The 144,179-nt window shown below is 40.1% G+C and overlaps 3 protein-coding genes across 11 annotated transcripts in view; 2 read left to right on the top strand and 1 right to left on the bottom strand.

Annotated features, from left to right (window-relative positions):
- The first annotated feature begins 3,246 nt into the window (after positions 1–3,246).
- Positions 3,247–44,221, top strand: lrig1 (leucine-rich repeats and immunoglobulin-like domains 1). Its single transcript, XM_026935398.3, has 18 exons — positions 3,247–4,470; positions 19,123–19,194; positions 20,696–20,770; positions 25,963–26,100; positions 26,885–27,028; positions 29,088–29,231; positions 29,715–29,858; positions 30,019–30,162; positions 32,218–32,298; positions 35,639–35,710; positions 36,109–36,180; positions 36,336–36,499; positions 37,327–37,650; positions 38,462–38,743; positions 39,975–40,409; positions 40,512–40,643; positions 40,997–41,236; positions 42,287–44,221. The coding sequence occupies exons 1-18, from the start codon at positions 4,277–4,279 to the stop codon at positions 42,463–42,465; spliced, it is 3,036 nt and encodes a 1,011-aa protein (XP_026791199.2). The 5' UTR covers positions 3,247–4,276; the 3' UTR covers positions 42,466–44,221.
- Positions 10,156–90,739, bottom strand: slc25a26 (solute carrier family 25 member 26). 3 transcript variants are annotated; one of them, XM_053226910.1, is made up of 11 exons: positions 90,532–90,739; positions 88,932–89,088; positions 88,674–88,783; positions 82,540–82,644; positions 82,294–82,341; positions 58,515–58,559; positions 54,036–54,105; positions 53,199–53,263; positions 50,935–51,008; positions 15,387–15,478; positions 10,156–12,563 (listed from the first exon to the last, which is right to left on the bottom strand). In XM_053226910.1, exons 1-11 carry the CDS (start codon positions 90,562–90,564, stop codon positions 12,499–12,501), a joined length of 864 nt encoding a protein of 287 aa, XP_053082885.1. In that variant the 5' UTR covers positions 90,565–90,739; the 3' UTR covers positions 10,156–12,498. The 3 variants fall into 3 exon arrangements, with proteins under 3 accessions (XP_053082885.1, XP_053082884.1, XP_026791542.1); XM_053226909.1 differs by lacking the exon at positions 10,156–12,563 and having other exon boundaries at positions 14,866–15,478; XM_026935741.3 differs by lacking the exons at positions 10,156–12,563; positions 15,387–15,478 and adding an exon at positions 43,858–47,197 and having other exon boundaries at positions 90,532–90,735.
- A 16,828-nt stretch (positions 90,740–107,567) lies between these two features.
- The window catches only part of magi1b (membrane associated guanylate kinase, WW and PDZ domain containing 1b), a 144,672-nt gene continuing 108,060 nt past the window's right edge, over positions 107,568–144,179 (top strand). For 4 of the 7 annotated variants that reach the window (XM_053227174.1, XM_053227177.1, XM_053227175.1 and 1 more), the window contains exon 1: positions 107,569–108,415. In XM_053227174.1, the coding sequence (XP_053083149.1) occupies positions 108,118–108,415 (298 nt within the window). In that variant the 5' untranslated portion in view covers positions 107,569–108,117. Of the gene's footprint in view, positions 108,416–144,179 lie in introns of all 7 variants that reach the window. The other 3 variants (XM_053227178.1, XM_053227179.1, XM_053227180.1) reach the window with 2 other exon arrangements.

Raw genomic sequence — 144,179 nt, forward strand, 5'->3', positions numbered from 1 at the left:
CGAGTACAAAGCACTTGTCAGAGATGTAAACTGTTTGGCATCAATTAAACCACGGCTACAATAAAGCCACAGTATTATTATCTTTTTAGTGCTTTAGTGTTTTGGATTAGTGGTTTTACCACATAATTAGATGTTACTGCGTCATAACAGTCAGAGCAAAGAAACGGTAGAGCTGCAGCACAGCTAGAGCTGAGTTTACTAACAGACAGCAGAGTAAACCTGCACATTCCACTTTTAAATAAAGACAGGAGGTTCATTTATTCACAGAGTGATGATTACACACCAGTTGCACTCTTTCCTGACGGACGTTTTAAGCTCCAGACTTTTGCTCAGATCTCAGATCTTAAACCCCTTAAACACCAAACGTGGTCAAATGTTTCAGTCAGCTTAAAGCATATTATTCAGTAATGTCTATGAGTTATGCGAGTGAGGAATGTCAGCCTGGACCCACTGACAGAACCATGGCATTCAAGGGGTTAATACTGAGCATGGTTTAAGACCAGCATTTTGAAACTCCAGTTGTCTCATAAAGCTGTTCAGATGTTCTGTGTGGAGAAAAAGTGTCATTTGGACAACAGCACACATTACAATTCTACAATTAAATGTTAAAAAAAAAAAAATACATAAAAATTATAATAAAAGTACAAACTAGTGTCTGTGGCATGTTTTAAGAATTGTACATTTTTACATTTTAGATAGATAGATAGATAGATAGATAGATAGGTGGATGGATAGATGGACAGATAGATAGATAGATAGATAGATAGATAGATAGATAGATAGATAGGTGGATGGATAGATAGATAGATAGATAGATAGATAGATAGATAGATAGATAGATAGAACATAAGCAGAGACAGACAGGCAGATAGACAGACACAGAGATAGACAGACAGACCGAGTGATAAAGATACAGACAGATACACAGTCAGGCAGCAATATACAGAGAGGCAGACAGGCAGAATGACAGGCTGGCAGACAGACAGACAGATAAACAAACAGAGAAACAGATGACACAGATAGACAGACAGACAGAGACATAGACAGACAGAGATATAAACATGCAGACTGAGAGATAAACAGAGCGACAGACAGACAGAGATATAAACAGACTGACAGACAGATAGAAAGACAGAGAGATAAACAGGCAGACAAACAGAGAGAAACAGTCAGACAAACGGAGAGAAATAGACAGACAGAGAGACAGACAGATAAATACAGGAATTAAAATATAGCCTAGACTGTATGATGTAGCATAAACCTGATTATTCAGTTTACAAACGCAGTTGATATTGCGAGTGGCCACGGAGAGTCAGACAGACAGGCAGACAGACAGACAGACAGACAGCAGTATGACTTCTCGGATCAGCTTTTTGCTGAAGTATTCAATGAAGCACCACCACTAGGGATTCAACCCAATAAACAAACTTCATATGAACTTCTTATTAGTCTCCATCACACCAGAGATCTCTACTGATTCAGGATTTCTAATCGGGGCAGAGCTTTACGTCTCCACCACACTGTAACTCTGGCTTCTTCACTGCATGTTTGTCCTTTACTCAGTCACCCAGTGACCCCCAGCACGTTATGTTATGGCGCACAAGCTTCTATTGATCCTAATCTTAAACTCCAACTTTGACCCGCATGGCACTCATGAGTTATTTGTAAAGCAAATTATTTACAGCTGGTGAACTGGCAGGTAAATCACGGGAGAAGCCATGTCAGCAGGCCTCTGGAAATAGAAAGCTGGCATACCTGAAGCACATGCCTTTTAGGTTAAAGAGGGGAAAACGCACGGCTGCAGATTCCACGAGTCTGCGTTTGTTTTCCAGCAGTCCACAACTGCTTTCTGTCAACTGCTCTTGTTTATTCACAGTTCAACCAGAAATGATTAAACCCAGGAGATCTTACATGTGATTTACACACAAGTCATACACTGGTAAATTATTATTTTTGTGCAATCTACAACTTCAGAACACAGCTGATGCACTGTGAGAAAGGTTCTTGGACACACACAACTGCAGGCTTAGACATAATCAGCAGCACATCATCTGGGATTTGAAATTGATTGAGACTGATTTGTTTATTGTCTGTGTCGTCTGCTTTAATTATTGTCATAAATATGCCGTCTTCATTTGAAAGAAATGCCCTTCAAACGTTTTATGGCTTACAGTGTGAACAAAAAAAAAAGTTGATTGACAAATGCGTCTCTTCTGGCCTGTTGATCAGGATTTAAGTGCATCTCATTTACACTTGGTTTCATTTTACAGAATGAGTGCAAGATTTATTTAAAAACAAATGTTTATATTTTAGCCAATCATTCACTGTTTATTGATCTTTTACTTTAGCTTAATTAATTAATTTATTTATTTGTTCAAATTTTAGCATTTTGATTTTTAATTTTAAAGATCTTAAAACTTGAAGTATACATTAAAAACAAACATCCGTCATTTAGCCTATCACTCAATATTTATTTATCTTATTAATTTAATTAAATATTTTTGGCTTGATTTATATATCTTTTTTTTTTCAAATTAGCTTTTAAATTTTTAATATTAGTTTAATTACTTTCTTTTATATTTTATTAAATATTTTATTTATATAATTTTTTAACAATATATTTATGTTCATTACATTTTGTTATTTTATTTTTTTAGTTGAGCTCAGTTTATTGGCTCATTTATTTTTTTTGTATTTCTTTCTTTATTTATTTATTTATTTGTTAAGGTTTTATTTAGCTTCTTTTTAACTTAATTTAGCTTATAGCATTTATTTTATTTATTTTAATTTTATTTGTTTGTATTTTATGTATTTTATTTTAGCTCAGATTAATTTATTTTATATATATTTTCTTATATATATTGTTGTTTGCTTATTTAAAGTTTATTTATATATTTATCTATTTTTTAGCTTGTGTTCTTTTGTTGCTAGAGTTTATTTTAGCTTAGCTCAGTTGCTTACCTGATTATTCTCCCTGATCTTTTTTTCAGTGTGTGTTAGTGTGTGTTAGTAAACTTTACTCCACTCTCCTGCCCTCTTTTTTTTCCCCTTTAAGTTGTGGTTGAGAGTGAAAGGGGGCGGAGCGATTTCACACCCGCGGTGGCGAAGGTGGGCGGGGCTAACACGCTGTGACTGACAGCTGTTTGCTCGCGAGCCGAGCTGTACGCGCAGCCAATGGGATCACGAGGGCAGCTGTTGTTACATTCGTTTGACCAATCAGGAGGGGTGATGGGCGGGTTTTTTACGAGTCCGAGGCTTCCAACGTGGGGCGAGAGTGCGTCCTGCGAAAAAGAAAAGGGGGAAAGTAAAGACAGATAGGGGAGGAAAAAAGAGATCTGCCCTTAAGATCAGAAGTGAAAGGAGAAGCGTTAAATAATCGGATCGCTTGGATTTTGTCTGTTTTGATAAGATCCTGCTGATAAGAAGCTTCACCGGTTTCTACAGTCGCAGAGCCTGGAAAGTTACAGCAGCTTTTCCACCCAGACGCGCTTGTTGTTGTTGTTGTTGTTGTTTATTTTAAACATATTTGCACCAAACACAGCAGAGAGAGAGAGAGGGAGAGAGAGAGAGAGAGAAGGGGAGAGAGAGAGAGAGTATTTCGGGAAAGGAAAACAAGTTGTTTAATCGTCCAGTGAAGACTGCAGCCTGAACATGTCTCCATGGAGTCCGAGCACAAGATTTCTTCCAGTTTTCTTCTGGACGCACGTTACAGCGACGTCAGCGACAAAATAACCCGGATTTCTGCCCGCTTCTGACATTCTGTGTTTGTGGGATCTTTTTTTTAAAACCTTTTCTTCTAACGATTTATTCGGATCGGATCCAAAATAGTCAATCCAACTGCTCGGGGCGCGCGCGCACACACACACACACACACACACACACACACACACACATCTCATTCTCAACCTTTTAAGGACAACAGCTTTGGACTTGCTCTCCGCTTTGGCTTTGGTGCCGCAAAACTTTCTTGAGTTGTTTGCAATCTTTTAACATTTTAACTTTTTGTTTCACTTTAGTTTTTGATTTTATTTAAAACACACTCTCACACACACACACACTAAACTTTGTGCGCGGACTTGAAGGTGTGAAACCAGGACCTGTGTAATATTTTTTATTTATTGCTTCCCATAAAATAACACAACACACAACACATTCATGATGCCTTTTCCGCATCCAGACGACGCAACGGAGGACAAATAATAAATAAAAAGCAACCTGACTCGGAATTGTGGAGAGATTAGATCACAACTGATCCGCCGATAGAAGTGGATACAAAATGGCGGCGGCTCTGGGACACATTTCATATTATGTTTTTTATTCCCTCGTAACCCTGGAACTGTTCATCACTCACGGCGCGAGCTCGGATTTGCCGTGTTCACAAAACTGCACGTGCACTTCAGACACGGCCGACTGCAGCCACCGGAAATTAACCGATATTCCGAAAGATTTACCGGATCGGACCGTCTATCTGTAAGTATCGCGTACTACTAATTGGCCAATCTGTAGCGATTTCCAATCTGAGCGATCAGACATGGGAAAGCCGGGCTCGGTTACCTGCACGCCTGTCAGTGGCCATTTGCTCTCGTTTGAAACGGTTTGAAACGTTTTGTCCGGTTGAACGCACACTCTTCTCCTCCCTTACGTGAAGCTTTCACCGGTTCTCAAGTGCGTTTTAAAAGCTAATACATGTTCCCAGTTATATCACGATGGATTTAACAAAGTGCTGACACATTTAAACAACAATTCTATACAAATAAAAGTGGAAAAAAAATGTAAACAACTGATACAGTAACAAACTTTAACATCCATCAGGTGTGGAAATGGTCAGTGCTAAAAGACTGGGAAAGTGTGACGTGATGTCATTTTATCACGATATTGATAGTGAGATATGACCAAAATATCACGATACTTATCCATATCACACAAAATATCACGATACTTACGATAGTGATATCACAAACATATCACGATTCTTACTTATGATACCTGTATCGCTGTATGATACCTGTGTGTGTGTGTGTGTGTGTGTGTGTGTATATATATATATATATATATATATATATACACACACACACACACGCTTTATTTAATTTATTTCTTATGTGCTTCATGTTGTTTTACCCAAAGATGTGCAGAATGATGACAATATAATGTACTATATAACGTTATATATATATGTATATGTATATGTATATATATATAAAGAGACAAAATAAGACTAGCTTGAGGTCTGATATAAAACATGTACTCACGCCCTTTCATTGTAGGCCTGATTAGCGTTATTAGACTTATGATATCTGTATGTATACAATGATAACAACCAAATCATATCTTATCACCCACCCTGTTTTTGCCATTGTGTCTGTTGAGAGAAAGCGGTACCTTTTTAGGTGATATGTAGACGGGTCACCTTCCATTTCGGAGCTGGCGTGAGTGCTCAGGCCTTCAGTTGGTGATCATCAGTGTAGAGAAGTCATCATCGTGTAATGAAAGTTTATTTACATTAACAAAACCTACAAATCTGTAGATAGATGTGTAAACCCAAAAGAATATATTTGAGGTAGAGCTCAGTGTATTGTTGGGGCTACACGATACTGACATTACAGAGGGCTGTAGTATAAACAAGGTGGCTGGACATTAATACAAGTTTAAATCATTTTAACTCATTGTCAACTTTCTATTATCCAGCACTCAAAGCTCATTTCATGTTCTTTATTAACATGACAATGTGTATGATACATTTTTTCTAGTATCTGTTATTGGATATTCAAATCTATAGCAACTGCTTTAACAGTTTACTGAATCAAAATGTTTTGTAGCTCCTGTTTTGTTAGCACAAACCCGAGGAACACTAGCATAACAGATCTTGAAAGTAAATCTATAAGTGTGGTGATATATATATTTTACCATATCGCTCACTCCTAGCTTATATGAGATGGATCCCATTTACTGTACACAGAGCAGCCACACCACTCCAGCTTTCCTTAAACCACACCTCTCTAAATGTTGTGAAAAACCTGTTTCCTTTGATCATTTTCTGAGATAAACTGCTCGCACACTTTGATTCAGTCTGAAATCATTCTAACTATGCAGTCTACTTACTTAGCATACATGCTGATCACAAATAACAGAGTGCCTAGATGTGTTTTCCCAGAAAGACTTATAAGTGCGGATCAGATGTCATCACTGAGCTAGTACAAAACCGGAAACAAGTGCGAGATGGTTGCAGGAAGAACAGAGCGACTGACTAACAAACACAATAGTTGGATTAAGTGCTCCAAACATGCTACCAAAAGCAATCAGTCAAACTTAGTGAGACAAATTATCATCATAATACCTAATAGCACATGTTAAGAGCAGTAATAATAGAGTAGTAATAGAGTAATAAGAATATCGAATACCCGTGAGGTATGTTTTTGGTTAGGAATCTTCACCAGACAGAATAAAGTACAGCTTCATTAAGTTTATATCATAGTATATACGACAGTGCTGATTGGTCACAAGGTGTTGATTAATTTTCTGTAACAGCAGCTCTGGCAGTAGTTCTGGCTGACTTGATGGTGGGCTCTGGCTCCACATAAACAGATTAATAAAACGTGCAGTTGTTGATATGGTGAAGTTTTCTGTAAGGAGATGGGTTTTTTTTTATATTTATGGAAGGAGTCTCCAGTGTCAGCACTTTGTAACACTCAGAGATAAAGCTCCACCATGGTAAAGTCTTCAGGACAGACAAGTTTACACTTAGAGATCTCTCAGCAACATGACAAGCATCAAGACAGAGATAAAAACAGAGGCTGATGAGGGAACGACTGTGTATAGCTGCTATAACAGGAACTAACTTGTTTCAAACGACGTCCCACAACATTAAATGTAACTATAAACAGATAAAAAGTAGGACCTGTGGTTCTGTAATAAATAATAGGCTAATTCATAAATACTGTAGAGGCTATAAAGGCTCATGATTATCCCTAGGATCGCTATGATCATTGTGAGCGAAATGGAACGCTCCAGATGAGAGCTTCGGTGTGTTGTGGATGAATCACAGATTTCAGACATACAGAAATCATTTTGATCCATGGTCCATGTGTGTCAAGCAGCTCTTATTTAAGGGAATTTAGGTGGTAGTCTCTTATCGAATGAACAACAACTCAACAGCTTTATCAAGGAAGCCGAGTTTCAGCAGGTAGTCAAGTGTTTTTTTTTTTTTTACTCTATTGTTTTACGTCCGTCTCCTCACCTTCACCTTTAGTGTTATTCTTTAAAATCACACGATCGCAAGCCAGAACAATTCAACTCACTCTTATCAGCTTTTATGTTTTTTTTCATTAGCCGCTGCTGTTGTGTTTTCAAAGGGAAGGGTTTTACTACTTTGTATTATCTGTGCAACACCTAGACACATTTGGTCCAAGATAGCCTTCTTTTTGACGGCAGATATCAATGAGAAAGCAGTGACGGTAGACATGTCAGAGAGGAATCTTAGATGGTTATCATAAAAAGTTTCACCTTGTATAACACTAAAGTTCTGCTCCATATCAAGGGATGGGACCTTGGTCGAGGTCAATATACTGTACTTTCATCCACTGGCAAGAAAAACCCATTTGAGTTGAGTGTTCTTGCTAATAGGTTATAAGAAATGTCAGATTGACCACACAACATATTGTTATAATGGATACAGTCAAGAAATATTCTCACTATCTAATAGCCATAAATATATTTGAGAAGTATTATAGTATAAAATATAATATTTCTTTAAAAAGCTTGTATCACTAAATCAGATCTCTCTTATCGAATCAAATCAATTTACAAAAACCACTTTTGAATCAAATCAAAAACATGAATCAGTGGAATCAAAAATGGAATCAACTGAATCACTCGAATCAAAAATCAATGAATTGCTGCTTTACTGTAAGCCCAAAGATTCACACGATTGTCTCAGCATCCTGATTGTGATGCTAAGCAACATTTATGGGCTGTTTGTGCTCACGACGTGATTTTTTTTCTCACTCATTTTTGATACATTGAACACAGCATTGTATGTGTCGTTCTAAAAAAAAATGCAGTCCCTTTTCCTGTGGCTTCTTTTGGTTAAAATGATACAGCTACAGGTAAACATAGTGATTTGTATAAATATTCATAAAAATTCAGCGATGATTATATGTAAACAGTAATAACTGGTTATACAGTGTAATTATCATAATATAATATCAGTACATCTTCTCTTTCTTCTATGTATTATAGAGATTTTACAGACAAAAGACAGGCGTAGGTGGTGTTAAAGAACCAGATACTGCAAGCATTTTAAACACATTGCTTGAATGACAAGACCTCTTTATATCAAGGACAGGAGTGTCAGATGGTATTTTTGCCAGCGTGTGTCAGGGATGACTGGATGTGAATCATGAAAACCTGACAGAGCTGTTTAGGTGCGTTGAGTGAAGGAAACTGTTTCATTGTCAGGCCGCATCCTTGGGCGAAGACGAATAAGACATTCTCAGGAACAGACTTGCAAAACAACACATGCTGGATTATATTGCTGAAGATTTCAGGGTTAGGGACCTCACTTAAGGTGGTTCTTAAGGTGGCAGCACTGGGATTTGAACATACAACCTTTCAGACTCTGGCCTAGAACTTTATCTCTGACACTAATCAGCATTGCCTACTATAGTTAGCATGAAGTTATGAAATAACTGAAGTTTGGGCGAAAGACCATGCCAGAAGCTCCACCATCTTCCTAGCTAACTTGCTCTAAATTCCCATCTTCTTCACCTCCCTGATTCCTGCCTACTGTTCAGCTCCCACGCGGATCTCTTCAGTGGGAGAGTCCTGGCTACCTCGTGCAAAGTGAATGCCACGCAGAACTTTTCCCAACATTTTACAGTTCCACAATCATTCTTCCTATGATTTAGCTGAGGGCATGGTCTGCACTCACAAATAAATAGTTATGGGGACAATTGCTTATGGATCGGTCCTTCTTCCATAACGACGAGGGATGTAAATGAGTACAAATACAGCATTCAGATTGAACAGATAATATGTTCCAAACGAATAGAGATACAAAAATGACTGCGATTATGAGCTTGAGTGATGGAGCTGAGGGTGAGGAACTATCAGAGCCAGAATTCACACACCATGCTGACATTTATACTTCTGTGTTTTTTTCCCCCAGTGTTTTCAGGGGTGTAGTGGTAGGGTTCCAGTTTAAGTTCAAGTTTAAGCCATGCCCAATTCAGATTTAAATCCAGACACAGATAAGAATATTTGGAGCATTAAACAGATACAGAGTAGCAATGCTTTACACCCCTACTAAGGTCCCTTTTATAGCCCGAACCTTATGGCATAGTCTGTGATCACATGTGTGTTTGATATGACATCAGATTTCCTCACTGGTTTGGGTTTCATATTACTAGCAGATATTGCATGAGCTAAAGTTCGTAAGTCTAGCTAAAGCTGTCAAAGATATAATATCTGTAGGTGAACGTAGATGTGCTCTTAAGTTTAATATGAACATAGATGTGCTCTTAAGTTTCATTATTTCTTTATCTTTTATCTTAGCTGTAGCATGTGTAGTGCTAATCTATCATGTAGCTCCCTTTTACAGACCGTTAGTACTGGTTGGTTTTTACATTCAAGGGGGTAACATCAAATTGCTTAGCTGATGTTTGCAGGAATCACACCAGACATGAAATTATCTCCTGTATCTTTTAAGAGAGATAACTGAGGAAGTCCTTCCAATCAAATCAGGTTGGACGGATTTAATCAGTAGCATTTTGTGGCTAAACATAGTTGCCTAGTAGAAAGGTTAATGGTCATGTGACTTGGAGACTTCGGGATGAAGAAGTTTCCGTCTCCTGAGTGACGACTACCCGACCTACAAGATCTTAAAGGCAAGGAATTTACGCCGGAGGAATTTGGTCAACACTTCCTAGGCAGTAGTAGGAATGTGATGGTCATGGAACTTGGGCATGAGGAAGTAAATGTCTCCGCCAGCATACCAGCTCTTGCAAGATTTGAGAATTCCCAAAAACAAGGGTTAAAACTGTCCATCTTGACCAGTACCTAGTCATTTCAGCCTGAGAAGTAATTCAGAGGTGTCCTTTGGGTATTTGTCCATGATGCATCAATCACAAAGAAAAAACGAACCTCTGACATGTTCCAGTTGTCAAAATAATTTTCGTGCTCTTCAGGGCTCTCCAGTGTATGCTGGGAAAGAATAGACCACGTTTAGCTTAAACAAGAGATCGGACTAGATCTTAATTGCAATTGAAGCCATTTAGGGAGATATGTTTATGTTGATTTTATGTGCTAGCATGAAGATATTATGACTTGGAGGTTGTTAGGAGACCTTAATGATGTCTGGTAGTGTTTAATGTACACTGTGACATTCCTGTGATCATCATGGTAGCTAGTGGCTAAGGTTGTGAGCTCACATCCCAGTAATTTCTATAAATTGGGATGTTAGAGAGTTTCCATCAAGTGCTGTAATGATGAATAATCTGAAAAGTGACAACAAAATGGTGTCCTCAATTAATCAGTAGCCAAACACAGTAATGCAGAGTCGTGTCATTACTGATTTCAGAAACCTGTTTGTATCAACTTTAAGCCGGTTTTAGACTGTACGAGATGATCCTGATGAAATGCATGTCGGATTTTACTCTTATGATATTCCTGTGATTTAAGAAAGTTATTTTGTTGATATCATCGATCGGTGCAATGCAGAAAGGGTAGCTTGAGGTAAAAAGGTCATTTTTTCCTCTCCATCATCATGTTTTGGTTACATTTTGGTTACACCATTACTGTTTTTTAGCTGTTCTGTGAGTTTCGTGTCATCTTATTTTGTCCACCTATTGGTGGCTTTTAGACGACCGTCGAATTTAATCAAAATTTGCTCACGCTGCCAGAGCTTTGCCATCTGGTTGCAGTGGCACTAAATCAGTCACTGGTGAGCATGTCACATTATACATTCTAAGAACACATATCTTCATTCTCATCCAAAGAATTCTTTGTGATTTTTGTCCAATAATTATACAGCGTAAAATTATTTTCTTCCGTATGCCAATTTTCCCACCTCAGCCAAGCAGAATGACTTTCCCCAATATCCTGGCTCTACCATTTAATGAATAAATCTAACATGCACATTACATAGCCAGATGGAAATCCCACCCCATAATCCTTTTTGTCATTAAAACCCCATCACGCCCCTACCTAGGTGTGTGTGTGTGTCTAAAACAAGTGGCCATTTTCCCAGTTTCCCACTGCCTGTGGATAAAAGGACAGTATGCTAATGGAGCTCGGTGTGACTCATAGACATCCTCAGGGTTGTAAGAATAGGGCTTCAGTCTTTGGCTCCCCCATTCAGCCCTCCCATGCTGCCTACAGGGTTGTGACCCCTGACCGAGAATAGCATGCTGGATGGTTTTTGCAAGCGAAGGGGATAGCGATTGCCGTGTCCTTCTGTGATTTGCATTTGTAGGGTGTCCTTTGCTTGTTAGAAGTGTTGGTAAGCAATCTAGTGGTGTGTGTATGGGGGTGTGCGTGTGTGTATGTGTGTGTGTGGTGAAGGAATGCTGGGGCCTCAATTCCTAATTAGGATTTGAAAGAGTGTGTCACTGTTCTGAGTGTTAGCAGGTCAATGTTGATAAGTTAGTCATCAGTCAATTAGCACCTTATGACGTTCGTTTTGTTTTGTTTTACTTTAAATACCCAAGAGTTGCTGACGTGTTTCTGTACACTGCTATAATTTAATTTGCATGCTTTATTGATGAAACCCAACGGTTCGTACATTTGACACAAACAGCTTGTGATCCAGGCATGTAGGGAGAAAATGTGCAGAGAAAGTTGAAACCCAAACCGGTTTGCTCCAGGTGTGCGCCGTAGCCTGGAGCTCTGTGTGTGTCTGTGTATGTCTGTGTGTGTGTGTGTGTCAGTGAGAGAGAGAGCGAGAGCGAGAGCATGTGAATGTGTGCGTGTTTGCGTTATCGGAGCTAGTTGAGGGCCTGGCTGTGTTTAGCTTGGCTTGCCTGGCACTGAGATTAACAGCCTCCTGCATTCAAAAGGCTCAGCACACGCAGCTCACATGTTTTCAAGGACACTTATTTGGAAGCTGGGTCGTGATCGGATGATTTATCACCTAGTCATTTTAGTACGCTTGTTGTTTAGTACACTTGTTGTTTCCAGCTACACAAATCAAATCAGAAGAACATGAATATGGATAGAGAAGGTGAAGGGCGCAGCGTCAAACATGGACGGATCGGATTAAAAATGACAAACAGTGATGAACGAATAAGCAAAAAATTGCATCAAACTGGAATCGAGTTTGTTTTAATATCTAAAATTAACACAATGCCTGAGATTATACTCAAATTACATTTTGCTTTCTGAACCAGTGACTGCTCTAGACTTCACAAAGTGATTCATTTTGGAATTGAACCAAATTTCTTTCTAAGGCGTACTGTATCTGAGCGCGGCATATCTGCCCCCTCCTTTGTTTTCAGAGAATGTCTACAAAGTGAGCTTGATGGATGAATCATCTGTGAATTCTGTACATCTGGTAAGAGTTTGGAGATCTGGAAAAGACATTAGGGGGAGAAAGTAGAAGGGGGGAGGGGTGAAAAAAAAAAGAGCGTCAGAGAGCATAGGGCCTTGAGGAACACCCCCAGCATGTGTAGTCCTGTAACTGAAAATCACAACCTGGCAAATCTTAGTGTGTAGGAGAACTGGCAACTTTCAGCGCTTATGACTTGCATAGGGGAATAATGGATTCATACTCTTGATATATTGTCCATATTGTTTGAAAATCATCGAACGTGATATCCTTGCAATTGGGGGGAAAAAAAATCCTCGGGTCTACAGAACAGCTCAATTGCTAAAATAATTCAGAGATATATTCCCAGATGTTTGTAAAGGTACCATCTTTCATCAATCAATCATACCATATAAATCATGTTACGATAGTTCCAGTGAAAAAGGATTAAAATAAGATGCTAGTACCATGGGGAAATAACATTTGATCTCATAAACCAAGCTCTAATCTTCTTTTTCTCCCGTATTAAACTTCCAGTACTTCCACCAGCTGCCATTTCGTTGTCCCGATGCTCAGAGTGTAGCTAGCTGAAACAAGTGTGTAGCTGGCTGAAAAATGCATGATCCTGATTGGGTAATCTTGTTTCTCACCATAGCAGCTAGTAGCCAATAAATCATGATTAAACAATCTTGACGTCTGTGGCGGTTATGAACCTTTTATAGCGCATTTAATGTGCAGAACAGTGTTATTTCACAGTAAACTGTGTTTAACGAAGCATCTACGAGTTAGTCGTAAAATATTTCACCTATGCCTGTAATTAACAGACGTGGAGGAGTACGAACCTCATACATTCCTATCAGAAGAATATTTGAGAAAAGTTAATTGATCAAAGGAGTTAGACTACACTGTTATACAGACACTAATGACTCAAAGATGAATCCATGATCCTTTGCAAACACACACTTGCATAACAGAGTTCTGTCCAATCCCCCTGCCCACCCCCCTCCTGACTGTGGAAGTATGCCTTTCTTACAGTTCTTGGCTCTATCTAAGCAGATCAGATCCTTGCATAACATAATCACGTGCCTTACGATTCTTGTGCTAAATTGGCACTGTAATAATTATGGGTTTTTTTCTATGCAAGTATAATAAACTTAGCGACGATGTCTAATGATCGCTCATTTTCCCCGCGCAGCTGTATTTATTATCTTCTGCAATAAATCTTGGATGCCGTCTTCCCATACACGCCATAAAACGATGACCAATTTTTGCGAAAGAAAAAAAACCCACAAAGCTCATGTAATCAAGCCTAATTTCTCTCGCTCTCTCTTTCTCTCTCTCTCTGTCTTTGTCTGTGTGTGTTGTGTCAGACTCTTGGCTGGTGTCTGCATGGCTCCGGATCATTCCGTGCCCGGGGCGAGAGCAGACCCTTTGCCCGTTGCAGCATGTGCGTTCGTCTCCTTTCGTTTATTCAGCATTTGTGCACATGGGCTGTGATGTGATTTTCCTCAGCTTCAGATACAACAACAAAGGGGAAAGAATGGAGTCCATGTTAATCAGCTAGTAATTAACTTCTCGTTAGAGCGCAGATTTTGGAAATTGTCCTAAAGGCTCTTGCAAGGTTTATACATTTGTGTTTGGCAGATGCTTTTATCCAATGTACCTCTCAGCAGTGTTTGGTCTGGGAGAGAAAGCCCCTGGATTCCCTATCAGCCCTGTTGCCGGGCTGTAAAACCTCTTTATGACAGGAAAGCGAGGGAGAGAAAGTGATGCAGAGAGACAGAGCAAAGCGAAGCATCTTGCTAGTGGCTCTCTGGTTTTGTCTTTCTCTGCCTGGGTTATTCTTTGACTAGTTTATAGCTGTCTGAAAGGGGACGCGTTAAATCGCTTCTCTGTCTACCAGCTGCGTCATAAAGACCCGTCACCGCCATCACTTCACACTTCGCAGGAGCGAAGTGCATGCTCGGCGTGTCGGCCATAAAGATCGCCTGATAAGGAGCAGTGTCTCTCCACCACATTATGAATCATGTTGCTGTTCCTGCAGCTTGACTTCATGGTTTTTAAAATTGATTGTAGACATTTTTTATTGATTATTGGAACAGACATGGCGGTGAACTTGCTGTATAACTGCTCAGCGGTTATATATTATTTATACTAGTGTATAATTTTTTTTTCTTATTTAGGGTCCAGTCACCTTGCTTGCTAAGCATTGTCCAAATAAGTTTGACCCCTTTTAAAAAATGACATTGTCCTCTTGCTCTCTCATTTCCTGGTATAGGAAGTCATTTGTTAAAGAAGGGAAGGAAGACATAAAGGAAATGGCGTCCAATGCAAAAGAAAGCGAGGCTGATTTATTAGCTGACTGCTCATTCTTCTGCTCATTGTGAAAATGAATGACGAATCAAAGCCCTAATATTACCTCTGTTGTGCATACCATATATGTATATGCTCAGAAAAATGAATTTGCTCTGTGTGCATGGGGGTGTGAATCTCTCCCTCTGTGACAGTCATTTCATGAGAAAAGCTCCTGATTTCAAGTAACAGGTAAAGAGTTTGTATGTTGTACATGCTTCACCCTGAGGCTGATGGGAGCCTGAACGCAATGTAGCATTTGATGCCAAGTTTGATTACTTCAATCAAAGCCTTCACTATCACATCCTTGAGATTTCTGTTTGAACATGTTTGATACCCACAGCATTCTGTGCCCTTTCCAATAAATTTTATGTAAAAACCTGGCTTATCGCATCTATAGAACAATGACTAATAAATTTTACTGCTGTGTTTTTATGCCTGTTGCACAGCTGCAAGGTGGTTTTTGGCAAGCTCAGATTTATACTTATCCTCTGACCTGGAATCAGCTGCTTACCCAAAATGCAGAGGCACCAACATCTAAGGTTTAGCCGTAGTATTTCTGACTTTTGACCCCTTTCTACGCCGACACGGGAGCCAAGAAGACAACTGAAAAAGATAAAGCAGCGGTCAAAACAAAAGGGAATAAAATTCACCTGGCACAATAGCCTATTGTTTGAAAGGGAAGGGACACGGGAGACATGAAAGACATTTGCCTCTGGAAGCGGTTATTTTTGCTTCATGCTGATTTTATCAAGATGAAGTTTGCCTTGTGAATTTGCAAGCCTCACATGCAGACCTCTGCAAATGCCTTCTTCATGATTTTACCATCGTGAAATAGAATGTACACCAGATTTGAATAATATTGCATGTATTTAATGTGTAAGAATAGCCAAAATATGTGTGCAAGTTTCATAATTCAAGACTAGGAGGTACTCTAGTCGGGAAAAAAAAAAAACTTAAAGAGTACTTCAGTTTGTCCATTTGGGGGAACTCAAAGATTTTTCTGTAGAACCTGAAGGAACAAGGATTTGTCTTTTTTTTTTTTAGAAAAGATTTAGCATGCTAAAACCTTTTACCCATCCAAGGAGTACTTGAGAAACCTTTCTTCATCATTCATTCATCTTGTTTGGTGATGTTGAACCTCTCGAGATTGAGCCTGTGAACTTGATAAAACTTGATTCCCACCAATCTGTTCCACTTGCACGCCACTGCACTAAACCTTTGCAGCTGCAATCACCACTGAATGGCTTCAGCCAGAGATAACATTCGTATTAATTGGTGTGATATCAGAAATAGCACTTGTTCGAGGTTTTTGACAGTCAGCTCCTTTGAAAACTTGGTTTCTACAAGTTGCATTGGATAAAACCATCTCCTCAAGGAACAGAGGTACACACGTAGCCCTCACGGCTCTGAGATCTGCAGGGAAGTGGCTGGGAAAAGGGGAGTGTTTTGCTCAGGCTATACACCAGCGATTGCGACAGCCGTTTGAGTTATGACCTCGGGGTTAAGCAGTAGGTGTGAAAGTTAACGTCATCAGATAAGATAAAGCGGGCGAAACAAAGCAGGGTGACCGGGGCGGATCAAATCAAAGTTATATAAACACTTGTTTCCTTCCCTCCTTGAGCCAATGGCCTTTCAAGTTGTAAACCACCAGTGAGTAGAGATACTGCGACGGAATGAGCCGGAACGCCTCGAGCGTGGCTCTGTTGAACTCTGGTAAACTCGAAAAGCCTCATGGTAATGAAGCAGAACTTTGGTGTGAAGGTGTTTTATCAGTAACTGGTTTACAGAATATTTATGAATAATGGAGAACAATAGCATATGGCATATCTCAGCATATTTAGCCACATATGTTCTGTCTCTATTAGCATTCATGAAGAAGAATTCTTAATTGATTCCACAGGATTTACACTGTCTAAGTAAGAAATAACACACTTAGTGGTGTGATGTTATAGGAAAATAATCAGCAGAGTTACTGATACCAACTTAAACCAGAGTAATTTGCCAACATTTACAATGTTTTATTTATTAAAGATGCCATCTTTTTTTATTCATTTATAGTTACGTTTAGTGTTTTGGAACATCCGCAAAACAACCTAGACGAGTTCTTATCACTTCCATTATAGCCACTATAAACAGTCATTTCCTCGCCAGCTTCTTTTTTTCTCTTTCTTGAAGTTAATAATACAAAGAAATGCAGCTCGTCACGTTGCAGAGAAAACACAAACAAACATAAACCTGTGATTTTTTTTTTTGCTTTGCAGATGGCAGTACAGTCAAGTGTCACTGTTCTAGCACTGACTGTCCTTTCTAGGATTTGTTTAAGATTTACAAAACTACATAGAAAAAAAAAGGAAAGTTATGAAAGAACTGCCGAAATCCTGCTTCGGGCTATCTGTCCCCGTGCCGAGATTTACTCTAAAGCCCAGTGTGATGGCTGTGTTTAAAAAGTAATAAACTGTCCACAAAAGACTGACACTGTTGGTTAACCAGACGGCCTTCTGTACTAAATCAGCTTCCTCAGTCTCTCTTATGGCTCTCTTTCTGAAATGGCGGATATCTGACACCCATAAGTCGCTCATTGCTCCTGAACAGAGGCTCTTTGAGCGCTACCTCGACGAAGGCTCCCTCTGCCCGGCCTTCATTATGGCTGCTTTTAGCAGCGCAGAGCTTGTCCTACATTTGCGCTGATCCCTGTTGCAGATTAGCCGTGCCTGACTTTTCCTTTTTTCTCCTCTTTCTTTCTGTCTTCAGTATTCTCCCCCCGCCGGCGAGATTTGAGGGAAACCCTGTAATTTTTCACTTTGCTTTAGCATGATTAGGTAATTGCTTTCTGTAACTGGGATGGCAGTTTAACACCGCAACACACAATGGCAGCAGGAGGGCCAAGTGTGTGATTATAACACACCGCCTTGTCAAAGTGCTGCCTCGGGGGCACATCGTACACTGATATTATCTCCACACACACACACACAAAGCAAAAGCCACTGCTTTCCTACCCTCTTAGCTGTAGTCCTTCCCCACTCAGACTTATGCTAATGCAGTCTTGCTAGGTGTATCTGTCCATTTATTTATTATTCTGAAGAAAATGTGTTTTGTTAATTTCCCACAGCTGTGTGTGCGAGGAAATGTGGGGATTCAGATAACGTCTTGATTCTCAGCCAGCGTTCCACCGTCTTCGCAATGTAGCCTTGCTAGACCCGCATGGCCCGACATTCTGACTCACTCATAAAACAAAAAATACAAAAAAAAAAAAAAAAATCATCTTCAAACTTGTCTTTCCTCAACAGTTCAGGATTTAAACAAGATTCAGAGACAAGCCTTGATAAAAATATTACCCGGGCTAAGAAGTGAAGGGTGCTAGCGTGACAAATTAGCAAGGTGTAAAGTGACAGGTGTTAGCTATGTTACCATAATGCTCTTTTAAATCTTTATCACTTCCTGTAGCAAATCTTAACATTGCACCTCTTAGCCATGTCAGAATTTACAGAAATACTTCAGTCTTCATATTTAGCTGAATGTTACTCTATAACAAACATATTCAGTAGTCCATTCAGAGCATATTTTGTGTCTATTTCTAATATTTCTAATTGCTACATCACTAGCTCTTGCTAAGCATCTAGTCCTACTGCACTTTTAGGCTACAGCAGAAATTAGCTTCGGCATAGAGGTTGCAGGGTTGATCGAACCTGATAAGCGCATCTCTACAGATTTTACTAAAAGACTTTGAACGGAAAAATGTTCGGCTCTTCTAGAGTCACGCTAAATTACCTGTTATTTGTATTTATCATGTTCTTAATCCTCATTACTGTTCGGGTCGCTGCTGGCTATCTTGCATAAACAGTTTGAACTCTTTATGTCTGGTTTTGTGCATCTGGCACCAAGTCTCTACATAATTCTGCAGTAGTTAAGGGGAGTCCTGGCGTCGCGCCGTAATCAATCTCAAAGTTTCAGCAGGAATAGCTGGAGGCTAGGGCCACTGCCAAACTCATCTGCTGATTTTTCCAAACCAGGCGTCAAGAATTAAACGCCTGTAAATGGTGGAGTTTTGCTGATGCCGTGAGCTGAGTGATTGTCAAGCGCCCGTGTGGTGTGTTTTGTTGCTGGCGCTGTGTTTGTTTATCTCACTGACTTTTAAATGCTTAAATTTGCTAGGGAGAGAAGTTCAACCATGGCAAGAGAATGTTAAACACTCACTGCTACGTAGGTACTCGGTATTGATCAGTATTGTTTTTTTCTCTCTGTTTCAGAAACCTGAGCCACAACATGCTGACGGCAGTCGATACGGACATCCTCTCCAATCTGCCCAACCTTAAAGAAGTGTGAGTTGAAATCTGCATCTTCGAGCTATCTCTAGACACAGTGTATGGAACATAAGATCTAGATTTGTCCGACTCCAGCGTGAAATTGACTGAAACCAGACCAGGAAACCTTTTTTATTTTCCATGAACACAAAATCTAAACATTAGAATCTATGAGTTCTCATAACTGATCTAAGATAACTAATCTAATTAAGTGTAAAAGCCCAATATCTACCCATTTCCGAGTGTATGTTAGGCCACAGAAAAGGACCTAAAATCCTATGTTCTCATTTTAGTTCTGTTACAAGTGTATAGAAATGTATTTTCTAAACCACAGGATGAATAAATGAAATAACAAACAAATAAATTATAACAAGGAAACGTTACTGTGAGCAAATAACTAAAAACATTTGAGAACATTCAGATTCCTAACAAAGTGTGATATTACGAAACAATTTTCACTTTTTATTAATTTTTAACTGTAAACGTTCCATCAACTCCATCCATACTGATTTATTTTATAAACATGAATTCAAATATTTATCATCACTATTATCAATCATATTTCGTCATTCAATTCAAGTGACTAGTTAAATTGGCTAATAACTACAGTAATATGTTTGATAATGATGGGTCATGAGTTTTAGATAATTAATATTATAATAAATATATTGTTCATATTTGAAGTAATTTATTTTTTCCCCATTTTCTCCACAACTTGGTCAGTTCATACCCACCAGCCAGTTCGCCCCTATAACTACCAAACGGGTAGGTTAAAGACTAGCATGTGCTTCCTCAGAGCCACTCGGAGGAAAGCGCTATCTGCCCTCTTCTGCATACATGAGCCCACAGATACCGACGATTGGCTAGTGTCGCTGTGACTGACAGAGAGAGTAGGCCATCCCTCATAATTTTTTCTCTCGACTGTAATTAAAAATTGTAATGCAATTTTATACAAAAAAAAAAAAAAAGCATTTCTCCGACTGATTTATCGTCTCGCACACCGCCAATGGTGTGTAGAAGCTCTGGAGAAATGCAGTAATGAGTTTAATCGCATGTGTCACTTACAGTGCAGTAGTTAATGATTTCATAGCCCAACTGTCAGTCAGCTTTATTGGACACTTAAGGCTTTTTGTCGGAGGCTATTGTTCTCAAAGCGAGGGAATTGGGAGTGAAGAGGAGGTTTGCTATAATAAGGACTTTCCATCATCACCCGACACCACTCACTAACCTGCCCTGTAAATATTTTATACGGAGAGGGGCTGCAGCTGGCCACCGGCCAGAGTGCTTCACTCTTTCTCGCTCTCTTCCTCACCCTCTTTTTTCAGTATGTTTCTCTTAGTCTTATTCATGCATACACTGTGAATTATTTTCCCTTTTGTCCTTTACTTTTTGCCTCCTGTTTATGACCAATTATACACCAAGCTGCACATTGATTTCTTCTCTCTGTATGCCTCTGATGAAATACCTTGGCCTTCGCTTCGACGTGTAATTAAAACGTCTTCTTGTGTTTGACCCTCAGGAGACTGGACCACAATGAGCTGACATCAATCCCCGAGTTTGGCAGCGCCTCGCCAGCCATCGTCACTCTCCATCTGTAAGCGAACACCTCCGAGCTGTGTTCTCGCACACTGAAGCTCAAGCTTCCAGCCACTCTTAAAGATCTGTCCTTTATAGAAAAGTTACACAGCGTACAGGATATTGATGAGGTGGAACTTGATAAACGCAGGAATAGCACACTGTGTGCTGTATCGATAAAATCTTGTTATATCTGTGGTATTTGTTTCAAGTTACGTGATTAAATTGTCCAGAAATTTTTTCTGCACATAGAGGAAAGTAGCATTGTCCACACAGTACAGCTGTTTCTTTAGACTGGTCATAAGGCGTTGATTAATGTTTGAATACATCAGCTGCGCATCACAGGTTTATATCAATGCACTCGTTCTAATAAGTTATCGTTTCCATAGTAACAACTTGCACAAGGACTTGTACGGTCGGACGATCTACATAAACAGATTTAGAAACGTATGTAATCGATGATATGGTGAAGTTTTCTGTAAGGAGACATTTATATAACATTTATGGAAGGAGTCTCCAGTGTCAGTGCTTTGTAACAATCAGAGGTAACATGACAAGCTGCATTTTATTTTAGTCTTATTAACTTCAGGAGAGAAAATAGAGAGGCTAGTGAGGGAACAGGACCTTACTAACTTACTAACATTAAATGTAATTATAAATGGATAAAAATTGAGACATGTCATTTATTAGTAAATTAAAAATTATAATTGTAATCTGAAAGTTGCTGTTGTATTAGAGGAATAAAATGATTCCTCTAAACAGGAAACAAGAAAATAATCAACTTCAGGGTGGTAACAGTAACTCCGCATCATTGCACCACTCTATTATTGATTATTTTTCTATAACAGCATGCCCTGATGTGTTTTATTACATACATAATCATGATGTTAGTTATATATAGTAGTTTTACTATCAAATTTGCTAGACATGATTTTATCCATTAGGCAAATCCAAAAACACCCGTGTATAGCACCACAGTTCATGTCCTCATGTATCTCTCGCTCCATACGGTGTGTGTGTGTGTGTGTGTGTGTGTGTGTGTGTGTATGCGCCAATCGTCCCTGTATCACATTCCCTCTTTCTGTAATATATCTCCACTGCCAGTGTGTCATCCATTTGAGCAGTCAAGTGATCCCTGTCCTGATTGCTCTCGGCTGCGCAGTCATGGTGTAACCTTATTGATTTACATTTATTCATCATTCTCTTTCAGAAAAAAAATAAAACCTATTCTTTAAAAAAGGTCCTAAACCTACTCACACTGATTTGCTGACAGTGTGGATGGGCTCGAGCGTCTGAAATGCAGTCGTTTGACATTGGGTTGTGTTACAGGTTGCGTGGGTTTGTGAGTTCGCAGCGCTCGGGTCCGGGATGCGAGTCCCAGAGCTGCTTTTTTCGGCCTGGGTCAAGGCCTGTTGCCGTGGAGTGCTGTTGCATGCTGGGTAAAAATCTATCTTTACTGACCAGCACAGCTGAAAAGCGGGAGAAGGGCGGCAGCTGGAGCTGTCACTCAAAAGGCTTACTGTAAAATGAATCAGAGGAGGGGGCGGGAAATGGTAGGGGTCAGTGTGATGTCATCAGACACACACGAAGAGGCGGATGGAAAGCGATCGGAAGTAAGACGGTGAGCGAGGGCTCTCCGGCAGTCGTGGGATGTGAATTCACAGCCTTCCGATCACCTTAGCTGTGCATTTTGTTCATTTTTTTTTTTTTTTTTTTTTACATTGCTGTCAGAGTTTTATGTTGAAGCATGCCACGCCCTCTCGCTCAAGTCCGGGCCGGGTTGGTGTTTTGTTTTTGTTTTTTGATCTCGATGCGGGTCAGCAGCTGTTTAACCTGCTGTTCAGTGCAGCCTCAGAGCTCCAGGAGCAACAGAAACGCCCCCATGCTCATCCCTCACCATCACGCCATCCCTCTCTCCCCCTCGCTTTCTGTTTATTCAGGTGCGGTGGTGGAAGGAATGCTCTCTTTTTCTGTCTCATTCGCTCTCTGTCACTCTTCTTTAGACCTCTGGTTTAAAATGGTCAGCTCTGGGGTTGTGTGTGTTTGTGTATGTGCGCCTTCGTGGGAAAGGCCTCAAACAGTCCCAGGATAAATATAGTAATAATAACTTATTATAATTAAGTTGAGCCTTAATAGCCATCAGTTCTTATTAACAAGTATTACCAGCATTTGAGCCAAGTAGTATCCAGGCAGCTGGATTAGACGTAGGGCTGTTGGACAGACACCGTGTTTAAGGTTAAGCTAATTTTGGAGAATATATCGAACATATCAAACATATTAAAGACTGACAGCCGTCTAGCTTCCCTTTTTTTTTTTAATCTTAAATCAACTCATTATTAATTTATAAGGCTCAGGAGTGTGTGTATGTGAGACTGGATGAGCAAGGTGGCGTCCCCTGAGTGCCAGTGTTTGCATCTTTAGGCAACTATGGCTGCTGCTGCTGTTGCTGCATTGACACAACACACTTTGTGACTTGATTTCTGATTTGCCTGTGTGTGTGGGGGTGTGTGTGTGTGTGTATGTATTTATATATTTTACTTGAGTTTACTGGTTTCACTGCGTTCTCTGGCTTAGATCTGGCCCTGAACCCAAAACCAACAACTCCAGATGTTGACCGCAAAGCTCTGACCTTTCATGCTTTTCAAATGCGAAGGCGTTGGAAAACAAAGCAACGATTCCCAGCCCGAATTGATTCTCAGGCTGCGAGAGAAACAAGAAGACGCAAATAGCAAAATGCAAATTCCCCAGGAGAGGCAGCTGTTATGGTAGCCATGCCACTGCACTGTCACTTTGACCGGCTGGGAAAGACCTACAATCAAAAGTCCATACTAAGACTAAACTTCCAAATGTGGAGTTATTCATGTTTTCCATTTTATGATGTTTTCCACATCTAAATTTGGCCCTAACCAATCACAGTTGTTTTCATTTTCTGTCCTTAAGACCTTTGACCAATCAGTACTGAGTGTTATTCTGACGAAATCTTATTAACTACAGTAATCAAAGTCACTGACTGAAATTTATCAATATTATTATTGATATGATGCCAGAATGACCTTGTGTATGAACATTGTATAAAAAATGATTTTAATCTTAAACACAGACTAGGTTCAGGGGCTCTGAGTATGAGCCCAGTTTGTGATGTCACAAAATAAAAATGATTGGCTTCAACCAATCATGCCGTGATACGCAAATGATTAGATGATGATATAGAAACTTTCAGCTACACAGCATGCATGCTAAGCCAGGCTAGCTAGCTTACATGGCTAATATTGGTAAAATTAGTAAGATAATATTATTAATATAATAATATTAGTAACATCAGTGTTGTTATATAATGACAAGTTTGTCTACTGTTATGTAAAAACATTGAGACGTGACTGGGCGGGTCATTCCATTTAGCTTCATCCAATCAACAATGTTCAGTACAGCACGCATCACTCCAGTAGTTCCTGGTCTGCAAAAAGGTACCAAAAAAGTTTGTCGAACGTTCCTGGGTTCCAGAAAAGATTACTATTGTGGAAACGCATTAATAGTTCCAGGATTCCTGAAAAGGTTCCTGTGGTGGAAACCTAACTAGTTCCTGAAACATGCTTTGTTATTTAACAAGTTCGTCTGTCTACTGTTATGTAAATTGCTGAGAATATGGAGCCTATTTGCATATCCATGAATATTCATGGCTTCTTGCGTCCCTAATGAGCATAACAGTGTAGAGATATAATTAACAGTTTCCTGGGCATAAAAACTAAACATTTTAAATTCCCCAAATCCAACAAATATAGAGATACATATCATTATTTTTCCCACAGTCCCATGTTGCCCATAGAATCTCTCGCTGTGCCAGTTTTTCTTTTAGCCTGTGCATTTTATTTTAGTTTCATGGGACATACACTATATTACCAAAAGTATTCGGTCACCTGCCTTGACTCACATATGAACTTAAGTGCCATCCCATTCCTAACCCATAGGGTTCAATATGATGTCGGTCCACCTTTTGCAGCTATTACAGCTTCAACTCTTCTGGGAAGGCTGTCCACAAGGTTGAGGAGTGTGTTTATAGGAATTTTTGACCATTCTTCCAAAAGCGCATTGGTGAGGTCACACACTGATGTTGGTCAGAAGGCCTGGCTCTCAGTCTCCGCTCTAATTCATCCCAAAGGTGTTCTATCGGGTTCAGGTCAGGACTCTGTGCAGGCCAGTCAAGTTCATCCACACCAGACTCTGTCATCCATGTCTTTATGGACCTTGCTTTGTGCACTGGTGCACAGTCATGTTGGAAGAGGAAGGGGCCCGCTCCAAACTGTTCCCACAAGGTTGGGAGCATGGAATTGTCCAAAATGTTTTGGTATCCTGAAGCATTCAAAGTTCCTTTCACTGGAACTAAGGGGCCAAGCCCAACTCCTGAAAAACAACCCCACACCATAATTCCTCCTCCACCAAATTTCACACTCGGCACAATGCAGTCCGAAATGTACCGTTCTCCTGGCAACCTCCAAACCCAGACTCGTCCATCAGATTGCCAGATGGAAAAGCGTGATTCATCACTCCAGAGAACGCATCTCCACTGCTCTAGAGTCCAGTGGCGGCGTGCTTTACACCACTGCATCCGACGCTTTGCATTGCACTTGGTGATGTGTGGCTTGGATGCAGCTGCTCGGCCATGGAAACCCATTCCATGAAGCTCTCTGCGTACTGTACTTGGGCTAATCTGAAGGTCACGTGAAGTTTGGAGCTCTGTAGCAATTGACTGTGAAGAAAGTCGATGACCTCTTTGCACTATGCGCTTCAGCATCCGCTGACCCCTCTCCGTCAGTTTACGTGGCCTACCACTTCGTGGCTGAGTTGCTGTTGTTCCTAAACTCTTCCATTTTGTTATGATAAAGCTGACAGTTGACTGTGGAATATTTAGGAGCGAGGAAATTTCACGACTGGATTTGTTGCACAGGTGGCATCCTATGACAGTTCCACGCTGGAATTCACTGAGCTCCTGAGAGCGACCCATTCTTTCACAAATGTTTGTAAAAACAGTCTGCATGCCTAAGTGCTTGATTTTATACACCTGTGGCCAGGCCAAGTGATTAGGACACCTGATTCTGATCATTTGGATGGGTGACCGAATACTTTTGGTAATATAGTGTATCTCTTACCAGTGTATTAATTATTACTAATAAAATGTGTCAAATATATTAATAGCGGCTCTTATCTCTGTCACAGGCACCATAATAAGATTAGCAGTGTGCAGGGCAGCCGTCTCCGAAACCTCACCCACCTGGAGACTCTGGATCTAAGTAATAATGACATCATCGATGTGAGAGAACACTGCTTCCCCCGTGGCCTCCGTGTCCGAGAGCTGTGAGTCAATTGTCCTGTCTTTCTCTTTCTTTCTGTTTCTTTCTTTTCCCCCCACTGCGTTTGTCACTGTCTTTATTTCTTCTTTTTTTTTTTAACTTATTTTCCCAACTTAGTTTTTCATTTTCCTGACACCACAAAACTGGAACATTCATCAGTCCATGACGTCTAACCTTCTGCTGCACTCTGTTAAAGTTTTCAATCACGCGGGTCGCAGTCGTCTAGTAATAGTTAAGTCAAAAGTGACTTGATTTGTGGTTTATGTCCTTAGACATTGATTTGTCAATATTTTCAGAATCTTTTCCCCAAATTTCCCTAAACCTTTTCAAAAATAATTATAAGATTAGTATCTTTAGAACTGTGCATCTTTATTGAGAAGTAACATTGTTGAAAATTGTTGAAATTATTGATAGGTGTAAAAAAGTTAAATGAAAGGCTGGGAATAAAATAGTAAATACACATTTTCAAAGTTTTGAAAATTGTGAATCTCTCCACTCCTTTCTACAAGTTATGAAAGGAAAATAATTAATATAATTCTTAAAATGGGACTTAAGAATTTTAAACTAACATTTGTCCAAGGGGTCATTTTGGTCTAATCATCTTGGCGCACAATAACTACATGGAATTTTTCAATGGCGCCCCGTCCAGGGTGTATTCCCACCCTGTATTCCCGGGATATGTCTCCGGATCCAACCTGATCCTGACCTAAAGCATTTACTGAAGATTAGACTGACTTATTAGACTGTAATGTGTGGAATTTAGATTTTTTTTTTTTCTTTTTTCTCAGGTCGCTCAGCGGTAATAAAATTGTACACCTGGAGTTTGGTGCGTTCAGGAACCTGAACGACACTCTGCAGGTCCTGAGGCTCAGCAGGAACCGGCTCACCCAGCTGCCTGTCAAAGGCCTCGAGCTTCCTAGACTAACGCAGCTGTGAGTACACACATGTATACACACACACAAATGCACATACACACGCACACACACCTTAGACGGAACATGACCTGAACTCACCTGCATACATCAATCAGCTGGGACTCTTTTTCACGCTACAGTTTTGATCCACACATCCTAGCTTATAAAAAAATTTACACTCTGTGACTTGTTTGTTAATATTTCTGAGTGATTAATTATGCAGGGTGGAGAGACACAGACCTGAAAATACGCAGATGAAATAAAAGGTTAATTACAGAGCATTAATTCAGGTGTTAATAATTATATTGATGTGTACGGAGGTGTGAATGTGTGTGTGTGTGTCTGCATGGCTGACAATCCTTGGCCGCCATGCAGACAATGGCTCATTTCATCCAGTCAGCACTGTTCAGTACAGAACTCTCCACCCCTAGTAGTTCCTGGTCTGGAAAATTGTACTCTAGAGGATCTAAAAACTTTCTTGAAACCCTGACGCAGGAACTAAAAACAACTCTGGTTCCTCCAGGTCTAACGTTCCTGAGTTTTCAAAAAAAAATAAAAAATAAAATAAAGCTATACTGGAAAGTTCCTTAAAATGTTCTGGGTTCTACAGTTTCTGTATTTCTGGAAAAGGTACTCCAGTGGAAACATGCCCAAAGTTCTACAGTGAAAGTTCAACCGTAGTTCTTGAGTTCTTGAAAAAATTCCAGGTTTTCTGATAAGGTTCTTGTGGTAGAGTTTCTGTAAAGTTTCTGAATTTCTTAAATGTTTCTACAGTGAAAATGAAACTTTAGTTTCTGAATTCATGAATATTTTCCAGGCTACTCAAAAGGGTTGCTCTGGTAGAAACATGCCTATTGTTCCTGGGTTCCTGAGAGCATTCATGAGCTTTTGGGAAAGTTCCCGTGAAAACTAAAAAGTTTTCTAAAAAAGTTCTTGAGTGTCTGGAAAAGTTTCTGAATTTCTGAAAAAGTTTCTACACTAAAGTTCTTAAATTTGTAAGCTTCTGAAAAAGGTTCCTGTGCTTACATTTCCTACCACCGGGATGTTTGTGTCTTGCTTTGCTCTTAGGCACTACACCCTCTTTAGCCCTCGCACCTGGGTGTTGTATCTGATTCCTCAAAGACACAGTCTGTGTGTCTGTGTGTGTGTTTGAGGGATTGGTTGGTCCTAATGGAACAGCGACATGAGAAGGAGATTCACTCAGAGGATGAACATCTGCTAAAAGAATGTTAATTGGCTCCATATTACTGTCTGTTGTCCTTGGGTCATGTGCTTAATATTCACATAGCTAATCTATATTTATACCACAGCACTGAATTATGACTGGTCAAAAGGTGATGATTAATTTTCTAGAACAACAGCTCTGACAATAGTGCAGCTGCAAGCCAAATTGACGGTTTATAGAATTGAATTAAATAGAAGGAGCTCATTCTAATACGTTATTGTTTCTATAGTTACAACTTACACAGGGACTTGTAAGTCGTGGTGGACAGATTGATTAAAAATGTGTATACTTCTTCTGTGAGGAGATTTATTTAACATTTATGGAAGGAGTCTCCAATGTCTGTGCTTTGTAAGTCGGAGATAAAGCTATAACTAAGATTTTAGACATGAGAAAGTCTTCAGGACAGGTCTTTGCACTTTGTGGTTTCTCTGTAACATGACAAGCTGTGTTTTTTTTTTTGTCTTAGTAACATCGAGAGAGAGCTAGAGAGAGAGAGACTATTAAACTGTTATTCAGCTATTTTGTGATAAGTGAAACTGTATCTTGGAACGAACTCTATTTCATCCCTTGCTCAAGTGATGAAAAGGAATAACAAAAAAAAGCACAACTAGAGCTCTTTTATATTTGTTAAAATCCACTCTTGTTAGATGAGAGTTCATCGAGTCTACCAGTGCTCTATTTATACAAGTTATAATATCCACCCCTTTAAAATTAATCACACAACTAAATGTGTAAATAAAATGTGTAAAATTTAAAAGCATGCTTATTTAGACAGTCACTATTCATTTAGATATAATTATAGGCTTCACCCTGTTTCTCTGTAATCAAATCAGCCACGTGACTTTTCTGCAGGGACCTGAGCAGGAACCGGCTGCGCTTGATCGAAGGCCTGACCTTCCAGGGTCTCTCCAGCCTGGAGGTGTTGAAGCTCCAGAGGAACAACATCAGCAAACTCACAGATGGAGCGTTCTTCGGTCTTGCACGCATGAGAACCCTGTGAGTCCCCTATGTTTGCCGACAGGCATATAACCATTATACACTCATAAACATCACCCAGTCTATAGTCTGCATGACTGTTTATCCAGCAGTTCAGTGGAAAAAAAGTCCTGAATATTTATAGTGACTGGGGAGAAATTTGCATACTAAGTAAGTAAAGTTGGTACGTTTTATGCTGTTTTTTGTTGTTAATTAGGGTAATTTCATGTCTGGTATTTAATTATAACGAGACCGAATTGGATGAAAGCCAAAACACGGTCTTGGCTTAGTAGTTTGAATCATCATTAAATCTGGGACACATTACTGAAGTTCAAACTCCCCGCCTTCAAGACGTTCACAAGCCAAGTGCAATTTGTGAAATTTCCCTTAATGCTGAATCATATTTAGAGCCATCCGTCTTCATTTCTGCGCTCTGACAGGTAAATTGCAGTCGGGTTAGTCGTTTAGCTGTAATAACCTGGCTCTGGCGTTTTGCTCCCACAGCCATTTGGACTATAACAGTCTGAAAGAGGTGAACAGTGGCTCTCTGTACGGCCTCCAGTCTTTGCTACACCTCCATCTGTCCAACAACTCCATCTCAAGCTTCAACCCTGAGGGATGGCGGTTCTGCGAGAGGCTGCGAGAGCTGTGAGCCTTTTTTTTTTTTTTTCCTCCGTCTCTGTTTTCTTTTCTCTATCAGAGTCTCTGTGCCTTATATACTGATATTCAATAGTATGAAGAGGAAAATCCAATTAATACAAATACAAAAGAAATCCAGTTTTAATAATGAGGATTTGTGTTTTTGTAGGCATCTGGGCCATAACAACTTGACGAAGCTGGCCGAGGGCAGTTTTGTTAAGTTAGCCAACTTACAGACTCTTCAGCTGAGCCACAACTCTATCAGCTATATAGCAGAGGGAGCTTTCAGAGGTCTCAGCTCCTTACGCGTACTGTAAGTGCACACATTACGGTCATTTTACAATGATTTATGTACCACATATATATCTAGTGCTGTTGATTTTCATTATATACTCTTACCATGGCCATTGGAAATCTGCAACATCTAAGTTGTGAAAATTTATAGGAAAATAACCCAAACCATGTGGACCACCAACAAGCATCCAATCAGTCAAAACATGCAGACATTTCTATTCTGTAGAGAATTCAGAAAACGTCACCTCTTGTACTGCTGTTCAGTCATTCTAGCATAAGAAGTACATATGCATATGTTTTGGGAGTGTGGCTTTGTGGGCATACTGTACTTGTTTGGATTTTGGGTTAGCCTTCGATTTCGTACAGGCCTACACTAACAACGTCGACAAATATAGCTCTAACCATCGCTGCTAATGCTGTGTAACCATTAAAACAAGCATAGATTGGGCTTTAGTCTATGCCTGTCTTGTAGCCTCTCTAATGCTTCTTGTTTTCATTTCTTACTAATTCTAGAATGACAGCTAGGGCTTCTAAAGCCGTTATTTTGCATAGACGTGTTGAGAAAAGTTGCCATTTGTGTTTTGTGTCTTTTTGTGAAAGCTCTTTTCTTCACTGTTCTTCCGTCTTTGTTGGCTTGTCGGTTCCCACCGCGCTTCCTGGGTGCATGGGCTCCCTGTGCCAGGCATTTCAGGAGAGCCAGGCACTTTCTTTTTTTTTTTTTTAAAGAAAACTTGGTTTAAAAAAAACATTGGGGGCACACACACACTTGTGCTTCACTGTTTCTGTGTTGCTTACTAACTCATTTGTTCTTGCTACTGCTCCCTCCCTCTCTCTCTCACACACACACCTAAAGAATTAAGCCTTTGCATGAAGGCTTTCTCTCAGTAGGGTGCCAGACCTTGGCCTTAGCCCCCTTTTACTTCTGATGGCTGAACCATGGGGGAAGGGGCTCCTCGTGTGGGAATGAGAGGGTCTCTGTTTGACCCCCACCCCTTCTTTCTTCTCGTCCTTTTCTTCTATCCATTCTTCCCGTCCGTCTCGCTTCATTGCTCTCTCATCCCGCGGCCTGTCCTCCTGTTTGATGTGCTAATCTTTCTACCTCTGTGTGTATCCGCTGAGAGTTTTCTGTGGGGTTATGTGCGCTTTGCTACTCCGCTCGCTCAGCCGTCCTGCTCTCTTCCTTTTTTTTTCTTTCTTTCTCTCTTTTTATCTCTGTATTGTTTGACAAGACAGTTCTAATCTAATCACGGCTTTAGTGTGTGGCGCTGAAAGGGAGCAGGGCAAGCTTTAATTGGTACGCACCGGGTGAGGGAGGAAGAAGCAGAGGGGGGACCAGAGGCCCTGGGCACCGCCATTAACGACCCGCCGCTCATTTAGGACCAGCCAGCCAGAAAGAAAAGGAAACTGGCAGCCAAGGCAAGAGAGAGAGAAAGAGAGCCAAGGTGGTGTGAAAGGGGGAGCTGTCAAATTGCAATGGAAGTTTGGAGGAGTGGGTTTGAAAGAGGGTCTTTGAGTGGTGCACATACACAAAGCTTGTGTCAATTTGAACATTTTTTCTCCTGCATTTGTTCCACTTTTGTTTAAATGCTTACAGATGAAGTCTGAATGAAAAGTAAGGGGTGTTTTGATAGAAAGTGATCGCTAGAGCAGTGTCGCAATCAGACGAGGGAACCTGCTTGCACACTCTGTATGGTGTGACCCTGCCAACGGCTTCATGGTGCTGAAAGAGTCTGAGGCCTGGGTGTTTGTGTGTGTGTCAGTAGCATTCAGCTGTCATGCATTATGCATGCATTAGCCTGTGCATGGCTGTTTTCCGCAGCCTCATGCTTCACAAAGGAAAGAATGTGTTTGGCTGGCAGAGAGAGAGAGAGAGAGAGACTGGAAGAGCTGGAGGGTCGGGTAAAGAGAGAAAGAGGGAGGGAGAGAGATCTTCAGACCAGGTGTGTGTCTGGGAGTATGTGTGCAACCTGTGATTCTCAACCATATGCCTGCCAAGAGTATTGAGACAGGGCCAAGACTACTTTACTCCATCTCACTTCACACTCTCTCTCTTTCTCTCTCTCTCTGTCTATAGGGAGCTTGACCACAATGACATTTCTGGAACAATCGAGGACACCAGCGGTGCCTTTACAGGCCTGAAGAAACTCCGGAAGCTGTGAGTTTTTTTTTCTTCCATCCTCTTTTCTCTCCTTCCTCACTCCTTCTGTCCCTCAGGCCTTCATCTCTCCCAGTAACTCAAACATGAGTTATGAGTGCTGATGAGTCTCAAGCCATCTATATGTTAGACTACTGATCAAGATCAGACAAAATCCAAATTTTGGTTTATTTTACCATTTGGGCTCAGTCATTCAAGATTGAGTAATAACACATCCCATGGAACCCACATTCGATCTGTTTCATTAGAGATTTCAGATGTAGTTCAACACTGTCAAGTGTGTGAGCAGTAAGAGTTAAATCTGACAGACCCTAGGAGATTGACATCTTAAGAAACCTTTGTACCTTTGTCCACTACCTAAAGCACAAGAAAACTGCAACTGTAATTTTTTTGTTCATCATAGGTCCAGTGCCAAAGGTGCCAGTTTAACACTGGTAGCAACAGAACCTAATGGTATCTGGGTAAAGTTGTTTCAGGCAATTTGCACTGGATGACCAGTTGGCTGATTAGACAAGGCAACAATATGATATCCAACCAACTGTTTTGCTTAAAGTTCCTGAACTTCCCCAGTTCAGCTGGCTCAAATTTAGACAAGTTCTTGTTTTGAATGTGCAGAATGTCCTAAGCTTCTGGGAATTCTTCAATCCCTGGATCATAAGAGTGGAATCTGAGGGACACCTGGATATTATTAGTTTTGATTGACTTCTTTAGGACAGGACTTCCTTGTGCTGGGCTTCTTAGGAACTTCATTGAGGTGAATTGGGGACCTATGGGCCTTTATCCACTCTCCAAAGTACCACACCTTTGGGCACCAAGACATTTTCCATTGGTCAAGTGCCAAAGATTTTTGTTCAAGACCGGTACCCATGGGACTTAATGGTATTTTGATAAAAACTCTTTGTCAAAGAGGTGTATCGTCAGTAATTTGATCTAGTTCACCAAACCAGACAACGGAACAATGTGATATCCAAGCACTTTTTCCTTCTGAACTCATTGTCACATGCCATATGGATGCTGCAGTTACATGACCAGAAGTTGAACCTCAAGTTCTGTTGGCTGAAATCTTTTGCCAATTCTTTTCTTCTTTTGATTGCATAGGCCTTAAGATCTTATAGGAGCTACTGTGATCTCTCCATGCGTTGGATGAGAATGTTTGAATAGTAAGAGTGGAATCAGAGGGACAGTATTGGGGGGACTTCTAAGAAGGCTTTCTGTGGTGAATTGAGCAAGCTCCCCCCTGGTCCCCTAGTCAGGCCCTGCAGTTGTGTCAATTAATCCTGAGGGTGTGAAATGGAAGGATGATGTGGCATCTGGCCTCATCAAACACCATGTTCGCCCCCTGCCCTGCTCCTTTCATCCCAGTGATGCGCAGCCCTGGCAAAATCCCACTACAGTCACTAGTTCCTGCCGGAGAGGCCATTGAGCCGGCCTGGGAACGAGAGAGAAGATGACAGAACGTAACATCAAAGGGCCTTCCGCCTGCTTTGTGCCTGCGGACATTCCCATAGAGCGACGTGGATGAGAGACGAGTGTGTAGTTTTATCAACCGAGTGGATTCTTTTCTGTTGCTTTGTTCCTGTCCTTCTTACTTGCACATTGATGTGACTGAGAAAATACCCACCGTCCCTTTCTTTTGTTTCATTCTTCCATAGAGTTAATTCATCTCCCGTTGGACAGATTACGTTTTTAATCCCTTTTATTAAACATGGATCGCTTGAGGTTTAGATGCAGATTAACTCTGCTTACATCACATGTTAATGAACAGACAGAAAAGTCCAATTAATTTTCATTATTTCCTTTAGTTATTTTTTTGTGTTCTGCAGATAATGCCATATCTTTTCCAGGCAGTACAGACATGCATTTTTACTAACTGCTAAATACCCATAAAGCTCAAATCAAAGATGCTAAAGTATCTAAGAACAAATGAAAGCTAAAGCTCAGTATGGAAGTTCAGAATAAGGCTGCAGCCAATCTAAGCTCAGTATGGAGGTTCAGGACAATGCTAGGGAAAAGGTAAGCTCAGTGTGGTGCTTTAGGACAAGGCCAGGGAAAGGTAAAGCTCAATGGGGAAGTTCAGATTGAGGCTGTAGAATGACTAAAGATCAGCACAGATGTGCAGGACAAGTCAGAAGCAGCATTAAAGCTCAGCATGAAGGTTTAGGATGAGGCCACAAGAGAATCTGGGTGGCTGCCCTGGTGATTAGTGGCCAAAGGAGATGAGAGAAGGTGATGTCTCTCTCTGTCAGGAGCTGACAGATCCTGTCTCTCTGTCACATACATTGTCATAGATCTCACACACACCCTGCTGACAGACATTACAGCGTGCCTTAGTCTCAGTGTGGAGGAGGGACCAAATAAGGACTGTGCTACTTGCATAGCCAGAATTCAAACAATAGCATCCAACCTGCCAACACCACAAATGTATACAATGAGCCAAGATTTTTGAAGTATGACCACCAGTTAGCCTCAAACTACTTAGCACTTCTTCACTGATTCTTGTGGGGAATTGTTCTACTGCACATTCAAACACAAGAACTTGTCTAAAGGGGAACCAATGTAACTTAGTGTTTTAGTTCTGTTTGACCAACTTGGGGTCAGTGCAACTGGAGAGAAGACTGAAATAGTGACAATGATAACATGCAACTGTCATTTTTTCAATTCAACAAGAAAGAAGTAGTGTTTGCCACTTGTAACAAAATGGCTGACAACTGCAACAAAACAACTGACAGAAAGGCTCGTTGACAATGGCTATTAAATTTCATCAACCATAAGATGACAAAAATCTGCACCAAGGACAAGAGAATCTTGATTTCAACCAATTGCTGAAGAAGGTATAATAAAAACCAATCAGCAATGAGCAGGTACCAAACTTGAGCAGGTACCAACAAATTCCTGGGGGTCCTAAAATCTTGTATGAAGAACGAGTGGGATTAGCCTCCTAGAAGACCGCAAGCAGCTTGTTTAGCATTTGATAGCCAGCCCATGACAAGGCCGCTTATTAATCTATAAGCTTCCGACTCGTTCTCTCACTGAAGCCTCTTTTCATGGGTTTGTCCCTGCCCTGTCATCACTGCTACATTCTAATAAAGATAAAAGTGAGCTTTGAAGGGCAATGTGGGAACCCCAATCTCTCATCCTCTTCCTAATCTCTACACAGTTTGAATTTCCAATACCCCAATGTCTTATCAGATTAAACCCCACTAATTGTGCTTTCTCTCTCTCTCTCTCCGCCTCTCTCCCTCTCTCTCCCCATCTTTTTGATTTATAAAATTTTCCCCATTTTCTCTTTGTCCCATCCTTTCCTTCTCTGTCCCATCCTTTCCATCTCTTGGAAACGCAGGACGCTGTTCGGAAACAGGATCAAGTCTGTGGCCAAGAAAGCCTTCTCAGGCCTGGAAGCCCTCGAGCACCTGTGAGTATCCCAGAATGCATTGCAGCCACTGGCACACTCTGCCAAAAACAGATGCTTGAGAGGGCTGCTAGCAATTTAATAGCGTCTTTGTAAAAGGAGAAGAGCGAGGCTGTTTTTTTTTTTTGCGCAGCCAGCTGCTCGGAGTCTCACTCCAACCAGCTTCAGCCTTTTCTCCCTTTGCAAGATGAACATTTTGTCAAAGAAATGGAATTTAGTCTTGGAGAAGCAGCTTGAGGGTACAGACTTAGCGAAATACACTGGCCTCTTTCTGCCTAGGCTAAAGTAAACTTTTATACAAATACAAGCTGGCATACATATGTATAAGAGACGGAGAGAATGTGTGTATACTGTGTGTACATTGGGGACGCTCCAAAATCATCTCTGTCGCGTCTGAACAGAAACCTGGGCGGAAATGCCATCCTCTCCATTCTACCAGACGCCTTCAACAATATGAAGAACCTCCGCACCCTGTGAGTCCCACACAAGATTTGACTCATTAAATGACAGTTATATATGTTTTTTTCAAAACTCTAATTTCAGTTACTGTTTAAATAGAGGCAAAATTGTGTGTTAATTCTCTCTCTCAGTCTCATAGTCTCTTAAAAATCTCTCTTTGTGTCTCCAGGGAGATCTTGAGTGATAGTTTCCTGTGCGATTGCCAGCTGCACTGGTTTCCTGAGTGGGTGGTGGCGCGAGAGCTACAGGCTGGCGTCCACGCCACGTGCGCACACCCTGAGAGCCTGAAGGGCACCAGCATCTTCCAGGCTCCAGCACAGAGCTTCGTTTGTGGTGGGCATCATTACATGTTCTGTTACATTACATACTCCTGTCCTGATGGACTTAATTACTTGGATTAGGTGTGTTAGGTTTGGATTTGGACCAGTCTCTACAGGAGAGTTTGATCCGACACGGTTTGACATTCATGGAAAACAGGACTGATTGTTAGGAATATAGCCTGTGTATTTACAAGGAGGAGTAAGGCTCATGTTTACACCAAGTAACACAAATTTTAGTCAAAATGTGTTACCCGAGAATACATATTTACTTCAAATGAACACAGATCTGTTTTTGAACATTCAGAAATCCTTGTATGACACTGGAATCTTACTAAATATCATGGTTGCATACCACTTATTTGTTTTCCTTCTCTTTTAAAATTACTCTGAGATCATGTACTATATCAGTCTAATAGTACAATCCTAAGGCTACTGTATTAATAATTGCCTCTTAAGAATGTTACACCTGAAAAATTACTGAATCTTGCACAGAAATTCCATAAACCTGATTGGTTGTGGACTATACAGACAAAGGATGTTTAAGACCATGAAACTTTTGAACCCCAACCATATATGCCCATGTCTTCCATACTCGTGTAATAAAAAAAGATATTTGCATATAACCATGTGATAGGCTGTCATATTTAATGACACAAGAACACTTACTATATATGCCATACATACATACATACGAGTTTTGCGCCACTTTTTTTTTTTTTTGCATAAATAATGATGGCCAAAAACTACAAATACAACTTGTATAATTCAAGTTTGTCTAGCGACTCAGGCTTGGGTACACGTTAATAAAACACGTGCATTTGTGTGTATTTTCTCCCATAGACGACCTGCCCAAACCTCAGATCACGGTTCACCCCACGTCCACGGCTGGTGTGTTAGGGAAAGACGTGCGTTTAACGTGCATGGCGGTAAGCAGCAGCAGCTCACCCATGACCTTCACATGGCGGAAAGACCAGGAGCCACTGCCTCAAGCCCACGTGGAGAATTTTGCCCACTCCACCGCCAGAGACGGAGCAGGAATCATGGAGTACACAACCGTCCTCCATCTGCGCAATGTCAAGTTTGAGGATGAGGGCCGCTACCAGTGCGTCATCTCCAATCACTTCGGCTCCACCTACTCCAACAAGGCGCGCCTCAGCATCAGTGGTAGGTTTTATTTTTACACTTAAAGGAGCAGTGGTAGCTCAGTATTTTTTACCCTTTTTTAAGCATTTTTCTGTTTTCGTAGTTGACATTGCTATTACTCTTTACGTTGTGCCAAAGTCAGCCACTAACTAATTTACATCTGCAATGTCTGGGAGAGTAAAAATGAATAAAATAAATGCTAAGGTGATACTTTACATATCAAGACACAAGAAGCATGAACTCTAAACCAAGAACTGGCCCAAACATACAACCAAAATCTTTGCTCCTGGACTGGTGGCCAAAAGAAAAAGCACAATTCCAATATTCTGGTGCCATAGGTTCCTGTAGTTATAGGGTGGAAAAAGACTTAAAGTGAAACAAAACACAAATGCACTCTTTTTTTTTTTTTTTTTTTTAATGGAGAAGTGTGTTACCACATGTTGCTGTTTCAAATCACTTCATCCTGATAGCATTTAGGTTCTGGAATTATTTGCTAAATTAAGGAGCAGACCAGGACTTAGTCAGCTTCAGGACAGAAATGTGATTAGTGGCCCTCCTTTCTCCCTCCCTTTTTCCTGACCGCTCTGTCCAAGCACATTTGGAACAAATTGATTTAGCGCCGATGCTGTGCAGACAGTGACTCTATTACACGGCCTATCAGCCAGTCCAGCAGATGCAAATTGATTGTATTTGGAGATTTTATTTTATTTATTGATTTATTTCATGGTTTCATGTCTAACCCATTTCGCAAATCCAACTGAATTAGTTGGTGTTTCATACAGGAATAAACTTGACCATGGCTAATTTGCTGCTTTTTCCCACACACACACAGTACTGCCTTCGTTTGTGAAGACCCCACGTGACCTCACCATCCGGGCTGGCGCGAAGGCTCGTCTGGAGTGTGCGGCAAAAGGTTATCCACCTCCACAGGTTGCTTGGCAGAAAGACGGTGGCACAGATTTCCCGGCAGCCCGTGAGCGGCGCATGGAGGTGATGCCCGACGATGATGTGTTCTTCATAATGCACGTGAAGCCCGAGGACATGGGTGTGTACAGCTGCACAGCCAAAAACACAGCAGGCATGATCTCCGCCAATGTCACGCTCACCGTGCTGGGTAAGAGCTGGGCTTAATCTAAACACTGAATTCTACTGGGTTTAATTTAGACTCTGAGAGAAATTCCTGTTGGGTTTAGCTGAAAGACTGAGAAAAAGTCCTGTTGGGTTTAGTGGAGACATATAGAGAAAGTCATGTTGGGTTCAGTTTAGACACTGAGAGAAAGTCCTATTGGGTTTAGTTGAAAGACTGAGAAAAAGTCCTGTTGGGTTTGTTTAAAAACAGAGATAAAGTCCTGTTGGCTTAGTTTATACACTCAGAAAGAAAGTCATTTTGGGTTTCTAAAGCTGCTGGGATTTGGCAAACCCCAGATCCACTCCACTGCATGAAAGAATGTTTTCAGTTTTGGTCTGGCTGGTGCAGCTGTGGCCTCGTTTTTGGGTTCAGAGGTGAAAGGGCAGTGAGGAGGTCACAGAGAGGCTGGGGGACAGGACAGAGGGCTTAAGCAGTGGGATATGAGAGCTTTTCTCAAGCCTGAGTTCAGCTGTTGAATACCGCTGCAGGGACAGTCACAGATTCTGCAGTAACAGAGCGGATGTTTGACACAGAAACTAATCACCACCTTACACAACTACCTGCAGCAAACACAGACTACATTCAGACAGGAAGCCAAATCAGATACTACACTTAGTTGATTTGTGTATAATCTTTTTTCCTTGGAAACTAATCTCATGGCATTGGACGTTTTGCTCCAAATCTAAACCACAACTGTATATTTATTTAGCAATTAATCTAGCAAGGTAGCATATTAGGGTTTCCATCTACATGTTTTAGCACAATATAAACATCACCATAGTTTGTAGGCACAAACTACTGTCTACATCTTTCCAACCCAGAAGGTTTACCAGGACTCCACGTTCTTTTGGAATGTTCCTATCCAAGGAACCAGGGCCAATTTTATTTAATGGGTTGTAGTTCTTGGAAACAGTTTAGTCCCTTCACCAAGGAACTTTTCTCTGGACCAGGAACTGTTGAGGTGAAGCTTGCCTTACTGAATGTTGCTTATTGGTCGGACATAGCTAACAAGTGGCAACTAAAACTTGTTTTATGTTCTAGGTGGTGTAGCTCTTTTTTGCCTTTGTGTTTGGTGCTTTTCTTGATGAAATGAAGATATTCATGTAGTTGTTAATTTATTCTTAATTCCACCCTTCTTAATTTATTTCAAATTTGTGCACAATTTGCGATTGGCTGAGTGAATCTCTCACCCTTGTCTCCCTGTGCCCCCCCTCAGAAATGCCCCATCTGCTGCAGGGGATGGAGGACCGCAGTGTGGTGCTGGGTGAGGCAGTGGCGCTGCAGTGTAAGGCCGTAGGTAGCCCTCCTCCACGTATCTCATGGCTGCGTGGTGGCGAGCCACTGCAGCCCAGCGAGCGCCACCACTTCACCCACGCCAACCAGCTTTTGGTGATCAGCAGCACCACACTGGAGGACGCTGGCCGCTACACTTGTGTCATGTCCAACCCTCTGGGCACGGAGCGCGCCCAGTGCAGCTTGACCGTGATCCAGCGTCCCGGTGCCAACTGCCACGTGAACACCAGCTCTGGGGCCGTCACCGTAGGCATTGTCGTGATCGCCGTGGTGACGAGTGTCGTGGCGACCTCTTTGGTGTGGGTGTGCATCATCTACCAGACGAGGAAGAAGAGCGAGGAGTGCAGCGTCAACACGGGTGTGTGGCATAATGCTGCTCGCATTTAAATAGTTTATGACTTCAGACATCTGTACTTTGAGGAGTGAAAATGTTAAAGTTTTTCCTTGTCATTTCCTCCAGATGAGACCATCGTTCCTCCTGATGTCCCAAGCTACCTGTCCTCGCAGGGGACACTATCTGAGAGGCAGGACGTGTGCATAAGAGTAGAGTCCAGCGGAGGATCCCAGCCAATTGGCCACACACACAGCAACGGTAAGCCTTCTTTACTGCACGATAAAATGTAATGCAGCTGTTCTCAGATCTGATTCCAGAAGTGGAATTGCAAGTCTGTGGTGACGCTTACTTACGAGGAGTATGCACCACTAAAGTGGAGGTTTCAGTAGTGCCACCTCTGTCACACATCTTGGGCTCTAATATATCTAGCCATTGGCAAGAGGTTTAAGAGGTTCTAATAAATTTGTTTTACCTTACATTGTAATGTTTGACTAAATTACAGATGGCTCTCCAGCAGAAATTCAAAGTTCAAAACCAGCCCAAATAAAAGATTAAAAATGTTAATGTTATTTCGTCGTCAGAACTCATCACTTCCTTCCTTCACCTTTCAGGAGGTTTTGATGTTCCAGTCCTGTGTACTGACTGCATGGAAAACAGCAGCAGTTACTCCAGGCCATCAGACTACTTCTGCCAGGGCCTTACGCCTCCTGCAGGCATGGAGTACCAGCAGATGCACCCTCCATCGACCTTCACTAGCCATAAGATGGGTGAGGGGCACTGTAACGGCACGCCCAACGGAGTCAGGAGGGAGGTGACGCCGACGTCGCAGAAGAAACACGGAGATAGAAAAGGTGAGGGTGAGAAAACGAGCGATAGAGCTTCATTGCACAATATCCTCATGTCATACTTTTACTGAGTTTGATTCATTGTATTCCGCCCACGGCTCGTAAATCAAGCAAAATGCTCGCCGTCCATCATCGCCTGATGAAGGAACCCTCTGTCCTGTCATCAGATGGGTGGAATGATTTAGTTTGGCTTGGTTTTATTAACACAGAGAGTGTGCACAGCACATTCCATGGCCTCAGGGCCGAAGGAGGGAACAGGCGAGTCTAAAAGACAGACTTAGAATCAGTTTACTGAAATTTAAACGCTAGAGGCTGTGGTATAGGTGGCCGTACTTTAATAGGTGTTAAGTTAATAGGCAGAAGTGTTTTATATTGTATTAGTGTAATATGTTAAAATTTTAGCACAGTAGTACCAAATTTGAGTGTTATCTCAAACAGCCACCAATATTTGATAGATAGAAATATGCTAAAATTTTAAATGCATGCCAACTTTGCTGATCAGACCAATCCGAGAAATGTCCTAATGGATATGGCGTTATACTTAAATACTTTAAATGAATCCCTCAGCCACTCAGGCAGAACCAAACACAACAATGCTAGCAAGGAGAATCGGGATCGCTCAATAATACTACATGTACAAACCTACAATATTATAAAATTATCATAATAGTGTATGTTTACTAGGTTAGCTTTAGCTGGCTAGGTTGCTTAGACTCAGAGATGGTTTACGCATGCACGCAAGTTTGAGAAACTGTGGAGGAACTAGTGACAGTCATGTGACTGGTCAGTGTAGGACTGCCAAATTTACTTCCGAAGGGAGAGAAATTCTGGCATAAATGAAGCCATTCGATAATTACCAATTAGTCATACATTGTATTGTGCTCACAAAAGCAACATTAACCTAATTATAAAGATTCCCTGGAGCTATAACTCCAGAATGAACTCTCTGCAAATAGATTACTGATTACTAAAAATAGATTACAGATTACTACTTTGCGACAATATTGTTTAAACAAGCCGTAAAAAATTAAATTGAACTGCTATTTTTTTTTTCAGTTTCAGGATCTCCTGCCAGCAGGACGGGAACGTCATCTCCGAGCGAGAGCCACCATCGGCCAGTAAAGCCGACCTCGATTCCCTCCACCTGCACGGACGCTGAGCTCACAAAGACTCTATTACCCAATGGCCACACACAGTCGAGTGAGACCGCCCCCCTCAGGCCGGCTAGTGACTAGCACCTCGTGGAATACCAAGCGAAGACTTTCGTATTGATATTTTTGTATCCTGTTTGCACTGTGAACTGCTACCTCACACCGAGGGGCGCACATGGAGCTCGTCCTGCATCTGATCGCAGAGACTAGGCGTCCGGGTTTGAAGGCGAAGCTTGAACAGGGGGCCGTTCGTGTCCCAGTTCGAGCGTTACACCTGTATATAGTGTTTAAATCCTCCTCAGGGAGGCTTCGTTCACCGCTGCAAAAAAAAAAAAAATGTGACTTGCATTTGAAGCATGTTAATGTAGGGAATATTGTATGATACAACAGAGTGCTATAATGTTGGACTTTAAATTGTACATAAGAGTTTTCATATATATCTATATCTATATTATTATTATATAACTTTTACAGAAGAGTATTTGAATCTATTCTGTGCATGGTCCGATCAGAGTGATGCTATTTTTCCTCTCTTTTTATAAACCTCCCAGCCCTGGTGCCTTACAGCATGAACAAAGAATCTGCGAGTCTGTCGTGTGTCTCTCAGGACGAGACTCTTCTCTTTCGTGAAATGGAAATGTTTTCCTGCACTTGAAATTGAGATAAACACTATAATCTCCAGCTACGGCCTTATCATACGGTTCATATTTGTTGCTCTTGAATAAAAGAAACTGTTTAGGCCCAGTATGGTACAATAAGATCGAGGGTGGGTGAAGAAATGCAAATCAGCACTTTGGTAGTAATATTGTGAGATTTAACACCATTCTCAAGATTTAAATGTGTAGGAAGGATGAAATTTTCACACTTTTTCACTAGAGTAAATACTGAACTCAAACAGAAATGCTTAAGCAGCCTATTTCACAATTCCACAGGTGAGACCTACTAACTGTGGAGGTTAAAACTGTAATTTTCATCATTTGCACAGCCTTAAATCTGGGGGGAGCAAAAGAAAAGATTCAGCTCTTCCATTTGCTAAAGGTACCAAATGCAAGTAGTTAGCCAGTGGTACATATAAACTGTACTACTCTGGTTCATTTTTTAATTGACTACATTTTATAACACCATTGAGGGAAGCAATGTGAATGTGGACACCTCAGAAGAAAAGAAAAATTACTAAAATGTGTGCTAACAACAGAGCATTGTTAGAAATTTCTTAGCGCACAACAAAAGGGATGAAGATAAACTTTACTTACACAAGGAAAGGGCATCATTATGTGTTAGCTGGTGTTCAGGTGTTTTTTCAATGTCTACGCACAGGGAATGGCCAGTATCTTCAGTAAACACCATTAGATAATGCTACGTCAACGTTACTAAACGCCTCATTAGCTAATGCTAACTCTAGCCTCTTTAAACCAAATAATAGGTACTAAGCAAATAACTCAAATCTGTGAGGCTTTTTAAGCCTACCCGTTTTGCTTGTTTTTTTTTTTTCCTCCCCACAGAAACCAAACTGAGGGAATAATTTTTTTCTGTAGGAGTTAGCTAGCTATGTTACAGCAATTCTGTCACTCTGTTACCTAACTAACTGGTTTACACAGCTAGATTTTAGCTAACCGGCTAACTCGGAATGAAGAGAAAAAATCTTTGCTTCTTAATCTTCTCAGATATACAAAAAGGTTTTACCTGCTAATTTCCATTGCTCATGTGGCATAGCAGACTTCTTCACCTTCCTTTCAGATTAATTTATTGAAATGAACTCATACGGCTGTACATTTGCAATGCTGAAAATGTTGACGTGTGGCAAGTTGACATGTCTATTAAAATCACATTTGCTCTTTGACTTTTGTTGTATGAATTTCATTATTGTTTACTCCATCTAGTTTAATTATAAATTTGATTTAGATGTTTTTTTGTTTTTTTTAATACGGTATATTAAATGGTAATGTGGTAAAGGGTGCAACAATTTTATCAATCGTTTATAGCCACTAGGTAAGGAATAAAACACCTGTGGAGTGGTGCTGTTACAGGAAAATAATCATCAACAAGGTGGTGTGATCAAGCGAAGTTACTGTTAACATCCTGAAGTTGATTATTTTCCAGTAACACCACATCCCGTAGTGTTTTATTCCTTTTATACCACAGCAATTTGGCAACACTAACATTTTTTTTTATTTATTAAAGAAAGGCACAATGTACTGTTTATCTAATTAAAGTTACATTTTATGTTGTGGAATGTCCGCAATACGAGTGGTTAGCCAGAGACACGTTGTTCAAGGTTAAGTCCGGGTGTAAACTTAGTCTTAGGCATAGTCTAAAAATTACCACGAAAGGCCGTGGAATCCCAGAAGTTAAGATGTCCTCGTGACAAGCCAAGAAGGACAAGCCAAGGTTCTTGAGCCTCAACCGCTCGATGCTTGGGTTCATTTCTGCAAAGTCGCTGAGCTCTTACGTGAGCAAACATTAAGCATGATCTTAGTTCCGTTGCAATGGGAACATTTGCTCTCTATCAGGATTTAACATTAGTCAATGTTTAAACTGAACTAATGTGCATGTAGATACAGTTCACTAATGTTTTGTTTGCTAGAAAGGGCTATGATCACACAAGTAATGCCACTAAAGTCTGCCATGGCTGTTGATAATGCAGGTCAGCAAATGTTTGCATTATTATCAGTTTTTCCTATTTATTTTGCATGCTTGAGTTGTTTTTAATATGAACACACTTGCCATGTTGTAACAGTTTTCACATGGAGGGACGTACAGCTCCTGTACTGCACAATTATCGCACACAGCTATAAGAAATAATACTGCTCATTAGTTCAGATGGGGAAAAAAATCCATTGCTCTCAGGATTTGACAGGATAAAAATATAATATTCCATTTGACAACATGACTCCAATGGCTTGCTTTGATTAAATTCTACTCTGACATTCACACCTGTGGACTTGCCTATCAGTTTCTCTCCTTGGTTTCCCACTCGTGTTCTTCTACCTCATAAAGTTATCAAAATGCCCTCGGGCTGCAGCATGCTACCCATATTTTTTTTACTGATACTCTCATAAATCACTCCTGGAAATCACTCGTCTTTATGTTCACTGCTAATAAGCAAACAAGCAAGTCTAGACTCAAGACTTGGACTCAACGATCTGCTATATTTGACCCTTCACGTCAAACTTTACAGGTTAGTTTGTTTTCCAGCTGACAACTGATTTATTTTACGAGAGATTGGGTTCGGTAAGGTGCGTTCAAACAGCAAACCATTCTTCAGGACTGGCAGTTCCAGTTCAATCCTGCTACATAAGGACTTTGTTGTTAGCTCTGGTTCATGCTAAATGTGTGTCCCGTTAGTGCTCTTACTAGTATGTCAATCATTTTATAAAATGGCCCCAATGCTTAAACAAATATCTTCATACTCAAATTTTCATATGGCCCCCACATAAGGGACCCATAAGGTTTAAGATGTCACAGATGTAATATTTAAATAATTGTGTGATGAAATAAAGCATAAATATAGCTGTGTGATGTTTTGGCTGAAGTTCAAGAAATGGGTTAAATAGTCTAGAAAATCTAAGTAGGAAATGGGTGTGTTAGATGAAAAATGTTTGTGATATTTTATTTTACTGGGAAGAAAATTTCCATTTATCTTACTGTTGACAATAACACTGTCTAATATCAACTGTAAGGCTAATCTCAGTTTACAGCAGCTCGCAGTCTTACAGTAACTGCTTCACCAAACAAGTGCACATACTGTTAATGAAGCACTCCTTTTGAGTGCTGTTACAGTCTCAGAATAGAATTTATTTATTTAATTGACAGTAGTGGGTAAACTAATAAAATTGACCAAAAAACCTATTCAAAAACTTTGAATTTTGTCTGCTCTATATCAGGCTTAGCTAATGTTGCGTTCGAATGGTGATGGAAGCCAGGAAATTGCAACTGCTCTCGGACACTTGGCAAAGTCTCATTTACAAGTGGGAAACTTAGAATTCTGGATGATAAACAAGTTTACAAAATCCATAAAGCAACGCTGGTGTTAATTTTCACAGAGAGTGGGTAACTTTTCTTGTTAAGTTTTATTTAGCTGCTAAATATTCAACAGCAGTGCAAAGTTAAGAAGTAATGAAGACTCTTTTCCGTGAGGCAGTATCAATACAAGTCGTAATGAAAGATTCATTCGGATAGGAGCTCTCATATTTAACAAACTGAACTCTGAATCTGCACCATGTTCACTACATAGTGCACTATTGTAGGAGTTTTGGCATTTTACAATCATCTGCAAAAGCATAGTGTGTTGATGATATCCCACAATGCATTGGAAAATGCTGGTATCCAAACAGTGTAGGCTACTAGATGCTTTGATGTTTGTAGAGAATACAGAGTAGGGCTTCATTTCAGACACAGGAATGATACAATGTAGAGATTAATCAATTGGATCAGGAATTACAGATTACAGTTGTAGCGCAGTCATAGCGTACATAAAGAAAAATCACAAATATGAACATCTTTACTATAAAACCCCATTAATAACTCTTAATATCTACACCAGCAGCACACTTTCAGGCCAAATATGATCATGGCGGCAGCGCTGTCTGTAAAATACCTGGAACTTGGGTAATTAAAATCAATCTGCTGTGCACTGATAGTCAGGAATGCAAATTCCAGGGTACGATGATCTGCTGGTGAGTCCTCCCGGAAGAATTGCTGCTTTCAGGGTCAAATGTCCTATAGGAGCATGCGGCGCACTTTCTCGTAAGCTCCGAGGAAGATGAAACCGCCCACGCTGATGAAGGTCATCCTGGGGATGCTACCGGCAAAGAGCCTGCAGAGGAGTTGAAAAGGAAAGATGAAGTCGAGGCCACGATACAATTACATCTTCCTCAAGAGGTCAAGTAATGTGGAACTAATAATACATTCATTACTCTTCTGTAACTGCTTTACTCTGGTCAGAGTCGGGTAGATCCAGAGCCTTACGCAGGAACACTGGGCATGAGGCGGGAATACACCCAGTCAACCGCAGGGCACCATGCAATCGCATTCACACCTAGGGGCAATTTAGAATTAGGGGCAATCTACCAGCGTTCTTTTGAGAGGTAGGAGGAAGCAAGGAGGAACCAGGAGGAAACCCACAGGAAGAATATGCAAAACTCCACACAGACAGTAACCTGAGGTCAAGATCGAGCTGACAACTCTGCAGCTTTGGGGCATTGACACTACCCGCTGCACCAGAATTGAAAAAGAAGCCTTTATTTGTCACATACACATTATAGCATGGTGAAATTCTTCTCTTCGCCTATCTCAGCTTGTTAGGAAGCTGGGGTCAGAGCGCAGGGTCAGCCATGATACGGTGCCCCTGGAGCAGATAGGGTTAAGGGCCTTGCTCAAGGGCCCAACAGTGGCAGCTTGGCGGTGCTGGGCCTTGAACCTCCTACCTTCTGTTCAGTAACCCAGGGCCTTCACTGTTGAGATACCACTGCCCGTATTTATTAATTAATTAACCAGTTAGTTACTCATTTCTTGACCATCATAACATGACTGGACTTACTCCTCGCACATCTGACATGCTTTGTAAGAGGTCCTTGCAATATTTGCAACGGCCAATGGCTGTATTTTTTTTTTTCTTTCGAAGCTCAAGGGCCGATCAGGGAGGAATGTGCACCGTTGATTTTGGAGGATTCAGCGGGCCATGAAAGTGCGTCCGTCCCCCCTTGGGGCTCTTTTCCACACAGCTGCTTTTGGTATTAGCACTGGCCCTCAGGGCCTCTCCACATGACGGATAGCCAGATGACATTCACACACGTCCCTCAAGCATGCAGCCACCCCCGCCTCCCTCCCTCTCTCTCTCTCTCTCTCTCTCTCTCTCTCTCTCTCTCTCTCTCTCTCTCTGACACTCATTGTCTTTCTCATCCTCTGTATTCCCGCCTGTCTCTCTTTATCTCTGTATATTTAACCCTTTTCAGATCTCTTCCAAAGGATTCGAACCTCATCTGCAAGCCTGACTGAAAATGTGTGCTTTGGGCCTGAGAGTTGGAAACACCTGTGGGGGATGAGCAAGGTCAGAAAGCATGAGGCAGTTTATGAGCCTCGATTTAGAACGAGGGTCATGAGTGACCCTTGCGTGCCCACTAATACATCAGTTTTGTCAACTGCAAAGCTGTACAAGGTGCCAAGCACGGCAGCTATCTCTCAACTATTCCAGCCATTTGCAGAATCCTTCATGCGTCTGTCAGGATCATGTGTTTGCAAGCCTTCAATGTGCTTGCGTTGGCTTATTAGCAAACAAGATCATCTTGGAATACGCTAGCAAGGGGTTATATGTGTAGGGTCTATGAGCTGTGTAGGAGAGGACTTGCCTTTTGAGTCTGTGGTGGTAAAATCAAACTATAAAACCCTCTGGAAACTTAACCTCAAACTAATACCACTAGGTCAGATAGCATGTGAAAACTTCCTGCCAAGTGGAAAGACATTCCAAGTAGCCCATCATGACAGCAAAAGACCCCTTGACTCAAACCTTGTGTCAAGTGAAAAACCATGATGTCATGCAGGATTTTAGGGAACATATAACCAGCTAGCAATATTGAGGAAATCTTATAATGTTTAATTCTCCTTTATTAGACATGCCCTTTTGTTTGGTTTCTGTGCTCCTTGGCAGTAGGTCAAGTGAGTCAGAGTTCTCAACTTTCACATTTCCTGCACCTGTTCACTGATTCAAACCAACGTCATCACATCCAGTTATGAGTTGGCATATCTAATCAGGACCTATATTAATGACTGTTTAACTATTCATCATTTCCCATAGAGGCTTGGACCTGATCTGAGCCATGACTCAGTCTTGAGACAAGAGGAATTCAGATATTTGTAAGTTGAAAACTTAGACATTATGGTCGTAAAGAAAGCTCCGAGATGAACATTCTACTCGGCTCTAATGAAACATGTGAGTCTGTGCTTTTGAAAAAAAATGCAAAAAAAAGGTCAAGAAGCACAAATTCGGTCTAGGACTCTCGGAAATATTTTTTTTTCCTTGTCTCTGGGGTCATACTATCAAAAGGGCATCTTCTGTACCATTTTATTATTATGTTCTATAATATAGTGTACTTTTAAAAAATAATTTAAGGTTCATAATTAAGGGCTACTGATGTACCTTTGATCCTTTACACCACATGCAACTTCCAGGGTAAAAGATACATACTAAAGGTACAAAAGATGTACCATTGATAGTACCATATTGGTAACATGGAATAGTACATTTTAGTACCTTTATTTCTGAGAGTGCATGGTAAAGTTATGACACAGTTATCGACATGGCTATCATATGTTTCTTTCCCATTCCTCAGACTGTTTCAAGACTTTCTTTCCAGAACTATAGTGTCTCGGGTCTTACAGATTTTCCATATATTTCCCAAAACATGAAAATGGCTGCCTTTAAAAGTCTTTTATCCTGACAATATAAAGGCAGAATGACAGTGGAAACAAGAAAAAACCATTAGAAACATCAACATTTACCTCAATTGTGTTAAATTATAAAGAAAAGACTCTTCCTAAACAATTGCACTGTAATTACACTTAGCAGCAACCGCACACTGAAATTCAAAGTGTAAAATGTCAACACTGCATCAACTTGTGGAGTCTAAGTGAACTGTAATTCTTTTTGCCATGTTTAAGGTAGTATCTGCTGCATCATCTGGCAAACCTTTTGACAGTTGAAAATTTGATACAAAGTGATGCACAGGCACATAGATAAAATTGTGTCATCCCAGCTTGCCTGGTAGTAAGTGAAGGTGATTACACTGTAAGTGGACTGCCGTGCATGCCTAGCGCTGAGAGTAGTGGATCTGCCGAATGAGTAATAGCAAATGCACAACTTTTCAAACTTTACTCGGAAAATACAAGTTTAGGCACTGCACAGTCCTCAAGTGTGACTGTTTTGGATGGTGCAGTCAGGAGCTCGACCCGGAGCCCTAGGGGCGGAGTTAAACATATGGAAGCACTTTCTGGCTCGACTCGACTGCAAATGGAGCCATTACCATAATTACAGCTTTGAAGCTGGTCAATTTGTACAAGGCACTCAGCTGCAGGAGGGCCTGCGCTCTTCCACTGAGTATCTGTCTAAGCCACTTTTCCTCTACCGCTGCTCTGTCACTGTTCAAAGTTTTTCCAGAGAGTGTGTATATATATCAGTATTACAGGAAAAAATGTTTGAAATTCTTTCATCTTTTACTCATCAGCTCCATCGGCTATAGATTAAGTCAAGGACAAAGGAACGAAACAGACAAAATAGAAAAAGAGAAAAAAATCGAAGGAAGAGTGAAGGTTCTCATTTGAATATAGAGGCCTTTGTTTAGAGGGAAGCCAGCAGGGACATTTTCACATACATATCTACTGGAAATGTTGCTAATGCTTTACTGTCCACAGGCTCTTAACAGGAGAGCAAAGCAACAAATTATTAAATAAATATGAGTAAGTGAATGAATGAATCGTTGTCGTTGGACAGTCATGCTCAGTTTAGTCGGCAATTTAAGTGCCTATCTTGGCAGTTGTGTATGCATGGCTCGTACTCACCCAAACACACCTCGACACTTCCACACCTCGTACAGAACTAGTGGGATGTTTCCACTGGCCGTGGAAGTACCAGCCTGTGTAAGAAAGACAGTGAGAAAGCATGTATGATCTATGTTCTGTGCTCTCTTACACATAAACACACTCAACCAGGCTCGCTTCAGCACAAGTAGCCTCTTTCATTAGCACAGGTGAGGAATTCCAGTTAAGAAGGTAAACAGGGGGAGAACGGCCAAACCCAGCACCTTCGTTTCCTCCTTTTCACACTTCATTCTGTCATTAAGCACTGTGATGAGACACAGGTGCAACACAACGGAACCAACAGTTACCGACAATGTTGAGCACACAAATACAGTACAGTATTTCTTAAAAACCACTTGCTAAAATAACTTTTTTTTATTCTTTCCAAGTCTTTAAATAACATAGTAGATAAATGGTTCACAATTCACCTCATTTATAGCAGAGGTATGCAAACTGTGGGGTGCATTTACAAGAGGAACAGGTGAGGGGTGAGATAGAGAAAAAAAAATTATATATATATATATATATATATACACACACACACACACACACACACACACACATACATACATATATACACACACACACACACCACACACACACACACATATATATATATATATATATATATATATATATATATACACAGATAGACAGATAAATAATCAGACCTGCCAACCTTTACGCATTTCGCATAGGAGCTCAGCGCTTTACATCAGATTACGCTGGAAGACAAAAATGTCAACTAAGCCAATTGACATACAAATGACTGACAGTTGTGTAGATGTTCTGAACTCTCCGATATTACCTGACACCCCTGGAATTCCCGTCCCCTTTTCCCCATCTCACATTAGTATTGTTTTAGCTGGCGCCTCTGTCTCGACCCAATTTTCCCGCATAAAAAGATATACTGACATGGCACACTCAGTTTTCTGTCAGGGTAAATGGATAATGTTTTTAGTTAAATAATGTGAAATAAAATCTGCTAATGTACGTTTGACGTAGCTGACAATAAATATCTATATAGTCAACAATTTTACCAAACTTGGTCAAAAATGGTAAGTTGGAAAACTTGGAAAAAACTGGTAAGTGGGCCTCATGTGGATAAGTTTGAATACTTTGGCTTTATAGGCAGATGTTTTAATCAGACAGCATGAGGAAATCCAGTTTTAGCCATATTAGTAGATAGGTGTACCTCAGGGACCAATTTAAGGTCCGCTGCACTTGTTTAAAAAAAAATTTTAAAAAATCACCAAATTTCTACATTCTGTAATCACAATCCTAGAAATTTATTAATCTACATTTTTTAAATTTCCAATCCTCTAACCGTCCTTCAGTTACTGATGCTTAGATGATGAGTTAAGCTCGGTGTGTAAGCACAGCGTCCATATAAAACCATGCATGGCCCCCTAAGCCTCTCGAATAGAGTGTACGTTTTTGTGAGTGTAGGCCTCAAACTGCTCTGACATCTACAGACTGAAGGAGCATCAGCCAGAAACACACATAGCTCTGTCTGCTTTCAGTCTCAAAAGCACAGAAGAGAGTGAGACGAAGTGTGTGCGTCACTCGAGTCCTTGGCTAATCTGAGGTCTTTTCTGTTTCGCGCTGCTTCTTTAACTCTATGAGCATCTGTTCATGGTTTGTCTACATTAGGGATTTTTGTTTGTTCACCTTTCTCCCCGACTGTGAGGCATCAGCAGACAGGACACTTAAACAACCGTCATATTTTTAATTTAGTGCGCAGAGCATGGGCATTACGCTCACCTTGGCTAGCATTATTAACGTTTAACTCTTACCTTATGCTGGGTAAATAATATTAAGCTGTATTGTTACATTGCCAGTGTTTTTTATTCTGACATTGTGCTTTTATGTTCTCTCTATATTCTAACAGGCGATGTTTTTCCAATCTTCAGCTTTCCAGTTTGGGTGAGTCAGTCCCCACTGTAGCTTCAGATACCTCTTCTGATGTGCTCTTCTGCTGTTGTAGCCCATCAGCCTTTTCTCCTAAGTTGTTATTTGCGTTACTGTAGACTTCCTCTCAGCTTGAACCAGTCTGACCTTTCCCCTCTGACCTCTCTCATCAACGAGGCGTTTCTGCCTGCAAAACTGCTGCTTACTTGAGGTTTTTTTTTGTTTGTTTTTTTGCACCATACTGTGTAAACACTATAAGCTGTGCAAATCTAAGTTATTACCAATAACTATGCCACTCTTGCCATTTAATAATATTCTATTCAATATACTCTTACCTTAGCCAGCATTATCCTTGTCTTGGCCACATCCAGAGGGGTCGTAATAAATGCTGCCACCCCGCCTAAAGGAAATGAGACACACAAATAAGTCGATTAAATAACTGTATAAGTATAATCAAACATTATCATAAAGCGCCGGCTATAAATCTAGTCGGCAAAGCTACAGACACACACCCCGAAAATCAGCCGCTCTGCTGAACTTTCACCCACTTCAACATATTTAGGAACGCATACACTAACATTCAAACACACATGTCATCTGTATACAGATGGATGGTTAATTATACTTCCTATACTGTACATTCCCATACTGAAGCAGATGGCTTACATCTTTCAAGTTTCTTTCCTCTTTTTCTTCAGCTGTAGTAGCAAAACAGGATTGTACATTTAAGTGGTCAAGGACAACACAGAGGATGTAGCACGCACATACTCACACACACACACACACACACACACATACACAGTTCCCAGACTAGACACAAACTCCAGGTGGAGTGGCAAGCAGCCATGCTCTTTGTCCTCTGGGTGAAATGTTCAGATCCCTTCCATTCTCTCACTCTCTCTCTCTCTCTCTCTCTCTCTCTCTCTCTTTCTCTCTCTCTAGATATCTGTCTTAGCGTTCTTCCTCCTTCTCTAATTCTTTATGCCAGGTTTTCTCCGTTTCTCAATGTCTAGGTGCTTCTTGTCATCGTGACCTATGTGGAATTCATAAGGAATGAAGCTGGGTGAAGTTTCTACACTCCTGACCTTGGCTTAGCCACTTCACCCTCCCTCTCTCTCTGCGCCTCTCTCTCTCTCTTTCTCTCTTTCTGAGATGAGGCTAATCCCACACACCTGCAACAGCTCCACACACTGCAGCTTGCCAAGAGTCCAGCCGTTCCCCCTGCCTCCTCCGCCACAGAGTCTACAGAGAGAGAGAGAGAGAGAGAGAGAGAGAGAGTGAGAGAGAGAGAGAGAGAGAGAGAAAACGAGGATTACTACAGCTAATACATGTAGAAAAATCCTGAAAAAGTCAAAGCCCATGGGCTCGCTCGGACGATGGGAACCAGACAGAGAAGCCATCTTTACATCCAGAACGCTGAGGTCATCTCCTTATTTTCCCATGAAGACAGAGAAATAGAGAGAGGAAAAGAGAGAGAAATCAACAAAAAACAGAAAAAAACCCAGAAAAGACAGGGTGTCTACAGGTACACAAAATAAAGATTTCGCACATTTCTTTTGACTTTTCAACACATCAAATGCAATGCAAAATCTAATCTGCAGTACCACATGATGTTTGTGGTGTCCTGCGAAAGCCCTTCACACAGCCAAATACTGATATCTTCTACTTATAGTTATATATGTAGTCTTCTACATCTATCTAAGAAACAATATTACTGCCAAATTTTAAATAATTATTGTGAAAGTTTAGAATAGGAAACGCTGATTAGCAATTTGATCAACAGCATCATCCATTCACATCCTGTCTCCTCACCTGAGGTAAAAATCACTCATGGAATTTAACCAAACAGAGTCTCGCTAACATTTATTTTCTCTGTCTGAGTTATACATCGGTGGGGAAATAATCACTGATTAATTAGTTTAGTTCATTTGGCTATATTTCACGTTCATAATGACTTTCTCAATGCTTTGGTAAAACAATGCTTTGGTAAAATCTATTTATAACATATGGCCAAAAGTTTATGGACACCTGACCATCAAATTCATCTGTGCTTGTTGAACATCCCATTCCAGATAACATCCGCTCTTCTGGGAAGCTTTCCACTAGATGTTGGAGCGTGGCTGTGGGGATTTGTGTTCATTCTGCTACAAGAGCATTAGTGAGATCAGGCGCTGATGTTGGTGAGGAGGTCTGGGGTGCAGTCGGTGTTCCAGTTCATCCCAAAGGTGATCAGTGGGGTTGAGGTCAGGGCTCTGTGCAGGACACTCGAGTTCTTCCACTCCAACCTTCACACACCATGTCTTCATGGAGCTCGCTTTGTGCACAGGGGCATTGTCATGCTGGAACAGGGTTGGGAACTCTTAGTTCCAGTGAAGGGAAATTGTAACACTACAGCATACAAAAACATTCTATGCAATTGTGTGCTTCCAACTTTGTATCTGGGGAAGAACCACATATAGGTGTGATGGTCAGGTGTCCACAAACGTCTGGCCATATAGTCTATGTTTCCTGAAAGTAGAGATGTCAAAGTATAATACTGTCAGAAAAACTTGGGGTTTGTTTTTCATAGCGTGCAACGTTTCACAGTTGTTAGTGATCAACTTTTAAGCAGTTGATGTTAAATCAAAGGCAAAGTAATAATGATATACTACATGATATACAGTATGTATGTAACACTTCTTCTAACCATTATATCTCATTATACCTTATAATACCTCACAGTGTGTGTATTGGACAAAAAAAAGCACACAAATACAAGGAAATTCATGATTTAATTCAGGATTTAATTTCCTGTTGTCCTGTACTCTTGGGCTGAAATTACATTTCATGTCGCTGTGTATTCTAGCTCAACTGTACGTAGCTAATGCTAGCCTTAGTTTAACAAACACCCCTTTCTTTTGTGAGTCACTCCCGTATTATCCTGTGCGTGCATAATAATAATGTTAAATGTTTTCCAGTTTAGTAACACAAGAAACAAATCATACTTGGCACTTGTCTTGGGTAATCATTGGCAGAACACTGTGGTGTAAGAGGAATAAAACACTTTGGGATGAGCTGCTCTTGGAAAATTAAAAAAAAAAGACTTAAATAAAGGATAACAGACACAATTTGGTCAAACTCCACCCTTCACAAGCAACTGACCATGCAATGCTTAGGCATGAGTGTTAAGAGAACGTTTAATAATCTCAGACTTTTTTTTTTTTTTTTTTTTTTTTTAAGTTTATGGTACAACTTTTAGACAGCACACTAGCAGTGCCACAGCGGGATTCTCCCACACCTCATGTACAACTAGCGGATAGGATGTGATGTGTTCGGCTAGACACATGTCACCCAGCTGTGGCGTATACACACACACACTCACATACGTTCACACACTGTGATCCCAAATCAGTCCGGCAAAAAAAAGCCTTCAAATCACCAAAGAAGTGTTTCAAATCTCACTTTAGTTTTTTAACAAGAGCGCCGGGATATCATGGCTTTTTAGACGATCTTCAAAAGAGTGATGAAAACAAAAGCAGCTCTGATACTCTCACTGGGTTTCTGTACTAGTGTGTCATGCGCTCATCTATGCTTTTTAAGGCCATGACAAGAGATAAAGCGAAAGAGAGGGAGAAAAATAGCATTTAAGCTCTGATACTCGTCTAGCGTCTCTCCACAGATGGCTGGGAATGAGGGAATGAGGGAATGTCTTTGAAAACGTGTCAAAGGGAGTCCAATGAATGGCACGTCTTATTCCGTTTGAGGGGGCGAACATTTCACACTCCATGCTTAGCTCCAGCTGTGAACACTATTGTCCTGCAGAACGCCGCCGCCCCCCCCTTCTATCTCTCTCTCTCCATACTCATTAATCGTGTGTTTGTGTGTGTGTGTGTGTGTGTGTGTGTGTGTGTGTGTGTGTGTGTGAACGAGAGCCTGGTATCCATCAGTGAAACAGCTGGTGTTGGTGATTACTGTTGTTCAGAGCCGCTTTAACCTTTTATACAAATTTCCATTCATTAAGTATAGGTGAAGGTTAAAATCTCTCTCTTCTTTTAAAGCTGACCCTCTATTTTTTTTTCCTTAAAGGATTTTAAATTGAAAGTACTTTTTTCCTTGTCAAATGCATTTTCCTTTTCAAAATCTCTCATATTTTCCTATTTTTAAAATGCCATTAAATTCTAAATCTGATTTTTTTCTTGTGCTTTAAAAAATAATTATGAAAATCTTTCTCTTTACCCTGATTACTCTTGCTTTTAATAATAAATCTCACCTTTGTGAATCTCAACTTTCAAATTCTTTTTAAAAAGTCTAAAGGCAATTTTTTTCTCGTATATTAAAGTCAACTCGTTAAATTTATCTGTCATTTTTTTGTACTTTTAAAGCTGGAATCTCCCATTATGTGAATTTTTAATGTGTCACTGCTTCCTCTTCTTGCCTTTAAAATAATTTTTAAAAATTATGCCCAAATCTCTCCTTTTATCTGTTAAAGGCTTTTAAATAAAAAATAAAATATTTTCTCCATTTTAAGTGACTTCTGATATCAAACTATCTCCAATGTCCTACTTTTAAAACATTTAAAGGCACTAAAAATCTATTTTAAAAATATTTAAAAAGCAGAAGTCCATCGGTTTTTCCACTTTTAAAAAAAACTTTAAAGCCAAATTCTCTCAATTTCAACTTGTTTTAGAATTTAAAATGATTTTAAAACAATTTGTGATTCTGTATTATCACTGGGTCCTGATCTCATTGTTTTTTTTTCTCTTTTAAAAAAATGTATAAAAATTCTTTAATCTCATTTAAAGTATTTCTTAAATGGCATCAAATTAGATCTCAAAGTCAGGCTTTGCTTTTAAAGTTTCTCATATTATCTACTTTGTAATGGTTTTAATGGTTTATCTGTAAAGTTAAAACCCCTATCTATCTATGTATCCATCCATCCATCCATTCGAAATCATTTTAAAGCCTAAAATCTTTGATCTCATTCTGTCTGAATGTGTCTCTGTTTGTCTCTCTTCATCTCTCTCCTTTCTGCTTTTTTCGTTCTCTCCCCCTTTCCTCCTTTTCTTCTCTCCTAACACTGTGTGTGTGTGCGTCAGTGTGTCCTGCATTTAACAGTCAAACAGGTGGTTTGGTGTTTCTTAGGCTTTTACAGTCACACTCTCTCCCTCTCCTCCTCACCTCTCATTTGCTCATTTCTTCTCTTCACTTCTCTCGTTCCTCAGCCACGAGGCCAAAAGCGCTAATGGAATTTTGTGCTCTGGGCCCGGAGACGTGATGTCATCCTCCTGAACGCTGGCCTTTTCAAAGAGAAACGGCTTCGCCGTGGCCAGGGCCAGACGATGAAGGTGAGAGAGAGAGAGAGAAAGAGAGAGAGGGAGAGAGAGACACGAGGCCATGGAGTCGGGAGCTCGTAACCTATTATGAGTGTGTTTAATCACGGCTACGTCGTCACCCTCTGATTCACCGAGGCGAAAAGTAATACCCCACCTGAACGCATTAAACGTGACCGACTATAAACCAGCCAATTTTTCATCACAGGACAAATTACGTAAGGCAATTAGAGCAGGAGAAGGTGACTAACAGGGAGACAGATAAAGGATAAAGGAAAGAGAGAGACAGACAGATCAAAAAGAGATAGAGAGAGAGAGAGAGAGAGAGAGAGAGAGACATACCTTTAAATATTCCCAGAGAGGAAACTGCACTAAAGAGAACGGGATCTGAAACAGAAACAAAAATCTCTCCATTACAAAGCAATAAAATACGTCAGAAGTATATACTGCACTGGATACGTATGTGTATATATATATATATATATATATATATATATATATATATATACACACACACACACACACACTACAAAGGAACAGGTCAGGGGTCATGGAGTCAGGCCTGGATTTAAAAAAAAAAAAAAAAAAAAAAGCCTTATCAATTCTCCACCCAAGCAATAATGAGTAAAATGAAGATAAATATATAAATAGATAAATAAATAAACAAGTGTTTATGAGTCTTCATTTTGCAATTCCAGCACCCAATAAGTACATAAATAAACAGATAGACAGATAGATAGATAGATAGATAGATAGACAGATAAATAAACAAACATCTTTATTCTTTGCATAACATATTTCCTAGTATTCATTTTGCAGTTTTATCTTTCAATAAATAAATAAGTAATTAAAGAAATAAAACTCTTTTTTTGCTTTGTGCCTGATATTTCCCAGGAAGCATTTGGCAATAAATAAATAAATAAACACATTTTTACTTGCACAACATATTTCACAGTATTCATTTTACAATTTCAGCATGCAGTAAACAAGCAAACAAACAAAAAACAATCAAATAAAATAAAAAAATAAAATACTGTCTGCCAAATTATTTTTCCCGTGACAATAAAGAGTGAGTTTCTGAGTGTGTGTGTGTGTTCTCTCTCTCTCTCTCTCTCTCACACACACACACATACACACACATATACACACACACATATATACACACACACACACACACACACACACACACACACACACTCACAGCTGTAGTCAAGAGCTTTGTGGAATTTATTGGACAGATAATCTAATTCTGCTCTCTCTCACGGTAAACATCAGGCTGTTACAGCTGCTGGCGTCAGATTTGAGAAAGTAATCAGGATGAAGCTTAGAAACCCCACACACAACAAATAAACTTGTTAAAAAATAATGAAAAAGAGAAGAGAAACAAAACTAAAGTCAGTACGTGGAGTGTGTTAGTAAAGAGTCTCTCCTGATGTGTCATTTCTGTAACGCACACAGCCTCGTAACTGAAATGTGTGTGCCGTATGCTAAGTACAGTCAGTCTTTAAACTCTGTGTCAGTATAAACCTGTGTGTGTGTTTGTGTGTGTGTGTGTGTGTGTAAACTAAAACTTTTCCCATTTCAGAGAAGCCAAACAGAACTCGTTTCATGAAATCTGACATCTCTGGCAAGAGATTAACAATGACACACACACACACACACACACACGCACACACACACACACAAGGTTTATACTGACAAGAGTTAACAGTGATGGGAGAATGGATACACAGAGAGAGAGACAGACAGATTGAGAAATTGTGTTTGTGTGTGTGTGTGTGTGTTAAAAAGGGAGAAGGAGAAAAGGTTTATGATTTACTGCATCCAGTGAATGACAGCACATTTAACACATGGGGTCTGATATTACTGCCAGTCTCAACTCTCCATCAAACATTCACGCACACAAACACATACACACACACACACACACACACACACAGACACACACAAAGAGAGAGACACACAGAGTTTGCAGTTTTATCACGCACCGAGAATAAATTAACCACATTAATTACAACCTGCTGTGATTAAAAAGTTCTAGACAGTAAAACACTTTAGATAATGATCAGTCATGCAGATTCAGTGTGTGTGTGTGTGCGCGTGTGTGCGTGTGCGTGGGTGTGTGGAAAGACAGAGTTGACAGTGACACTGTTATTGAGTGTGATTGTCAGGTACTTTATCATTGGGAGATAAGGATGGCCCTGTGCCTGCCTGTGTGTAAATTTGTGTATGTGTGTGTGTGTGCATTCGAAAAAGGCCACTGAGGAATGCATCAGCATATTAGTATTCCGCAGCTTCTTGTTCTGTCACATGCCCCTAACCGCTCTCGTGGCATCTGGACAAACAGACGTCAAAATACATTTAAAATCGAGTAGACCGCAGCGACAGTTGGCGTGCAATTTAACAAATGACTTTAATAGGTCAGAGCACGCAGGTTGCATACTGATGATACTCAGCGTCCAGATTTCTTCAATCCAGCTCTATTCCGTACCACTGCGGCCAAAATCTCGGCCAAAATCTAGTCCAAACGTAGTTACAAAGTTAATAATGGACCTTAAAATGCTCAACTCAGCATATATTTCACTTTCTGCTAAATCCCGACCCTAAACAGCAACTTACCAAGCATAACTAAAAAAGGCACAATATCCTCTTTTACCTCAGGAAGGATATAAGGTAAATTACTAAAATGACTAAAATAACATTTATCAACTACCAACTGAACTCTAATAAGTGCCACGATATTGAGAAATGTTACCTTTGGAGCTCCGGAAAACTTCGCAAGTTCGAATCCTATGGAAGTATTCTGTGAAAGTGTTTGAAATGTCATCATTAGCATTCTCTATGTACTTCAACCCTAAAAATCTGTTCTCTGTGTTAGTGTGAATGAATTCAGAGTATGACTCTTAGCCAGGCTTTTATATAAAAAAAAAAAGAAAGAAAGAAAAAAAAAAAAACTTCCTATGCACATCATTTTGCGAATGGACACCATTGTAAATGTCTTGCCCTTGGTGGATGATATGTGAATCAGGAACCAGGGAACCTTTTTCAGGAACTCTGGAATTTTGTGTGTGCCAGCGTCAATTTTAGTTCCTGGGCTGGAATTTCAGAAGCCTTTTTTAGCTCCTGCTACATGGTAGTTATTTGCAAACTAACTAATGGAACTAACGGAGATTGAGGTATTAGCGACATGTTCCTTTTCCTGGAGTGTAGCAGACCGCTTGAAGCACACGAATTCATATAATGTGCTTTCCAGTGTGTCATACAGACAATAATGCAAATGTCTTGCTGTAATTTTGTATTGTAGATGCATCCCAATATGATAACATTTTCAGGAACCAGTGAATCTTTTTCAGCACTTCTTGAAACATAGACATGCCAGGACAAAGAACTCATAGTTCCAGAGCCAGAATTCCAGAAGCCTTCTGAGTTCCTGCTCCAGGGTAGGTACTTTTCTGCAGAACAGGAACTAATGGGGTGGAACTTGCGGTACACGCCACATGCTCCTGTTTCTCAAGTGTAGTATTTCCCTTTAAACAATTTGCTTGCCATTCTGCAAAAGATGCATAAATATCACTGCAACTGTCTGACTATCATTTGTCCACTTTAAATACGTCCCAACATGACAAACTTTTCCGGAACCAGGAAACCTTTTTCAGGACCTCAGGAATTTTATGTGTACTAGGAGCCATTTTAGTTCCTGCTCCTGGATAGGTACTTATCTGCGGACCAGGAACGAATGAGGTAGTGGCTTGAGGTTCTGAACACTCGCTGATTGGTCAAAATACAAGCTTTGCAAGAACAACTGACCTTCTTACATTTAATAAAAAAAAAAAAAAAAAAAAAAAAAAAAAAAAAAAAAAAAAAACATTTACCTACATGCTCCTTTTTCTCAAACGTAGTTTTCCTCTTGGAGTACAAAAATTGCATAATTTGCTAGCCAATTTCCATGACTTGTTGTGGTTGCTTCTTGAATGTCAAACTTTTCGCAGGATACTCTCCACTATCCCCAAAAAAGTGCACTTATACAGTGAACAGGGAGTGGTTTTGGAAGGAGCCGATGGCTTTCTAACAGCATAAGGCACGGCACATGAGTCTGGACCTCCCTGGTCAACAGCTGTGGGTTTTTACAGCCGAGACACACACGCAAAAGAATTTCTTTTCAAAATACAAGAACTCATAACTGACAAGAAAGCAAGACGGTGCGAGGGGGAAAAACTAAAAACCAGAGGCAGAAACGCTGAGCTAGGCAGAGAAAAAGAGGGGAGAGCTAATTATTTTTCATTATTTTCCATAATTATTTTCTGCTCCATCTGAAAGAATGAGTCAAATCAGCACCATTGGCGGAGAAGCCAGCAGTGGAAAAAATGATCTGCAGAACAAAGTGATGATTCTACATTTCTGAGAAATCATCTCGTAACCTACATAAAAAAATGCAAGTCAAATCTGGATAAGACATTATTTGGATATTTAATCTCACGCTGAGGTCCAAAGAAAAGTGTGTGTTATGTGGCTGCAGTGGTTAGAGGACATGGCCGCAGACATGAACAGGAAGGCCACAAGCAGAGTGTGAGGGCTAAGCCACACGTGTGCGTGGGTGGGTTTACTCAGAGAGTGCCATGGCCAGGAAACCCACAGATTAATGTCTAATCCCCATTTTATTACCTGCTAAATAGTCCTCAGAGCCGTCTGCTCTGCAGCAGTGTCTGGACCTGACACAGTGTCCGTGTGAAACTCTATTTATGGTCAAATCCTGGTTAGTTCAAGTAGGTGAAGTTAGAATTGATGTGCTTTCCCCCACTATTTCCACTTTCTCCCACTATTTCCAAACACTTCCAAAAGAGACGGTCCCAAGCTCCAAACAAAAGTGTGTATAAATCACGCCATCGTTGATTATTTTCCTGTAACCGCATGCCCCCAAGTGTTTTATTCCTTACTTTTTCATTCATTTACACATCTATCTATCTTATCCGAGGACTTGCATGTGATGTAGAATTCAAGCTAAGCCACAGAACCTATAGTTGCTCCTAGGATTTAAATGTAAAACCTTCCTGTCATTTTGAACAAAACCTTAACCACGGAGCTGCCACTCCTAAAAATGTCCAACACAGGAACCTTTTCAGGAACCCAGACACTTTTTCAGGAAATCAGGAACTCAGGAGATTCCAGGAAGATTTTAGATTCTGGATTGTATTCCAAAAAGCATCTTAGTTCCTGCTCCAGGGATTGGACTTTTCTGCAAACTATGAACTACTGGGGTGGATCTTGAGGTGACACTATTGATTGGTCAAAATGCAAGCTTGACATAATGACTGATCCACAGGCTTGTTTTATACGGCACAAAACGCAAAGGGAAATGTTTCGCTGATGCATTCGTTTTTAAATAAACCGGTTCAAGATTGGTTCGAGACATTTACAAGAGCCTAATGTTTGACTTTGTAGCCTTGTAACATCATAAAGTTAATACCACCTCAACACACAGCACCGTCACCTACCGCTCTGGTCAGAATCATAGCTCTGTCTTTCGGAGATACCTAGAAAATGAGTTTCCTGTGTAACACAGGGTTTAAGGTTTCACCCTATTGTTGTGAGATCGCGAAATCAAAACTTGACAAGGCTGCTATCTGTAGCCCGGACCACAAAAGAACTCAAAAGTGCATTCCGCTGCCCCATGACTTTGCAGAAGATACAGTGACTGCCTTCACTTCTTCACTGGAGGAAGCGCGTGATGGCACATTAGGTGTCACCTTCCAAGATGGCAGCTGTTGTGCAATAGTGGAAACGTTAGTAATGAGGAAATTTTGAGGAAATTGGCTACAAAAAGTCTCCATCCATGTATGAAATGCTCCAAACAAGCCTGCGCGCATATTCTGGAACGGTGTAGTGGAGGGAACAAATCTCCCACTGAACCTACAAGGCTTCATGAGCTTCATACAACAAAATCTAATATACACACCTCTCGCTCTCTTACACCCACTCTCCTTCTTTCAGATGAATGTGTCTAAACCACAGCTGCAGGGATGGGTGCATCCACGAAAGCACACAAAATAGACAAACACTTAGTCAGTCACTGGTATGCACAAGTTCGTGCTGCCAAGTCACCAGGTGACAGCTGCTTTGTGATAAAGAATGGAGTTAATTAAGAGAGCACCGGTGAATAAATCAAAGAGAAAGTGAGGTAGAAGGAAAGCCAGACAGATTCTGAAAATTGATATGCAAAGAGATCCATCGTGGCCAAGGCAAGACACGCAGATAAACCAGTTTGTCTCCAGAGTGATTTATGAGCCTCTTCACAGGTGCAGGGTGTGTGTGTACACGTATATGTTTGCAAAGGTATGTCTTCTCGCTGACAAAATAAACTGTACAAACTGACGCCCACGCCCACACCCACACGCTCTTTAACAATAAGACATCTAATTTAGGCCCATAACCCGCAGTGCGCCTTACAGCATCGGTCGCTATTAACCTGCAGCTGACGGGTGCGTCATGGATGCTCTCTTTAGTCTCTCCTTGCTCGCAACGATCGATACATGGCACTAAATCAGCTTCTTTATACTCCACCATTAAGTGGAGCAGATCTGTAGCAGGTCTGGGAAAACAGATTAGTGCATCGATCTACAAATAAACTATGTAAACTCACGTAAAAAAATCAATCATGAGAAGGGATGGGTCACAGTGCACGCTGTGATGTCTCACATGCAAGCGGAGAGAAGGATGCTGGAAAGGGAGATAACGAGGCAATGAGAGGGAGTGTCTCAAGCCAAGCACTTCCATATGCTGTACACTGACTGAGGATTCAGGCTTTGTTTCAACTACTTTCAAGGCATCCTAATGTGAAAATCAAGTAAAAATGTTTATTTGAGCTGCATTTCATCTGCGACGGAGGACCCACTAGACTATAATATGCAGGGAGGTTGTGTTGTAAATTGTGGGTGGGCATTTGTTCAACAAGGTACAAATGATGTAAATGTACCATCCAGAGATCCTTTGGGTCCAATCATATACTTTAACGGTGTTGAGCTTTAATTATGTTCCTAAATGTACAGTCTTACAAACATACAAAATTTTTATTAATATTATTATTATTACTATTACAATAAAAGTGGTTCCCCCATAGGAACATCATAAAAGCCCTTAATGGTTTTAGATTTAGCATGTTTTCTAATAGTGTACAAATTATAAACATATCATACTAGGTACAACAGGTCCTTTATTTATTAATTGTATCACGCTGTGTATATATACACAGACACACACACACACACACACACAGACATATATACATACATATTTATGTATATACACACACATACACACAGATCAGCCTTTATAACATTAAACCCACTGACAGGTGAAGTGAATAACATTGATTATCTTGCTACAATGGCACCTGTCAAGAAGTTGATGTGCTGGAAGCAGAAAAATGGGCAAGTGTAAGGATCTGAGCGATCTGTGTTTGCTAGACGACTGGGTCATTGACCAACACACCCTCTGTCTTATAAGTGACATGAAAGGTTTCTTAAAGGATTAAGAATACTACATCTCCAGTAAGAACAATTACATAATTTAAATATCAAAATAATTGTGAAAGTTGATCTTTGTAGTTTGTGTGTACAGAAGAAGGCTTATAAGACAGAATCTCAGGACTTCAATAAACTCAACAAAAAGGAAAACCAGGCAGAGCCATGTGCAATTAAACAAAATCTCCTCATACACTCCGACATCTCAGGGGTCACCAGTACGCAACTCTACTTGCATCCTCAAACATAAGAAAAAATGCGATATCAATTATTAAAACATGACAACAAACTGGCAACCATTAAACAAAAGAATAAATAAATGAAAAAAAATCAATAAAATAGTGACCACAGTCTGAAACTGCCAAGTGACGAAAGATGATGTAGACACTGAAATCTAATGAAACACATTTTCTGCTCTGCTGCCTAAAATGTCAATCAGAAAGCGTTCTTCTTAGAGAAATGAGTAATGCTGCTCGATGTCTGAGCTCACTATAGATTTAGAAATAGTAAATAAGAAATACTATAATTTATTAATGAAAAAAAATCTGAACATTTTCTTCTCAGTATACAGAAGTGATCAGCCTCAACACCTATGTTGCCTCAAAAGTCACTTTTACATCACTTAAGTGCTCTGTCTAAACTTTTTACCTGATAAGTAAGGAGTAAAGCATGTGGTGGTGTGCGGTTGTAGGAAAATAATCGACGACGAGGTGGTGTGATGCGGCTCGACATGAAGCAGAGTTTTTATTATGTGATTACGTTTCTATACAACACATCCTGAAGTATTTTATTCTTCTTATATCATAGCAATTTGCCAATAATTACAATGTTTACTAATTTAAGAATAACACATCAAACTTTTATCCAGTTATAGTTATTTTTAACGTCAGGAAACATCCACAAGACACAAGAAACATCCACAAGTTCATTCCTGTTATAACTTACATTATAGCCGCAATAAACAGTTGTTCCCTCACCAGCCTCTCTTCTTACCGAAAAGCACAAATTGTCCATTCTTATCTGTGTCAGAAAACTGAAAGTTACTGCTTTACCTCTGACTGTTACAGAGCGCTGACACTGGAGACTCCTTCCATAAATGTTAAATAAACCTCTCCTCACCATACGAGTCCCTGTGTGAGGTGTTACTATAGAAATGATAATGTATTAGAACAAGTGCCTTGATATAAACTGTTGATTTGAATTACAGCTGGAACTACGTATTATCATTATTAGTATAATTTGTATGCATCTCCATTTCATTCTGTATTATTTCTTCTGTTCTTTCATTACAAGTCATTAAACATGTTAACACAGAAGCACTGATCTGTATTACAGCTTTTTCTTCACAGTGTTTTGGCTAAACTCTCTCTCTCTCACACACACACACACACACACACACACACACACACACACACACAGCGCAGACTGACAGCCTCGATCATAAAACATAATAAATGAAAACAACAAAATGAAAGATAAAAAGAGAAAGGAAAAAGAATGAGATGGAAAGGCTGCATGGTGTTACAGGCCTCCTGACATCCATAAAACCTGCACGCTCTTACAGAAAACAGATCTACACACACACACACACACACAACACAGACACACACACACACCTGGCCAGAAACACATACACATCACTTCCCAGCAAGAAGGCAGTGCCAAGTCTGACAACAGAGATGGATTTGAGTTTTCTGACATGTTCAATATGACCTTGACAGGCGTGTGTGTGCGTGTGTGTGTGTGTGTGTGTGTGTGAGTGAGAGAGAGAGAGAGAGAGAGAGAGAGAGAGAGCGAGAGAGAACAGAAAGTGTTTTCTGTAAACGCGCTTTCTAAAGAATTCCACCTGACAGAGCTGCCATGCAGCGCAAACACACACACACACACACACACACACAAAATCTGTGTTTAAACAAGCCGAACTTGGCCTGAAGATTCGGAATGCTTCCAATAGCCAGTGCTCCATTCCCATCTCATCTTGGAGGGGCAAAAACACTCCAAAGAGATGAATACATGCTCTGAGAATCAGTGAGAGAATAAGCAGTGTGTGTGTGTGTGTGTGTGTGTGTGTGTGTGTGTGTGTGTGTGTGTGTGTGTTGTGGCGGGTGGTGGAGGAGGAGGAGGCAGGGGCTGTTCGGAATCAGCACCTTGGCAAACATTCAAGAGAGCAATTCCATCTGTGTGAGCGATAGACTTCCCAGAAACGTCCCATAATATTTGCACCATATGGGGATTTCCGGGCTGAGGCTGACGCGGCGGCGCTCCTGTTGCTCCTCGAGACGCTGCTGCACATGTTCGCCATGTTTAATCCTGCTTGCTTTGGAAATGCAGCCCAGAAAATGTGCACACACATGTGCACAAGCGCACACACAAACACACACACACACACTACACTCGAGGCATGGGAGTGCCCTCGTGTGAGGCAATCTCACCCAGTGAGCGTGATGTAATGAGAGAATCTTTTTGCGAGCTGATTAATAAAATTTATAAGGCAAACCTCTGACCCCATGATGCCTTTGCAATTAGCACTGACAGCTGTGTGAAGATGGATAGCATCATGAGAGAAGACGAGAACAATGAGCAAGAGAAATGATGGTTACGTAGAGGGAAAGGAGAGCAAAGGATAAAAGGAGACAAGAGCAGGAGAGATAAAGGAGAGAGAGAAGAAGAACAAGACATGGCAGCTGACAAAAAAGAGGGTAAGAGAACAGAAGAGAGTGTAGGTTGATAAGGAGAAAGAGAGGATATGATTGGAAAGGACCGAAGAGAAGAGAAGAGAAGAGAAGAGAAGAGTCTTCATCAGTGACTGTTTGGGATCACAGCACGGCTACTGGCCGACTATTGCTGTTTCCTTTATTGCTATATTTATATGCAACACCTGATGCACTCATATCACACCACCACACACTACACATCAAGAATTATCCCAATAATATCTGTCCAGAGGAAAGGGTCTTGGACAAACAAGTGTGTGTTTGGGTTGTAGCTCATGACATAATCTGGACAGGCAGACACAGAGACCTCAAAGTGAGGGCTGAGTGGAGGGCTCCATCAGTGAGCCAAGACAATCAGGAGAAAAAAGGAAAACAAAACAACAATCAACAGAGCTATTGAGCAGCTTGTGACTTGGAAAAGCATCTGTCTTTGTAGTGCAGGTCACCAGGCCCTGGGAATGAATTATAGCTCTGTCCTCATGACCCAGACTTGGCTTGGGCATTTATGGTCTGGTCGTCTGACCTGAGGCCAGTCTGTAATTCTGTAATTACTAATCACCAGCCTTTTTTTTTTATATCAGAAATCACTGATATTTTTAGGGAATTGTTCTTAAAATGGTTAAATACCTCAACTGATCAATCCTTATAACATTTAAAGAATTTAAAAAAACTTTACCAAAACCTGAATGCAGCTGGTTTTATGTGGTTAATTCAATCGGGTGTTAGTGCGTAATGTAACGTGTAATGTGACCCGTGAGTTTAATCCAGAGTATCGCTCGCTGCATGTTGTGGTAACTAAAGTGCCTTTGGTGATGTGCTCCACCGAACACACTTGTAATTAGACTGCGAGGCGCGAGTGCCAAGCGGTTAAGATAATGGAAGATAATTGAGCTTGCATGTCAAGATGAAGCGAATGCATTAAGTACTATTTGGATCAATTACTCCACTAGTCCACATTATAAGAGGACTTAATTCTCTGGCTCAGATGTTGACGAGGGGCGGCGAGGCTACGTACACAGCCGCAGGGGTTCGAGGGAATCACTACAGAAAGAGAAGGAAAGAGAGAGAGAGAGAGAGAGAGAGAACAAGGGCAAAAGATAAACAACGAGAAATTGAAAGATAGAGAGACAAGAAGATAGAAAGCAAGAGACAAAGTAGGAGAAATAAATCACAGTGAAGTGTGGGGCGGAGAGCTTCACCCTGTAATTAGAGGTTAACCTCACACTTTTTATAAGGTTGTCGCTATTTCATGGGACAAGCAGTCCCTCACATGAACGAACGAACACACACACACACACCTCTCACATATTATCTTGTTTCTTGAGACATCATCCCAACGGTTTAACCACGTTCTCATTCTCAATTCACAATTCAATTCAAATTTTGCTTTTTCTTGCCAAAAGCAACCACAAGATGACAGTTCAAGCAAACATAAAACAGAGATTGCTGTTCCGGAATGAGATCGCGGTGGCAGCAGGCTGAGAAGGTCTGCCCAGGCTTCTCTATCCCTGACCACAGTTTCCAGCCCCTCCTGGGGAATACTCAGACATTCCCAAGCCAAAACCAAGACCTCTGGGTCTCCTTTTATTGGGATGTGCCTGATGCACCTCTAGCAGGAACTGACCAGTGGTATCCTTGTAAGGTGGCCAATCCACCACAATTGGCTCCTTGTGATTCTGAGAAGCAGCAGCTCTACTACCAGGCTCTACCAGGATTGCCGAGCTCCTCAACCTATCATGGAGAGTAAGCCTAGAAACCTTGCATGGAAACCCCATTTCCATTTCCCTATCCTTTCAGTCCATCCCACAGCTCATGACCATGGGTAAGGTGCAGATTTACTAGTAAACAGAGAGTTTCAAATGAATTATTATTGAAGAAAATTTTCAGCAAAAATTTAGGACACTGTGTGATGTTATGGGTTGTGGTCTTTGTCAACCGGAATCACTTTTTTTTTTTCCCTTTTAACAATTTGCCTGACATCACTGTCAGTCCTGTCTTCTCTATATTAGAGTGTCTATCTGAGATGACTCACTCAAGTGCTTTGCTTGTTCACAGCTCCTCAGGCTGTGACACGTTGCAACAAATCTTAGAGCTTCTGTGTGCTTCTCTTCTAAAACAATAGTTAACTTTGTCCTCTGCCAGCTGGGGGAAATTGCCAATTTGTTCTGTGAAATTTATTACAGAGGAGTTTCATGTTTAGAAATATTTTATAGTGAATGAGAACGTACATTCCCTCTCTCTTTTCTTATCCCTTCCCTGGGCCTGATTTCGCAAACACATTGGTATGAGGTGGAACAAATCATAGGGATTGCCTGTAGTAATGTAACGCTGAAATGCTTCTGTGCAAGTTGCTCCATATCCCAGAATATCCCAGGTTCTAACAAGTGCTTTGAAACCTGCATGACTTTCACTTTCCTAGGAGAAAAATACATGCTAAAGGTATAAAAGATGTACCCTTGAGAATACCATGCCAGTAAGCCTTGTACCCTGAAAGGGACAGTACTATTAAATGTTCCAATGTATAGTATAGTACAGCTAGGTAGAGTTACAAATCCGAGTCTAGAACTATTCATGCCTTGACTTGAATATCTGTGTCCATTTCACATGGCACCTGTAAAAGAAGAAGGGGTTGTCTGGAAGCAACGTGGTACAGTTTGGCTAACTGTTGTACCCCATTTCCAGTAGATGTTGAAAAGTTTGTAGACCTTCTGGTAGATATGTTCCTCGGACAAGGCAATAATTAGGTCTTTCACTTCCACTAGCAGCCAACCAGATGAAGCCTCCAAGGTTTTCAATCATACTACTTCACTGTATGGCATTGCAAAAAAAATGGAAGTATTCAGACTCAACTGAGTCTAAGACACCTGGCATTTGGCCAATTATTTGTTGTTCCATCCAAACATTCTTGTTTGGTATTCTTGGTACCATGCAAGAAGAGCAACCAAATTCAGCACTTAGTTGAGTCAGTGGAAAGAGTGACAGATGTGAGATCATGGATCTGTTACTGTACTCCAATACTGTACTGTCCAGTGAAAAATCTCTATAAATATGAACAAATATAACATGTACAGGGGGTCATTTGATAGCTTAGATAAAAATACACATTTAGAGCAATGTCAAAGTTAGAGAAAACACAGACACACTGTTTGTGTGTGTTTAGCACCGAGATGCTGTTTCTCCTTGGAGGCAAATTCCTGTTCAGGTCACAGGTCTGCAAGGCAGCCGAGACCCCCCTCCCCCCACTTCTGTCGCTTTCTCTCCCTTTCTGTTCTTCTGCCTCTCTCTCTCCGAGTTTCTCTCTTATTAGAAACACATGCTGGGGGGTGAGTCGGGCAGCTTTTGTGCTCCAACTGTGGCAAACATGCAGAAAATTGTGGGAAGCAACAGCACTGCGACCTTGCAAGGGATGCTAATTAGGAACCGCAAGGTCTCGGTTCCTGAACGAACATGCCATTCCAGCACAATCAGAGGAAAATGGAGGAAAAACATGACTTGGCAACCTTGGAGCTTCATCTATAACACAATCTTCTTAGCAGAGATGCGTGACCTTGGCTGTGGCAAGAATGGGAAATTTGGGATCACTGGTGGTTTATAATGTCGAATCTGTGTTTGGGTTGTAGCTCATGACATAATATGCACAGGCAAACACCGAAGCCTGAAAGTGAGGGTCGTGATGAGGGCTCCGTCTGCAAGCCAAGACAAACAGAAAAAAAGGAAAACAAAACAACAATCAACAGAGTCATTGAGCGGCCTGAGACTTGGCAAAAGATCCGTCTTTGTAGTGCACGTCACCGGGCCATGGGAATGAATTATAGCTCTGTCCTCACGACCCAGACGGCTCTGGACATCTGATCTGAGGCCAGTCAGTAATTTCTTGTATAGTAACTACAAACAAGGAACTAAATTTTTTTCATCTTGAATGAACTTACAGCACAGAATTTGATTTGACAAATTTGGTTGGTTTAAAGGTGCTTTATGAGTAAATAAAGTTGTCTTGTCTTGGGTCCTACCCCAAATGGCACACTAAAGCTTACATTCTTTCTCCAAGTCCACATTTTGGTGACATCAGCAAGCAAGTTCTTCAGTCCTCCAAGGTGCAGGGGTGTGAAAATCAAGCATTTGATCATTGGAAACTTGACATCATTGGAAACTTGACAGGTAATTACTCATTCAAAAGTTTGCACAGGTACACTGCCACGACTGGTGGAATTTTTGTCATTTTCCATTCAGAGATGTATGATGTTCAGGGACATTTTACCAGTATCTTTACCAATATAGAAACTGCACAAGAGATCACACATAGAGATAAGGTACTGCGGTGAAGTCAGCTACTCGTAAGCACTATCTCCACCTCAAATAACGAAATTATCTGATCAAAAGTAGGAGTTTGGTTTGATTAGCTCCTTTACGTTTGTATATCACAAGTACCATAAATTAAAAATAAATAAAATAAAATAAAAATAAGGTTTAACACATTACACTTGTGATATTGCTTTCTGCTGTTAACAACCTCATCTGTTTTGACTGGTCCAATTATTGATCCAATATCTTTAAGAGGTTTTGCCAAGACACCAATTTTTTCTATTTTTAAGCCATTTTCTCCAAATGTAGTCATTGTCATAACCTGGCCACTAACTAGTTCTCCCCTTCAGCAGGGTGTGAGACAGCATGTTTCCTCTGTAAGATGAATTGTTGCTCTGACTGACAGGGGAAAGAGTAATGTCATCCTTCCAACCAGGAAGTGGGGCCAATCAAGATTTCTTGGAATCCTAGATGGCTGAGGCATTGGCAAAATTTGGACCTCCTGATGATGGGGTCAATGCATGAAATAAGAATAGGGACAGCATACAGACTTGTGCACAAATGAGGCCTGAAATACGTCAGGTGCAGCAATGTTGACTTGAGAGGATAGAAGGTAACATTTCACAGCACCAATGGTAGCTAAGGGTAACTTACTTGTATTGTAGGTTACGCAATCTATTGCTTTATAGGAAAATAAAATTGGTTTCACCTGAAACAGTAGACACTAACAGGGGCATGTGCATGCTGCAGGCTTTAGCTGCAAGATTGGTTAACTGGTAAGAGCAGTGTATGTATGTGGATATGGCCCTTACTCAGTCAGTGGGATAAATCCAGTGTGTGTGAGAGTGCGTGTGTGTGTCCGTTCTGTAGCCAGGCTATGTGCTTGCATAGGTATGTGTGTAACGTCTGGGTCAGTCAAGAGTGTAAGCTTGGAGCTCTGATCCTCTACAGAACACACACCAGCAGACCTGCCAAAGCTAGTCCCTCTGAGAGGGCTGAGAGTACAACAAGAACGACCCCTCAAAGTGCTCACGGAATTCGCGTAGACAGACACACACACACACACTCTCTCTCTCTCTTGGAATTCTCACACTTGCACATACATACATCTTGACTGCTTTAAACTTTGGCAAAACGTTGGTGCTCACTCCATTGTTCTTTTTTAGTTATCAGTTACATATGCACACAAACATCAACAAATACCAAACTCAGAGTTGTCTGGGTATCATTCACACACACTACCACCACACCATTTTAGAAATGATCAATCAAACATTCAAACATTTTAGAAACACACTTAAACAAAAGCATTCCTACCTATCCATTAATCACACACACACACACACACACACACACACACACACACAGTATCCTCCTCCTTCGCCCGCTCCTTCATCCATTTCTCTTCTTTGCTGGCAATTATAGTAAAGTTATTGAGTCTCTCTGAAGACCTGGTGCAGATTTAGAGACTGTGCTGATGTCTGGATGCAGTAATGGATGGAATCTGCTAAAAGAATCATACATCTGTTATCAGAGTGACATATGAAGAAACTACATAAGTCAGTGTAGAAGACAGCGGGGGACTGCTGGGGGATCCATCAACTCGTTAGTCTTTAATGGTCACACCCTCCAAAAACCAAACCATAGTCTGAAAGTCTTTAGGCCAAGTCATACCTTTAAATTAACTAAAATCACCAATGTCTGAAGAAGAACCAAGAACCAAGAAGAAGATTACCCAAGAGTAGGCTACATCGTTATTCACTACGGGCGGAATGATGAACTTACTGGAATAACTGGCTTACTCAAGTAAAGGTGAAATTACTCTAAATAAATTCTATCTAAATAAATTCTCTGATAAATGCTGAAGTAGAGCTTCAAATTCTTTTACGCAAGTTAAAGTAGAAAAGTATAAACTCTTGAATGTTATAAATTTACTAATGGTGTGAAAGTCACAGTATAAGAAAGATTCACAAAAACACACATCTGCCTGAAATCACACACTAATTTTAGTTATGGATGAAAAACATCAGCTTTATTCTTAATCTCTCACGTTAGCTAACATGATAATAATTCTGACCATACAACCATACTAGCTAGGGGAATACAAACTGTCGTGATGAATACAAAGCTTACTTAGCAGCACTTAGATTACAGAGACGGTATTAGGTCTCATTCCTGTTGTCATGTCTGTTAACATTTAGATTTGCTAGGTATTTTGACTGACTCATTAAAGCTGTCTGATGCTAAAATGTCACCTTATGACTTTACAAATATATATGTATTGAGAAATGTAGTAATGTTTGATAATATAGTGAGCAGAAAGCAGATTTTTTTAAAATAATCTAAATAGATGGTCCTTTAATCATACAATTGTAGTTTTTTTTATTTTCAGTCTATGTGCTAGAAACAGTCTTCACATTGCTTAGTTTTTTTCCACAGCACCATGCTCATGACCCTGAGGACAAGGGCGACCCGGTCATGCCTCCAACACACAGTGTAAATTTTTTGCTTGTACAACACACGTGTAGCAAAAAAAAAAAAAAAAGAAAAAACAAAACATTGGGTTCTGCCATACTGCCAGCCAACCAGCCAGAGGAGAGAAGACAAACAGAGAACAGTCTGGGTCACCGCACACACACACACACACACATACACATACATACACACACACACACACACACAAATGTAAAGCCATATGTGCACCATACTGGTGTTGGAAAGGAAGTGTGGTTGTGTACAGCAAATACACAGTATAAATAACTGAAAACACATGGATTTGTAATTAAAGAAATGCAATAAGATATACAAAAATAAACCATGAAGGAGGCTCAGGATCAAAAAAATAAAATGTACTTAACCCTGGTGTACTTTCCATCTACTGCCATCCATCAATAAATCAGAAATGCCTTGTTGTATTTACAGTAAACTGAAGCAAAACCTGTGAACTGTCGCTAATGAACAGTTACGAGGTGCTAGAAACATTTCACACCACGCAAATGCCTAGTCTCGGAATCAGCCTGAATAAATTTATAAATTAACGGCCTCAGAAACTCAAACAGGCAATAAACATACTTAACAGGATTTGTGTCAATTCTGTCTATCACTGTCCACTAACACTCAATAGTTAAATATGGGGTGGGAAATATGACAAAAATATTATATTTAATAATATTTAATAATATTTAATAAAATGATGCTTTGAGATATTTTCATGAAATCATCAAAACAGTTCCAGTTTTCTTATATCCAAGATTTAAATTATTTAAAGAAAATAAGGAGGAAATAATGAACATTTTTTTGCACCAATTACCTGCTACAATAAGAAATTCAGAAAGCACCTGCATTACTCATCATACATAAGAAATAAAACCCTTGCTGATGCTGTTATAGGAAAATAATCAACGAATGGGTGGTGTGATGCAGCTTGAAGCAGAGTTACTGTTACCACACCAAAGTTGATAAGTATCCTATAACAGCTTGTCCCGAAATGTTTCATTCCTCTTACACCACGGCAATTTTTCGAATTTTTTGAAATTTATTACTCGATGACACTTTTTATCCTCTTTCCGTTAAAGTCAGTGATAACAGGAACTAACTTGTTCCGCAGTCATCCCTGTCTTTCCCTCACCAGCCTAGCTTTTCTCTCTCTAGGCTGAAAGAAAAAAAACGCAGCTTTCCATGTTAACAAGAAAGGAGAACGTGCAAAGTCCTCTGTCTTGACGACTTTCCCGTGGTGGAAAACATACTGACCGTTACAAACTGCTGGAGATGCTGGAGAGTCCTTTCATAAATGCTTAGTAAACATCATGATAAAAGATAATGAGGAACATCTGAGGAGCATACAAGTCCCTGTGAATGAGTTGTTATTATAGAAACGTTAAGGCGTTAGAATGAGCGCGCTGACATAAACCTGTGATGTGCCTTCAAGCTGGTACTCCTGTCAGAGCTGCTAACCAATCAGATTTGAGAATTCCACAGCGCTGTGGTATGTTAATATAATCACAACATTAAAACCATATCAGCTAGCCTGACCAATTCATTACTTATAAAGAACGAATACAACTTTGTCAAACAATATAATTACTCTTAACTTTTACAGTAAAGTTTTAGATTTTACATTGTGAAAGTCAAATTTGGTTTGTAACTGCTGTGCACCGTTTTCTTGACTGATATTCAACCACTGCGTTCATCAGATGTTAGTACTTAAGCATGCAACCCCAACACAGATGAAACGCTCATCAAGAGTCTGCATTCCACAAACACACACTTCCACCTGTTTACCGCACAGTGGGCTACAAAAATCAACCTGCAGGTGAACAAACACGGGGGCAATTCAGGCAAATTGCACGTGGCTGGGCTTTAACCCCCACGGGGTGACCTGGCCTGAGGGTCAACTAACCATCGGGGGACAGAGGATGGGGGCTCATCTTTGTACATCTAATAGTTTCCATGTGAGAGGTGATAAATCTGCATCACCATCTTCATGAAGAAACCTATCCCTCCCACATACATCACTGATTTAAAGAACATACTCGACTTGTAGCCAACCCATTCCAAATCCAAGAACACAAACCTGATATTTTGTTCATTACTCACCACAGGCCACTTTATCGATTTTGTGGCTTTGTAAAGTGATTTTTTTTTTTTTTTTTTTTTTTACCTCATTTTCTCTCAAATTTGCTCATTGTCCATTCACACTCACTAGTTAGTCGGCAATACACATGACCTCACAGACACCTATGATTGCTTAGTGTCTTTCGGATTAGAAGGGAAGAGAGTAATGTCATCGTTTCCATCCAGACAGCATTTATCTTGATGCAGAAGTGGGCACTCGTCATTGGCCTCCACATGTTTGAGCTACAAAGTGGAAAACAAAACAAAACAAAAGAAAAACCACTGACGCCTCCGTGAAACTTTGTCTTTTCAGGGAAAAACAACTAGTCAGCTAACATTAGTGATATGGGGTGACATTTAAAGTTCTTTATGTGTACATTGATTAGTCTAAAGCAAATACTACTATAATATCTATCTTTAAAAGTCAACTTTATTTACTGTTGACAGTACAAGCAGCCATTTTGATATCATGTTATTTGCTGAATTCAGGGGGTGGAGGACACTTTCCAGTGTTTCCCAGTAAAAATACCAAGGAGGGGGGTGTTTTTTTGTAGTCTTTATTGTAGTCAGAAGCTCAAAGTACTTAGTTAGTGATAGGCTCCAACCCCAGCTAGAACAGCACTGATAAAATGAATTGTAGACCTTAATTATATGATTATTCAAGGTACCAAGAAAATCGTCATGTAACACCATGTCTCACTAACTTTTTCCCTTTTTGTTTACATATTTCAGGAAATAGGCTTCACCAATGGCCATAAGAGTTGATCACCTCTTCCACTTTTCCTTACAAACTGCTCCTCTAAAATGGACTACAGACCTTAATCTTATGATCATTTAAGGTACTTTAGAAAATTGCATGGATTCAAGATCCATGCAATGGATCTTGCTAGATTTTTCATTTTACATTCTGTTTATATTTTTTCAGGCCCTGAAATAGGCTTCACCCATGGCCATAAGAAAGTTGATAAGCTCTTCCACTTTTCCATACAAACTGCTACTTTGGGTTACAGCCCTTAATTATATGATCAATTAAGGTAAATCATACTGTTATGAGTCTCATTAGATTTTTTTTGTTTACATTTCTCAGGTCCTGAAATAGGCTCTGCCCCGGCTTGAACAGCACTGATCAGCTCTACCACTTTTCCACACAAACTGCTCCTTTAAAATGGGTTATAGACCTTAATCATGTGATCATAAGGTAAATAATCATGTAATAGCTCTTGCTAGAGATTTTGTTTCTCTTTTCATATTTCTGACCCTGAAATAGGTTAAATGCAAACTACTCCTTTAAAATGGGTTATAGACTTTAATACAGTAGTGTTAAAAAAGAATGATAAGCCAATGTATGATGTCTTGGTCATGTCAGAAGCACTGCTGCGTAAGCCAGCGGTGTAATCATAAGCGATTCATGTATGAGTGTGTGGGGTTTTGGACAGTGGTTCAGGATCATTTCTGGCAGGATCAGCGCTCCAGGCTGAGGTGTTTCATAACAACATTCTTCAAGTGTTACTGCTGCCAGCTCAGCTCCTCTCCTGTCCTCTGCACGTTCTCTCTTCCCCTCACCCTCCTTTCTTATCCTAACGTCTGATCAGTTCGAGCAAAGCGCTGTGGGGTAGAGTCTTCCTAACTCGCACAGGTACGAAGAGATCAGGTCAAACTGACTTCTTATTAATCATCGCCGCCTTTCCTGAATGCTGCAGCTCCGATATCGCCTCTCCCCTTGTCTAACACTCAGATTCATTACATCTCAAGGAAGTTCTCTCCTTTACCCAAAGCTTCAAGCAGTTCACTTTCAAAACAGCAAAGAAAACAAAGTTCAGCGGTTCATTTGTAATTAGCATTCCAAACAAGAATCAACTCCTGTTGACCCATTAGATTAATTAAACCTTTATTTTTAAAAGATGCTATTGATCCAGAGTTTTTCAGATGATCCTTATCATCTCTCAGTGTTGATCTTATTCTGCCCTCTAGTGGTATGATGCAGAACTGAACCTCCTCCTGATAGCGAGGGTGCAAATATTTATTCTGCACCACCAAATCTCAACCAGACAAGACTGCAATACCGCTCAAGTACCCACGGCAATCTTCAGTGAATCATGCTTTTTCTTCTTGACATTTAACAAAAAGTATCAGTACTTACATCATGAAGGTGACATTAAACTGGGCTACCTTATAAAGCTCTGTGTATCCATCCGTCCAAGCTGCAGTCCATCCATCCATCCATCCATCTGTCCACCAAGCCATCCTAGCTGGCAACTGACCCATTCATTCCAACATTCCCCCTTCAATCCAGTCATCCTAGTTATAGCCCATCAGTCTATCCATCCATCTAACCAATGCCAAAGATTTTTAGCAAACCAACTCAATAAAAATTTATCTATTTATCCATCCCAGCCATATTCCTTCCATTAGTACATATATCCACTCATCCACCAATCCATCCATCCCAGATGTAGTCCAGCAATTCATCCATCAATCCATTCATCCATCCATCCAAGCTGTGGTCCATCCATCCATCCCAGCTGTGGTCCACCACTCCATCAACATATCCATACATTCCTCCTATCAGTAGTCCATCTATCCATCCATCCCAGCTGTGGCCCACCCATCCATCCATAAATCCCATATGCGGTCTATCATTTCATCGAGATATCTATAAATTTCTGGTCCATCTATCAGTCCATCCCAGCTGTGTTCCAGCAATACATCCATCCATCCAACAAATAATCTATCCTAGTTATGACCCTTCCAGCCATCCATGCATTAAAGGCTGCAGTCCATCCATCCACCAAACCATAAATTCCAGCTGTGGTCCACCCATCCATCCATACATCCATCCATCTTGAGATCTTCATCTTCATCACTACTGATCAATAGTACACAACAGACTGCCCATAATTATGTATATTATCAAACCAAAACAAACACTTAAAATATAAAATGTGGTCTTTTCATGTGTCCACATAAGTAATCTCAGTCTACACATATCTCCTGCCTACAGACTGATCCCAGGTCAGTGCTGCTTCATGGATGCAGACTGATGCCTCCAATTAATTAACCAAATGAAAGCTACTCTAATTAAAGATGTTCAGACTAAACAAACTTATCCTGACAGGGCCGCAGCCCTGGGGTAGATAACGAAAGCTGAGGAAACAAATGAGCTCTGTGACACACGTCGCCGTCCATCGTCTGGACGATCCCAACGGCGTCTCGCCAGAGCCTGCGGCATGCTGGGAAATCGTTCTGCTGCCATCCAAATGTATTCATTTATTCTGAAAGCTCCGGAGAAATCACACAGCCGTGCCGTCCCTTGCCCCAAACGGCGTGTCCAGATGGAATATCGTGGGTTAAGTGAGGCAGAAAATAGGTACAGGATCACCCGGCGGTATGTGAGTGTGTATACACACACACACACACACAAAATAGTGTCACCTTCATGTACACCAAAAGTTCTCTTTTCATTCTCGTTATTGAAACCTGTGACATGAAGGAACAAAAAGTCCAATATCTCTCTCTTTTTCTCTCTCACTCGCTTCTGAAAGAGAATGAAAGAGCGTATCTCACTGTCAGCCTTCATTAAAGCATTATTACACAGCACACCAGGATTCATCAAAGAGCAAAAGAAAAAGCCAGTGAGCACAAGCAAGAGCGAGAGGACGAGAGATCCATATCAGAGGGAGGCCTCATCACGGCGCCGCTTAATTTCACCTCTCGGCCTGTCTTTTTCCTAATTTATAATTAATTAGACACATTTCTAATACAAGATGAGTAGGGGAAAAAACAGAGCTTAGACCTGGGTAAAAGAAAATCCTGTGGGTAACTCCCACATGAGCAAATCAATCAATACTCCAGGATGCAAAACTCTGATTTAGTACTTTCTAATCACTAAAAGGCCATTAATAACTATTAAAGTGTTGAAACTAGTAATAAGTGTGCGTGTGTGCTGTTTAATAGGGACTTGAAGAAAAGATGAAGTTTCATGAAGTTTGTTTTCTGTTTAATTATGCCAATTATTTCAGGATCATACAGGCAGCCATGCTCCACTATTCCAGCCAACAGAAATTTAGGTTGTACTAGAAAGTTCTGTCCAGTTTTTCACTCAGCCCGGGATGTTCTGAGCAGATGTTATATATAAACGTCCTCCTGCAACATTTCGGAACTTATCAGAAAACGATCACCACAGGACACATTTTCAGAAACAGTATTTAGTAACATTCAAATACATTAAGGAATGCTTTGATAATGTTCTCTGTTAGCTGCCCACATGATGATGCCCATATTTCAATTCTCAGCTACTTCAAATATTAATTTACTTTTGTCTATCCATCCCTTCCAGCAGAGAACCATTCAACCAGTATTCCACTGATCCATCCACCAGTCCAGCAATCCTCCAATCCATCCACCAGTCCAGCAATCCTCCAATCCATCCACCAATCCATTAACCAATCCTCCAATCCATTAACCAATCCTCCAATCCATTAACCAATCCTCCAATCCATTAACCAATCCTCCAATCCATTAACCAATCCACCAATCCATTAACCAGTCCACCAATCCATTAACCAGTCCACCAATCCATCCACCAGTCCAGCAATCCTCCAATCTATCCACCAATCCATTAACCAATCCATCCACCAGTTCACCAATCCATCCACAAATCCATCCATCTCTAGCCATCACCTAATCACCCCTCTTGCCCCCATAGCACAAGATGAAAAATAAGAGATTAAACTTGGGTAACAAAAAAAAATTGCTCCTCCCATATGAACACTGGACTTGAATGATATTTTAATTCTCAATCAGAGGACTTGTACAGGAAAAGAAAGATCATCAGAAACACCAAACAGGTGAGACCAATAAGCTGCCATAGCTTCAGGTGACCATAACAGGAAACACTGACCATATAAGGAAAGTGGCAGTGTATACAGAGTATGAAGTGTTAGACATAGGTGTTTTGTGGATGAAGAGTCTCACCTCTCGCAGTACTGTACTGCCAAATCCCCTGTAGAGTCCGCGGACCCCCTGCACACAAGAACGTATTATATATAAACAAATAAAAAAGAGAGGAAAACATAAGAAAGCAGCATGTCTACATGTCTACATATGGAGTGTACGAATCTCTTCATCCTCCTCATGACTTACCTACAGCTCTATTCAATAGTTTGTGCATGGTGTGTGTCTGTGTATATCTACAGAGAGAGCCTGTGTGTGTGTGTATACCTCCTCACGCAGAGTGGCTAGCAGGACGTGGTGTGTGTGAAGAGACGGAGAGGCCTGAGTTCTCTGCTTCACCACTTCTGTCGGGACTCGAATCAGACACGCAACCTGCACGTGAGAGACAAGACAACACACGTAAATGTTTATATAGTAACATTTTTTTCGTAGGCCAAACGTATGTAGAAAATTCCCACTAATCACTCCTGTAGATTAGCAAACATGCTATGAAAAGCAGCTGCTTTCGTCTCTGCTGTAATAGTGTCACCTTTATCCATTAGGCAGAGAGCTCCATCGTTCATCACAATTTCCAAACAGTCTTGCAATGATTACATATTTTCCAGCTAGGGCAATGGTGCAGTCGATTAGTTTGAGGTTCTTCGTCGCTGTCCAGGACGCATCGAGACGTATTTGTGTTCACACTACAAATACACACTACATGATTTGAATGATCAGATCACAGTGTCTTCTAGTCTTTTGCTCTTTAAAAAAAAATGCAGCTCTGTATTTATTAGACTATTAGACTAGTTACTAAATTTATAATACATTACGTTCTTTCTTTAAAACATATCCTCACATCCAGACGTATCCTCACATCCAAACGCGCACGCACACACACACACACACACACAGAGTGAAAGCGAGAACTTTAAACCGTGGGAACTGCAGTCTTTATTCAAATGTATACTCATGGCTGAAATAACCGGAGTGCGTGTTCTTAAAGAGGAGAAAATAAACTTCTCCTGAGCCACGTAGCGAGAGTGCCCCTCGGTGGCTGAACACATCCACTGCACCTCCATTTAAACAAACTGACAGAAGACATTTACTTGAGCTCATTACCATCCCTTTTTTCCATCCATGTCATTGTTTTATGAAGCACCGTACATCACGTCTCGTCATTTAGCTCTCCAAAGGATCAAAAATTACGGCAATAAACAGGGAGGGAAGTAGATATGACAAGCAATTCCCGCTTTAATTGAAAGGTGGGGGCGAGAGGCAATTTCAAAGCTACTCCTGAGAGGTATTATAATAGATCAGATGTATTAGGGACATTGTTTATATCTGGATAATTTACACAAAGCAGCGGGGTGGCAAAGAGAGGACCTGCGTTGCCAGATTGGCGGGACTTTCTTGATCCAGACATTAAAAAAAAAAAAATCCTGTCTTTTTGAAACTCCTCAAACTTTCACTGATCAATTTTCTTCCTTATGTAAGATTATTAAGTGTAAAAAGAAATAAAAACAGAAAGAATGGCTGTAGACAATCAACACACTTTAACTGTATGATGAATTTACTGCCTGCGTCGTCTCATTCATGCAGTTATTCATCTTTATTTACTCTCAGCAGCATTAATTAGACGGCGGGTATCTGATGGGACCTCACACTTTACTATGCGCCAAATCCCAACAGCAGGATCTGGCCAAGAAACTCCGTCACAGGGAAGGAAGCTGCTGAGTGATGGTGGAGGAATTAAAGGAGTGTCTGCAGATCTGACTGAAACATGCTAACTCCAGGTTCACACGAGCGCAGGAAGAGATTTACACCACATGGAAATAAAAAAAAAACCATCAGTGACTGTGTTCAAGGTCAAGGTGTGAAACAGTGAAATTTAAATTAACACTAGTTTAAGTGTAAATATCTATAAATATTTATTTAAAAAGGACATTCTCTCTCTCTCTCTCTCTCTCTCCTTTGTCTTCCTTCCTTCCTTTCTCTCCTTCTTCCTTCCTCTCTATCTCCGTCTCTTCTTTGTCTCTCTCCTTCTTGACTCCTTTTGTCTCTCTGCTTCCTTCTTCCTCTCTCTCATTCCTTCCTTTCCTCCTTTGTTTCTCACTTTCCTTTTTTCTTTCTACCCTTCCTTCTCTGTTCTCTCTCCTTCCTTCTCTCTCTTTCTCTCCTTTCCTCATTTGTCTCTCACCTTCCTTCCTTTCTCTCCTTTCCTCCTTCCTCTCTCTCTCTCTCTCCCCCATCTCCTTTTGTCCTTCCTTCCTTCTTCTCTCCTTCCCTCCACTCTCTCCTTCCTTCCTCTTCTTCCTTCTTTCTTGTCTCTCACTTTTGCTCCTTCCTCTCTCTCTCCTTCCTTCACCTTTCTCCTTTGTCTTTCTTTCCTCCACTCTCTCCTTCCATCCTTCCTTCCTTCTTTCATACCTACCTCTCTCTCCTTCTCTCGCTTATCCCTCTCTCCCTCTTCTTCCCTTTCTTCTTCCCGTCTTCTGTCTTACTTGCTGTTCAAATATTTGACTCTGTTCTTTTTCTCATCATCTCTTTTTTTTGTTGCTTTCTCTTGTCAGTTTCACGCTTTTGGAAAAACCGGTTGTGAATTGGATCTTTTTCCAAATGACAAGCTCTTGTCGAAAGATAAAAATGCGCTCAGCGGCTGCCGTGTGCACGTTAGGCAATAAGAGGTGAGGAATAAAATCAGCCTGAAGCGCGGGTCCCTGTCTCCCTGATCGCATCCTGCACTCCCAGAGACACAGCTGAAAGACTCAGTGCCACCCAGTGAGCGCTTGCGCCGAGACACCTTAAACACGAGCTCCTGCAGGTGCTGCTCTAAAAAAAGAAAAAGAAAAAGTAGAAATCAATTCTGCCTCACCTGCAGCTCTCCCTAAGGGGCACCGAGCAGCGCTGCCTTCGAATATCCATCTGCCGGTAAAAAAAAAAGCAATATCTGGCCACGACAGCCTCCGCTTGGGCTGTAATAGCGCCATTACTTATGCAGACACATAACATTTTCCATCTGCCAGTTCAAATTAGGATCATCTGCCTACAGTTTGACCCCCGTGGTCTGGATGACGGAGCGCTGGGTGGCCCGGGCTGAAAGCGGGACGCAACCTGGTGCTTTTAGGAATACTCGTGTGATAAATCACGCACCACCTCTTAGTCCGGGTCAAGGTGCGGCTTATACGCTGTGGCACGTTGGGTGGATGCCAGCGAGCCCTCTGAGGTGAGATGGGCACACGGAATATTTCCCCTCCGCTCTCAGGAATCTTTCAGCTTGACAAATGAGCTCTCGAAGGGAATGTCGAGCGAACAGGAATGAAGATAAATCTGATATAATGGCTAGATAACGGCCTGCTCCATCCCTGACAGATGCCATCATCCAGGGCATTCTTTATTGTAGAGAATGCCTAGGGTGGAGACACACACACACACACACACACACACACACACATACGCACAATGATATGGCACTGACATTGCATGAGGCTTAACAGGGATTTGATGTTTTTCAATTATTACTTGCACAATGTTCATGGGAATGGTCAGGAAAAAAATTAATGTTCTTTCTGTATAGTTTGAAAAAAACATAAATAAAGAAGGATTCCATCTGCATAGCAGTCATGTCATGAAACGTTTATAAAATGGTTCCACAAAAATGCTGAAAAGACAGACAGTTTAGCCTCATCAAGAGATCAAGATCAATGAATATGCAAATCAGACATGCCCCTCCCCCTCCATCTAATAAACCAGTGTTTAATTTGCATACTGAAACCTGATTGGCTCTTATATTTTATGTAAAACACTTTGAGGTGTTCTGTTATAGGTGGTGTAATGAAGCTGAGTAATTGTTACCAGCTCGAAGTTGATTATTTTCCTATAACAGCACACCCCCAGGTGCTTTATAACTATAAGTCTTACAGCCAATCAGGTTCACGGATTAATTCTCTTGTATCACAGCAATTTGCCAAGTATACAATTTTTATTTATTAAAGAGCGAAATGTCATACTTTTTTATCCATATACTGTTGCATTTAATTAATGTAAATTAAAGTTAAAGCTTTACCTCTGGTTGTTACTAAACACTGACGCTGGAGACTCCTTCCATAAATGTTAAATAAACGTCAAATACACACGATTAACATTTTCAATCATGGCATTTGGCAAGACGCCCTTGCCAGAGCGACTTACAGAAGTGCTCTGAAGTCTCTATCTGTTGGGGAGGAAATATAGAGTGAGAAAATTTAATCCTAGTGTAATTATTAATTAATGTATTATTAATTATTATATTAATATTAATTTTATATATATATATTAATTATTTTTTTCTTTTTATTTTATTCTATTTTTTCACACATTTTATTATATGTTTTTCATAATTTTTATTGTTATTCATTTTTTCTTCCTGTCTTTGCTCTTATTATGTATTAAATTAGTATTATTTGCCTATTTTACAATTTTAATTGCTCAATTTCACATGATAAATCAATTAGAACTGCATGTTAACTGTATGAAAGGTGCTATATAATTAAATTTCATTATTATAATGATTTTTCATTTGAGCTAACTAGCTAATGCATGAAGCTGGAGTTATCCTATAGGAGATTTTCTTCATGTTTAAAAACCACAAAACAAAAAAGCCTCCACAATAATTGAATCATACAGAAAAACCACATTTTCTAAAGTTTTGGGTGACTTCTGAAGAAAGTTCAGGGCTCTGAGGTGAAGAGTTCAGTCTCTGAACCTCTGAAGTGCAGAATTTGGTCTGCTTTTGATCAACACGGTAGCTCTGAGCCCGTGAAAGCTCGTACAAATCCCAGTGCGAAGAGTTCAGCCAACTTTCAGTCCGGGTGGGAAAGAGGCAAATATGATAATATTCACTGTATAATGTGATAAACAGAAAATCTGACACTTCATATGACTGGGACAAACAAGCCAAACACCACTGCAGTCGTTTCTGTAACGAAGCGTGAGAGACGACCCCATTTCCCCGGTGAGATGCATTCGTCTTGCTCTTTATATGACCTGAGCACAGAGGCTTTAATCCCTAACACCTCAGATTACAGGATTTGGTGAAGCTTCTTCCCAGCACACGAGGATACAGGCTCGGTTCTGCGCCGCTAAATCCGCACTTTGAAGTGCGTAAGTCCCTGTGAGGCTGGCGAAGGGTTAAACTGAGGGCTGACCTCGTCCTCAACTCACATTAAAACCACCGCCAGCTTCCATCTGCTCACTCTTAGCCATGCTACTGAGGACTCTACAGTATATGAGGGCAGCGTTATAATCCTGACTAATTCCATAATGCAGGTGTGTCAGAGACGTTTTAGATAATTGGACACATTACATTCAAATTATGGTTTTACCCTACAGTGGCTTGCATAAGTATTCAGCCCCTTGAACTGTTCCGTATTTTGTAGCGTTGAACTGGAACTGAAATGGATTTAACTGGGATTATGGGATTATTAGGCGTGTAACGATGATTTAATGATGTGTGTCACGGGAATGTGCGGTTCACATTGTGGGAATCGGCATTCTATTAATTACACACATAATGCAATTGCACTGTTCACAAACACCAGAGGTCACAACATGCACAAGCCATAGAGTTAAAATATATACATCACGCTGACCAATAGTTCTGGAGCATTAACGACTGACAAACACGATTCGTTACACGTTTACACAACCATGTTAAAACAGGAATAAAAGAGCTCTTCAGTAGCTTTCAGATGACACCACCCCCATGCCACTGCAATCTACAGGGCCTGAGGAAGAGACAACAGCAGTCTGGCATTTTAGCCGACTTTGGAGCTCTATTTCCGTCTAAAATGACACCTCAGGAGCTGCTACAAATCTCATTATGTTTCTATCGAACATTTTCCTGAGTCTAAGACTTAAGAAAGATATGGTGAACCTGTAGTACATTTTGTTTACAATATTAAACCTCTGTTCAGAGCAATTGTTTTATTTATTTAATTTGCACATTGTTTTGCAGTGTTTATGATTCAGGAATAAAAAAAAGGAGCCTTTTCAGTCACAATTCTTCTTCATTCAATTGTGAAGCCAGTATCGTGAATCAAATCGAATCGTGAGCGGAGTGTATCGTTGCACCCCTAGTTTATATGCCAATTTTTAGCTTAGAATAAGTACATTTTGTCTTTGGCTGAGTTTACGGCACTGGGTTTACTGTCCCTATTGGAACAACAGCGAGAACAACTTTTCATAATTTAGAACACGGATTCTAAATTCATTTAGTGACCCGGATTAAAACATTTATTGGACTGGTCCCAACCTGAGAGTGAGCTTGTTAGACTCCCCTGTCATAAAGGCATAAGAATCATCTGAGCACTCCGAGGTAAGAATTAACTGATTACGAAAAATGTGAGAAAAATAGAAATCTGCAAAAAGCAGAGAGAACGTACGATTTCTCCGAGCGATGCTGCGAGCATGTGTGTGACTGGAGCCATGCGTGCGGAGAAACAGCCAGAGAGCAGAGACTTGGTGCTTTCATACGTGACGAAGAACGCAGCAGCTAGAACCAAACACAAACACGGTTTATTTACTGAATGTTTGAGCTCACAAAGAACCATGAAGTGAAATTCCTCAGTTAGCAAGCAAAACTGCTCTTGTTTTATGCCATGTCCCTGTGCTGTGAGTTAAAAGTGAATTGCGAAGTGTACCGTTTGGAAAAGATCCCACGGCAGCAGAGGGCACGCCGGCATAGATGCCCCTGAATCCCCCGGCCTTGTAGAAGCCCTGCTGACTCTGTAAACGCGTCTTAATGGTGTCCAGAGGGAAGAGCGTGAGGTCGACACACATGCCTGCACAACCTCCAGCCTGGGAGACAGAAAAATAAGAATCAGATGTTTCCTGGTTTTGGAATGAAAATGCCCCTTATTCAGCAAAGCTGAACAGAAACGAGTGGCGATGAATCCACTTCAGCTGCGTGGAAGCAAATTCCCTCCCACTAGCCCCTTATTTACATGTCATTTGCATGCAGCACGTGTACATCTAATTAACATGACATCTGCACTAATTTATGCAATAAAAGGAAAGCATTCAGCAGGGTCTCTAACGTTCGAGGAAGAACTGAGGAAAAAAGTAAAACAAACATGAAAGCAAAAAATACATTTGTGTGAAGCTGAAAGTTACTGCAACTAGAAAGTTATGGAAGTGTGTTCATTTTTTTTTTTTTTTTTTTAATAAAGCAGCTTAAGGACACTGATCAGACTTGATTAAAGCTTCACTTAAAGATTGATGAGCCAAGTTTCCATCCTGAACAAACAGATAATCAAATAAATAAAAATAAAATATAAAATGAATATAAATCACTTAAAAATGTTGTATGATTACACTGTTGTAAAGGGGGGAAAAAATAAAATAAAAATAAATAAATAAATAAAAGTAATAAAAAAAGCTGGAGAGTGGGTTACAGGCTCACAAATTTACAAAATAAATATTTTTTATTTTTCATTTTAATTTTTAATTAAATACATACATTGGGTCAATTTTGTAGAGATATTTTTGAAGGGAATGAAAGAAAGCCTACAGGAAATCATTTGGTGGTGGGGGAAAATATAAAATGTCTTTGTCAGTGGTGTTATTGGACTGTTCCAGGTGTTCAGGAGTGTTCTCGGGTGATTGAACTAAGTCTTGCCACCCCAAGGGGCAATTTACACAATATCAAGCTCACTTTGAATTAAATCATTCTAGAGCAATATCGACTAGGCAATTCGTCCAAATCTCTTTAATATTTGGAACTACTGTACAACCATAAAGCTGGTACAGTCTCGTCATTGTGTGGTCTTTCATTAGCTTGTGCCACCCCGTAGTGTGATCTTGCCCCTCCTTTGCCACCCCTAAAAACTAGGACATGCCCCTGCAGATGTTTCTATAGATATACACCTATAGTTAAGAATGGATGAGAAGCACATAAATTCATGATAGTAATCATTTAATGGACAGACTCATGCAGATTAATCTTTCAGAAATAAATGATATGAATAAAAAAATAGCAAATTTAATAAACTTAATAAGCAACCTAATCAACAAGACAGAAAATGAAAGTATGTAATTTTTTTTTATTATTCACTATTTAAGTCTCAAAACTCATCTTACTTCACTTTAATCAGGATTATCTGCATCTGAATCATTATCCACTAATATAACAATCCAAAACAAACTCGCTATTTGGCACATAGAGGAGATAAAAACCTTATTTTAACCCCTATGAAGTCATTTAGGAAGCGACTGTGGAATAAATTAAAATCGCATTATTACCACAAGCGATGCTATAAACTCTCGTCTCTCCATGCTGTATGAAGCTCCAATTTTCTCCTTTCACCATGAACAAAGTCACTGTACCGTTAACTTTAACACTCAGACCATATTGACATGTTTCGACATGGTTTTGTGCTACAACCAAAACACGCCAATGAAGGACGCAGCCATATTTGAGCCAGTCGCGTTTTTTTGACGTCACGCATTAAAAGTCCTGCCTCGAATCTGTCAATTCCAATCCGCAGGTTGGAGTGTTGCAATGAGGGAGATCAGGGCTTCTCAACTTTTTTTTGTTCTTCCTGTGTTATATATTTGTAAAGTTACTTTGATTTAAAGTGGCCAGACAAGTATGCTTAGGGCTACAATAAAATAAATAATGATGAAAAATTATTGTGGATGAAAAAATAATTTTAAAAAATGAAAGAAAAAAAAAAAAGTGGGGGGAAATGGACCCCCTGTCTATGTGTCATGTGCCCACAAAGAAGAATTATAATGAAATAATATTTTAGGCATTAAATAAAGATTTAAAAAATCTGTTAAGTCACTGAGAATTTTATTTATTTATTTATTTATTTTCACTGGAGTGATACATGGCACACAATATCGGTGCCCTCTTTTTGTCCTAGCTGTATATATACAGCACATGCCAAAGTGCTTTATTCCTCTTAAACCACAGCATTTTGCCAATTATTTTTTTTTTGCCAACTATTTTTTATTTATTAAAGAATGATGTCATACTTTTTATGCATTTATAGTAATGTTCTTAGCTATGTTCATTTACAGTAACATCTGTCTACTCTTTCTTTTTGTCTCTCTAGAAGATAATAAGACAGCTTGCCATTTTACTGAGAAACCAAGTGTAAAACTCCTCTGTCCTGAAGACTTTCCTATATCTGAAAACTAAAAGTTAGAGCTTTATGTCTGTCACAAAGCACTGATACTGGAGACTCCTTACAGAAATCTTCACCATATCAATGTTTTTAAAAAATTTGATTATGTGGAGTGTCCAACATACAAGTTCCTGTGAATATGTTGTTACTATAGAAACAGTAACATATTAGAACAAGTGCAATATAATAATATATTTGAAGTACGGCTACAACTACTGTCAGATCTGATGTTACAGGAAATTAATCAACACCTTTAGTCTGACCAAACATGGAGTTTGAATGGAGAATTCAGCAGTGTTGATTTGAACTCACAACCTTTCAGACAGTAAATAATCTCCTACAAATTTCAAAATCACACCAAACTACCAACAGTCCACTTTTGAGACCCTTAACATTAAACTGCTGAGAATTATTCTTGCACTTGTAAGTCACTTTGTATAAATGCGTGCTTCTCTCCCCCCCAGGTGCTCCACTGTTGCAGGTGAGTGGAACAGAGACAGAAACGTCTGTCATCTCAGCTGCGAGATGAAATATCTACCTGTGACATACTGATCCTCAGCCTGCATGCTGGCTAAATATAGCTGTATCACAGCAGGAGAGTCTGGCTTCATCTGCACTCATCCTTATTCATGACCATGATGAATTTCAGCATCTCTGAGTCTCTCTCTCTCTCTCTCTCTCTCTCTCCCCAATTTACAGGCTCAGATGTTGGTCTGATGTCCACTTTGTCCACACCACATCTATTATTTTCAGCAGGTGTTACAGTCTAATTTCACTTCACTGCGAAAAAATAACTAGCACTTTCCACATGTTGTGTGTAGAGAACATGATGAACGTAGCCTATTATTGTCACATTTTTGTTGGGTAGTTATAAGTTGAACTGTGAAACTGAAGATTATATTGTAATTTGCAAATCCTGTTTTAGTATTTACAACAGTATTTACGCTGGTTCAAATAAGTCAGCCTCTGGTGGTGAGAGAAGCAATTTACATATGAAATTAGCTCCTGTCCCTACACCATAGGGTTTTCTTTTGATAAAGAAGTCAGTTGTACATTCTTTCATTCATCAATTGTTACTACTTTATCCTGATCAAGGGACTTCCAGAAACTCTGCAGGCCTATCCCGGGAACACTGGGAACGAGGTGGAAAAAATACATCCTGGATGGACCACCACACTTTCACACTTTTACAGGAGTCAGTCCACCTATCAGCGTGTTTTTGTGAGGTGGGAGGAAACCAGACAACCCTGATGAAACCTACACGAGAAAAACATGTAAAAACTCTGTACAGACAGTCATCTGAGCACAGGACCAAAGCAAGACCCTGGAGCTGTGAGGAGCAACGCACCACCAGGTGCACCACCTTTTTTTTATGAAAATGTCAGTCATACCCTGTAAAAATATCATTAAATCTATGTCATTTATTCAACTGATCTGAAGGATGTGCAAACACAGAGCAACTCTTTTCATCCAAGAGGATCAAGAAAGCCAGTTTTTATTCATCAGTTGCTTGATACAATCATGTTTATATCATTTTTATAGTCTGTAAAGGACTTTTTCCAGATATCTCACATCCATCATGGCAAAATTTCAGTAAAGCTCGGTAGAAAAATAGTGAAACACCGTAAATACTTCAGGCAACTGTTGTAAACTTCTTGTGTACTTGTTACTCCGACGCACACCAAGAGAATAGTTGCGCTACATGTGAAGTGGACAAAACGGAGACAAAATGAAGGCCATGGAAATTGTTTAGGGAGTCCAGAGCCAGTTGTATCGTGGACACACTATGTATGTTTTCTGGGGTTTGTTATTATTCTAGTTCTCACCCAGGTCTCTCAGTATGTACTAATCAGCCCCCATCTTGTGGCCAAGTAGAGGTGTGCACTGGACTATTTTTATAATACCACAGGAAGTTTGACCAATCTTTCTCTCTTCTGCAGTCGTTATTTTTGTATCTGCCTTACTGTGAGATTTTATAATGAATTCTGTTCCCCAAATAGAAACAAATTAGCCATTTAATTTAGTTAGCAAAGCGACCCTGACCAGGAGAAAGCATTTACTGAAGATTAATGAACGTGTCACGAAGAACCGCACGAGCAGTCTGCCATGATCCATACGCTCCCATGTCAATAAAAGTAGCCTGTCTTTTTATTCAAAACAAAAGTAAGCAAAGTAAAATGTTGGTTATTACATTATACAGGGACTGAGGAAATCTGAACAAAAGAAAGTGAAATGTCTGAAATGTCACACAGCTACCAATAGATGGAGACATTTTTTAATACATTTCTAGCCACCTCTCCTTTAAACCAGCACAGGTAAAGGTAAAGTACTGTACAGGTGAAGTACTGTATGTTTTAGCAAAATGAATGAATGCTGTATATGTGTTGTTGTTTGTTAGATTACATTGGGTTTTTTGTGGTTTGAACTCACAGGCTTCTGGATCAGAGCCTTAACCGCTAAGCTACATTCTTAGAAAATTTTAGCCCTTATGTCTAAAATGTGTCTATATGTCTAAAATTTTAGCCCTTATGTCTAGCCCTATTTGGGGGGGTTACTGTCATACCACTGTATTACTCATATACACTGGAAGGAAATGCCTTCTTCAGGATTCTTTCAGGAAAGGGCAAATACACAACATTGATAGACAAGTGCAAAATGTGTAACAAATACACAGAGCAGTAACAAATTCTGCATATTCTTAAAGCCCTGAGTGTCTACTTTCATTTGAGCCATTAACAACTACTTTGGAGTGTTCCATCACAAATAAATTCAATGCTGAACACAGGCACCCCCAAAACAGGCCTTTTTTGACCTCTGGTAAAAAGAGTTAATAAATACAGTTTTAAAAATGGTCATTGTTGGGAAATTGGTGCTTTCCAATCGCTGTGGAGGGGAAATGCTAAAAACAATGTTAAAATACCAGCGTGTGTGGAAAACTGTTGATATAAAACCCCATTTTCTATATTAGTTTGTAGTATTGTGGACAAGACATTAAATGCAGTGTGTGTTTGTGTGTGTGTGTGTGTGTGTGTGTGTGGGTGTATTGGGGTAACGACCACACAAATTTTCAGCTCATTAGTAGAAGGCGTACTTTGCTCTGCTCTTTATCCTTATTACATTACTATAGCATACTGTGTATGTGTGTGTGTGTGTGTGTGTGTGTGTGTGGTTCAGCATTGTGAATATTGGTACTCGGACAGTGCTTGGTGTATGGTTTAACATACGACGCAGTCATAAATTTCTTCATGCTTCCTAAAGCATAGACCATGTTATAGTACTGTGTATCATGTGTCAGAGTAACATGTGGTGGATATTTAGCGAAGGAGATGTTTATACCAACACACCACCAAAATGCTGAAGATATATAAGTGAGTTTACTGCCATTGCTTCATGAAAACAGAGATAAAATCTACTTCTGGCAACTCCAAAGCCAACGCTTAATCTATAGTTTAACATAACACATAGACATTCTATAACTCCTTAAAAAAATTAAAACCAGGCAAAAAAGAATTAAACACCAGCCTCTATTGTATTATAGAAGATTATTAGTAAGTAATAAACCACTTGGGGATGTGCTGTTATGGGAAAATAATCAACGACGGCGTGGTGTGATGTGGTCCAAAGCGAAGCTACAGTTACCACCCTGTAACAGCACGCCCTGAAGTGTTTTATTCCTCTTGTTCTACAGCAATTTCCCAATGCTAACCATCTTTCATATATGAAACCAGGAAATCATACTGTTTATCCATTTATAGTTACGTATAATGTTGTGGAATGTCTGTAAAACAAGTTAGTTCCTGTTATCACCTATGTTATAGCAACTAGAAACAATCATTCCATCAGCAGCTTCTCTTTTTTCTCTCACTTGAAGTTAACAACACACACAAAAAAAAAACTTGGCTTGTCTGACTGCAAGTCCCTGTGTAAGTTTACTATAGAAACAATAATGTTTTTTTCCCTTTCATTTTATAGCTGTGTAGCTGTGTTTTGTCTTGTTTTGTGACTGTTTTTTGTGTGTCTGAAAATCTAAAAATACCTCAATAAATATAATATATAAAAAAAAAAGAAACAATAATGTACTACAGTGAATACATTAATATACGTAACCTCCGATTTGCACCCGAAACTACTGTCAGAGCCGCTGTTATAGAAAATTAATCACCACTTTCTGACCAATCACAATCGAGAATATTTATTCAAAACACAGGTTTTATTCACCAAGGCTTATGAATTTCTGTGTGTGTGTGTGTGTGAGAGAGACATAATTTACTCAGCATAGTTTCCAGCCCAACTACATCTCAAAAAAACACACAAAAAACCATGAAACTAGCCCAGAACATTCAGAAAAAGTCTTTGCTTGGGAAACAAGTTCACCGTGGTGCACATGCATTTCTAATTGGCAATTTTTTTTGTCAATCGCACAGTACATACACTATGCACACCAGTATCCCCCCTTCCCCCTCCTTCAATCTTTGTAATATATTCAAATCAATTCAATTTCATTTGTATAGCTCTTTCAACAGTGGATATTGTCACAAAGCAGCTTTACAGAAATAAATAGATTCAAATTAATTAAACCAAAATAAATTGTAAATATGTGAATTTATCTCTAATGAGCAAGCCAGCGGCGACGATGGCAAGGAAAAACTCCCTGAGACGATAAGAGGAAGAAACCTTGAGAGGAACCAGACTCAAAAGGGAACCCATCCTCATCTGGGTGCTAATGGATAGTGCAATTATTAATAATTCCCTTCTATAACTGTGTACTGTATGGACAAATAGTGCAATTATGCAACCAGTAAATTCATCGCAGTTTAAACAAGAAGTCCGATTTGTTAAATCTATCCAATGTCCACTGATGGATAATATATTTTACAACAGAAATTGTTCTGTATATCTTAGAAACACTGTCTGCACTTACACTTTCCCTTTGTTTGCCTTAGCCTCTATTTGCGAAAATTGATTTGAATTATTTCTTATTGTTTGCTTTAAAACCAGATTTTAATGGCCTTTGACTATTTTTAACCTATCCCAAAAAAACACTACCTTCGAACTTGCTTTTTCCACCTGCAGCCTTCTTCCAAAACAAGCTCGATTTGGTGTAAATACTGCTGACCCTGGAAACCCTGTGACTGAATAAGCGGAATTAGGTCTACACTGTATCCCTTTAAGACTCTAAAGTGACACACCGGCACTGGTTATTAGTAGCACACGAGTAAATGTTCGCTCGCCATCTTTCTCTCGCCATCGTCTTCTTTTTTACGCTCCAGTTTTGAGGAAGTGCACGTCTGTGACAGGAACCCGACATGGAGATGGTTCCTTCTAGAGAAAGAAAGGACAAAAGAATATAAGCCACAACCACAAAAAACAAATCTGTAACACTGAGTACACGCTGCTCTGGACAGCAACAGAACTGAACTTCCGCAGCCCACACATCGACAGCTTTGGTTGCATGCCGACATTCACTGACTTTAGTTCTCTCTAAAGGCCAGAGTGTGTGTGTGGGGATGGGGATGGGGGGAGTGTTTGAGACAGAAAGGAAAAGACTGTGATTTCTAGACCACCATGATTTGAAACATTTATTACACCGCTCTTAAAATGAAACATTCAAACTTTCCTCGTGATAAATGGATCTACAACGAGCCTCTTGTGTGTTTTTGCTACAAGAATCACTTTTATCTTTGATGAGGGAAAAAAAAGTATGGCGTCTTGTTATAACAAAAAGGTCAAATCTGACCTTGACAGAAGTTCAGTGTCCCTGAGGTGAGACGTTTGAGGAGACGGTGAAGTGGTGCTGATTTAAGAAAGGTGACACTTGTTCAAACTTAAGAAAAGGAAAAACTAAAAGCTTTCACTTCATCCCTCAGATCAAAGCACTACTTCACGTCAGATTTGATTGAAAACACGTTTTTTTGTTGTTGGGTTGTTTTTTTTTTTGCATGATCCTATCATACTGTTTCTAACATAGAGATGAAAAATAATGCAAAACACTACAAAGAGTTCATTCACTCATTTCACTCATGAATGTTCAAAAGGAAAAATGGATGACAAATCTGCATAATATTAAAAGTTCTCTCTCTTTCCTGTACCTTAATACAGCTATAGCATTGGCCACTTCTGGACCTGTTTTAAATTATTCCATTTCCTGGCAAGCTCTCTGGGTTGAAACTCTATACGTTGAGGAAATACCCGGAGCTGAGCTATACAACAATCGAGCCGCCCCTTCACCCCGGCTCATGCCGTGCACGATGCTTTCTCTTCTGCATGCTTTCTCTTGCTAGATTTTTCTCTTTTGCTTTGTTCTTTTCTTTCTAATCCTTCTTCTCCACCCTCTAGCTGTGGATCTGGACCAGCTCCAGGACTGCACTGTGCTTCATTGTGCATCTCCACTCGAGATTCGGCCAGAGAGAATCCCCCAGGGCCACTTTAACACTTACAATAGAAATTAGCATAAATTGAAGTGCTAGCGCATGGTGGCTAATCCTCGGCCTGTGTATGAGTGAATCTCACATTTTTGAGATATGGACAGAGATTTGGACTGCTTGTTTTACAGAAGATTATCAATATCCAAAAATACTATATAATACTATACAATATACAATATTACATAAAAATACATATAATACTATATATGTATACATATATATATATATATATATATATATATATATATATATATATATATGTATACACGCATATACCGATCAGCCATAGCATTAAAACCCCTGACAGGTGAAGTGAATAACATTGATTATCTCATTACAATGGTACCTGTCAATGGGTACGATATTTTGTGTTGAAAGCAGGAAAAATGAGCAAGCGTAAGGATCTGAGCGACTTTGACAAGGGCCAAATTGTGATGGCTAAAACTGGGTTTCTTTTTCTTTTGTAGTGTTTTGCATTATTTTTCTTTCTTTTCAGGAACAGTGGACAAGGAATTGAATATATAAATATACACTATGTACGCCCACATCAATCCAGTAAATCTGAGGTTCCTGTATTTGTTCTCCTGCTGTTGTCTGAGAGCCACTGACACATAGCAGCATAACTGTTGAGCAGGAACCACCTACACCAGCTTTAGAGCTGGATCTTTGTCTCTGACTGTTCTCAGATCTGATCTAAAGATGATTCATCAAACAGTTCACCACGTACCGGAGCTACATCACTGACCCAGTAACTGTATTCATGAAAACAGTTTTTTCACCTATCAAAGCTGATCCTGAAGCTGAACTTCTGCACTTTATTACGACTCAGCTTTCATCCTCCCAACATTTGTATCCCATTATATCCCCCTTCCCCGTTCCTGACTGTCTTTTTCTGTATATAAAGCGAGCAAGAGATACGATTTCACTCCCCAGGGCAAGATCTGAGGCTTCATGTGTGTTTCATATGCTACATGTTTAGCTTTCATATCCTGCAAGGCTTTGGCATTGGAAGTTAAAGTGAGAGATCAGCAAAGCTGTGTGATCTGCAGGCTATTTAGTGAAGAACACCAGTGCTAGACTTTAGATTAGAGATCATCTTACTACATCATGTCCAACACTGTAGGCTCAGATGAAGTAGACTTATCACATTCTTACATGGCGTTTTAAAACACCCAGGTCCTAAAGGTCTGTGTAGTAAAAAATTCCCCAGAGGTCCATCATCCTGACTGTATTTGGCAAATGTTTTGCAATATATGCAATGTAGAACACATTTTAAGACTAAAACCACATAGTTTCTCTATTTATTTTTTTTTAAATAGGTCCTAAAATGTCTTTTATTATCACATACATTGCCATAAAGAAGTATATAAGAATGAAAAGTGTCTAATAATCTAGAATCCAAAATCATGAATTCTAAATATACAATACATATGAATATGCAATTAGGAAATACATCATGTCCTTCTTCAATCAGTAATAGCTAGCCAAGCAATTAACAGCTAGTAAATTAGCTTAAATTTGTCACAAATTGACACAAGTAGAATCAGTTTCAAAATCTCTACTTGTCATATTTTCATTAGACAAACCATTCAAAATAAATAATCACAATTAAAACTTTTTTTTTTTTACATCGCCAACATTAGCTGGCTAGCTAAATACATCTCTAGTTAGCTATCAATCTAACTCGAAGTAAACAAGCTTGTTTTGTCATGAGTGGTTTATATTATCTGATTTGAATAGTCATTTTCATAAATCTGAAATATAAATATAAATATAACATTATGATAACAGCCACTGGTATCTCTGGGGTGCAGTGGGTAGCGTCCCATTCTCACAGCTCCAGGGTCACCGGTTCGAACCCGGACTCCTGCCTGGTGGAATTTCATGTGTTTTCTTCGTGGGTTTCCTTTGGCTTCTTGGCCATGTTGTTTTGGTCCTCACCTGAGTATGATTGCTGCATTGCCACCTGTATATAGAATCACACCACAACATTACATACAGTATATGAAGAGAAATTAGACTACATCAATGGTGGCTGGAGGTAATTAAAATAGAGGAAGCACAACGTTCTATTATGGTATATATGGTATATGCATATGTAACATGAACATATGAGGTTTATATTAATGCACTCATTCTAACACGTTATTGCTCGTTCACAGGGATTTGGAATCTAAGACTAATAATAAACACACCTAATCAATTTTATTGTACCAAGTGAGCTAAAAGGACATCTTATACATGGGTCTGCCATCTCTTCTCATAATTATGAGCATCAAAAGTCTCTTCTAAAATCAGGTCAACATTAGCAGTGTCTGTCATTTCGTCCCAAAACACAACTAAGCTGCTAGCTGAAGAAGGAGGTGACAGCTAGCTAGATTTATAAACAACAAATTTCCAAAACATGAATGCAAATAATCAAACAGAACTTTATATTTGCAGTTTATTTATGATGTTTACAAATTACACATAAAGCAGCCTCTAAGCAATTCCAACTGATGCCGATATGTTTAAGTTGGAGATGTCGGTCATGTTCATTCCTGATTTACTGATTGGCAGCTGGTTACGAGGTTCCGCCCCTTTGAGAGGTCTACCGATCATAAGGAGAAGCCGTGCGAAAACGAACAGCGCACTGTCCAATAAACACCCAGTGAAGTGTTGAGAGCTTCCCATGTAGTCTTGTAGCAATCAACTGTGAATACATTTTTTTCTGAAATAGAGAAGGTCTATATTTTAAATTGAAATAATTGGCACAAACACCAATCTATCTATCTTTGAAGATCTTCAAAAGCTGATATGACTTGGTTACCAGACTCCAGAAATGCACTTCCCCTAAAGTAAAAAGACCTCAATGAAATGTTTACAGTGTGCAAACCAGGAGAATTCCAGACAGTGTTAGTACAACATCAAACACGATAGTCAAACTGCCTCAACCCAGGCGTGTGTGCACTGCCGAGGGGTCGAGGCAGGCAACAGAGGGTCGCAGGGTTCCCATGTGCACCAGCTTTTCTTCTCTCTGGTCTGAGCAGCTCGAGCAGAAGGACAAAAGAACAGGAGGGAAAGGAAAAAAAACAGTGCTGAGCTCTTTTTTATCTCTCCATCAGGTGTGCAAGGTTTACAATCTAAATGCAAGTAATGCTCTCTCCTGCTTTACTCACATCATAAAGAAAAATGAGAAAAAGATTACAACAAACAGATGTACATATATCCATTTGTGCATTTGGAGTTTGTTTGTAGTGTTTAAAATGATCTAATTTCTATGCGATCCTTCGTAAAAAGCCAGCGTCTGGCATTGTACCTGCACACAATCTAATCTAGTTGTTATGCAGTATCCAATATATATGCAATATTCAGATTTTTTTTGTACAATATCAGGAAACATAGAAGACCCCTTCTGTAATATAGAGAATTTACATATGCTTTGGTAATAACACTATGCAAACTCATCACAGCTCAATATCTTACACATACTGTATAAAGCGAAGAATGCTGATATTATAAATAAATAAATAATATATTAAACTTACAGTCCTTATATGTTGAAGCTTTCCTTTCCCTACGTCTGATAAATTTGTCATAAGTTCATAACGTGTCTTGGCATGTTATAACCAGTTCTCCTGAGCCTTGTAGTTGTTTTCTGTTCTCACTGTCTCAGATTATGACATACAGCTTTGAGGAATCCATTTGTCATTTTGTTTCATTTTAGAATAATAGTATTCACTTCACTTATTAGTGGGCCAAGCACCAAAGGATCGAAGGCCAAGCCTTAAGAGAGTTGACGCTTGGAAGGCGCCAGGACCTGATGGTCTCCATGGACATGTCCTGAGGGCCTGTGCTGACCAGTTAGCAGATGTTTTCACTAACATCTTTAATCTCTCTTTGAGTCTGACAGTGATCCCTACATGCTTCAAGCAGAGCACCATCATCCCTGTCCCCAACAAAACTGCTGCCTGAATGAATACCACCCTGTAGCACTGACATCAGTGATTATGATGTGCGTCTCATCAAATCCTACATCTGCTCCTCTCTACTAGACACCTTGGACCCGTTCCAGTTTGCTTGCCACTCTAATAGATCCACTGACAAGGCCATTGCAAGGGCCATGCACTCTGCCCTGAAACATCTGGAGGAAAGAGACACCTATGTGTGGATGCTGTTTATTGATTATAGCTCTGCATACAATACCATCATCCCTACCAAACTCATAGTCAAGCTGAAGGATCTAGGACTAGTAACTGGATTGTGGACTTCAGGACTGGCAGCCACACATCCTCCACATTCACACTCCACACTGGTGCCCCACAGGGATGTGTGCTTAGCCCCCTCTTGTACTCCCTGTTCATCTATGACTGCTCTGCTAATAACAGTATCATCTTCTTCAAATTTGCTGATGATACAACCATCCTGGGACTCATCATCAACAATGACAAGACATTCTACAGAGAGGAGGTCAGAGCATTATCAACATGGGGTGATGACAACAATCTCTCTCGGAATGTCAGCAAGACCAAGGAGATGATTGTGGACTTACAGGAAGTCACAGAGAGGGGGTCACGCTCCTATCTACATCAGTGGGGTGGAGGTGGTGAGAGTTCAGATCTACAAGTTCCTCGATGCCCACAGTAGTGAGAGCAGCCCGTCATCATCTCTACTTTCTTAAGAGGCTTAAGAGATTTGGCATTTCCTCTGACATCATGTCAAACTTCTACCGCTGCACCATAGAGAACATTCTGACTGGCTGCATCACCGTTTGGTACGCCAGCTGATTTTCCGCTGACCGTAAAGCTCTTCAGAGACTGTTAATAACAGCAGAGCTTTTCACTGGGAATAAATTCCCGGCCTTACAGGACATCTACCAAACAAGTTGTTTGAGGAAGGCACGTGGTATCATTAAGGACTGCACTCGCATTGCTCATTATCTGTTTGCGACACTGCCATCTGGCAGACGCTTCCATTGCATCCAGTCACGGAAAACCAGCCTGAAGAACAGTTTTTATCTCCAAGCCATCAGACTACGTAGTCCTTCATCTAGCACTGCGACACTTTCTTACTGCCACTGCCGGACACTTAGATATTTACTATTCAGTTTATAGTACTCTGTACTATTTATTATACTTGTATTTAGTGTTCTGCCCTATTTTAATAGCACATGACACTTTTATTCTGTCATTGTACATCACTGTTTCATTTACCTTATTGTATTACAGCATCATGTCAACCATTCATGTCCAAATATGTGTTCATTCATGTCTAATAAGTGTTTGTACTGTCAATATCTAAAGCTTAGCCTCGCCACAAGCATTTCAATGCCAAGTCTACCCAGTGTAACTGTGCGAATGACAAATAAACAACTCTCTCTCTCTCTCTCTCTCTCTCTCTATTGACGTGGACTCATCTTGGATTTATTGGCATTGAGCTTGTCTAGGTCACGGTCATTGGTCTAGCTAAATATAATCGTGGTCTCGGGTGAGAGTTTGTAAAAATAATGTTTGAGTTGTTGTGTTTTTCCTACTCATTGGCACAATGCACAAATGAAGCCAACTAATTGAAGTAAAGGCTTGGCTGTGAAAAGGATTTGAGGGTTTTTGGTCTCGATCTTCGACTCACTCTCGCTTTCATCTGGACTCAAGCTCAAACCTGTCTTAAATACGGATATTTTCTGTTTTACACTGAACTTTTTTAGGCTTCCACCAGAGATGCAACCTAGATTTAACCTTATTTTCCCAAAGAAAATGAATTTGCATTCATTTTCTGTGTTTGCCAACCAGATGTCTAAACAGAATTCAAATCTGATACTGCAATGCATTTTCTTTTACTTTTGACTGTCCTGCCTTATATGATTTCCCGCTGGGGCAGAGAGTACAGCACTGTCAGAATTTATTCTACTTCAAGCAATAGATTTTCACTTCTGATCAATTAGTAATTATTCAAATGGCTTCTCAGATGTGCTGAACAGACTGACTGAAACTACATGTCACTGTGATTCAGGAACACTTCTTGATTGCACTGTGAAGAAAACTAAGTGTGCTTTAAGAGCAGAAGAATGTGACTAAAAAAGAGTAATAATTTATTTTTAAAAAAAAGAGGACGAGGCGCCCCGGTAGCCGCTGAGCATCAGCCAGATTGCTTTGACCCACTCTTGTAGTTCATGCTGGTGTGTAGAGAAGAGAAAACACACACACTCTGTCTCTCTCTTGTGTCTCTCCTGTTCTATCTTGACTCATTATGCTGGGCAGGATAAAGTGATGTAGGTTTCTCTCCAAATTATTCCTTGAGCCTGCAGCAAATGATCTGTTGTGCTTTCATTCTGATTTAGTAGCTGATTAGCATGAAATCAATTGCAAATTGTTTGTGCGTGTGCGTTTATTCAGCTACCGAAGGGAGCAGCAGGCTTGAGCTGTGTGTCTCGAGGCTGCTTGATCATCACATGCTTTATCCCTGCGTCTTTCAGGAGGGAAATCGGGTTAGATGGGTTACATCATCGCTCACAGAGCCCAGATGCGGAGGCCTGGCAGGACGTGCCTGCTCCATGCTTCTGCTGGCTCTGCTGGGAAAACGCACACGGTTTAAGGCTTAAAATGCAGGTTAAGCAGAAGCTTGATTCTTGGTGTTATTTTTAAGTAGCACAGAATATACAGTACAAAATAGAGGAACACAGACACTCTCTCCTCATACACAGACAATTTAATATGCGTGAAGATGATCACAGTGACGAAAATGAGAACAATCACTAATTTCTAACGGTGTTGTTCTCGAATATTTGACTTGCAAATATCTCATGATTAAAGTGCTATTGTGCAAGTGATAATGATGCAGCTGACGGTGATGAATTAAGCACACGGAGATAACTGTTACAAAAAAAATGCTTTCCTATAATGTTGTGACACTACATGTGACGTACAAGTACATAAAAAGAAAACAAGGTCACGATTATTCTATGAAATATGGTTCCTGATATCACGCTCGAGCTCAGCTATTCTGCAGAAGCAATATGTTGAGAATGTTAAAACCACCTTACTTTAGATAATGATGCTGGTTAAACCAAGGTTTGAAGATCTATCATCACTAAAAGCTGCATAATTAATATTTGCATTAAAGAATCATCTCCAAAACAAGACATATGCTAATCCTTGATGTTGTTGAGAGATTAGCAGGAATGGGCAAAAATGTATTAATGATAGAATATAGGGGGGGAAAACCCTTGAGGTGTGCTGTTATAGGAAAAGAATCAATGACAGGGTAGTGTGATTAAGCGAAGTTACTGTCACCAACCCAAGCTGATTAATTTCTAATAAAAACATCCTCAAGTGTTTTATTCCTCTTATACTACAGCAAACACCAATGATTACAATTTTTATCTATTAAAGAATGACACATCATATTTTTTTCCATTTATAGTTGCATTTACTGTTGTGTTACGTCCGCAAACCAAGTTAGTTCCGGTTCTCACTTACATTATAACAGCTACAAACAATTGTTTTCTCACTGGCATTTCTGTCATGTTATGGAGAACCCACAAAATGGAAACTCCTCTGTTCTGAAGACTTTCCCATGTCAGAAAACCTAAATTTAAAGATTTACCTCGGACTGCTACAAAGGGCTGACCCTGGAGACTCCTTCCAAAAATGCTACATAAACATCAATTGCCATTAGATTAAAGTTGACATTATTTATGCTAGTGGTTACTGAGGTACTGAGGAGTTTAAAAAAATTACAGACCGCCTGGCTATGCTTCATGGATCCCTGAGGGACCCCACACACAAAGGCTACGTGATATCATTGAAATCTAACCAAATCTAAGACATGACAATGTAAAAAAAAAAGGTCAGTTTTAATTTCAGGCTGTCTTGACTCATCTATCTATTAATAATGAGTTTTTTTTTTTTTTTTTTTTTTTTAAGATATTAAAACTCGTGTTTACTTGTCCATCATATTGTGGAATGTGGATTGGTTTTGGTCACAGCCCAGAAAACACTGGTTTCATGGATTAGCCCTGCTGTGTGCAAAACCTGTCCTACTGGAACTGTTATGTGCAGAAGGACTGGATTCAGTGGAAGTCATGAAGAACAGAGAGGACAATCTGGTTGAACCTGAGTGACAGAAGCACATAGTTTTACTCATCTAATACATCCGGTGCTCACTTTTAGTCAGCATTCCTCTGTGGACAGTGAAAACTGGTTCTGCGGGGATGGCACAGTTTTTTTTTCCCTCATGTTCTATTAGACCATCAGGTGTGAAAGAAAGGTTAGGGTACTGACGGTGTTGATTTTTTGTAAAAGTTGATCTCTATACACAGAAGCGTTCAATGAAATCCTCTTGAAGCCTCTTGAACTAATTTTTCCTTAAAACTTTCAGGTTGTGGAACTGCAGAAGGGCAGGCTGTGTTTCAACAGTTGATATTAATAAAATATTAATTTTATTAATAAAATTAATTAAATTAACCTAAAAATGTATTTAAATGTATACATTAATTTTTATTTAGATAATATTAAATATTATCTAAAATATTAATATTTCCTTTTTTACATTTGTATGTTTTTATTTTTTTTGTTTTATTTTATTATTATAATTTTTTAGAAATGTGTAACTCAGGAATGCCTGTCATTTAATTACATTTTATCTGGAAATGCACTTTTTGTCTTTATTCCCTACAAACTCTGGGTTGTATTACGGATATTCTTCATAGATGGATCATTTGTGTCATTTGCACAATCCAGAAAGATAAAAGTTAAATAAAATCAAATCAATAATAATTAAATAATGAGATAATAATGATGTATTTGCCTTTTGCGCTTTGTAGGAGAGTAAGTAAGTAAGTAATAAAGTAGTAAATAAGTAAGTAATAAAAGACGTGAAAATAATCAAAAACGGGGTGGTGTGATGTGACCTGATGTGGAGCGGAGTTACTCTTACCACCACAGTGTTGATTACTTTCCTCTAACATCATGCCCTGAAGTGTTTTATTCCTCTCATCCCACAGCAATTTGCTAAATATTACAATTATTTATTAATCATTGAATGACAACATGCTTTTTACCTGTTTATAGTTACATTTAGTTTGTTCCTATTATCACTTATGTTATAGCAATATCTCATGGTGAAAAACACTGTGTTACAAAGCACTGATACTGGAGACTCCTTCCATAAATGTTAAATAAACATCTTTATAGAAGGCTTAAATAACGCAAAGCTTAACAGACTACAATGTGCAGTGGAAGAATCGCTTAATACGAATATTATTAATAATAAATTAAATTGTTTATTGAACACTGTATTATTTTTGTCGCCGCTTTTTAAAGCGATAAGCCACTCGATGTCGTGCGTTACAGTGATTTTATCTCTGTAAATGAGTTTTAGGCACTTCGTGTCATGTAACACCATTAAGACCACAGGGCAAGGCAATAACCTACTGCAGTAGTGCATTGTGGGACTTCACGAGGGCGCTGAACATGAGATTGAGTATTAGATCAATGGCGAAACTAGTGCACATGCTGGTGAATGGGTGTGTTTGCTCTGTTTTGTAAACACTGCACATGAAATAGAGGGCGCTAGGACCGCGCGATTGGAGCGCTTTAACCCCCCTCCCTCCCCCTCCCTCCCCCTCCCTCCCCCTCCCTCCCCCTCCCTCCCCACTCCACCCCTAACACCCCCCCCCCCCCGCCCCCCCCCTTAGGACTACAGGGAGATGCAGTGCGCATGCGCGGACTCTCCAGCCGCTCTGTTACTACAGCCGGCGCGCGCGCGCGCGCACACACACACGCCAAGAGCCGCACGCAGCGTTACTAACAAAAACAAGCGGAGGACGTCGTACCTGCTTAAAGGAGCCGTGAGCCGCGGTACGACAGCGCGTTAACCGGGGAGGGGAAAAAAAACCGAGCTGGAAACGAATAAAGAGTTTTGGGACTTTTTAGTGGAGGGAAATAACTTGTGGAATTAAAAGAAGAAGAAGAGGAAGAAGAGGAAGATTTGTCGTGCGCGAGGCGTTCTGACGTTAATGAGGATTGAGGAGGAAGATGAGGAAGATGAGAAAGCGGATGTAAATTAGAAACAGCTGGTGAAGTCCCGGGGTTTCATTCAAGTTCACTACCGGATAAAGGATGGCTTGAGGTTTCTTTTTTTTTAAATTATTATTATTATTTTTTTATTTTTTTGGAAGTTAACACAGGCGCTGATGTTGGGAAGAGCGCTGAAGAAACTTTACCGCGTCTGAAACACACCTGTTTCCTGAGAGACCCGTGTCCTCTGTCCCCTCTGTCCTCTGTCTCCTCACCATGTCCAAAGCGATGCAGAAAAAGAACCACTGGAGCGCGAGAGTGAGCGAGTGCGCGGTGCGGCGGGACGCGCGCGGGGACATAAACGTGCCGCTGCAGGGCGGAGCGGAGAACGGAGAGTTCGTGTACGTGGGCCGCGTGGATCCCGGCTCCATCAGCTACGACCACGGCACTCTGACCGAGGGAGAGCTGCTGCTGGAGGTGGACACGCTGCCCGTGTCGGGATTACCGCTGTACGACGTGCTGAGCGCCGTGAAGAACTCCAAAGGACCCGTTAGACTCAAAACCGTACGCCAAGGTAGGCAGCGCGTGCGGGGCAACCCTTATTTACTTATGTTTATTTACTTTCAGCTCGTGCTTTACCGCCCAGGATCTGAGGAGTAAACAAACACAAAGTTTCTTCTTAAAGTGTCATAACAAACCACTTTATTACGCACCTACACTCTTGTTAATAAATAAATAAAAAAGTTTATATATTTATATAACACTAGATAGAACCCATACAGGTTCTCCAAGAGTGACAAGTGAAAATCACTAAAAGGATCTAGATTGTCCCATTTATCACCTACACTGGAAAGGGTGCTACTTGGACCACTTTCAGATCGGAAACGCTACGTAGAACCCAGTAGGGTTGCCCCCACAACTGAAGATCTCCTAAGGGTTCTAGATTGGCCACCAAGGGTTCTACTTGGACCACTTTACACAGACCCCATAAGGGTTCCCCCAAAGGGCCAACTGACAACCCCTAAGGATTCTACTTGACGCCATTTCAATCAGGAAAACACTTCACATAGAACCCATAAGGGTTCCCCAAGTGCGACAACTGAAGAACCCCTAAGGGTTCTAGATTTACAGTTTTTTTTTTAATATGGCACCTACTGCAAATAATAGAAGTATTATCACCTATACCTAAAAGGGTTTTACTTGGAACCCTTTCATATAGCACTTCACGTAGATCCCATACAGGTTCTCCCAGACAGGCAACTGGAAAATTCATAAGAGTTCTAGATCGTCCCTTTTATCACTTACACCTAAAAGGTTCTACTTTGAACCCTTTCAAATAGGAAAAGACTACACAGAACCCATAAAAGCACAGAATGATATCAGAAGAACCCCCAAGGGTTCTAGATTTGCCCTTTTCCCCCAATGCCTAAAAGTTTTTACTTGAACCCTTTCATATGAGGACAGTTTACATAAAAAACATAAAAGTCCCCCAAGTGGGACACATGAGGAATGCCTACAGGTTCTAGATTTATATTTTTTTTCCTTAAGATTGCACCTTGCATCTACTACAAATACAGGAAAGTAGTCTACATAGAACCCATAAGACTTCCTCCAGAGTGAACACTGAAGAACCCCTAAGGGTTCTAGATTGACCGTTTTATCACTTACACCTAAAGGCTTCTACTTGGAAATCTTTCAACTAGGACAACACTATAGAGAGAACCCAACTAGAGGGACAACTGAAGATTGTAAAAGGTTCTAGATTTAGCATTTTTCTAAGATTGTACATTACACCTTTTACCCTTCTATTGGCCATTTAATCACCAACACATGACTATTAGGGGGAAAAAAAACTACATGGGTTACTCAAAGGTTCCTATCTTCTGGAACCAGTTCTCTTTGGAACCTTTTCCAGACCTTCTCTTTGGAAAATACTTTACGTAAAACTCATCAGGGTTCAACCAGACAGACAACTGAAAAACCCCTAAAGGTTCTAGATTTTCGCGTCCTATTGTCGCCTACTTTTATCGCTTACACCACAGGTTCCTGTCCCTGTGTTCCTGGAGAAGCCCAACCCCAGTGCTGTTTTCTTTTCTTTTCTTTTCTTGCTGCTCTAACACAACTGATTCAACTAATCAGCTAATTAACAGAGATTGCAGTGCTGAAGTGGGTGTGATAGAGCAGGGAAGACCCTGAAATGTGCAGGACAGGGGGGTTCTCCAGGACCGAGGAGGGGAACCCGTGAACCTGCACCTACCACGTAGGTCACTTTGAGCCCCCTGACTGTGTCCTTTAATGGAATGCCCCAGACTCTGTAAAAGAGAATAAATACAAATGAAGTGGAGCACTATGCACACGCTAGCACAGTGTGAGGTGTGTGTGTGTGTTTTGAGGTAACACTGAAGGGAAACGTTGTATTTGTTGGGATTTTGAGTTACAAATCAGCTTCAGCTTAAGTTTGTCTAAATCCCTGACAGTACCCATAACTATCAATAAAGTTTCACTGATCAATAATATAATTTGAAGCAACTTCTAGAAAGTTCTACCAAGAAATCTACTGTAAGGCAGCGAGTCATGTGAAGCTAGTTGTGAATGACTGAATGACCCACAGCAGGCCGGCTCTCGGGCTCCAGCGCTCTGTTTAGCGTTAAATCATATCAGCATGCCGCGTGTCAGTGACTGAGCTGTAAATCTCAGGTGGAGGAAGCACAGAGTGTGTATTGTGTCGGGTTTTTCTCGCTGATGCACGCGGACGGCTCCCTGCAGACTTCTCTCTCATCACATGGTTTAAGTTATGGAGCGGGCTTGAGGCTGAAGCGCCCCGCCCACCTGGCTCCGTTTCACCACACGGCTTCAGACAATATCAGGAAACGAGCCAGTCGACTTGAAGTGCACGTTCCCAAAGCGCTGCTGGCAGTTGTTCCAAATCTCTCTTTCTATCTCTTTCTCTCTCTCCCTTTCTCTGTCTCTTTCCATTTCTGTCTCAGAGCCACAGAAACTGGTGTTTAGTTTCACTTTTATTCACCATGCCTGGAAATTTCGGTGAAATTGCTCCTAATTGAGAAAATGTGTTTGGCAAAGATTCGTTTTTGGTCTTATCTTTTGACAAACATTTGTTATTGACTTGTTGCACTAAACTCCACCCTGAAACCCATTAAATACAGTTATATCGAGTTACTGGTGATGTGTTTAGCGATTCTGGTTTCCAAGTTTGTTGGTTGGTGCTGTATTTTCTTTGTTCCTCTAAAAAGTTAGTGTTTGTTACGCAAATGTAAGGGAGAATACTCAAGTTTTGCTGTTAGCTCCCAAAAACAAAAGAACCATTTCTCACTTGCCATTTTTCCAGTGACGTTCAACGTCATTTTCATGAGAAATCCAATGTAGAAGTAGTGAAGACATCAGTGCAGATGCAGGACTCAGAGACCTAAAATGCAATGCAGCTACATGACACAAGTCATGCAGAGTTATGCCGCGCTGGAGAAGAGGTTGCGACTTGTAATTCCCCGCCTCTGACCAGTAAAAGTCACAGAAAACGTCCCCTGAATTTAAAATTTCAACTTGGGGTGGTCCTCAACTACCACTTCCTTCCCTATTTACTGAGTGACGTCAAATCAACATGGCCGCTCACACTGTGCGTAATATTAAGTCCCCCTTCTTAATTTTTAAATTAGTTTATAGCAGTATTGGCGTTAGAGCAGTTAATATACAGACACCGTACTTGATTAAATCTGTTACACTGACCATTGTTTCGAGAAGGTGATCATCAACACTAGAGTTATCACTCATATAACTAAAGTTAGCTGGCTAACTAAAGACTCGCTTTTGTTGAGGCGTCCTTTTTCCCCGCTTCACACGTCGAACATCCCGAGGTGGGAAATGACATCATTGCAACCTGCAAAAAACCACTTAGGAGGCACCACGAACACAGCACCACAACCTCAAATCGAGTCAGTTAGTTAGCGGCGTACGAGTTTGACGTCGGTATTAGCATGAAAGTTGAAGCTTTGGAAGCTGATCTGTGTGAGCAGAGGGTTCAGATGTGCAGTTGAGAGAGCCGGGCAGAATAAAGCACTAAAGCGCCGCTGCATCACTGTCTAGGTAGAGATGAAGCGAGGGCTAAGTCCAACCGCACCAATATCACAGCATTGTGGGTAATATAGGAAACAGACCAACATGTCGATTGGAAAAAAAAAAAAAAAATCAGCAGAGGATTTCATGACTTGGGTAATTACATAACTACAAGCTGATGCTGAAGGAATGAATTCAGTTTATTAAGATTTTATTATACTTCTAAGCTTCACCTGCCTTATTATTGTTCAACTGTATGACAGTGCAGTCATAATACACTCTCAAACACACACACACACACACACACAAGTTTGCAGTGCCAGCACAGTAGGCATGCCGTGAAGTGACCTTGGCCATATCTTCTGTACTGGAGGAAATAAACATCGTCTGCATTTCGGCTGTGCAGACCAGCAGCGGCTGCAGTGCGGATAACTAACGCACCTATTAATCTTTATTGATTTTCCACTCTGCTGACTGTTTACTTTTTAAAACCTCTGCTTAATGAAGTAATAAAAAGTAAGTTATAAGGATATATTTTGTTGCTGTTGATAGAGTAACTTTCACAGAAACACCGAGTCATCATTCTTCATCCAGGCAGCTGTGAGGTCGCGTCAGTCACCACGGGAAAACTCTCAGTTTCCTACCGCTTGACCCTCGACCTCCTACACTCGCCGTCTCTGTTGCGACTCTGCACTGAGCAATTTTAGCATTATGGATGTGAAACTCCTATTGACTTGCAAATGATCTCATGGCTACACAAGCCCTGAATCAGTGAGACAGTTTGCATGTGTGGTCATGTGACCTTTCAGGGAAAACGCAGCCAAATATTCAACATGATGTTCATTTACATGTCGCTGCAGTGTATCAGATTTATGACAATATGGCAGAAATAGCATATCACGATACTTGACATTTTCATGATGCATGATATTTATTAGCGTATTTAGAGTGCTGCATAAAAAAACTAAACTACAGAAAGAAATTATTAAATAATGTATATTATATTAATATTTTGTATACATGTATAATTTTATATACATTTTTTTATATAACTGACAAACAAAATTAAAAAATTATATATTAATTTAATTGAATAATTTAATATGGCTGAATATATTTTGTGTTTAAAAAATAATCATTTAAATATATATAATTTAATAATTTAAAAAATATTTTGATATTTTATAGTTTTAGTTTTTTTTTATATATATATATATATATATATATATATATATATATATATATATATATATATATATATATATATATATATATAAATACATACAAAAAGTATAATTTTTAATTACTTTTTTTTTTATACATTATTGAGAAAAACCTTGCATTCTTGGTGTGATGTGGTGCAAAATAGTTCTTCAAAGCTTGCAGTAATCACTTATGAAACAACTGAAATAAAAAAAATAGAAGATTAAACTAAATGATTAATAAATAAATAACACTGAAACCTGATTTCCAGTGCTGCTGAAAACACCGCTGTCTTGGTGGGAGTGCTGGTCATATTTGATGAATATATGATGGAATTTCTTTTTTAAAAATCAATCAGTAAAAGCTAAATGTAGACTTAAATGAGCAATTTAAAAGAGATCCACAGATTTCCCTTGAAGGCGGACATTAGCGTGAATGAGGAATTTGAAAAAGGAGTTCATTTCAAAGTTTAAAGTTTAAAATACGGGTATTTAGTGTTGGCACAAATTCGACACAGGCTCTCTGTCTCCAAGTCTCAGTCTAAAATCACATTAGCGCTTATCCTCTGATCCTGCTCACTCACACAGATCCCATATCAGTGCTCTTAACCTAAACCCCCTGATTGGAGATGGGGCGATTTTGGATGCTGGATTTGCCACAGGGTCGGATTAGTGCGGAGGTACTGGAGTTCGGAATGCACGCGGGTGGAAGGAGTCTCCAGTGCCGGCACAGAGATAAGGCAGTAACTTTAAGTTTTCTGACACAGGATAACATTGCAGTTTCCTGTTAACATCAGAAGTTGCTTTTTTTTTGTTTTATTAGCTTCATGAGAGGGGAAAAAAGAGGGAACAACTGTTGGTGAGGGAACAACTGTTTATAGCTGCTACAACTTGTTTCACAAGCATTCCAGAACATTAAAGGTAACTATAAATGGACAAAAACTAAAATGAGTTGTTCTTTTATTGGCAAATTGTCAGATAATTGGAGCAAAACACTATAGGCCATGCTGTTATAGGGAAAATAATCAACTTAGGGATGGTAACAGTAACTCCACTTCATCATGCCACACCCATTGTTGATTTATTTTCCCATAACAGCACCTCTCCATGTGTTTTATTCCGTACGTATTGGGTTTTAACGACACCCATGCAGGCTTAAGTTTTAGAAGAATGTGATATGATATAACTGACACTATAAACAGACCCACAGGTGATTTGTAGGATTTTCATCTTGTATGGAAATAGCTGCTCTTATGTGGAAATGGTTCTCGAGGGTTCTCGCATGCTGTATATCACTCTGTATGAGATTTTGTGTGTTCACTGAGCCAGGTTAGGAAGGAGTATCTCCAAAGACCCATCACGCTTTTTTTTTTTTCCATTTTATCAGTACTTTGTTGCTGGGAATAGCCATAAGCCACGTATCAAAGCTGGAATTAGAATTGTAGTGAGTTTCCTTTCAGCACCTGGGTTTAATTAGCAGAGGATTGAACCCAACCCCGGTTTCTATTACAGCGGAATAGCCGAGAGCAAGAAAACCTGCCCAGTGTTTCCCTGATCTCAATGGGATTAACCCAGTGGGTGTCATGTTTTCTCTCATTAAAAAAATGACTTGTTCAAACAATATGCACTATATTCCAGCTGCTTAGCAGTCAAGGTTCTATGCTAGCTACAAAATGATGTAAGTCGTAACCTGACGACTGTCACATTTGGGGTCTTGATATGTTGTCTCATTTCCTTCAGATACGGGTCATTATGTAATGTCATGTCACAGAGCTATTATCATATGAACCTTCAGAAATGGAACAGCAAACATTACAAAAGTCCTTACTCTGTTACACTGGTGGGTTAGTTAGCTAAATAGCTAATAGTTAGCTAATGTGTATTTAGGATTATCTGTGTAGTGAGATTTTGTTTATGCTTGCCAATAATAAGATTAACTTTATTTTAATGTTTTTGGGGCATTTTAGAGCAACTTTGTGACATTTAGGAAAAAATATTCTGGCTAAGCTAGTTGTACCTTTTTTCTTTGAACTAAAACTAGCAGAAACTAGTCCTTGTGGGTTTTATATGTTTGAAATGAGTTTAAATGCTTTTCCAGAGAAATCTAGTGATTAAAAAAGCATCCTAGCTGAGCTAACAGCTTTTTCTGAGGTAAAACAGTGGTAAAAGCTAACTGATCCATGTGGACATTGTTTGTTTCTTCGTTTGTTTACTGACATTTTTAATGCCTGGCAAAAGATTAGCTTCTTTCTTTAGCTTCTAGCTTCTTTAAATAGTTTTTATTATTTTTCCAAACCAACACCATGCTAACTATGCTAACTGCATTTTAACCTAGCTTAAAAATATTTAAAGTAGCTTCTGTGTCTTTCGAGCTCAGTAATGCCAGACACAAATTTTGCCATCACATGAATTATCTCCGAAGTGGGGGAAAAAACACACCTGCATGAATGATGTATATTTTCCTCCTCAAAACAGCGAATTGTATAGTCAGTGTTATAGATTTAGCGAACAAGCGAATGTGTCTGTATGTTGATTGATCTAAAGCAAATACTTGTACATGCAGTCTAACTCATTTAAAGGTAAGAAGTGCTGTTTACTGCTGATGATGTGAATTGATGTCACTTGCTGAATTCATAGGATCTCGGGGTTGAGGAGACCATCCAGAACAGAAATGACTAGAAAGTGACTGAAACTGGAAACCTGCAATATAAATCCTGCATTTCTCCTCTTCCTTTTGTCTCCTCTGTATCTCTTAGGACATACTCGCCCTTCTTTTGTTAAACAGGAGCGCTAGTTTCGGCCTTGGAGTGTTTCGGACTTCCGCCTTCCTCTTTGCTTTGTGTTTACACTGACGGCGATGTCTGAGCAAACGAGCTGTTAAAAAGCTGAGAGGTTGTCCTTGACTCTGAAGACAAAAAGGTTGCTTGCACTTGTTGTGCCTGTCTGACATTACTACTTATTCTGCTATTCTTAATGTGCGCTGCTGCTGAATACCAAAGGGCAAATGGTCAGCATGTTTGTATACGCTGACAGGTTTAAAAGACGTCCCCCTTTTGTCGGTGTTTGGCTCTTGCTGAGTGAGAGTGTTGAACTGTGAAGAGCTTCTCTGCTTTTCAATTGGCTCTAATTAGCTTCCCGCTGTTGCTTACAGAGAGTGAGGCCTTGCTGTCTTTCTGTCGAACCTTACTGCATTTTGATAATGCAGGCAAAGAGAATTTTACAAAGGGATGAATTATTAGGCCACTAGCTCTAAAACTGTTCCTCTCCCAAGCGAGTGTCTTTATCTCGCCGTCTCGTGTTTCGTGATGTTTATCACACACAACATGACCAACTTTCAGACTTTCCTCTCCGTCTTCTGCTTTCTCTTCTCTCTTCATGAAACCACTTGTACAGAATGTTTATACTGATGAACAGTGTCCAAATCCTGTCCAAACTACTCGGAGAGTTAAAAAGCAGATTGGGGAATAATGAAGCAGGCCTGTAGATCTTTTCCAGACCCCCAATGGAAGGGGAAAGGATACAAGCACAAGATGTCTTTACTTATGTGGGAACATGATCTGGCTTTTTCTAGGAGTCATACCCCACACGCTACAATTTGGTGTTCACCCTGCTCATGTCCCGAATTGAGAATTGTTTCCTTGATATTCATTCCTTAATAATTCCTGAAACATTCCCACTATTCCCTAAGGAATTGTTGAGTAATGTTCTATAACAGCAGCTCTGACAATAGTTTCGGCTTCAAGGCAAGTCACAGGTTTATATTAACGTGTTCATTCTTAATACTTCATCGTTGGTGAAGTTTTCTGTCAGGAGCTGGAGATTTATTTGACACTTTTGGAAGGAGTCTCCAGTGTGAGCGCTTTCCAAAAGTCACAGATAAAACTGTAACTTTAGGTTTTCCACCAAGTCAAAGTCTTCAGGACAGTTTATGTTGTGGTTTCTCAGAAATTAGCAGCCTTTTTTGTCTTATTAACTTTGCGAGAGCTGGTGAGGGTTTATAGCTGCTATAATGTAAGTGATAAGAGGAGCTAATTTATTGTGCATTCCACAACATTTTACGTAACTGTAAATGGAGAAAAACGGATGACGCGTCATTCTTCAATAACTAAAGAAATGTTTGCGTTGGAAAATGCTGTGGTGTAAGAAGTAGTAAAAACGTCAGGACATGTTGTTATAGGAAAATAATTAATTTTGGCTTGGTGAAGTTAACTCCATTTTGCTTTGGGGTGTGTTATCCCGTCCCATCCTTGATTATTTTTCCATAACAACAACTTTCAAGGTTTTACTCCCTGCATATAAAGCGCCTCACCTTTACAGCCAGCTAGAAAGCTTTTGCAATACAAGAGCATTATTTAGGGATTGTTTTGGCATAATTTTTTTTCTGATGAATGACATAATCGATCATTAGAGGCTTCGGCAAAGACATCAGAAATGTAAAAATTTTCAGCGAAAGTTTAAAAGTAAACAAATCTCTTAGCAGATGTTTCACACTAGAGGACTGTTAGTAGTGTCTTCTAAAACCCGTGAAAGAAACTACAGTTGGCTCAAACACACACTGTAATTCTGATATAGAGTGACACACATGAAGTACTGCAGTCTGTGCTTTTTAACGACAGTGTTGCTATTTACTGAAACACAACCGTAATCTGAACAATGCGAGGTCACATGCGTGGAAAAGGGAACAGCATTTAGGCAATATTTAGAAACACGCATTGTTCTGTTTAGTGAAAGAGAAAATAGTTCTCTTTTGTCTGGATGTCTGAGGCCATCTGTGTAACTTAGTTATGCAGCCATGTTTATATATATATATATATATATATATATATATATATATATATATATATAATATTATTATTATTATTATTATATATATATATTTATATATATATTTATATATTTATATACACACACATACATACATATGTATATGTATGTATGTATGTATGTAATAATATATATGTGTGTGTGTGTGTGTGTATCTCAATATAACATGACTTCGTTTTACTGTATAATGTAAAAAAAAAAAAAAAATTAAATGTTATTTTTATTTTGCATTGATTAACTTTTTTAAAATGATATTCAATGAAACGAACATTGATCAGGTTTTAACGCAAAAATGATAATGTTTTGCTAGATGTTTCTTCGCAAAACAATATATCTCGATACATATTTTGTATCAGAAATGTATCACATATCAAGTATTGTATAGTATTTTTTTTTTTCATACCATATCGCTCAACCCTAACTCCTACTTAATTGACTTACAGCTAGATATTGTGATATTTTTTGCAAAACTCTTCACTTGGCCTTTTGTAGTATTTGAGGGCAAATACGTCTGTTGCCTTTTCACTGCTGTTGGAACGGTATTTAACTCTGGGTATTTAAAACCCACCACAATTCCTGAGGATGCGTGTCATTTCTGGCACATATTGTTTAAATTTAAGGCATTTGCATGTTGAGTAGAGGTGCTCCTGGGCGTTTCCTTTCTTTGTTACTATTTCGTTCCCCTTAATTACAGGTTAGCCAAAATCCTGACCACACAAGCGACCTTAGAGAGAAATGGGGATGAGGCTGGGACTGGGAGTGTGTGTGTGTGTGTGTGTGTGTGTGTGTAAGAAAGGTTTCTTTAGGATTAAGAAGGTCTAGTGTAGTTTGGTGTGGAAGGGTTTATACAATAGCACAAAGACTCCTGTCATGCTTCAGTTTCTTTCCCCGTTTCCCTCTTTTCTGATCACAGGCTTTGTGTCGAGAACTGGTGCAGCTCTTCTTTCCTGAAGAATCAGCCAAATGAATTTCCGGTCAGATGAAAATCTGCTGTGAGAGACTTTAGGACTTGCGCTTGTGCTTACTAAAAGAAATATACATCTGTACTTAGTACTATAATGACCTTAGGTCTATAATCGCTCAGTTTTTTGTGTTTGGTTGTTTCACTTGCTAAGTGAATCCAAAGCAGATCTGTGTTTGGAAATGTGGTCGTTGATCCTCTTAGCTTCCCAGATGTTGTTATGGCTTAGGTGTCGGATCATTGCAGAGTGTTTGTGAAATGATGCGCTTGTGGTGTGCTTGGCCAAAGTGTGGCTTGCATCTGGAAACATGGAGTCGATATGAATTTAAAATATGACCCCCCGATTGATTCTTTTTTTTTTTTTAAGTTTTTAATAATGTCAATATGTGTGAAGGGCGAGTGCTAATAATCAGTTTTGTATGTGAAAGACATCAGGCTATCAAATTAGAAAATAATGATAAAGTAATACCTGAAGCTGAGGCAGGCATTTTCTGATAACAGGACACTTTGGATGTAATCTTACTTCCGCCTTCTAACGCTTATCTCCCTCTTGCACATCTCAGTAGGTTACTATTATACATTTGTTGCTATGGTTACATGTCAGAGGACATTTTCTCGCTTTGTTTGTTTCCATGCACTGTACACGCACTACAGGCAGAGTTTTTCTGACAGCAAGACACAGTACCGCTTATATCATGGTTACTTATCAGTGTTTACCTTGCATGTTTAACTTTCTCGTAACTGAGCGGCTATATAGCTATATAGAATATTTAGCTCCCAATCACATCCCGATAGGTTACTATTAGACATTTGTTGCTATGGTTACATCTCAAAGGACATTACCCTGCTTTCCTCGGACTGTTGCTTGATTAATGATTAATAAAACGATTAATTTAGTAGCGTACATGTGTAGACTAAGGTTACATAATAGTATTAGAGGCATTGATTTGAAACTGCAATGAAATCTTTTGACCAGATCTACATTAGAGGCGTCTTCATGTGCTTCATCTTTAATGTTAATTTTTTTTTGAGTGTTTTAATAAATTTGTTTTTAGAGTATCATGGATTGCACAAAGCTTTCCCGCGTTAAACTTGTACAGTTTTGTTATAAATTTATTATTTATGGTTTAACATGTTGCTTTAGAATTCCTTCGTTTTAAGTATTAATGCTCATTTACTCATTACTTTCTCCGCTTATTAACACCTTATTAATTGTTCAAATCCACAGTCCATTCTCATTATCAATCAGGGCCAGTTGAGCTGCTCAGTCTTGTCTCTGTCACCGTGGCAACGGATGTCATGGCGATGTGAGGTGAGCGACTGTGTTGTGAACTTCTGTTGTAAGGAAGGGATGGGATGGACAGGTCTATATGATGGGGGTCGGAGCCTCGGGGTGTCTTTCTGTCTCTCTTTTTACACACACACACACACACACACACACAGTTTACTATCCTCATGCGGACCTTTTATTAACATAATTATTAATGTAGCTAATTAATGCTAGCTACACCCAAACCTTTACCTCTGTAACTGAAAGGAAACATTTTGGCTCTTAGTTTTTTTTTTTTTTTTTTGTTTTAAATAAAAGCTGTAGTTAAAAGTTGTCCAGCCAAATTGTCCAGACATTTCTGTCCTTGTGGGGACATTTGGTCCCCACCAAGATATAAAAAACATGCGCACACACACACACACACACACACACACACACACACACACACACAAACACACACGCACGTCTATACATGAAAGTCTGAAAGTCCAATAAATTTGACTTGAGCTTTTCTTAAGTATTTCTTAAGTTTTTAATGTGTGAAGTTTTTTTTTTAATAAGAAGTATTAGATGAGGGAATAATATTCATTTTTAATAACCAGTGAACTCAATGCAGTTCTTAGCAGCCTACACAGACTTCATCAAACCTACCGTTTGCATGCTGTCGTCAATCCACACCCCCTTGTTGAACCCAAGCCCATACTGAGCGCGTGCAGCAGAGCCGTCTACGTTTGATGCTATTCTGAAATTTCTCATGTGGTCTCGTAACAGTGTGTCGGTTTAAATCAGCAGATCTGCTGGCACGCTCTGTAATTCTGCCATCACTTTTAAGAATTGCTGCTTCTAAAGCTCTCTGTTCTCCTCTCCTGTCTCCCGCGATGGGAGTAGTTTCTTTTTAAAGACGCAAGCTTGGACCAGAAATGGCTTTTTTTTTTTTTTTTCCATGGATAACAGCACAGTTTATACCTTCCTCCTGTCCTGGTTTTACTCGTGGCCCTAAACTCGGAGCCATCAGTAAAGGAAGCCATGACAAATCCATTCCTTCTGTCTATCGCAGGAAGAAGTAGTGTGCACTTTGAAGTTTTTGGCAGGATTCAAAGACATGGCAGACGCTTGTAATGACAAAGTGTCCCTTTGTGTCTTCTTCATTTTTCAAATCTTCAGATGTCATGAAGTTTTATTCAGTAACCCGATATCACTGTAAAAAAATTATTCTTTTCACCATAATGAAATTATTAGAGTTTTTTTTTTTTTTGAGTATCAAATCTGAACTGCCATTTATGATGTCGTCATGGTTACATTTCAGCGGGATACTTTAGTCTCGGGAACACTGATTTGGAAACGTAATTTAAATTCATCAAGTTACTGTTTATTGGATTTTGTAACTGCTTGTAAGTTTGCGTTCTAATTTTCATATTTTGTTGTTTGTTTATTGATTTTAAAAAACTTTAATATCAGTTGACCTTTAAATCAGAGGTGAATTCTTTTCAGGTTTTTACCAGGGTTACCGCAGCATATTGAAAGAAAAACTGCTACAAAAAAGCAAAGTTATAAATGGCACTGCAAAAAAACCCTCCTCTATTAAAATTATATATATAAATATCGATAGATAGATAGATAGAGAGGCTCTGATTACTAAATGTACACCTGAAACACACTGTACATAATACATAGTTATTTTTTCCAATAATTAACTAAATAATTAACTATTAACTAAAAAAAAAAATCCCCAAAGTCTAATCAAAATGCAAGGTGAAATTCAGAGGGACATGAATAAAAAAATAAAACTATATTGCAAATCCAAAACAAATACACCTTTGGTTTGCTCTGTAGTAGCTTCCCATAATGCGAAAAAAAAAAAAATTTAAGGGAGGTGTCAGTCAGCTGTGGTTTTAAAACGTTCAGTAAGGGGTGACGGAGCAGAGTTGAGCAGTTCCTCAGATTGTACAGGTTTCAGATAACACCTGTGTGTTTAACCAGAACCCCGAAGGCTGGAGAATGTTCCTGGAACTTGTTTACGTATCTCGGTGTCCTGGAACGCCAGGAATCCGGCCCTGCTGGTTAACGCCGCTCAGACTTTATCTCCGCGCTCGAACAAGGACGCCTTTTGTTTATTTCACTCGCCTTTTATCTCTGTTTCTCTCATGTCCCTCTTGTTTTTTTTTTTCCACCTTAGACACTTTGTCTTTGATTTTTTCCATTTAGATTTTGTGAAAATGTTAAGCACAAAGGTAGCTCAAGATGATGGGAGTTATTGTATGTCTCAGCTAAGTTATGTAAATGTTCTCTAAAGGAGGGACAGCATGATGTCTTCAAGTGAACACTGGGGAAAGACACTAAGGAGTCCCTGAGACACACATTTACTATGTAAACGTTTATTTCATAAAAATCATCTTTTCTTTTTTCATAGAACATTTTTCCATGTCCTAAAAACAGATCCATATTTCTTGTACAAGTTAAATTTAGCATTAAAAAATGACAGAAGTCTCATGTCTCTCTTTTCATCTCCATCTTGACCCATTCCAGTTAAAAATCTGAAGCTTACTGAGTCATTCACCAGGCGAAGCTCGTGTAGGCTTGCGCGCATGGCTTTGTCCTATTTCCCTGTCATTTCCCTATTATCGTTTGACTTGAAGTGAAAGTGTCTACATAAAAACCAGGCCAGTGTGGTAGATTGCCATCCTGTACAGACGCAATCCTGTGTGTCACCGTCAAGCTGACATTTCTGCCTGAACCAACCAGCTAGACAGGTTCGAGAGAAACTGACTTTATCTCACGTGTGTGTACACACACACACACATACACTTCACATTTCACATTGCACCATTTCTCCTGTTACAAAACAAACAGGAGGAGGGAGCACTTGTTTTAGAGCCTCAGTGTTTGAAGATATGGTGCTGCACCTTCTTATGCCACACACACAAACACACACACACACACACACACACAAACTAGCAGTTATGCAGCGCACTTATGCATGTCAACTGATTATATCCCTGCAGGTGTGTGTTCAGAGGTGGACAAATCAGTATCCCGGGACAAGCAAGTTTCGTATCCCGGCTATTAATTTTTTGCTCATAGCTGGACAACTAGGTTCAAAGAAAATAAAATGTAGTTCTTTATTTACTTTTGCAAACCAAGTTAACATTTGGTATGTAGCTATGTTTAAACTTGATGATTATGAGGCACCGTGATGCCGTAACTACGCTGCTAACACGTGCTTCTCATTCCAGATCCTGCTGCACCACACTCATCAGCTGAGGTGCGATCGGGTTAATAGTAGGACGTTTTTCGCTGGGCGCGTTAATTAGCGTGCTCGAGTGCTAGATGATCACAATCGGGAAGACGCAGACAAAAATCAGACTTCCTGTCGAGGAAGACTTTTAATTGTCTATAACCAAATCTATAGAGGATATAAAGGTTAACTCAGGTTCACATTAAAAGCCTTATTGCTCAGTTCAGATCTGATCTTTCTGCCTTCACAGCTCATATTGTGTTTGTAATTTGTGACCCTTATATTATACATCATAAGTATGAGCAAATGTCTGACCTGATCTGACCCCCCGCCCTTCTCGAAACCACTAATGTTATTTATTACAAAGACTATTTGCTGTGGATTTTGGTGGACAGCTCTCCAGCTGGTCATGATTAGGCAGAGAGTGTAAGAAAGGCCTGTTCTGATTTTGCAGCTATTACTGAGAGACGTGTGTCTGTGGGAGACGAGCCAGCAGTGATATATGGCGTGAAGTGTGATGTTAAAACACAAATTCCAATATAACCACTTGCATAACGAGTGCACAGCCGTGTATCGGTTGTTGAGTAAAGCATTCAAAAGTGACCCTGGTCTCTATTCAGTTATGTTATTTACTTTTCCAGAACTTCATAAGCAAGGAATTTTTGTAGCTACACCTTGACAATTTTTAGTTGAATACCCCTGATGACTATATTTAAGATTTTTTTTTTTTCTTCATCAGAGCTGTAATGTAAACACGGCCTCATCCTCCATGCTGCTTGATCTCTGGTCATGCGGAATGATTTGAAAGAGCTCTTTCAAAGGAAAGACAGAAATACAACCCGTAGTTTTGTTGTTTACAGAAGTGGAGGAGGGGAAATGCAACGACACTGACCGGCTTTGTTGGCCAGGAAGGTGATTTTCCGCATCGGACTAAATATCTGGTGAGGCTAGGAAGCTACCTGATGATGTCATACTTTTCGACATGATTGTAAAATGAGTTGCGAAGACAAAAAGGCTATATACATTCACTCTCATGTTCCCAGCACAGCCTGGAGTCCTGTATTGGCAAATGTTGCATTTGAGGTCACATGCCAAGAAAGAGGCTCTTTTCATATGTCTGCTTTTTGTAAATGGACCAGCAGAGACTGAAATTGCTCAGAGAGCAGATCTAATGAAATACATTAATCCACTTCAGCCAATTCTATTGGACTTTCCAGTAAATAATTGCACAATTTTAAGTTTTATGTTCTGTCACAAATCAGAATTGGTCCACATGACTGTGTTGAAGTAATTAGAGTCGATGAGTTTGAAGCTGAACAGTTCATACAATTGAGTAACTCACACTCAAATGGCTTTGTGTGATGTTTCCATAAATTCATACTCCTACTTCGATTAACAAGTGGCTTCAGGTTTTCAAATTTTTTTTCGTGTTTACAGTGGCAGTAGAGACGGGAGCTGTGGTGTGAATGGTTATAGTGCCGTTGGGATGGGAACTGCGTTCCGAGCCGTTATAGAGGCAGGAACTGTTGTCTGGTTGGTTTACAGTGGCAGGGGGAACACTGTGGTCTGGACGTTTACCTTGGTTTTAAGGGCGGGGCCCGGAGTCTGCTTAGTTAAGTGGGCGCTGGGGTGGAAACCATGGTCCCGTTGGTTATGACAGGAACTGTTACGGGATTTGTTGCAGTAAGAGGTATTTTCGAGGGGGGATGTAATCCGATTTGTGTTATTAAGTGCAGGAACTATTGTCCAGGTGGCAACATTGGCGCTGTCTGTGGGACCTGAACATCCAGTTGGCCCTGGTGAAATTGCAGGAGTAAAGGTGATCCAATTGGCTCCAACAGCAATTGCTTACAGTGATCTTGGAGCAGGTATCTGTTGCGTGACTGGTGACATTCAGGGTAGTAACGAACAGTGATCTGATCAGTCACAGTAGCTTTTGGGGAGGAACCGATGGTCTACAGAGACTGCACAGTTGATATACATTCAGAAAGGCATGAAGTATTGCGAGATATCTGGCCATTTGCAACAGGCAGATGAAAGTTCTCTTAGAGTTCCAAAACCTCTCGCGTCTCCTGTGACTTTTTTGTCTTTCTTTCTCTCGTCTCTCATTTAGAGGAAGCCCAGCCTCTGTGTTCTGCCTCCCACCACTGGAGATGTGTCATGGAGCTTATTGGAAATGCAGAGTTTATGAGCGGGAGTGGGGGTTGGTGTGTGTGAGTGTGTGTGAACGGGTCTGAGTGAGATCATTATGAGCTTAGAGCAGAAGGTAGCCGGTCTTGCAGCCATATTTCAACGTTTCTGGCCTTTACCTGGGTTTCTCTGTTGGGAAAGCCCCTCCATGCACACATCCGTTTGTGTGTGTGTGTGTGTGTGTGTGAATAGTCTGAGTGAGATCATTATGTTGATGGTGGAGCTTAGAGCAGAAGGTAGCCGGTCTTGCAGCCATATTTCAACTTTTCTGGCCTTCACCTGGGTTTCTCAGTTGGGAAAGCCCCTCCATGCAAACATCCGTGTGTGTGTGTATGTGTGTGTGTGTGTGTGTCTGTGTACGTTTTATTTACTGCTCTCATTTCCTCTCACTGTCTTAACTCCCAGCAGTTGATGAGAGAGAGAGGGAGAGTGTGTGTGTGTGTGTGCCTGCTGTTTGACTGATGCACTGCATCTTTAGACTTGTCTGCTGCTGCACTTGGTCAGTGTAATTACCTTCTCTTACCTCTCTCTCTCTTGCTCTCTCTCTCTCTCTCTCTCTCTCTCTCTCTGTGTCTCTTTGTCTCTCTTTCTCTGTTTCTGTGTGTCTCTCGGTCTTTGTATTTCTCGCTGGAAATTATGGATGAAATGATTATTATTTAGTAGAAATAAGGAACAAAAAAAATTATGATATTTTCAGAACTTTGGACTGTAACGCTATAGATCGCTATTTCAAGAGTCAAATTTAAATCAAGGCTTTTGTGCTGTGCATTCGGTTATATATCACGCAAATGCTCACAGTAGCTGACATAGTGTTTATTTATAGCCTGCTTTTGGATTCCTCAGAGCTTGTAACTGCTTAACAGCTGCTAATGTTCAAATAATTGTTTTTAGAGAGAGATCTGTTCATATGTAAACTCGCTTAAAGACTCATAAGGCTGCTAAGACTCATTGCCTCTCTATGTCCAAACACACCCAAACACACACCCCTCTGAAGGCACCAATATACAAACCATATCTCATTATTTAAGCTTTATTGATCCAGTCACTGCATTAAAGAGGCTCACTGGCTAAACATCCATACCAAGAGCGAAATGCAGCAGAGCACTCCTGCTGAACTACTGACTATAGCCATATTTAAAAAAAAAAAAAAAAACAGTTAATAAACCAAGTTAAGGAGATAAAAAAAAAAACAAACCCAAGTAGCCATGCTCAAGTAGAACTCAAGGTGTGTTCATGCTTTGTGCTAAATACTTGTTGAAGGTTAGCTTTAGCAAAGTGATTTGTAAAACCCCAAAGCAGGCCTGTGTGAGGATTATAAACAAATAATTAAACATTAATCTTTTTATTGACCTTTATTTTACATGTCATGCTTGTTTTTTAACTTTTGAAAAAAAATTAAAAAATTGCTCTGACCTGTAAATTGCAGTGTAAATAGTGGGCACAAATAGGAAAAAAACTGTTTGACTAGCAGGCCACGCCTCCTTCAGTGGGGCTGACAGACTTACAGGCAACTCCCTCAGAGAGATTGACTGGCTTAGAAGCCATGCCTCCTTCACTGGGACTGACAGACTTAGTGGCCACACCTCCTTCACTAGGTCTGGCAGGCAGGAAGGCCACGCCTCTTGCATTGGTATGGACAGGTTTAGAGGCCACGCCTCCTTCATTGGGACCGGCAGGTAAAACGGCCACGCCTCTTTCGTTGGGACTGGCAGGCAGAAAGGCCATGCTTCCATCACTGTTACTGAAAGACACAGAGGCCACGCCTCCTATTCATAACTACCACTGACACGGCCGTTCTCACGGCCACGCCTCCTTCATTGGGACTAACAGAGAAACATGGACTTATTTATGTCCCTTGTCCACAACCAAGCCACATAAACACTTGTCATATCCAAATATAAAATTAGTGTTGTTTACAGAGCAGCTGTAGTGACTGGTTTTTGTCTTTAGCTCATGGACATGCTTACTGACTGGTGGAGTGTTCTTATTAGTTTAATGCACTGATTGGATCAATAAAGCTGAAATAATGAGCTGTAGTGTGTACATTAGTACTCGTGCCCCAACGCGCATATGTGAGTGTGTGTGTGAGAGAGAGAGAGCAAGTGAGCGAGATACATGAGCATCTTTTTTCCTCTGTCTTTGCTTCCTCCTCCATTTCTTCACTTGTTTTTTCCTCCCACTTCTGCTTCTGTGCCCCTACGCTTCATAATTTTGCTTTTCCTTTTTTTTAAATTTTATTTTACAGAATGCGTTTCGGCAGCACACATTCTCCAACTGGCCTGTAAACTGTTCATTAGTGACTCAGATCCTCATCCATAAAACAGCCGCTTTCACTGTACGGTACAGAAGCAACAGCAGGTCGCTCTGCGTTTACGTACTGTTCCAGTGTCAAACTGGCTGTACAGGCTGAGAACTCGAAAACAAGCAGAGACTCTTAAATCATTCATCCGGACAAAACAGATGCTGCCAGATGTTGTTCATAGAGCTGTTTAGTGTACGCAGTACGTGATGTTGAAATGGGGTGCGGCATAGCTCGCTGTATTTACAGAGATGTTTTCATTATTGCAACTGTAATATTAATATTACTTTAGCAGACTCGCTCTAATTCCGGTCACCAGAGCAATACTAGAATAAACCAAAACACACATATTTTACTCTTGAATATTAACTCAAACGTTCTTAAAATAAATCAGCTAGAATGTTAGAGAGTAAAAATGATTTGAAAGGAACAAAAAAATCATAAAACACAAATGAACAAACAAAGATCAAATAATTAAAAAAATAAATACAATAAATAATATTTTATGAACATTAAGCCACTCAGGTGTATAAGATATCTCATAAATTCTGTCTGCTTAGAATAAAAATATATATATATATATATATATAATGGTGCTTTACCATGTAAAGCTTACAGTGTAAAAAAATTACCATGTATATATATTATTTATAAGATTTGTATGGCTCCTAAAATAGCACTACAGAGACTTCTTTTGTTTTAGTCTAGTTTAGTTATTGTCTTGTTAGTGTTGCTTTATTGTTACCAGAAATACAGTTCTGAACTTAATCCCTCGGTCAGTTTTGAGAATATGTTTCTAAAACAGAAATTGTCTTAATAATAAATCTAGTTTTCTTTGTACGTAGCTTTTGTTTGTCTGAGCACTGCTATTTTTTGTTAGCATGGCAGTTTTATATTCAGTGTTTCTTTGCTACGTATTCTAACAACTAGCGTAACTGCTGGACTATCATGGCTACCATAAACACATTAACAAATGGACGTATTACTGTTAGGCTCATGTGAACTTTGTAGAGCAAATGCTCTGTTGCTGTTTGTTCATCTGTATGATAGAAAAAAGAATCCAATAATACAGTTCATGCATATTGAGTGTTTCCTGTGTGCCGATTCAGTTTATTGTACATGAATCATCATGTTCTTCAGGATGTGAAGCCTTTTAGTGGCGGAAAAAACTTTAGAAATGGTGTGAATTTCAGGCCATGCATCATGATAATTGGAAATCACTGCTGTCAGCAGATGTACGCCTCGTTATTAACACCTCAGGATTGACGTCTTGAGTTGGTCATGGCCTTATTAGCGCTGTGATCAGCTGGCGAGAGTGGTGAGGGAGTAACACGTCGCCCTCACGGCAGGAAGCTGAACCATCAGTCGCCACGCTGAGGCTAGGAATTCAAGTCAATAGTAAAAATGTCCCTTTATGATGATGAAATTGTGGCATGCTTTATGGCACTAGTCAGACTCGAGTCCTTCAAGCTAACAGTGTGTAGAATTGTAACTGTGGATCTGATCTGTGTTCAGTGAACGTACTTTGTTATGCTTCATAGACATGCACTGAGACTTGAGTCATTAAGAACCAGAGACCGTGGGAGATCAAGTGACGAGATTAGCGGTTACCTGAGATGGGCTAGGTTCTCTTGCAGCTCGTGTTGCTCCGAATCCTGCTGACCAAGCGCTTGTAGTGTTGCGTGAAGTTGTGTGTTTGAGCTTGTTTTCAGGGTTTTTGGCAGACTGAAAGCCTGCTGTTTGTTACAGAGGGAGGTGTAGTAATGGATGTCCTGGGTTATCCAGTCTGAGCGAGAGGGGAACCCCACATTCAACATTCCAACAAAAACAAAGGCTCTAACGCTGCCTTTTCGGCTTCTAATCTTAATCTTAATAATTGCCGAAAGGTCAAACTGCGGTCAGATCATTAAGTATAAATTAGGCAATTTGAACCATCTTGGCTCATCTGAGAAAATTAAGTTTTTCTTTAGAGTAAATGACGAAACGTTAAAAGAATGCCAGGACCGTCTACTGTGTTGTGATAGGCTCTCTTATAGATCTTAAAAACCCCCAGAACCAGTCTGGATACATTCAATGACATGTCGAAACCATGTTGTTCACGGCATGTGTGGAGGAGTAGATCTTGTAAGCATGTTTATGAGGTGTTAAAGACGTATTTTTGCCATGTATATTTTTTTTTTTCCAGAAGTTTGTTTGAATTCCTCTGCATTGATCATTGCACTGATTTTTATTTTTGAGCGGATCCCTTAGAACGTTTATTTAAAATGCACCTTAGGGCCATGACAGAACCACTGCCGTGATTTCTAGAAAACCGCAGACGAACATTAATGTGCTTCTAACCAGTTCTTCTTCAGAAATAATTTAGTTCTGGTCCTTGCGGCAGAGGTGTCCGGTTTTATGCACAGAAGGCTGTTTTGTGGATACAGGTTTTCCTTCCAGCGAAATGAGAGCCACAGCTAATATAAAGATCCACCGATGAGACAGGTGGAATCTGGCATGGCTCCTGATTGATTGGAATATAAAAACCCACAGTGACGGTGGTGCTTTTGCTTTATGGTTTTTAGTGCGCACTCATCGTTTTTTGCCTTGCTCCAAAAAATGCTTTCTCATTTTCTCATTCTCAACACTCTCTGAAAACCATTTCTTGTGAAATGACGTATCACAGCTGAAGAGTGGACAGTGCCAGATGCTGATAAAGCGTTGGACTAGACTTCCTTCTGCACTATAAAAAAGATGACGCATGTGTTTTTTTGTTCTTTCACCGCATTTTCAGCAATCAGCTTGTCTTGTTGCGTCTAATTTTCTAATTTTGAATTTTTACCTCATTTTAGTGAGCTGTTCCTCTCTGACAGTTTCCTTACATCAGATACAAAACTGTTGATGATGTGTCAGCCATTATCAAAGAGTTAGCATCTAAAAGACCAATGTATTTGGCTAATTAGAGTCTAACAAAACTGAATCAGATGCCAGTAGTGGAGGTTAGTGAATACATGGAATGACTGTGTATCAAGACTTGATTCAGAAACAAACCTGTGTTCTTCCAGCCAAAAGTTTTAGAAAATAATCAGGAATGAATATATGTATATATATATATATATATATATATATATATATATATATATATATATATATATATATATATATATATATATATAATATAATGTGTGTTAGTATTTTATAAACTTGTACTTCCTGGCTAAATTGCGAACAGTCAAGAGCATAGTTATGTAAACAAGTGTGTGATGAGGTTTGTTAATTGTGTAACAATTGCATTTTGGTGAACATGAGAGAAACTAGAGAAAAGTGTGAGAATGCCAGCCATGCTGATGAACCTGCTCCATTGGAATGTGAGCTCTGAGATCATCATTCACAAATGTGGCCGGTCAGTTTCTGGGTCGTCTTTTTTCTTATCTCAGTTTCTGTTTGAGACTTATTTGCCAGGCTTTAAAGCTTAGCATGTACCATGCAAAGCTCCAGAATCCCACTGTCAAACTAATGAAATAAATAGCTCTTATGCTCAGGGTTTTTAAAAACCTCCCTGATTTATGAGGAGGGAAAACTCAGTAGGGGAGGAAAGGAAGGGTAGGAAAATGAATGGTGTACCTACAAACCTACAAAACACAGCAGAAATACTAAGGGTGCAAAGAGCTAACGTTGCAGTATGTGAATACCAAGTGTGACCAATTTAAATACAAGTATTAGACCTAAATTGATCCAGCATCTCTGTATGAGAGAAAAACCCCAGATGGTCTGAGGATGTTGGAGTTTAATCACAAGTACACTGCTATCTGTGGCTTTCTCTCTCCAACTCCTTGCTTCTCTGTGCTGGTCAGTGGCTGTGAAGGTGGATGCAGGGCCTGTCTTCTGTCTTCAGAGCTAACATTTTTATCTTGATGTAAAACAAATTTAGGAAACAAAATACAACACAGTTACAGTAAAAACAGTGTGATTTCAGTATTATGTTCATCAAAATGTATTTGCTTTGAGCAGGGGGAGGCCATGCAAACAGATGCCACACCTCCTTTACTTGAAACGACGCACAGAGACCATGTCTTCTTTACTACGAGTGACAGACACAGAGACCACGCCTCCTTCATTAAGACTGACAGGAACAAAGGCCACAGCCCTTCACTGGTACTGCAGAAGCCATGCCATCTTTCACTGGTACTGCAGAAGCCATGCCATCTTTCACTGGTACTGCAGAGGCCACGCCTTCTTCACTGGTACTGCAGAGGCCACGCCTCCTTCACTGGTACTGCAGAGGCCACGCCTCCTTCACTGGTACTGCAGAGGCCACACCTCCTTCACTGGTACTGCAGAGGCCACACCTCCTTCACTGGTACTACAGAGGCCACACCTCATTCACTGGTACTGCAGAGGCCACGCCTCCTTCACTGGTACTGCAGAGGCCACGCCTTCTTCACTGGTACTACAGAGGCCACGCCTCCTTCACTGGTACTACGGAGGCCACACCTCCTTCATTGGGACTGACAACCTAATTCTGAGAGCAAAAAACAAATGGCATGACAAACTCCAATTTGTCTTTTGCTGAAAGTGGATGCATGAGCATATGTTTGCATTCAGATCCTCAAAGGACAAATAATCAGAAACCACAAAAGCAATCAGTGATGAATGCAGTTCTCAAATTTCGTATGGATTGAAGCAAACATGCTCGCAGTGTATGTAATGGATAATAATGAGATGTATTCACTTGATTCACACTCGTCCTCTGGGTGGCTCATCATTGTCCTTGGAGTCCGTGGAAGGGAGTCATTAGTCCTGAGTGATGAAGCTTATAGAGCACACTCTTTTAACAGTGCGTTATTTAGACAGCTCAATCTATACCTGCTCTCTGTTCAAATCTGCACTCTGTGTTGGTGTCTGATGTCATAGCCTTTGATTTTTCTACAGAAATTAATTCTTTATTTCTTTATTATTCATTTCCACAAACAATATATACTAAGTGAATTGAGGCCAGATGTTTGGATCTCACAAAACAGATTTATTGTCTGTTTGTTCCCTGTTCATCCATTCATACAGGACAAACGAGGTCTTGTCATTCGTCCTGTCCTCAAACATCCTCCGCTTGTCCTTCAATGGCTTTCTGTTGGATTTCCCTCTGTATGTTTCACTACTCAGCAGCCTGGAAACAAGGTCTTGTGACTCAAAACATTTGTGAGGGTTACTTTTAATTATTTGTTTGTCAGCAAGTTCCTTCCTCTGGCAATGGTCCGGTTTTAGTACCTTATTTGTGTGTGAGTTTGTGATGGCTGATGGAAATTAACCAGATTCAGCCTGGGAGAAATTAAACATGCACGCTTTAATGCCATTGAAAATATTTGTTTAAATTTTAAATTTTAGATGTACTGGATATGATTCATCTCTTGAAAATTCGGGTTTTTAAAAAAAAAAATGAAGTAGGATGAAATTTGGCACTTTAAATTATGTTATTAAATTTCAGATTATGGAAAATTCAGATTTAGGAAAAACACTGGTGGTACAAACCAACCTTGACTGAATCAGCGTTGATCTATTCAAGACCCAGATCTTTACGCCATAGTGTTCTTCATTGGTCAGCTAAGGTCTGTTGCAAGCTGGGAGAATCCAAAAATGTGGAATAAAAATGTGGGTACTAAGCTTCCTGAAGGGGTTTTACTTGGAACTACCTCTGAGAAGGAAACAAGCTGTTGAAGATTGAATGGTTCCCAGAGAGATAAACCAAATAATGCTTTTCTAGATATAATCTTTCTTTCTAAAAGTTGATAGTCAAGGCCTTGCTTGAGGATCCAGCGGTGGTTTTCTGCCAGTCCTGCAATTTGCACTCGCAACCTTTTGGTTACTAGCGTAGAACCTTAACTGCAGTGCCACCACCGATTGTGAATCTCAATCCAAGATCAATTTTTTTTTTTATTTTGTTTTCCCCAACACATGTAACTGTTGGTCTATGGAAGAAGTATACGCAGGGATGCGGTCTGGTTTTAGAGCTGGTTATCAGACTTTTTCTTCAAAATGAAGAAACTCTACATGGATGGCGTCACTCTTATTCCTGCTTTATGCTTCATCACAGAAAACGTCCAAAGGATTCATAGACTTGCAGAAAAGTAGGAGGATCCTAGCTGTCCAACAAACAATGGGGCGGGCAGCTAACAGCAAAGCATGATATGGGAATGTTTTATTGTTTGTTTTAAACAAAATGGCGACTCTTTGAGATGAACATGTTGCCGTTTTTGTTGTGGGGAAACATTTATTTGAAAACATGTTTTGAATACATCGTTGACGTATTAGTGGTTTAAGCTGGTATGTGATTCAAGGCTTTTGAATTTTCCTTTTTTTTTTGAAGTGAAATGCTTGGTTGGTTCATCTCCATCTTAGTCCCATGTTACAGTTTAAACTTCAATGAGTAGCTACTTTTCAAATTTAGTTAGCTGTAAAGCTATAAGTTAATCTATAAAAAGTGGCTCCAACTGACTAAATTTAGAACCTACTTAGAACTCTCTGTTGTCAGGTCTTACTTTTAAGTGTTCTCCAGAGGGACAAACCGTAGGACCCCGCTTCACAAACCCAGCAGTTTTTTCACATACACACACACACATACACACACACACACCCCTTCCAAACATGTACTGTTAGCTTGGACAACTATCTATGGACAACACAGCATGCACGCAGTGAGTAAATGTTTTGACGAGTGGAGCCGAGACTGCACACAAATCAATAGCTTAGAGAAGCATTTATTTGATGCAGGGATCGGTTAATATTCTGTGAATCCATAGCCGCTTCCAAGAAAAGTGAGAACTTCATTTTTTAATTTTTTTTGGTTTATAAATCTACTTCTCGCTCTGCATCGCTGAGAAAAATCAATCCGCTGGGCTCTCCAGCCTGCTTAATGCAGCAGTCCTGCGCTGTCGACGAGGCTCTCGGCATCATCTGCAAGCTCGCAACCTCTTCGATTATTTCATAGCAGCTCCAGGATCAAAGCTGTGTGTGTTATATGGCTTTGAGTGTTTGATCTTTTCAGTATGCAGACTGAAGAGCGCCAGCAGTTATTCTCTTGCATGGCTCATTTGTCCTTTCGTGTATTCGCAAGTTCGTTTGCTGCTGAGGACAATGGATGCAAAAAAAAAAAAAAATCCATGTTTTTATTTACTGGACTTGTGATTTACACCCAGAGGCTGGTCTGCTGTTTTAGACGAGGTCGTCCCTCTCGGAGGCTCTGAGGCTAATTAAATTCCGTGTAGCTTTCTGGTCTCATTTTTAATTAGATTGAACCCGACATGCTGGCTTTTTTTTTATTAAGCCACCTTAATTGGGCACTTTATCAGCACATGCATCTCCGAAACTCAACTGCAGAGAAGAACGTTAGTGCCCTTGTTGTTGTTGTTGTTGTTGTTGTTGTTATGACAACCATTGGGTTAATTTCCTGCACCTTAGCAAGTCTGCTGCTTTCGGTTGATGAATACTCTGTCGATTCTGGTATGTTGTAAAATAAACACACTGGAAGACATCAGAAATTTTATAGTGTCCATCAAGGCCTGGATGAGCGATAAAAGCTCACTGTCTCTGAATGTGACCGTGTGTGATTGCTGTGGTGGTTGTCCAGGGAAATGTTGGGGAAGTGCAGATATTTGGTGGACTTTGGTGAGATTACCAAATCCACAGCAAGGAAAAAAGAGCCGGAACATTTTAATTTTACATTGACACTAGCAAGCGACAAATTAACAGACAACCTCTCATTTTTGAACTTGATTTCAGTGGCAAAGCGACAAACAGTTGGCTGGAATCAGTCCTCACACCAATCCCGTAGCGCCACATTCCTTCAGTTCCACGCTCAACACTTTCTAAGAAATTTTGTTTAGAAAAAAAAAAATTCCTCCCTACAGTTAGTTCCCATTTACTGTTTACGCAAAGATGGAAGGAAGCGGTTTTATCTCATCCTGTCATTTATATGACCTCTCATTAAATGTGTATAGAGACATTTCAGAGAAAAATAAAGTTTGGAAGGAAGTAGCAGGAGTCATTGGTGCGTAAGTATGTAGCTAGAAGCAACACAGCTTGATTCGCTCATCTGCTGAAGAAGCTAATACAAAGCCTAGCATGTAACAAGTACCATGTAAAAACAAGTATGTCTATAAATTGCATAGATAGATAGATAGACATTTTGGCTGCTATCATTTCTCATCTGCATGTAATAAAAAAAAAATAATAAAAAAAAAAGTTTGACAGTGCACGCCCACAATTGTCATTATCAGTCACTACATGCCCACGACAGAGAGACTACAAGCAACATGAGCGAGTTTTGCTGGGATTTGATCTCCTAACCTTCTGGTTTCGGATTGTCTGGTAGAATATTACATGATTCAAGAACAACAAGGTGGAGTTTGATTGATCACATTGCTATAATGTTTCTCTCTAGTGAACACACACCTACACACACCTCATCTGGTCTCTATTAATCACACCCAGGTCTGAGTAATGACAGAAAAGGGTTGAGTAAACTGTGTGTGTGTGTGTGTGTGTGTGTGTGTGTGTGTGTGTGTGTGCAGTATGTGTGTGTGTGTGTCATGCCATACACTCCCTGTATTTTATTCCCAGTCTCAGCCAGACGCTCCTGTGTGCTGTCACGGCTCGGAAAATAGCCAGGCTAAACACACACGCAGAGCTCACGCACATTTCATACAGCGGTGTGTATAATACCTGGTGATTAAACCACACAGACACACACACCAGACATTATTCAATTTGGTTTCCACAAATACCTTGCTTGCCTTTTAACCCCATTTCAGCATATATTAGCATCGCTAGTTTGGTTCTATTTGCAAAATTCTTTAGATTGTTCTGTTCAAACTTGCTGATCTGAGACCAGTTTCGCATACGTGTAGTGGTTTACCTTCAGCTTTTTTTCATTGAAGAACGTGTTCCCAGGGCTGAACAGACAGAATAGGAGTAATAGACCACACACACACACACACACACACAAAAAAAAGTCGTCATCTGTCAAGAACGTGTCCTTGGCTAATAGGAATTGAACCTGATGTGATCATCTACTGTTTGGCTTCAAGGTTTGGTGTTTTGTGTGTCCTGAGATGCTTTTCTTCTCATCACAGTCATAAAGAGTGGCTACTGGAGTTTCTTGTCAGCTCCAACCATCTAGCCATTCTCCTCTGACCTTTCTCATCAAAGCTTTGCCACCTGTAGAACCACTGCTCACTGGATGTTTTTTGCTTTTCGCACCATTGTGTGAAAAACTCTAGAGAATGTTGTGTTTGAAAATCTCAGGAAATCAGCAGTTTCTGAAATATCCAAATCACCAACATCTATGCCACTGAGATCCCATTTCTTTCACCTGAAAACATTAACTGAAGCTCTTGACCTGTATCTGCATGATTTTATGCATCACGCTGCTGCCACATGATGATTGCGTTACTGATCATTTGTACAGGTGTTCCTATTAAAATGGTCAGAGAGTGTATAAGAAATAGTACAGATCATGGAATATTTTAGACAAACGAACAATATCAGAAATGCCCTCACAAAAGCAAATTGTGATTTATTTATTTATTTAATTTCTTCAGCAATAACATCACGTTTTATTGCCCGGCCCGGAGTCTCATCTCTCTTCTCATCGCCTAAATATTTATCGAAGCATAATTCCCACTGAGCCAAGTCCCTGTGAGGCATCACGCGTACTTCTGTTTAATATCAAAACCCTATCGTTTATGTCAAACTGATGAATAAATCATGAGGATGATGATCAGTAATGCTTTCGTGACAAAGAAAGTGACATAAACAGAATTTTCAGGTGCAAATTTGGTGTGTGTGTGTCTGTGTCACACACCTGGTGGAGAGATCCCTCCTTTTGTTCTAATCAGTGAGTGTAATTTGTGTCTTCTCAGGCACAATGGTCTAAAATGTAGAAGATGAAAAATGAAATTTGTGATTGTAAGAAAATAAAGCAATAAGTTAGGGCTACATTCTTTTACACTGTACAGCTCTCTGTTTTTTTTTTTTTTTCGTGTGAGTGTGTGTGTGTGAGAGAGAGAGAGAGAGAGATGTGACCTCACGGTTGTAGCTCTGCTTCTGTGTGGTGCTCGGTATCAGTCTCTGACCCCCACTGAGACCCTGGGACTCGTCAATGCACCACTAAACACACTGATGTCATGTGATCAGTCAGGCGAAAACACACACACACTCACTCTCTTTGTCCTTTTTAATTCCTTTCCACTATCTTATCAGTCTCATCCTCTCCGACTGGTTCACTGCCACTCCTCCTGACCATTCATCCTCAGGAATGTTGCGCCGCCTCACCCCGCCGCCTCACCCCGCCCTCTCTCACTGTATGCATGCCTGTTTAATCCCTCCTCTTATCTGCCTCACGTCTCCCTACCCTGCTTTCTAAAGAGACTCAAATGTCCATCCAGATGTTTTAAGAAAATCATCCTGTTTCTCCATCAGGAATGTGCTGAGACGCGATTATACACAATATCACTATTATACTGCTGTGTTCCATTTCGGAGTAGGGTGCCTAGCTAGGCAGCATGCTTTTTTTTTTTTTCTTTTTTTTTGGGCAGTGGAGCTTTGCTTCTGAAATAATAAAACTGTCCATTTTGGATATTGACCTTTTTTATAGAAAGATCCTTTGTTTATCCTTGGTGTTATTTGGTCTTGCTGTGTGTGTTCGTGTGTGAAGTTGAAAAGGCCAAGTCGAGTGTGTGAGTGTTGTGCTTGCTCTGATTGCAGCTCGAAGCAGAAACAGATGCCATGTGATTCCTCGAGGTTTGCATGAGGAACACGCGAGATCGCTTCGTTTACCAACACAGTTAATCGATTGAAAGCCTTCGAACCGCCGTTTTCCCTTCGTGACTCGCTCATGCGGCGTGTTAAACGTCTCTGAGGCTACGCCGTTAAACTCTGGCCGTGTTTTTAATGACATCGTTACGATATTACGAGATTTCAGCACAGACCACCTCAGTGTCGGACAGATAAAAGACTCCGTTCATGTTAATTTCAGGAAAATGAACAAGTTTGGAGAGGAATGAAGGGGAATTTGCGAAGCAAAAAAAAAAAAACGTCTCCAGATTGAACCACACACTCATCGTCATGTCTCCTGCAGCATCTGCCCTCGTCAGCTGGGTGGTTGGTCGTTTGGGACACAGCCAGGCCATTGTGTGGTCCTGTTTCAATTTGCACTTGTCCTGTCTCTCCCTCGAACCCAGCCAAAAAAACCAGACGCACCCCGAGAGCTCTGCACACTTCCTGTCGACTCATGGAAATTTCCCTTTTTTAAATATTGTTTTTATTAGGATTTTATTGCACTCTATTCTCTCTCTCACTTGCATACACACACACACACACACACACAGATCCTCATTACTCTCACATACTCACTCTCTCTCACTTTCTCACTGTCTCACTTGTCCATCTGTTTTACTGACCGATGTCCATCTTTTAAAAACACACTTTGTGTCACTTCCTTTCTCCACCTCTTTGTTTTTAACAGTTTTCAATCAGTTGTTTTAAATTCCCTCCAATCTCTCTTTTTCACCTCTCCTTTTCTCCATCTCTGTCACTTTTCCTCCATCTCTCACTTTCTCAACTCCTTTCCTCCATCTCTTTCTCCATTTCTCTTTTTCTCTCTGTTTTTTTTTTCACCTTTTCTCCAACTCACTTCTTTATTCCATCCCTCACTTTTTTCTCATTCTCTCTCTGACATTCTGTCTCTCCCTTTCTCCATTCCTCTTTTGCTCTAGCTCTATTTCCCTCTTGCTTTTTTCTCCATATTGCAGTCTTTTTCTACATCTCTCACTCTTTTCTCTCCATCTCACCCTGACTTTCCATCTGTCTTTTTCTCTGAATCTATGACCAAATGTGTGTGAGCATCATCAGTGTGTTTGTTGGGGGTGTTTAATTTCATCCAGGCTGATCTCGCTTTCTCTTTCTCACACACACACACTCACACACACTCTCACACACACACACACACACACACACACACATTGAAGGATATAAAGGGTTAAAGTGCAGGCCATGTGCAGAGCTGTTTGTAGTTGATGGAAAGCAGTGACTGATGTAACTGAAGCAGACCACACACACACTTCATTAGCTCGTTAATGGACTTGCTCACACACCTCGCCTTCGCAAACGGAAGAGTAAAAAACAAAAAAAAAAGCGAAAAGCGTTCCTGACTCCTGCATCACACCGCTCTGTAGATGTTTATGAACCATTTCTCCGAGCACACGCAGCCCCGTTCTGCTCTAAAGAGCGTAAAAATGCAAACGCATCCTGCAGAAAAGAATGCTCTTACCTGCCAAAGACATTTCTCCTCGAGTCCAAGACACACACAAGGGTCCAAAAAGGGTTTCTCAAACCCACTCTGGTTGACGAGCTATCGTCACGTCTTCACGGGAGAACTCCAGTAATCTGTTACTGAACATGTCTGGATGGAGGTTTCAGAGGGCAACCTCAGTTACTGTTAAAACCCTGAAGCTGATTATTTTCCGATAACCGCATGTCTCGCAGTGTTTTATTCCTCTTATACCTAACGATTTGTTAACAAGCACTTTCATTTTTTTTAAATACTCAAATGCAAATGACACATCATACATTTTATCCATTTATTGTTGCATTTTTTTGCATTGGCTTGCATTGGAGAGCTTTTTTTTTTTTTTTTTTTTTAAATTTAATACCTTCTGACCAATCAGATTTAAGAATTGAGCAGCGTCAATGTTTTATCCTGTAGATCCCCAATAAACCCTGTCTGTCATCATCTGTAGAAATTTGATAGACAGTTTGAAATTTGTGTATGTGTGTCTGTGTGTGTCTGTGTGTGTGTGTGTGTGCGCGCGCGCGCCTTGGCATCTTTGTTTAATGTAAACGAGATCTGCAGTTTCCAAACTGTACTCTTCTGCCAGAGGAACAAATAAATAGGGGCTTTATAGCTAGAGGGAACGTCTCTGTTTTTGCGAAACACATTCCAGATTTCATTTTGTCTTCTTTTTTTTTTTTTTTTCTTACACGAATAAACACATGCTCTCGCTCATTATACTAAGATATGAAACTCCACGCTTCATAAGACCGAAAGCTTACGGGATAGGTTGTAATAGCATCTCGGTAAAAACCCAAGCTTTTAATGGAGGGTCCTGACACTGCAGAAATGAGTGTTTTCCACTGACGGATGGAGGAAGACGGAGAGAAATGTACACCGTCGAAGGAAAATTAATTTGATTTTTCTAAGTAATAAACACTATTAATAAAAGAGTTCCGTGTGGGGTATCAGATTTTACTCATACAGCGACAGCAATATGTTAGGACGCTTTCATATACGCAGTCCTGACATGCATCAGTGAGAACACCGCAGTCTCACTCAGGTGAGAGAGTCTGAGTGTCTCTGAAGCTTCATCCACCATCCGTCTAATCAAAGTGTTTTTACGAGTATAGTTCAGAAAACAGAGCAGTAGTAATGTGCATGCACAAGCTGATGTAACATCAGCATTTTCAAAAACATAGAAAAAGAGAGTTTTAAAAAAAAAATTCATTTTCAGTAGAAAAAAAAAATGTTCAAAGATATCCGTATAGGGCCAGTGGATAGGGCCAGAGTGACATTGTCCTGCTCTGCTTCCACGTGGATTCGATTACAATGAGAAAGGGGTTGGACTCTGAATCGGCCCGACTGCAGGAAATGAATCAGTGTGTTTGGGTTGCAGCAGTTTTCTGCGAAGCCCAAAGGACAGAGCTGTAGCACTGTTAGAAGTGTGCTGTGTTATGCAGATTTGGACCGAGGAACAAAAAGAAAAAATAAATACTGGATGCGATGCTCAAAATGTTTTAAACAAGTAAATTATATAATTATCAAATCGTTTATTTGGCGTGACTTCCTTTTTTTTTGTGCTCGGGCGATTTTGGGATTTTTCTATGCACACTTGAGTGAGCTTGTTTACTTTTTCCATGGACTAATAGGTGTGAAAGTCACATTTCCAGCCAGTAGTAGAACAGTATAGTAGCTTCCGTCTGTGTGTGTGTGTGTGTGTGTGTGTGTGTGTGTGTGTGTGTGTGAGAGAGAGAGAGAGAGTTTTGTACATTACTTTACCATGATCATTATGTCCCTGCTCCCCTACAGATACTTAGTATTTAGTATGGCGTTGACACTGAAGCTCTTTAAGGGAAACTCCAATCAACTCAATTGATTCTTTTCAATAAAACATTTTCAAATTTGCTTTCACTGTAATGTTACTCTTCCTCTGATTAGCATCGAGAGTGCAAAAGGAGTCGAAAACAAAGTTTGACTCACTGGTTATTGGTTTTGAAATCACATGTTTGAAACTTTTTAGCCTGTTGATTTTTTTTGGTCAGAAATCCTTTGGGCTGGTCAGTGGACTGTACTGTCACTTTAATTTAAAACTAATTAAGAGCTAATTTGTTTTGAGAGTAATCAGTAGAGCGAGTAACTCTAGAGAAAAGACACTTGCTGAGCTGAAGAACTGCCATGAGCGTTCGCTGTGTGTCATTTCGTTTTACTGTCAGGAGATGTGTGTGTGTGCGTCTTAGCATCTTAAACTTTATTGGTGGTGCTCTCTAATAGAGAGGAAAGATCTTGTAGACTGTTTAGACTCCATTTTCTGAGATCTTGAGGTGCCAGGTTTGGAAGTTGACATGTGTGCGAGTTTATCTGGAGGGATGGAAAGCTTAGTGGAGCAGAGTGACTAATAATAATAAAGGGTATTTATATAGTGCCTTTCATTTCCATTCAAATCTCACAGGGCTGTACATAAAGTGTATAGTGTAGAGTTAGGACCCATTCCAAATAAGGAAAAAAAACATTATAAAACAATCAAAAATACACATACAGAGGAAGCTTTGGACATACTGTGTGACCTTTAAATTCCTAACCGATTATGAAAAGACTGGCCATCTTAGACTTTCTAATTGCAGATTATTATGAAAAGCTTGTATCTTCAAGCTAGCGTGCGTTTTTTTCCCCATTACTGGGAAACTGTGCGAGAAAAACAAACATGGATGTCTCACTTGATTGGTTCTAGGTTTTAGCTCTTACATCACTGCTTTTTTCCCATCTCTGCATGGCTGTGGAAGCTCCATTAAGTTGCACAATTCTCGATTAAATAGGAATCAATAGGAAATTTATTGGTTTAGAATTCACGTGTGATTTTTTTTATTATGTTTACAGAATTTAGCAAACGATTTATACTTTTCTTTGTATCGAGGCTATCCCTTTCTCCATGGCTGATATCTGATATGAAAGGGTGGTGTACATCCCTGGTACATCCTCTCCCTGTGTGTGTGTGTGTGTGTGTGTGTGTGTGTGTGTGTGTGCATGCGCGTGTGTGCATGTGGGCGCATGAACATCATTGAGGTTGTGATATAAGGATATGTAGCAGGATGGGTGGCGTGCCAGAGAGATAACGCACCATTTCCTCTCAGAGCTTGTCTGATACGTGGAGCCGGCAGCTGGCATGTGAAGCACATGACCTCGGGATGATGGGCGTTCCTTCCTACTGTGAGACTGGGATCACACACTAATAAACAAAAGATTTGTCTTTTGTGTGTTGAGTGGTAGATGGGTGGTGATGTATATTCAGAGTTATGACTTACACTAGAGCTTCTTGACGCCAAACGTCTGAAACGTACAGTTTCTTCTCAAAGAAATAGTTGATGGAATAGGAGAACTTGCGCAATTTCAAATGTAGTTCATCAGGTACGGTATCTTCAGTTTGGTACCAAAGGGGCACGAATGAAATTCGACAAACTTCACGGCAAGAGCCAAACTATGTTTGGTTGGACAATTAAGTCTTCTGGGTCTTTACAATTTACTTAACTCTTACTGAAAGTACTGCAAAACTAAAGAAGACACCTAACATGTCTTGGCTGATCAACCTTTGTGGAAAATTGTGGGAATTAAATTTTTTTTTCTTGGCTCAACAGTTCTTTTATAATATCAGATCAGCTTGAGTTTTCTGGTGTATATTAGGCCCTGTACTGGACTGTGAGAGCCGTTTTACACATTTCCTACACATTACACTTGTAAGAATGTGAAGTATGGCTCAGGATTAATGCTCTATGCTGTTTGTGTCCAAGCTGAAGGTCTGTAGTAAATCATTCTCACATTGCCAATGGTAATCAGTTCAGTTGGAGCTGTGGCATGATGGGTCATGAGGGTCTTCAGTAGACCTCTACAGAACTAAAACACACAAGGTGTCAAAATCATGTTGCTCTCAGATCATGGGCCATCGGTGCTATCTATGGAATTGCTGTTTTTTTATTCCTGTGGCTCTGGGTTT

The sequence above is a fragment of the Pangasianodon hypophthalmus genome, chromosome 20, assembly GCF_027358585.1.
Source record: "Pangasianodon hypophthalmus isolate fPanHyp1 chromosome 20, fPanHyp1.pri, whole genome shotgun sequence".
Taxonomy (NCBI): Eukaryota; Metazoa; Chordata; class Actinopteri; order Siluriformes; family Pangasiidae; genus Pangasianodon; species Pangasianodon hypophthalmus.

What these genes read in the sequence shown, in the direction of transcription:
- lrig1 (XM_026935398.3), top strand. Translation starts at nt 4,277, where the DNA reads ATGGCGGCGGCTCTGGGACACATTTCATATTATGTTTTTTATTCCCTC. An exon ending in TGCGAGAGGCTGCGAGAGCT is followed by an intron (nt 29,859 to 30,018) that starts GTGAGCCTTTTT and finishes GTGTTTTTGTAG; the next exon opens with GCATCTGGGCCATAACAACT. An exon ending in GGAGTGCAGCGTCAACACGG is followed by an intron (nt 40,410 to 40,511) that starts GTGTGTGGCATA and finishes CATTTCCTCCAG; the next exon opens with ATGAGACCATCGTTCCTCCT.
- slc25a26 (XM_053226909.1), bottom strand. Translation starts at nt 90,564, where the DNA reads ATGGAGAGACGAGAGTTTATAGCATCGCTTGTG. An exon ending in TAGCCACTCTGCGTGAGGAG is followed by an intron (nt 82,342 to 82,539) that starts GTATACACACAC and finishes TCTTGTGTGCAG; the next exon opens with GGGGTCCGCGGACTCTACAG. An exon ending in CTCTCTGGGAATATTTAAAG is followed by an intron (nt 54,106 to 58,514) that starts GTATGTCTCTCT and finishes CTCTCTCTGTAG; the next exon opens with ACTCTGTGGCGGAGGAGGCA.